This window comes from Larus michahellis, chromosome 3, assembly GCF_964199755.1.
Source record: "Larus michahellis chromosome 3, bLarMic1.1, whole genome shotgun sequence".
NCBI classification, from domain to species: domain Eukaryota; kingdom Metazoa; phylum Chordata; class Aves; order Charadriiformes; family Laridae; genus Larus; species Larus michahellis.
Window position 1 is genome coordinate 62809209 of NC_133898.1, and position 144179 is coordinate 62953387.

The 144179-nt window shown below is 41.5% G+C and overlaps 1 protein-coding gene and 1 long non-coding RNA gene across 3 annotated transcripts; one reads left to right on the forward strand and one right to left on the reverse strand.

Annotated features, from left to right (window-relative positions):
* Positions 1-36515: 36515 nt before the first annotated feature.
* On the reverse strand, positions 36516-98205 carry CNKSR3 (CNKSR family member 3). The gene is made up of 13 exons (XM_074580455.1): positions 98019-98205; positions 65297-65460; positions 57343-57545; positions 55840-55927; positions 52945-52986; positions 50964-51083; positions 49177-49236; positions 46394-46462; positions 45494-45640; positions 43853-43977; positions 41115-41323; positions 40548-40637; positions 36516-39029 (listed from the first exon to the last, which is right to left on the reverse strand). Exons 1-13 carry the CDS (start codon positions 98068-98070, stop codon positions 38731-38733), a joined length of 1668 nt encoding a protein of 555 aa, XP_074436556.1. The 5' UTR covers positions 98071-98205; the 3' UTR covers positions 36516-38730.
* Positions 98206-98357: 152 nt separating this feature from the next.
* On the forward strand, positions 98358-114112 carry LOC141740071 (uncharacterized). 2 transcript variants are annotated; one of them, XR_012585874.1, is made up of 3 exons: positions 98358-98616; positions 101021-101271; positions 113868-114112. It is a non-coding gene; the product is annotated as an uncharacterized LOC141740071 (long non-coding RNA). The 2 variants fall into 2 exon arrangements; XR_012585875.1 differs by lacking the exon at positions 113868-114112 and adding an exon at positions 108514-109101.
* The last annotated feature ends 30067 nt before the right edge of the window (positions 114113-144179 follow it).

The window sequence follows — 144179 nt, forward strand, 5'->3', positions numbered from 1 at the left end:
GTTTTTAATTTTTACTTTTTTTTTTTTTCCACAAATGGAAATTTGTTTAAAAACCGTGCTATCAAATACTTCAAATACTCCCACTCAGAGTGCATTGTGGGAGACAGGAGAAAGCTTATCATAGATGCACTGTAACAAATCGTACTAGCCGAGCCTCAGCGCGGCCTCTGTTTCTAACCCATTCCCCAGAGCACCCCTTCAGCCTCAGTCTCCCAGGGACCCTCCAGGGTCCAACACGGCACCCCAAGGTGTGGGAGAGCTCAGGGCAGCCTGGACCCAGCCACGCCGAGGACGGGGAGCCCTCGGGACAAAAGGAAGGATGGGGCATGAAGCGCTACCGGTTTGTTTTTTCTGGGTCACTTGCAAGGTGTGTCCCAGGAAATACCATCCAGGCAGGGATGGGGCTGGCAGCAAGGTCTGCAGAAGAGCACATGGGTCTAACAGCTTCAACTCAACAGTCTTTATATCCCATTTTTTCTTTTTTACTACCTGATGAAATGGCAAGCCAAAATCAACAGCCTTATTCAAAATATGAGACAGATGCTTCTATAAGTTACGCTTTCACTAGGCTTGGGGAACAAAGAAAAGTAAAAATCAGGGCCTTGTAGTTTGGGGTACTTTTCTGGCTTGTGTATTCAACAGTTTCAGCCACAGGCATATGGACTTCAGGAATGAATTGACATCTAATTGTAGCACAAGCACCTAAATAATTTTCATTGCTCTCTCTACCCAACTCTATTTCACATATCGTATGAAGCCCAGAAAAGAGAGAACACACACTCTGTTAAATCTCATGCTTCTTCAAAGTGATAGGCATTGCTAAAAATAAGGTAGATCATTGCATGCTTTGAAGTGAGTTTTTCCTTTTTGACTCACTAGAATATTACAGGTCGGTTTCTTCAAAGCGGGATGGAGGGATGCTGCTGCCTAGGGATTCTCCTGTGTTTCCTCAGATCTCTCTCCACTGTGGCAGGGAAATTCCAGGATCCAAAGGCAGGTAAAGGAGACATCCAGAGATCTGAACGCTTTGCTATGCATGACACTGAAATTACAGTGCCACCTGTAGGACACGCAGAAGAAATTTAATTTGGGCCTTGCTGATGGCACGAATGCCAGTTGTTATAATTACAGGGCTTTCTAGTAGTCTTGGCAGAATCACAAGAACACAAAAAACAGATGACTCATGTCAGTCTACAGGGAATAACTTGAAAGCCTTGTTCACAGTGAGCAACATGCATTGTTTTGAGTACCTCAGTGCACGCAGAAGAGGATATTTTGCTACAAAGATGAATCTTTTGTGGGAGGGCGACATGCCAATACAATGCAGTCACAGTCCATCCACCTTAGAGCTTGTGCCAGTGTAAGCAGGAGAGAGCAGCCACATCCTCAACTGCTTCCAACCAAGACAGACATCACCTTCAAACAGATGAATCCGAGGCAAGTTTCCATAATGGCTGCACACCTTTTTTTTTTCTCCTTTCTGTCTATTTTAAGCTTTTCCTCTTCTAATTTACTTTTTAGCTATTGACTATATAATGTGTCACACTTCAGTGACTGGTATTCGCATTGCATGCATATGGTACTTTGCATCAGCATTGGAAAGCACTCGTATATCCTTCAGAATATACCAATAAACTTATTTGATGTTGCTTCCTGTTCCCCCCCACCCCCTTTACCAACAAAGTAATTTTCCACTTTTCCAACCTATAGCTAAGGTGATGTCCGTAAAGACTTCTTTCCAGTGTATCACCTGAAGATACACAGTAAGAAAAAAGTAAGTGTATGTACCTTTGTTATTAAATTTCCATTAATAACATTTGAAGGGGAAAATATTCAACTGATTAACTTAATAGCCCTGTTGCTGCAAACAAACTTAATAGAGGAGGTGTACGACATGTTCAAAGGCAGCTTCTGCTTAATGTTCAGCTGTGGTCAAAACCAGAACAAAATGTTCAGACAAATGAGGAAGTAAATGGTGAATAATCTAATGGATTTAAAAATGCTTTTGTTTAAATCAGTGGCAGTTTTGTGTGGAATATTGTGTAAAATAACCATCGCCAACAAACAATAGAAGGAATTCTGTAAGAGTAAATAGCAAAGAGTGAAAAAAATGATCAAGAATTGCCAGGAAAAGAAAGCTTTTGTAGGAAGATGGATTTTAATACAAACAATGCTTTGGAGGGTGGCATAACTGATAAGGGATTCAACATAAATATTTAAAATTATGATTTATATAGGGAAAATACAACTCTTTCTTGGTCATATAAAACAAAAACGGAAGGAACAGACAATTGAAGGTGATAAACAAAATGGACAGAAGGAAGTGGGTTTGAGTACAGTATTTGGAACCCAAGCGTGGAAGTTGGTGCAGAATTGAAAATATTACTCTGTGAAGCAGGGCAAATAGTGATTCACTCTGTGCAAAGGGCAGTAAATGAGGTAACTTCCAGGAACATTAGGTTGAAACATACATAGCAAATTTCACAGCATAAGAAAATTATTCTTTCAGTTTTACTAGCTTCTTAGGGCCACAGCAGCGACAAAGAGTAAGAGACCTTCAGTAACTTTTGAGGTAGGTGCTGCACATCACAGGAAAAAAAGCTTCAGTAGGATGAGTGATGCAGAGAGTTAAAAAATTATGCATAAAATTGTGCAAATGCAGGCTGTAGAAATCACTAGGCTTCCATCCAGGGAGGTGGGAGAGGCTGGAGCAGAAGAGAGATTTCTGAAGGGATTTCCAAGTCCTTGACAGCTTGCCAACACGGCTACAAAGACACAAGAAAACTTCGGGGGGGACCACAAAAATTTAGGAATTCCTAATTCCCATTTATCTGGCAAGCTTCCTGTGAGGAACAAAGGATTGTGGAAGCAGAATAACAAAAATCATATGTACTAGGAACATGAGGGCAGCTCACAGGGATGAGAAGAGTAAGGCTTGCTGAAAACAGGCAGGTTAAACTACTTTTCCATTGTGTTCCTACAGCGGATTTCAAATCAATCTATTGGATCTGAGCATCGCGCAGGGGAAAACACATCTGTCTGGTTAAAAATTCAAGACGTAGAATCCGTATTTTCTCCCTGAGCTGAGTAACAGTTGTCACAGGAATCAGAAGAGAAGTGACCCAGTTCACAGCTTATTTGCAATGTAATCCCATTAGGCACTGTGTCTTTTTCATTCGAAAAACATCGTGTGAGTGTCTATTTCTTGCAAACAGGAAAATAAGGTATCATCTGAGCCTTCCATTGCCTATTCAGCCAACCAAGTAACCGATGAACGTACCAAAAGATATGGGAAAGCCACTGAAAGCAGATTACATATCACTTACCAACAAACCTTATTGGTTGCACGACTTCTGCCCCAGGCTGCGGAGACCACAAGTGGGATGAGATGAGTCTCTATCAGCCAATATGATTCATATTTGCCGTACCCATCTGTTACATGCAAACCAGTTGCTGCTGGCACTTAACTTTTATGATTGAAAGCTATCAACTCCCACTACCACAAAGTTTTCCTTCAAAGCAGTAAAGATGTTCCAGCTTACTCTGTGAGGTTTCTTTTCTATTTTAACTTGTTTGACATAATGAAGTGAATTTGAAACTGAGAGCACTAAGCAGCCCTTGAACACTCCAGTGTTAAGAGAATGGTGGGGTTTTATACACATCACTTCAGTCTTGTATTTCTCTCTCCCTCAGATCAAGTCAGCCTTGAGGAAGCCCTATCTGCAAAATCAAAAGAGAGGAAATCAGCTGTATATTTACCTCTACCACTTGGCTAAATCCCAGTGTGAGACTTTGAGACTAAAATGCTGATGGATGACATGAGGCTGGCAGCCTTTGAGCAGGGAACGAGCACTCACAGCCTCCAGCCCTGACTCCGGCACTGACTTACCACTTGACTTTGAACCGACCACTTCCATAGCTTTACCACCACGCTTTTAAAGGAGGTACACAGTAATTACCTACATTGGAGGAATGTTATGAAAATCTACTAATTAATACCTCTAAAGTGTTTGGAGTTCCCCAGATTAACTATTTCATGGGAGGACAGTATATTAGCTATCTTTATAATGACAGCATTATCAGAAGAGGAAAACAGAACACCTTTAAAGTAACCAGAAAATTGCTTAAGCATCTTGAAAACAAACGGTTGCCGAAGTTGAACATTAGACACTGGGTTTATTGCAGCACTATACTAATCAAGGAGTTTAACATATGTACAGAATCCTAAATCCCACTCTTTGCTTCAGAGTCATTTCTTGCACAACCTTATGCCACTGCTTTCCTTTCATCTCTGATAAAAAGCCTTCAGCAGTTCCAGTCATATTAACACTACTGCTGCTTGTTGTGGCTGTGTACGTTCAAAATGCATTGACCTGCCAGAGAGGCTGCAACAGCTTCCCATTGTAAATATTCACATGCACAACTTCATCACTAACCCTGTGACAGAAACGGGGTATTCCAGATACACTGGGAGTGTCATAGGCTTGCAAGGCCAGCAGCATCACGGGCTATATTGATGGGAGCATAAGCAGGAGATTAAGGGACATAATTACCCCTTTTGCTTGGTTTAACCACATCCAAATACTGCGTCCAGTTTGGACCACCCCAATATAGGGAAGGTGGTGACAAACTGGAACAAACTCAAGCAGGGGACACCAAGATGGTTGGAGTTGGAGCACTTGTCCTGCAAGAAGCTGAGGGACTGGGACATTTCCATCTTGGAGAAGGGACAGCTTCAGGGGCCACCTAACAGTAGCCCTCCACCACCTACGAGGGGGGAAGCAAGATGATGGAGATGAGCACTTCCCAGTGGGCCACAACAGAAGGATGAGACACAACAGGCAGAAACTGAAACAGGAGAGCTTCAGACCGGTTATGAAGAAAACCTCTTTTCCCATGAGGGCAGCGGGAGCAGTCACCCAGAAAGGTTGTGCAGTCTCCATCCTTAGAGGTTTTCAAGACTCAACAGAATAAAGCCCTGAACAAGCTGTTCTGAGCTCACAGCTGAGCCTGCTGTGAGCAGGAGGTTGGACCAAGACCTCCCCAGATCCCCTCCAGCCTGGGTATCGCAGTGAGCCTGTCATTCCCTGTTAGATCCAAACCTACTTCTGACTAGCAGATCATCCACAAACCTGTAATGAAGATAGTAAAAACTCTTCCCAAAAGTAGAAAGATGTATACATTTTCAAAAAAAAGAATATATATGAATATAAACACGAGTTTAGGAGAACCTGGGTACTTAGAATCATAGAATGTGTTGGGTTGGAAGGGACCTCTAAAGGTCATCTAGTCCAACCCCCCTGCAGTAAGGAGGGACATCTTTAACCAGATCAGGTTGCTCAGAGCCTCGTCAAGCCTGGCCTTGAACGTCTCCAGGGATGAGGCCTCCACCACCTCTCTGGGCAACCTGTGCCAGTGTCTCACCACCCTCATTGTAAAGAACTTCTTCCTAATGCCTAATCTAAACCTACCCTGCTCTAGTTTAAACCATTGCCCCTCGTCCTATCGATACATGCCCTTGCAAACAGCCCCTCCCCAGCGTTCCTGTAGGCCCCCTTCAGGTACTGGAAGGCTGCTATAAGGTCTCCCCCGAGCCTTCTCTTCTCCATGTGTAAAAATCTATGCTGAAATCCAAATACAAAATATAACACTGTTAAGGATATGGTAATAAACCGAGACTATACACCTTCAAAAATATACTCGTTTAGAAATTTTCTTTTCTCACTAAGCCGACACATCCTTCTACCTCATTCATACATTTCAGCTGTTCTGCCAAGTCACCCAAACTTAAGGTTTTTAAAGCATGTTTTTCACAGACAGAAAAAGGAATAAGACCTTTATACAACTATTTCATGTTTAAAAAATTATTTAAGAAAAGAGGGGAGCTGCTGGATGTAATGATTTTCTTGAGAAGAAAAAAATTAGTTAAACAGGAAAAATAAATCAGCAAGACACATATTTTTTGCATTCTCACTCAAATGTTTCTATTCCAAACACAGGGTCATTTTGCAAAAGCAAAAATTAAAAATGAAAAACTAGTATATTTCTTGAAAATGAAAATATTTTAAAGTGTTTGAAAGTCTTCAGGAAAAAAAAAAATCATTATTTTCATGTATCTCAAATGTATTTTTCAAGTAACTCTAGAGTTGTGCTTTAAGCTTCCTAAGGATAGCCTAATTACTTGTAAAGAACACAAAAGAGGGATGTCCCGTTACAGATGTAAGATAAATAGATAAAAAGCCAATGCAGCTATTGACTTGTGTCATCAAATTCAACAATACATCAACAATTCATCAGTAAACTTTGTACATAAGTCACTGAGAGTGCACTGAATTCAATCATAGTTTAGGGTCATATGAGCTGCATTTAAATTCAAATAGTGTCATGATACAGCCATTTGAAATGCAGAGCCTTCAAAAATCTTTACTTCGCAAAAGGTCAATTTTTGAAACATTGGTAAGGGAAGGGTGACACACCATGGTCGTTTTGTTTGCACTTCTATTTATCAAACAATGACTTCAAATGATGCTATCATTACATATATACACATCACCTGGATTCATTTGGGTTCATTGAATTTCACAAAATCAAATTCCCTCCTGGCTTTTTTTCCTTTGTGCATCTCCTTGGCCTGAGGGCAGCTGGCTGCTGAGCCCTCACACCTCCGAGGTGCAAGAGAGGTCAATGCAGCAACGCTGACATGTTCACCAGGAAGAGAACCGACCTCAGCTGCCTGTTTGTTGTTTCTCCTCAGTATTTTCTGCTGAGGTTGCAAAGTGTCTGCAATTGCTACTTCCTCTTTCTCTCTCTTCCTCCCCCACAGCATTTGTCCCCGGCACAGCAATGAACCTACCAGGATGAGGAGGGTGAAGGATGCTCTCCAGTCACTCTACTCAGCTATGATTTTTACCTTCCCCCACTTCCCCAGCTTATTTGCATTTTTCATCATCAACAGTCAGTCATAATAAAGTGAGAGAAGGGAATAAAAACATTATGCGATATATCTTAGTAAACATTTGAGTCATTGTGGTCTAGTGGTTAAAATATCTCTCTCTCTCTCTCTCAAATAGGCTCCTGTGATAGCACCTAAGCACTAGGCTTCAAGAAATGTAATTGGGACTCACTGTTCCTTTTTTACCAAGTCGTTTTTCTTCTAGGTTCATGTGTGCCGCAACAGGCCACTTCACTTGAGTAAAGACCTAAATCTGGAGATCTCTGAACATCTTAAGGAAGACAGCTCAGTGTTGAGCCCATTGTATAGAGGCAGAACATGAAAATGTTAGTACTAGATTGTACCCTGATTAAACAAAAACAAGCAAAACCCTAAGAACTTGCATGACACCTCTACCAACACTTTTACATTGTTAATGTCAGCAATTCTGTACAAAGGCACTGAAAACTTCCTGTGCAGTTACACTGCACATATCCTACTGGTTTCTGCTTTGTCATAAGGGAGCAATTGTTTAACCAGCTCTCAGAGAAGTCTTCCAAATATTCCCCGGTTAAAAAGACAATGTTATTTATGGTATCGTCAACTCTAACTTTTAAGGTCATCACCAACTAGCAGAATTTATTTTCCTTTTATATGGGAACTGACCAGTACTTGGGCAAGCTCCTCTGAGAGTAGCAAGATTCAAGCTGTTTGAAATTAAGCAGATGAAGAGCCCTTCTGCTGCTCTCCACCTCTGTGGCCGGCATGACTCAGTGGCATTGCCACACACTGTCTTCTGACATTTCAAGCAGGGCTCGGAGCTCCTCCACCCCACCACTACTCCTACAGAGTTGTTCCACAGCTATAAAAAGTTGCTGAGATCCAAATAACTGCTCATGCAAGGCTTTGGGCATAAGAGGACTTCAACAAACACTTCAAGCTCACATATTATATTTTCAGTTCCAACAGTTCCAGTTATAAAGGAATTCTTTGTCTATTCAAAAAAGAAATGAAGGGGAACAAAGGTGAATGATTACAGAAAGAGTGAAAAAGAGGAAGTGGGAAGGCAAAAGAGAAGATGTGATTAGACAAACCAGTGGGACAGATTCCAGCTTTGCCACTTGCCTTTTCTCCAAGAGCCTGCACCAGTTCTTTGCTGAAGAGTTCAAAGGATCTTTGAAACTTAGAAGAGCACCGTACCTTTTGAGGAGCTCTCCACAGCCCCCCAGGCAGTTTCTGCGTGCCAGGACACCCGGACCACCTGGTCTTCCAATTTCAGCTCACTGAGGAGCTCTGCATGTTTCCCTCAGTGTCATCACCGTAAAGTAGTGGTACGGCCTGCTACAACAGCTGTAACCACAGCTGTAACGTCCCTGCTGCTTCCCACAGTCAGAAACTACCAAGGTACCCCCTACAGGTGTTCTTGCTTGTCTTAGTCCTTGGCAAAGCACCCCTCCACCTGCCCTGCGCCCCACCAGCCACCTCCCTGCTACCACTGAGCTTTGGCCCAAACGTCCAGAGCAACACTACTCCCGATGCTGACACAGAGACAGTATGAGCAAGGCATTTCCCACAGCTGGATACTACAGCAAGACTCTGCGAGTGAGGTTAGAGGTGGTGCACAAGGCTGGGAGGTCCTGTGCAAGTTTTCACAGCACCAGTAGGATCTCCAAGATTGAAGCAAGCTTCCCTGGCTATTGCAAGGCAACGTTGTTCGAGAAGAACATACTTGTCCAGATTTCATCCCTGACACTTTGCAGTGTACTTGACCCAAGGCTACTATAGAAAAAAGAAGTATGGATAATACAGGTGTCCCAAGGGGATGAAGAGGAACAAGCTGAAGAAAACTGATCTCATGGATTATTTTTTTCTGAATTACTTACATGTCAGGTTTGAAAGCAAAATAAAAGTGGAATTTTTATTTCATGCTCAGAACTGGGTCAGAGTAATGGTGATCCCAGACCCCGTCTCTGACAACAGCAGATGACAAAATAGAGAGCACAGAAATAGAGAGAACGTAAAGCGAGGCCTTCATGGGGACTTCTGCCATTCCACAGTCTAGGCACATCCTGAAGGAAGATTTGCACAGCTTCATTGTATGCAAGAGCTGTCAACAGCCTCTCCTTCCATAAACTTTTGTCCTTGCTTTTTGAACCCATTTATACATTCAGCAAAATAAAATCCACACCAGCTCCCACAATTTAATTGTGTGGTGTGTGGAAAAAAGTATTTCCTTTTTGCTTCAATTTATTGTCAGGTTTGTTGGGGATTTTTTTGTTTTGTTGGGGGTTTTTTTGTTGTTGTTGTTTTGGATTTTTTTTAAATAAATGGTGCATATCAGCTTTCCTATGAAAAAATGAGTATTCCTTGCCACCCTGTAATCATCTCTGTGCTAGTCATAACTGGCAGACCCTATCACATTACCTCTCAATCCTCTTTTTCAAGCTGAGGAGTCCCAATCTACTGAAACCCTAGTTCCCCTTTTCTGTACCTTGTTTCTGACCTTGACTTCACACCTTTTAATTATCTCTTAACCCACAAAAGACCTGTAGCCGTCTAGCTGTCATAAGCCTTTGACAATAGTCCTGCCAAAAGATTTCTGGATATCCAAGTCCACTGCACGGACACGTACATGGGCAAGCAGTACAATAGGCCAACAATGATGAATTTGTAGAGCTAAATAGGTGGTGCCAAGGATCTGACATGCATGTAAGTATTGCAAGTGAGTAGCCATAGTCTGATCTCACGGACTGATTAGCTCCTCATTTCGTATAATGTGAGATCAGTCTACTGTATGAACCACAGTGAGAATAATCAGGAGATATGCTTCATAAGTGCACTCCTGACCTGAATTAACCCACCTATGGCATCACATCCTCTATCAATTGGATGCACCTTTAGTTCAGGTTTGCTCATTAATCCAAAGAACTCCGGGTTTATGAAGAATGGCATCTTCACCCCAAAAAACTCAAAGTTAGGATTACTCTCACTTCATACTTGTGAATCCATCTGGTTATTAATTTGCCACTTTCTGTTCCTTCATTTTTTGGTTTAACCACAGCTGGCAGCTAGAACCACACAGCAGCTCGCTCATTGCCTCCAGTTGAGATGAAGGAGGGAATTGGAAGACTAAAAGCGAGAAAAAAAAACCCTCATGGATTGAGATAAACACAGTTTAATAGGTAGAGCAAAAGCTGCCCACACAAGCAAAGCAAAACAAGGGATTCATTCACTGCTTCCCATTGGCCGGCAGGTGTTCAGCCATCTCCTGGAAAGCAGGGCTCCACCATGCTTAACAGTTTCTTGGGAAAACAAAACACCATAACTCCAAACGACCCCCCCTTCCTCCTCCTTCCCCCAGCTTTATATGCTGAGCATGATGTCACATGGTATGGAACATCCCTTTGGTCAGTTGGGGTCAGCTGTCCCAGCTGTGTCCCCTCACAACTTCTTGTGCTCTTCCAGCCTGCTCACTGGTGGGGTGGTGTGAGGAGCAGAAGAGGCCTTGAGAGTTTAGCAACAACTAAAACCACCAGTGCACTATCAAAAGTATTTCTCATCCCAAATCCAAAACATAGCACTACACCAGCTGCTAATAAAAAAATTTAACTCTATCCCAACTGAAACCATGACACTTTGGTACTCTGTAACTAATTCAGACAGTAAATTATATACTGGGGTATATAATTTAACATCTCCTTTTCCCAATTGCTTTAGAATTCTGCATCAATATTGCCAGTTGCCAAAAGCTAGCGATCTATCAACCTTTTTTACTTATTTGTTTTGAAAGGTATCCTTATAGCATTTCAGTTTGAGACAGTTCCTCTAGATTTCTTTCACACAAAAAGGCTCTCATCTAGAAACATTTAGTACAAGGGCTCATTTAACACTGTTTCTTATGGTCTTGTCATCTTTTCCCACTTCTTTTACAACTCAAACTGTACCAAAATCTTTCTCTGGTTTCTATTTCTAATGATGTGAAAGGATTTTGGTGTGTCCCCCTTTTTTATGACTTTAGCAATCAAACCAAAAAGACTAACAACTATTTACCAGAACTTACGATCTTTTCCATTTTACTCTATTGGATGTGTCGTGGGTTGACCCTGGCTGGATGCCACATCCCACGAAAGATGCTCTATCACTTCCCTTTCTCAGCTGGACAGGGAAGAGAAAAATATACTGAAAAGCTCATGGGTCAAGATAAGGAGAGGGAGAGATCACTCACCAATTGCCATCACGGGCAAAACAGACTAGACTGGGGAAAAACTTAATTTAATTTATTACCGAAGAAATCAGAGTAGCACAATGAGAAATAAAACCAAATTTTAAAAATCACCTTCCCCCTACCCTTCCTTTTTTCTTGGGCTCAACTTCACTCCTGGTTTCTCTATGTCCTCTCCCTGGGCGGCGCAGGGGGACAGGGAATGGGGGATGTGGTGAGTTCATCACACATTGTCTCTGTCGCTCTTTCCTCCTCAGGAGGAGGACTCCTCACACTCTTCCCCTGCTCCAGTGTGGGGTCCCTCCCACAGGAAACAGTCCTCCACGAAATTTCTGCAACATGAGTCCTTCCCACAGGCTGCAGTTCTTCACAAACTACTCCAGTGTGGGTTCCTTCCATGGGGTGCAGTCCTTCAGGAACAGACTGCTCCAGCGTGGGTCCCCTGCGGGGCCACAACCTGCTCCAATGTGGGCTCCTCTCTCCACAGCTCCACAGGTCCTGCCAGGAGCCTGCTTCAGCACAGGCTTCCCACAGGGTCACAGCCTCCTTCAGGCAACCACCTGCTCCGGCATGGCATCCTCCACAGTCTGTAGGTGGATACCTGCTCCACCATTACCCTCCAGAGGCTGCAGGGTGACAGCCAGCCTCACCATGGTCTTCAAGGGCTGCAGAGGAATCTCTGCTCCAGCACTTGGAGCACTTCCTCCTCCTTCACTGACCTGGGTGTCTGCAGAGTAGTTTCTCTCACATATCCTTACTCCTCTTTCTTGCCGCAATTGCCCAGGTGGGTTTTTCACGCCCCCCCACTTCTTACATATGTTATCTCAGAGACACTACCACTGTCACTGACTGGTTCAGCCTTGGCCAGCAGCAGATCCATCTTGGAGCCAGTGGCACTGGCTCTATTGGACAGCTTCTCACAGAAGTTGCCCTTGTAGCCCATCTGCTACCAAAACCTTGCCATGCAATCCCAATAAGATATGACTTCCATTTTTTTGAAAAAGTCTTTTGATTTCTGATAGACTCTTGTAATTCACTGTTTATACATGCTATCTTTTTAATTTTGTCATTGGTACTACTTTTTAAATCTTTCTTTGATAAACATTTCCTCTTAGTTTCTAGTAACAGCACATTTAAATAGTCTTGATGGCATTTCAAACAGTTTATCCATTTAGCTGTTCCTCTTTCTTCTCTCAACGCACATTCTCATATAATTTTGGTCCACTTTTTAAAGTTACCTTATTTTGTTTCCTAACTACCAGACTGATGCTGAATTTGAAGTCACTGTGGTTCCTCCTGAAGAGTGTCTTTTACACTCTTCAGGAGGAACCACAGTGACTTCAAATTCAGCATCTTTGCCTCAGTCTTCAGCAGTAGGACCAGTTGTTCCCTGAGCACCCAGACCCCTGAACTAGAAGACAGGGATGGGGAGGAGAATGAAGCCCCTCTAATCCAAAGGGAAATGGTGAGGGACCTGCTTCAGCACCTGGAGGTGCACAAATCTATGGGGCCGGATGGGATCCACCCAAGGGTATTGAAAGAGCTGGCGGAGGTGCTCGCCAGGCCACTTGGTATCATTTATGAGCAGTCCTGGACAACCGGGGAGGTCCCAGCTGACTGGAGGTTAGCAAATGTGACACCCATCCACAAGAAGGGCCGGAAGGAGGATCCAGGGAACTACAGGCCAGTCAGTCTGACCTCGGTGCCTGGGAAGGTCATGGAACAGATCCTCCTCAGTGCCATTACACGGCACATGCAGGAGAACAGGGTGATCAGGCCCAGCCAGCATGGGTTTGTGAAGGGCAGGTCATGCCTATCAAACCTAATATCCTTCTATGATAAGGTGACCCACTTAGTGGATGAGGGAAAAGCTGTGGATGTTATCTACTTGGATTTTTGCAAAGCTTTTGACACTGTTTCCCACAGCATTCTCCTGGAGAAACTGGCTGCTCATGGCCTGGACAGGTGTACTCTTCGCTGGGTAAAAAACTGGCTGGATGGCCATGCCCAGAGAGTGGTGGTAAATGGAGTTAAATCCAGTTGGTGTCCGGTCACAAGTGGTGTCCCCCAGGGTTCGGTGCTGGGGCCGGTTCTCTTTAATATCTTTATCAATGATCTGGATGAAGGGATCGAATGCACCCTCAGTAAGTTCGCAGATGACACTAAGCTGGGCGGGCGTGTTGATCTGCTTGAGGGTAGGTTGGCTCTGCAGAGGGATCTGGACAGGCTGGACCGATGGGCTGAGACCAATGGTATAGGTTCAACAAGGCCAAATGCCGGGTCCTGCACTTGGGTCACAACAACCCCATGCAGCGCTACAGGATTGGGGCAGAGTGGCTTGAAAGCAGCTCGACAGAAAAGGACTTGGGAGTGTTGGTTGACAGCCGGCTGAATATGAGCCAGCAGTGTGCCCAGGTGGCCAAGAAGGCCAACAGCATCCTAGCCTGTATCAGGAACAGTGTGGTGAGCCGGACTAGGGAAGTGATCATCCCCCTGTACTCGGCACTGGTGAGGCCCCACCTCGAGTACTGCGTTCAGTTTTGGGCCCCTCGCTACAAGAGGGACATTGAGGTGTTGGAGCGTGTCCAGAGAAGGGCTACAAAGCTGGTGAGGGGTCTGGAGGACAAACCTTCTGAGGAACGACTGAGGGAGCTGGGGTTGTTTAGCCTGGAGAAGAGGAGGCTGAGGGGAGACCTTATCACCCTCTACAACTACCTGAAAGGAGGTTGTAGAGAGATGGGGGCTGACCTCTTCTCCCTGGTGACAAGTGATAGGACGAGGGGAAATGGGTTCAAGTTACATCTGGGGAGGTTTAGACTGGATATTAGGAAACATTTTTTCACTGAAAGGGTTATTAAACATTGGAATAGGCTGCCCAGGGAGGTGGTGGATTCACCATCTCTGGAGGTGTTTAAAAAAAGGGTAGATGGGGCACTGAGGGACATGGTTTAGAAGTGGCTCTTGTCAGGGTAGGCTAAAGGTTGGACTCAATGATCTTAAAGGTCCCTTCCAACCTCAACAATTCTATGATTCTATCTTATACCAGGCTGCCATGCATTGCTTAGGCTCACCTGAAGACTCTTATCTTATGGCTTGGCTTGTTAATCTTTCCAGGAAGGAGTCATTTATGGTATCGACAGTAACAGAGCTACACTTGTTTAGTCTAATGAAGATAAGAGATGCAATGCTTTCTTTGGCATTCCCCCTAAGCACGTTATTTTTTGTTACTGACATCTGGAATTAAAATTTTATCCAGGATGTTTTCTTTCTTCTCAACAAGTGCTACCTACTAAACAATCTTTATAATTGAAAGCTTTTCTCCACCCTCAGAAGGAAAATCCCTATAGATTAAGTGCTGATGTTCGCTTTCTGAGAAATTCTGAACTGGAAGATTAATAATAATAATAATAATAATAAAAAGAACAAGAACTTCACCAGAAAGCCAGGGTTCGGGGAACTGCCCCCCCTGCAGTGCCTGCACAGCCACAGGAGCCAGGGAGGCTGCGGTAGGCAGCAGGGTGCTGCTGCCATGCCCTGGGGCTGGTGGCACCTGGCAGAAGAGAGCAGGACCTGGTGGCACCCAGCAGGAGGGGGCAGGGGACGGGCTCTGCTAGGAAGCAGCACCATGCCCCAGCCATATGCAGAACAGCTGCTCGCCTCTCCTGCTATGCAAAGCTACTTGTATAATAAATACTATGTATTTGCATGCACACATTAAGCATACATTTCTGCATCAGTGTATTTACAAAAGCCTTTCTCTCCCTTCCCTTAGGCTGTCTGCCAGAAACACTCAACTGCAGCAGTTCACGATTTCTCTATAGCCTAACCCCAAGTAAAAAATTTGTCTCAGCCATAGAGCGTTTAACTATTAACTATACATCAGACCATGAACGATTTATATCAGCAGCATACTTCCTGGTCCAGCCACTGTGTTGAATTGCTGGATGAAGGGCTGGTTTTAAGAGCAGAACGGGACAGCTGGTGGAGTGACCTCCTCCAGCAGAGAGGGAAGTAGGGACCTGTGCTTGCATGCAGGGCTCAGGTTTCGGTGGGAGGCTCCCTTGGACCTCTTATGCTCTGAGATGAGATAAGGAGAGTCTAATAAGACATCTAGTTTCTGTGCATCGGCTCCATCTAATCAAAGCACGATAGAAGCATGGTCATGCTCGAAAAGCACTCAGTTGTGTAAGATGTTAGAGATTACAGATGTACAAGATATTCAAGAAAGTACGAGTTATAACCAATATTTAACCCCCTGAATCGTAGTCAGGTTAAATATTTAAGCGTTGTTTCCCAATCCTGCCTTATCACATATAGGAAAATCTAAAAGGAACTTTACATACAGTTAAAAAGCTTTGGGGAAATACATAGGAAAATATTTTGAAAGAATTGCCACATATAAATCTGACTCTACCAAAATCTGTCGAGGATAACATCTTTGTTCCAATCATTACAACCCAGCAGAGTCTCCCCCTCCCGCAGCTCAGCCTTCTGCTGCAGAGGGGGACAACAGTATGTGTATCTTGTTCCCAAAGAGACCACGCACAATGGAGTGGGCAGTGGAAACATCACAAACTGCAAACCTTGAGCCTCTCTTTACACAACTTTTCCGTCCCACAGATCAAACCATTTCCTTCCCCCTTCTTCAGTAAGGAGAACTGTGTGCATTCTAAACCAGAAGATTTAAACAGAAATAAAATTTAGTCCCTGACCACTTCTATTAGTGGAAAAAAAAAAGTGGAATCACTCCAAACAGATCAAAATCTTAACAGAAAATTGAAACTCTTTCTGGACAGAGAAATATCCAACCGGATGTTTTTCTCAGTGCTAATTTGCAGACTTAAGTTTTTCATGTCCTTCATTAAATACAGTTCAGACAAATTCTCTGCAGGCATAGGAACCCCATCAAGCAGAGGTCATTTCAAGGACTGAATAACTGGTAGTTACCACCACCATGTACTACTGAATAATCCACAGCCACTGAATAGTTAAGAGACTGACAACAGGGAAGACAGCCCAGCTGTAGAAGAGCTCAATTCAAGGGCTTTCATTCCCCCATTTGCTTTGCAGTGCTGAGCAAACCTGGCTTACCTCCATCTCAGTTCCCCAAATCACCCAAAGAAAGACACCGCTGTGCTCTCCTGCGGATGGAAGCACTGCGAAGAGCAGACATAAATCCACTAAACACTATAGGGAACTTCAGCTCCACAGCTGTGGGGACTGCAGTCCCCAGGCACCACCCAAAACAAGTATTTGTTATTAGATGCCAATTGAGATCAATCGACCTCACTAATAGCAGGATTTAGCCTTTCAACCAGAGGAACTAAAAAGATGACCTTTACATCTTACCGATTGCTGACCAAACTCTCATGATTTTAAGTTAATAAAGCTGATTACAATGCCATAGCTACAGTGACACAGATGTCAGCTCTCGGTGCCAGAACTGGAGGTGCCCTCTCCCAGAAACACCTCTGGTCCAGGTCCTACCGGCACTGCAGTTCCCAGGAGTTGACACGTATCAACATTTACGCCAACGCATTCTTCACAGTCATTTTCCTTAAGGTCAATTCAGCGTCCGCTTATGATCTCCAACAGAGGAGCCTAAGGATAGAACTACAATTTCTAAACCTACTGATCCTTCTCCTGTAGCACAAGAGTTCCCTGTGCCAAGCCTCCAGCTTCCAGGCACTTACAGAATAAACTCCTCATATTTCCTTTCCAGAGAAGCCAGGTGATAGAACTGAACCTGTGCGTTCAATTCTAGTTTCACGACATGCGGTCTTGAGAAAACACTTGCATTTACTCCCCCACCCCCATTTAAGTTTGAGACGTTGCTCGATAATAAGGGAGTTTCCCCAACTTACATAATGCTTTCCCTTCTCCTCCTCTTCCCTTACATCCTCTGAGATGGTGAAGCAGAGGACGTGGACAAAGCCCCAGAAGTCTGCACGCGGAAGAGCAGCGGTCCTTGCTACATTCTCGCCGGTCGTGCTACAGACCTTCCAGACCCAAGGAGTGCCGGACTTTCTCTACCACGTGGGGATGCTCCACGTCAGAGACAGTTACACCTCTGCTCAGCGATTCTCTTCAGAGAGATAGAAGGAAAAGACAACTCCAGAGACACACACACAGTCACTTTGCTTTCTCTCTTCAGACCCAGTGACATCCCCTTTTCCTACTCCTTGGTTCAAAGGATTGTATTTTACCTGCTGTCCTTGTCCAGCTCCAGGAAGACCTGGGTCCGAGAAGCGAGCGATCATTCTGGGCAGCTACTTTTTCCAAGACTCCAGCAGCCTGCCTGCAGCTCAGTTGCAAGTTTGACAACTGAGTGGGGAGAGAAGCTCTGGGAGCTTGCTCCGGCATAGGCTAAGGGTGGGAGGACTGGAAGAGGAGTGACGTACCTATGCCTGTATAAGGCCTTGTGATAACTAGCAGTTGTCTCGGTGGTTTTACAAGTATCAGTTGTATTTACTCTAGCTGAAGTGATGCTGTCTGCAACAGAAATACAGGTTTCCTATGGCTGCTTCCCAATTCAACATTCATGAAACAGCCAACACCCTTGGTCAGGATCAAGGCCTCATCATGGTAGATACTAGGTAGATAAAGATGATGACATCATCCCATCCCAAAGAGCTGGCAAAGATAAAGAGGGAGTAAGATGGTAACGTTCCTGGAAAGGGGAAAAACAAATACAACCATGCCTCCTCTTGGCCTCTGTCAAAATAATGACTATGTGTAAAGCTCTGCATGCATACACGTAAATAAAAATCAAAACTCAAACTCAGAGCCGGGAAGTTGTTTAGCTGAAGTCTGCAAGCTCCTGCCTGTAATAATCTCCCTACCTTCTGATTAGAGCCAAGAAAAGGGTTTAGCATTTTTCGTCTTCTCTAATCTAATACTGTTTGTAAATGCATTTTTCCTCCCTCCTATCTTTCCAGTTGGTTTTATTTATGTAGACATGCCAACGTGGTAAATTTCAGACCTATAATTTGTGGCTTCCTGACTTGGGGATTGTTCTGAAGTAGTTCTCATGTGGCTGTTCCTCCAGCTAAATATTTACACACGTATACACCGTGCATAGCTTTTACTTATGTGCATGGGCAAGAGCTCTGCATGCTTCACATAATTTTTCAGAGTCTACATGTGTTTCCAATCATGACAACACATTGAAAATATGTGCCTACAAAACACATTTTAAATGTATTTATACAAAACAGTATGTGCTTACCCTTGAGGTGTTTTCTATATATAGAAAAAAGCTGAAGATTAGACTTCCTGTTCTCATTCTTTCCCTTCAAGTTCTTCTCTTGTTATTCATTGTATCCAGGTTTCCATTACAACTCAGCTATACATTGTTTTTCACTGGCATGGAATGAATTCAGACGTGAATTCCGGTAACGCACATGTACATGATAAAGCACGAGACATTCCCTAAAGAGACATCTGGACTTTCACATTTCAGTCAGTTGAACAACAATGATGGTGCAGGAATGACCATCATTCCCCTGCTCAGTCTCTACTGAGAGACAAGTCTTCAATGTATCAAAAGGCAGTATAGTTATAAATGACAATCAACATTCATTGACATTGTATTTAACATATACAGGCTTTAAATCTCTCTTCTTCAAAAAAAAAAAAAGAATTCAATTGTCTACCAAAGTGGTTTTAAACAGTTATTTAGCTCCAAAGCCCATTTTCTTTAGTTGCTTTAGCTTTTTTCTTTAGTTGCTTTAGCTTGTGGATGAGGCCAAACAAGCTATTCAAAGTTTTCTTCCTGATGGCAAACCCAAAGGTATTTCTTTATCAGAAGTTTCACATCTGAACCTTGCAATAAGCTACATGCACTATCAAATGTCAGTCAACCTGCTGACCTCCAATAGGAAATATAAAAAGCCACGGCTAGTTCTGGATTGCCTCACAGTTTTGAAAGTATTCACTCTTATAAGACTTTGAAATATGAGAGTTAAACATTACTTTCTCTTCCAGGACCTTCCTTTTCCTACTGCTGAGGCTCAAGCAGCAGCAGCACCGGGACCGCGCTCACAACTTGCAAGTTTCCAATTAACAATTACTCACCTCTGGGACAGCCTTCCCCCGCCTATGAAGTACAAAATACATATGACCACAGCCTGAAGACGCTGACACATTAAAATAGATGAGATTTAACAAAATGACTCTAGTTATTCCATAGCCTTTGGACTAATCTTATGAATTCGAGCAGTCATCTGGAAGTCAGCAGTGCTACATAAATGTATTCACACACTGATAAATGCTTGCAGGACCAGGGCCTAAATTAAGTAGATTCTACAGACTTCACTATTATCTGGATTTACAGAAGATGATCTATCCGACTCATGTTATGTTCCTATTTCATCATCATTATCTTGAATGGATTTTTATTTATGTGCATGACTGGACAGTCTGTGCTTTTTATGAATACCCATATTCATCCACGGAGGACAAAAAAACATCTTTCTCCCACTGAAAAAAAAATTGTCAGGGAGCAGAGAGAGACCTACACAACTCAGCCAGGCTGTCAAACGCCACGAACAACAAATGGGAAACCATGGAAGCAAACAGTTTCCGAAGGACTTGTACACCAGGCTGTTATACACGAGCTGCTCGTCACACAGCTACAGACGATAAGCCAATTTGCACAATTCAGAATCTTTCGCACTCTATTTGAGATAAAACAAAAGAGAAGGCGGAGCGGACCAGAAAATCCAACCAGCGCTAGTCCCCACCTCAGCAGCCCAGCTAGCAGAAAAGTTACTGTTGTGGTCTCCTACAGCAGTCATGCAGCCAGGAGCCCGACTGCCCAACCCGACGGCAAGCGCCATCTGCTCACACAGTGATACGTGAAAAAACGTTAAGTAACACAGCAACAAAACTTGTCAGAAATTCCAGATGAGGGCTAGCCTTTTGCATGGGTCCTTTTGAAATAAATCTATAGAAAGCAATAGGAGAATACGCTGTATAAATAACGCACATTTTGGTAGTCACAGTCTGCACAGTCACACAAAAGCTCCCATCTTGCCCAAAACCAGCAAAGACTGGGGTCTGCCAGGGTTACCAACACAAGATGCTGCAGTTTGCAGAAAAGCACCAGTTCTCTCCAGCTGTACCTCGATTGTCCTTGTATGCTCTGTGAAGGGGGCAGGGTGAGGGAGGCTCCAGCAGGTGAGCAGCAAAGAGTATTCCATCCAAGAGAAAGACCTTTCTCAGGTATAGACCTTCTGACCAGCACTGCAGGCACAAACGCCTCAGGGCACCAATGCTGGGGAGTCACTTGGTGCTGATCTCAGAGGAGTGAGGAGACACGAGGTGCAGTGGTGGTACCACTGTGCCTGCTTTCACCTTGCACGATGACGGTGCTGTGTGGATGGACACTGCAGGCATCACACATGCTTTGGTGCAGGGTATCCTCCTCTTTGCTCTAATCTACAATCCTCCTCAGGGATCGTCAGCAACACCCAGTGCTCCTGGCACAACAGGATAATGAGACAGACACCCCGGCTCCTCCAGTCATGGTCCAATCCCTACCACAGCAAAGAGGAGGCACCATTCCTCCTCCACCTCCACCCTTGTGAGCAGGACCTGGCACTGCTGCAGCCTTTTTCCTCAGTGGGAGGAGTCCAGTGGAGAACGAAAAACAGTGGGAGGACAACCAGCTCTCTCAGGAGCTTTCTTATAGCCTGTTGGTCCCAAAACAAACTCTGGACTACACCCTCTCTCACCCATCAACTATCTCTTCCTAAAGAAAATCCTGGGCCCAGGACTTGCTGGTAGGGTGATTGGGAAGAGGAAGGTACTGATGAGGAACTGGTTTGGGCAACGAGGAGGCAGAGGGGCACATGGTGGCATGTCTGACAGAAAAAGGCTTGAGAGTGTCCTGAACGCACAAGTCTTTCCAATGAGTGTCCGCGTGCTGGCTGTGTCTCCTTCCCAGCTGTGCTTCAGACTGCTAGTGCTATGTGGATATCAAAGAGCAGAGACAGAAGGTAATACATAAATAGTCCAGGGTCTTAAACCAGAAGACAATTGGGATGAGGATTTTACCATGTTTGAGACTTTTTTTAAGCTTGGAATGGGAATTCAGACTGCTGTTTTATCCAAATTTTATCTGAATTTGCAAATTCATGGGAAAACAAGATTTTTAATCAAATTCTCTGCTAATAAAACTGAGCACAACTTTAATCTAGTTTCTCCCATTCTGGTAAACCCACAAATTGACACAGTCTCTGGTATTACGAATTTAATCTAGGTTAATCCACTTTTTCTATTCATTCTGATGAAAGTTTCTCAAGAGAATAAATGGATCTTTAAGACAAAGGGAATTGAAATAAAACATCTTTTTGAAAAGGTTAAGTGGCGCCTGATAGTCTACAATCTATCAAGTTAAGCAAACAAGGAGGGGGAAACCCTACCTTGTAAATAAGGCAATTACAAATCTAGTTTCTACAATCTGGAACGAAGCCAGGATCTAAATGTGAAGGATTGAGAGGAAAATCTGTTGTAAATTCCTTCAAATGAAAGTCCCTATTTAAAAGGCAGAGAATACCAGTTTTAGAAAGGTCATGAAGTCATAGCAGTTTTTTCAAAGCATAACTCTAAATGTCAATTTGACCTCTTTTTAAAGGCAGAGACAGACACAGCTGCACTTGGAGTGTAACCCTTACACTAGAAAGAGAATAGCAATGATTAACAAGATGTTTTGCACCAAACTTCGTGTAGACAGCCATATAAAAACCTACTCAATAGGCATCTTAACCTCGACGACTGTGAAAATTTATTGTTGTATATTCTCAGTTTAAAGAAAAAAAAAAAAACAAACATAAAACCAAGAGAAATATGCCTCTTGTACAGGCATAACGTTGCACGTTACACATGAGCTGCATCATTAAAAGCTTTCACTTGAGACTGGTTTTACCCCCTTTCTAGGTAAGGGGACTTGCTGTGGGGACAGGGAAATGTGGCAACTGGCAGACTGGTGTGCCTTGACTACAGGTTTTAAGTCTAGGCTTTCTGGGAAGCGTTGCAGCAAAGGTGAAAGAGCGACTCTGAAAGACAGCGCTGACAAGCCCTGCAATTCCATCTCTAATAAATATTATAGATGAGTAGGTTAAACTTGGGCAGGATTCAAAAACATGTGGGTATATACATGGATACCCACAGACATACACACACATAAATTCACCCATATACGGCTCAGGCAAATTCCACTGAAACTAGCAAGTCGGACTGGAAGATTCACTTTACATTAAGCCTTTGCATTTTAATCATAAATTAAATAGACTGTGGGTGTTGTGACTAACTGGCAGACAGTAAATTGAGGCACTACATGGTGTTTACCATGAGGTAAACTGTTGCTTCTCCTGATTTTTAATTGGAGGTTAATTGAACTCTGGCACACTCCACTATAAATAAGTCCTGGCACTAAAAACAAAAAGACAAGGCATAATTTCATGAATGTATTCCCATAATCCATCAAACATTCATCACTTACATTGCCCAGATGTACTGTCAAAGGTGATAAACAGACACATATCAATAACAATAGTCTGATATTTTGTTCCATTCCCTACCACAGAGGTACCTGATCCTGCTCTCCGAGGGAAGCAAAAGCGTAGGGTGCAGCCTACAGAACATCAAAGATCTGGCTCTAACCCTCTGAAGCCTTCCTGAACACGTGTGGTGCAACACGATACCTTGATCCTGGCCTTCCATTTCTATCCACCTTACACATAGTTGTACACACATGAAAAAGTGACTATGAAGTAGATATAAAAAGACCTAGCAACATCTGACACGCATCTCCTACAGAACACCAGAAGGCCTTGTAGCAAATGGTCCAGCCACTTGCTGTTACTCCCAGTCAGGATGCTGGCAGATCACCCCCCCAAAAAAAGAGACTTTGCAAGAAAGAAGGGTCCTGGCAGAAAAGCGATGATAAACCCTAAAACAAAGCTACTATAGCACCACAGGACGTGTAGGTAGACTGAAACAGTGACAGGCTGACAAAGCTGCCACATTTCAGGCAGTACGTACCTAGGCATCCCCAGCCTACTCTGAATTGTGCTGTGGCTCAAGCAGAGATGAAGGGACACAAATATCTCATTTGTAGCTTTCTTCATACTTTGAAAAACACAGGTTATTAGTTATTGTTTTTTAGCTTATCAGATTGTTATTCTCTTGCATTGCTACTTTGCTATGTATATTATTCCCACACACACAAAAAAAATTAAAACACAACGCCCTTAATCATAGGTTGTTCCCACTGATAGATTATCTATTTAATATGTTTATATAGGCTCTTTTCCACAGTACGAGTCATGTTGAAATTGCCCTAATTAAAATATTTCCATTTATTTGCATGACTAATCAGTTGTTATCAGTAACATGGCACTTTATATCTTCAAAGCACTTTGATTGCATATAAATGGATTATCTGAAAACTTGCCCAAGAACATATCTTGGAATCTGATGCACAGACTCAGCTATTGCTTCCTAAAATAACTACTGCCTTTACATATGCATTGAACCCAGTGAGGACAATAGCGACAGGCCTGAAGAAGCGTATGTGTTACTTATGGAAAGAATGAATAGTCCATAGAAGAGAGAAAGACAAGCAGACATGTCAGCATTCAGTGATGACGTGGAAAAGCAGATGGCTCCGTCCTTTCAGTGGTAGAAAAGACACAGTCTATCCCACTTCCCGCCATGCTTTTTGCTGAAGAGAGCTGTCCTACTCATGTGCAAATGAAGTCCCACATCTCTAAAATTTCTTGCGAGAGACTTACCACCGTTCTTTCACTTCCTCCTCTTTGGAGCTTTCTACAGACTTGCATGCCAAAATACTCCGGGCATCTGGTGCCGCTTTCTGGAGACTCTGGCCACTGATAACTTGCACTGTGTGGGGAAATTAATTTCTCAGCATAATGCCATCACTGTGTCTCCCCACGAAGTTCTTATCCATGGGCCGCTCATTGGTTGAAAGAAGATGACAGTGGTTACTTTTTTGCTTCACAGCTTGTTTTAACAAGGAACTTACATACAGAAACAAGCTATTTCCATAAGCACTGAGCTACCCTGCCTGTCTGCAAGTCATTTTCCTTTCTAAAAAATTAAGGATTACAACAGGAATGGGCAGGGGACAGGGATTTTTCAACTGTATTATATCCAAGGAAGTGATATAAAGCAGGAGTAGATTTTGTAGATCTGTTGTTTTGGTTTTCAAAGACTAAAATATCTTTTAGAGCTATCAATATGCTCTCCCTTGAAGATCTGAAAGTGTAGAGCCATCTCTAACACTTTCATTTGGTTAAGGGGGAAAAAAAATGTGGTTCCTCAAGTTAGATAACTATGTTTTTCCAATGTCCTGCAGGTGCCTTAACTGAAGGAATGACAGTGGTAATTGCAGAAGATGATGATTTTATTCTAGACAGCTGCGAATTTGCAAAAGTATTGATTTCCACTGTTCTGATTGTTGGTCTTCCACTGAACTGGATCTTCTCACGCATTTACTCAATTGCCTCAGGGTCCTTTAAACCTCAGAACTTCACTATAGTTATAGTGATTTTAAGTGCATATGGTGGCTTTTATCCAGAACAACCTGAAAGTGCTTGATGAACTCCACCAGGAGGCAATTATATAGGGCCTATTCACAGGGCCTCTGCAGATTCATAAGGTTGGAAAGAGACATCAAGAGATCATTAAGTCTGGCTCTCCCAGCAGGATCAATTATACTTGGGCTATTCCTGAACAGAGGCTGAGCTGCCTAACCTGTTTTTAAAGACATCAAATAATGGAGGTTCTACAGCTTCCTTCAGCAGCCTAAACCAGTGGTTAACTCTCCTTGACTTTAGATTTTTCTACAACTTCAAGCTCCATGCTGTAATTTAAGCCTATTATCTCTTGTCCTATGAAAATCTGTCCTATAATTTTCTTTCATAAAAACTTTATCATGCTTGTTCTTATGACACCAATTCAGTCACCTCTTCTTAAGACTATGCAACATTATTTTATGTAATATTTCCTCAAAAGACAATGTTTTCTATGCAAAGAGCCCTGAGGGGGTTGTTGCCCCCTCATTGGAAATACCTGCTGTGGTGAGTACTCCAGGTTACGTGATTGGCATTACCAGCCCTAAAATGACACCAAAAGCAATAGAAGTGTCCCCCCCGCCCCAGCACAGTCAATGAGAGACTCTTGAAGAACCTGCCTAAAACAAGAACTCCGATCCTTTTTTCTGTTCTGTGTTGGTTAGAAATACAAGCAGTTTACCATCATTTCCCAGGCAGATTATTATTTGTACTGCCATAGCCACAGAGGTTGCTATAGACTCGAAGATTTGAATGCCTGCTGGTTGTGTCCCTCTACAGCTTAAGGGGGGTGGGGGTGGGGGGAAATCAAGCCAAAAAGAAGATCTCTGAGCAAAGCTCCTTTGTGTTGCTTTTTCCATTCCAAACCAAGGTTCTTGCTGCTGCTCTTTAGGCCTTTTGAACTGTATCATTACTATTTACTACGAAAGTGGTTAGAAGCCAATTAAATCACCGTCCCAGCGTGCTCAGGATGTTGCAACCGTAAGATCTGGCTTGCTACAAAAGAAAAAAAAGCTTACGATCTAAATAGATATGACAGACGGTAATAAAGGGATAGAGCATAAAAACAGTTAGCTTGTTAGCCACACTCAATGTAAACAAAATATCCCACAGGAAACCAGATACATCCTAAATGTGGAAAACTAAAGAAGTTGCAGCAGCGGGAGGGGAGGAGGGACATGCCTGCAAAACGACTGCTCCCCCCCTGCCCCATCACCTGTGTGTCCCACTCCTTAGCTGGAAGTTTTTCCAGCATTAAACAGCCCTTCACTACCATTGAGCTTAGGTAGGTAAACATGTAAATTAAGTATTAAGTTTACAACACAGGCAGCACAAAAGGTAAGCTGAGTTAACATTTTCTGGTTGAGGAGGCACCAAATCTCACAGTTCACCTCCTGATTTTGAGGGGGGGAGCAGGAGACGCAAAAGCCACCCCGTCTGAAGGATCCCCAGCCCTAGCACAATTCCCATATCCTCCACGTGAAGCACTGCTTGAAATATAACTTACATTAAGCAAATCATGCCTGAAAAATGTATAAAGCATTATTATTTTAAAATAAAAACACTTTATAACCTAGTTGTAATGCATATTGCCTATTCAATCCTCTGAATATAGTTTCCACTTACCATAAATCTAGAGATCTCTCAGGAAAATCAAAAAGTTTGCACACATGAACCAACAGGGCTCCCCCCCACGGAGACTCCTTCCTGTCTTCCTTTTCTTCCCCCCCCTCGCCCTGAATACAGGAAGAGAGATCACCAGCTGCCTGCTGAAGAAAACAGCCACCGAATAGTGTGCATCATTCAGATGGCTTGGATGATTCAGCTTTTCCACGTGAACTTTACTGAAGTTGCACACAAATGCAGCTTTGTGCATTTCTGAATCAAACGCATAATTAATAGTCCAAGTACATATCAACACAATTTCTATTTGAAGAACAACTTTTCATCTGGAATGCAGCAGTGTGTACTTCACCTTACAACAGCTCCAGTTCTCAAACCTACTAATAATTACATCCACCTGTGTTTATATACTGCAGTATCTCCAGCCTTTAAAAATCCATTTTATATTGTTCTCGAAAGTTACACCAAACAGGGCAGTGAAAAGAGGATCTAGTGACGAGCACATCATATTGAAAGCCACCTGATGTGATGTGTGTTGGGTTTAGAGTGGGAGGGCTGGGAAGGAACAGAAAAGCCAGATGTTGCAAGCAGCCTGCTCCCCCGGACACATCAGCACAATAAGCAGCAGCTTGATCCTAAGTGTCCCATGAAGTTACTTGCAGCTACGTTTTGAAAGTTCAAGATATTCTCATAGTCTAGAAACTTGTAGGAGAATAACATTAAAATTTTCCAGACATTAGGCTGAGATAAAAAAAAAAAAAAGACACACACAAATGCAAAACACATACACGTTTACTTGGTGTATTTTTGGTTTAGCACTGCTCAAAGATGAAGAAATAGGGCCTGTTTTTACTTCTCTAATTTCCTTGGCCTTTTCTCACTTGTTCGAACGTTCACTTGAATCCTCTTTGTCAGCAAGGTCCTACTTTCATTTCACCCCTGCAGCCGTAAGTCAGAAATGGCTCTAATAAACCAAGCAGGTTTGACAAAAAAAGTGAAAAGAAGAATCAGACCTAGCACTGCCTTGGATGGACCCTCTTGCCAGACAAGCCCTATTTACTCAGCAGGAGAAATGCCTATTTAACCTAGAGAACACAAGCACATCAAACACAACACTGCCTGCTGCAGGCACACAAGCCCGGCAATGCAGAAAGTGCCCAAGGTGCTCAGCGAGGGCAGCCAAACTGGAACCATCCAGGGGAACATGCAACTGCTGTCCAAGTGCACGTATAGCACCCATGCCACCACAGGCCACCTCGCTTAAGCAAAGGGAGAAGGCAGCAACAGATTGAACAGACTGGCCATCACTGGAAGTTGCTCAAGACCTAGAGAAAAAAAAAAAAAAACACAACAGAAGTGTTGCTTGGCCTGGTGCTTTCATCAACAGAAGGAAGCCCAAAGTGTGCCCATTTCCATTAGGGCACCACATAGGATTTTGTCTTAGGGGTGCAAGGTAGGTGAGAGTATCAGAAAGCAACCAGAGAATGATGCTTTGGCAACATCTAATGGCTTTTGGATGGTTTTGGGTTGTTTTTTTTTTTTATAACAGACTTCCACTTAATTTTAAGATGTAGACACGTTAGGTATGTCCAACCCAAATAGTTTGTATGAAACTAGTCAGGCTGGTGCAACTCTCACCTCGCAGCCCCTGTCCTGAGTCAACACTGCCAGACTCGGCCACCCTCACTAAGATGTCTCTGATCACACCCAGATACATCAGCAGCAAGCGCTGTGTGAGATCAGAGGGTGCCCGAAATCTTCGTCAATGTAAGAACACGTCAAATACTTCATCAGAAGCTAGATGAAAAATCCACATTTGCAGGAGCAAGCTGTGGGAGATGTCATGTGCTTTGGTTACCAGCGGTAGTTCAGTTTTTCTGAACTTCAAAATTCTGGTGATGGTTTTTTCACTCCCCACCATTTCTTGACAGCAAAGGGAGCACTTCTCATCATGGCTTCCCATCACACTCCCCTCTCTTTGGTCAACCACTGGGAAAATGGGTCACAATATTGAAACCTGAGCCTCTTCCACATCCTACTAGAGGCCTTGTTCCTCACACACAGACCATACCCATCCCAAACACAACAGCAAACTCCAGTCAGCAGCAAGCCAAATGTATCATCACCTCTTACGTCCAGGCTCACCCATGCATGAGCCCCCCTGGGTGTCTGCCTTGCTTTGCAGTCTCCCAGAAAACCCCAGCTCACTTTGCTTTAATAAAGGCCTTTCTGCATTGCAGTAGGTGAATCATGCCCATGCCGTACAAGGAACTCATATGCTGCCAAACGTTTTTTGTTTTATAAATAACGGCTCCCTCACATTACCTGTGCATTGACACCATGCTGTGGGACATATCATCCACCCAAACTGTTCACACAGTTCCACAGGAAAACAAACTTCACAAATCAAAGAATAATTCATGTATCTTATCACATTAGCCTTATTATTCCAGGTTTTAGTTTTCTAGTCCCAGATTCCTTTGCTATTCACGTATACTCACAAGCTAGTTCTGACCTACAGCTCATTGGGACAGTCAAAACAATCAAGTGCAGGTTAGTCACTGCAGGACACCTCACAGCCCACATGGGCCAGGTGATATGACCCAGCACACCATGCCAGCCTCTCCCCTCTCTCCCTGCTAATGGGGAATGAGTCTCACCTGGCTCCCAGCTCACAAAAAAAAAAAGCCATACTAGGGGTGGAAGGCAACCCTCAACTTGACTACAGGGCAGCAGGAAGCCATCAGTGCGGATGCTGTTAGTAACAGTCCAGCCCATTCACGAAAGAAACCCACAGAGCAGCCCCTGCATGATGACAGGAGAGAGGGCCACGGAGCCTACCAGTGGCTGCTGCTTCAAGGGTTAACGCCCAGCCACATGCTTGCCCAGCATCCCAGGCAAGCCTTCTGACTGGGAAATGATTAGGTGCGCTCGATCCTAGACATTTGTACTTCCTGTCTTTATTGCTTCTAAAAAAAACCTTGAACAATTACTTGTCGCTTCTGCAGCCAAAAAATGTCTAAATTTTTATTTTGAGAATCCACAGTTACAAAACTCAGAGCTAGGAGAAAAAGCAGACCTTTCTTCCTCTCCAGTGATAAGAAGCCCGTGTGTTTGGAGCTAAAGGGACAAGGACTGCTTGGGGTGGTCTAAGCAGCTTCAAAGTAGAGTCTAAGCTGACAGCTTACTAAACAGAGAGGAATTCTTACGCGAATCAAGAGCTTGGAAGCACTGTCTTGCCAGCAGCACTATTTTTACTGGAAAGGCCTGGCCAAAGCTATCTTGGACAACAAAACAAACTAGATTATGCTATAAATATTAAAAGCTTTATAGCTGTTTGTTTGTGCAAGAAATTCCTGGAAAGTCCCTTGGCCTTAATGTAGGGAGGAGAAGGTCAGAGAGGAAGCAGGAAGAAGGGAAAGGGAAATAATTCATTTTGGAGATCAGTGATTTTGTTCTTATCTTGCTCACTTAGAGCAACTTATACCAAGTTCCCACCAGAAACAAATGGTCAAGAGCTGTGCCAGAAGGTATTAAAACTTCTGCGTGTTCAGTGGGACATTCAGTGGACTTGGGGAAGACAGTCTCAGCTAGAGCTGCATTATGCTTAAGAAAACCTTCATTCAGGTTCTGCGGAAAGAAATTTAAACACCGCAGTTGCTCTACAAGAACCTACACCACCTCAACTACTGCCCTCACTTCCTACCACCATGTAATAAAACCATATAAATCATACGAGATGCAGCCACTGAAGTCTGGCCGATCATTTCACCAGGGTGATGAACTTTAGTTTCATTATTGTCATCATTCATAAAGTTATTATTCATAAGGTAGAAAAAAGGTTTCTTCTTGCGTTTTGGTTTTTGTTTGATTTTTCTTTGGTGTTTTACAGCTTACAGATAAAACTTCGTGGCCCAGTTGTGACTAGTTGTCATTATTAATATTTTCACTGGAAATATGCAAGGATTTCATTAGAAGCATTTGCACTGGAAACAGCTAATGAGGGATGGGAGGGAAACACATTAATAAGTAGCACCGAGAAGCACACAAGTACTTGAAAAAGCCATTAAATACATGTACCAGTTTAGACTGTGGCATTTTCTATGGCTCTCAGTAAATATTTCCCAAACAAACAAACAAAAAAAAGCCTCTCAGCAAAGGCATGAGGGCTCACTACCTGCAAAGGCATTCCCGGAGTACACCAAAGCACGCAGCAGCTGAGCGGCAGCAGCAAGCACAGCTCGCTGCTTCGTCGGGTTTGCTCCACGTGCCCGTTCCAACCAGTCCTGCTCTGGCCCATCTGTGCTGAAGGAGGGCTATACTTACAGAAGGGAAAACAAAACAAAACACAACACAAACCAGCAACTAACTCACTTTGCTGAAAGTGGCACGGTAAATTGGACTTAGTTGTCCTCCAACTCTTTAGCTGCTGCCAAACTGCCACCACTTTCATCCCCAACAGAGCCCAGGGAACAAACACAAATTGCAATCACAAATTGATCCCAAGGATTTTCCCTGCAAATCAGCACTGTCCAGCATTTGTTTTATGGTTAATTTCTCTGTCTCCATGGCCAGTTAACAAATCGCATAATCACATAAGAAGAGATATCTTTGCCCTCTCCCAAAATAATATATTAGGTTAACTCCGTAACCACTTAAGGGGGAAAGTCAGTGGCTTACATCATCCTGAACAACTGAGGTGGCCACACAGGGAGGTTTAAAAAGAAATGTTTCCATCCATTCTATGTCATGCTAAAACAAACACATTTCTCCTACTGGCAGGAACTGGAGGACGCACAAAGGTCTGGGGGTTTCTTCTGGGGGTTTTTTTCTTCCACCAAATATGTAATCCTCATTTTTCTTCCTACTGGCAAAGTACACGCAACAGACAACTCCTGCCTGTCTCACATTCAGTATGTATAAAAAAAAATCCCAGCTCTAAGTTATATTGGCCCAGCCATATTGTTTTAAAATTTGACTTTCCACTTCTGGATTGAGTCCAGCGTAACCTAAACTAAGGTTTTGGACCACTGCGTGAGGCCCCACGGAAATGACACAATCTCACCAGCAGGTACCGACTATCACAAAAGAGAGCAATACTGATGGTTACGCACTTGCCAGGGAGCTGGGTTGGCATTGTGCAGGCAACAGCAGAAAAGGTTACTATTTTAAACTGACGCAGCAGCAGCGTAGGCAGTGGAATTTGGTGAAATTATATATTGACAGCAGCTCTTGACTGCTTTTGTCATGTATCTTACAGCTCAAGTGCTGTGCATGGAACTATATATAACTACTTTGAGTGACTGCCCTTGTTTCATATTCCAGCACCACGCAAATGTAGCAGCAGAAACAAGTGGGCCTGTAGCACTTGTTTGGGTTGTTTTCTCTGCAGAGTTCCTGCATTACTGCTGAAAGGGTGTTCAACACAACACAGGCCCATACGTCCAGCTCAGCCCGGCCCCTCTTTCTTCATTCTCCAAACTGGGTCTTTTTTTGAGTGCTCTTTCTACATTTTAGTTTAAGTCGATGGCTTTCTTGAGAGCTCTTGTCCATTATAAAACCTTACAGCTTGCAAGATGACAGAAGCATTTCTATGTGATGGCCACAAAGAACGTGTGTTCCATAAGCAAGGCATGTGGAAAGGAAAACTCAGACTAAAGAGAAGAAAGACGTCACAGTTGTACAGCCAAGGTCAGTTTACTCCAAAGGACCCAACACTTCTTTCCAATGGGGCACGAGTATTTCTAACTCATGGTCTGAGATGGCGCACTAGGACGTACACTGGAAGCCGGGGGAAGTACTTAAATAAGTGCAGAAACCACAAGCACAATCCAGCACCCATTCTCCTCCGAGATACCAATCTTGCTGGCAAAGGCAGTTCTGACAATGCACGCACACAAGAGCTTGGCTGCCCAGATGGTGACTCCAAAAATTGACTGATGAATGCAGAAAAACTCCTGTGGAAGTAAAACCTGCAGAAAAGGTTTGAGCTGAATTTATCATCAAGGTCCAAGCTAAAGCTTGATGAGGGGTTTAACTTGGTCTATTCAGGACGTGGCTGCAGGTAAAGAGCAGTTTGTGAAGATTGCCTGTGGGCAAGGTAATAAAAACAGGACATATAATTTGGACCAAAAAAAAATTACTTTTGTAAAAAGAAAATTCTTTATCCTCTCCAACTATAAAGCCAGCTTTCACCATCTGTTTCCTGGTTTGGCTGAGTTTTAGAATTTATTTTTTTTCCCCTTTCTGTTCAATGAGCACCTAGCTTGTGGAGCATGTTGGTTTTTAAAACAAGCCCTGCTTCTGAGGGAAAAAAGGGTTATCAGTTCATTGATTAGTATAAAATTAGTATACTAACAGTACTCTGCCCAGCTCAGTTGGTCATCCAGAATTCAAACACTGATTAATTTAACTAACCTTAATATTAGAGGAAACACAGTTTTTGAAGAACTGCCCTGAACTCTGTCTCTACAAGCTATTAGTACTCATTTTTATAGCTTATTTCCTCTTTCATATTACCATCCAGAACAGTATTTTCTCACAATGGTTATGTAAGGGAACACCCAAGGTATTGGCTTGCAAACACTTTACAGACTAAAACAGAGGCCTGCTCAATGTTTCTGAACTGCACATTCCTGAAACTTCACTATACACCTATGCAAGAGTGCCAAATAGTCTTTTATGTTTTTGTGGATTTTACAGTCTTTTCCAATTAACTGTCATGTTTTGCCATTGTGACAGAGTATTCAAAGTACTGTGGAGCACTGTACCACGGCAGGATATCTGGATACGTATGTTGTACTCATTAGGGAAGTCAACCTAGGCATAGTTTTTGTTAGAACAGATACATGTACCTTCAATACCAAGAGACAAGCCAAGTTTCTGCATAATAGCAGTTTCTAACTTGTTACCTACATTTTTCTCAGATTAAGCCAGAAAGATATTGCCTATGATTTATTCCTAGATCCGTGGGTCTTTTTTTTTTTTTTTACCCCCAAACTAAAGAGCACCCTCTATATTTGCTATACACAGTAAGAAGTTAAGAAATCAACTTCTTTCAAATTTAACCTCTTGGACAAAGAAAAGGCACTAGTCTTTGGGAGTTCACATGTTTCCCCTCACTTTTCAATTAACATGGTACAAAGAGGAAGAGCAGAAGTGGGTAGGAGAAATTATTCCACAAACACAGGGCAGATCTCACTCTTTCCAAATCAGATTAAAATGCAAAAGGAAAGATCTGAGCAAGTTGAATTTTTAACACTTCTCCATACACTAGAACTTCTAACAGGAGCTGTTACTGTAAAGGAGAAAAATAACCCCAGTCAGGAATATTGTGACATGCACTGCTATAGGATTTTCCTGCATTTTAAACCATTCTCCCAAGCCAACAGTGGCATTTCTCCCAAATGGTAGTGACAGTGGCAAATGACCTGCGCCATGTTGCTGTTTGCTAAACATCAGCTGGTTAATATTGTGCATCACACACAGATGTCTCTATTCTTTGCTAGGGGAGAGGGGTCATGTAGGGAAGCAAACCATCTAAAGTCTGAGTGCTTTTCATCGAGCCATGTAAAACCTGCTCTTAAAGATTTTATGAACTCAGTTCATGCAGTGAGGAACTTCAATGTTCCTTTGAAACAAAATATAGGACTTTGTTAGCTGCCACCACACATCTGTAGCAGCTTATTCAACCGATTGCATTATCATCCAGTGGGCACAGCACACTTGTTCTTTACATGACACCAAGCCCGTCTCCAGATCACAGCCTACTCCATTGGTTCTCCTGGAAAGAGATTTTTGGTATTATTAATGTTTTGTAACAAATATAAAGAAAAGGAAATAAAGAGCTACATGCTTTCTTCTTTGGTAAAGAAATGCTTTGGACATTATTAGTGCATACCTGAGTCAAGAAACACCCTTGCTTAGTGGTCACCTCTCAGAGCCACATACAACCACTCCACATAGCAAGAGGCTCCACAGGACACAGGAGAGAAGCTTTGGTGTGACATATACGTAGGTAAAGCAGCTACCAGAAAAGTCCCTGAAGAAATAAGTGAGGTTCCTTCTGCTAGTGTTGGCCATACTGGTTGAGAATATTGATTAGAGGGTAGCTATGGAGCAGTGGTCCTTTCTTGAAATATCTGGGCTGCAGGTGGCTATGGACTTACAGCCTTTCACAAGTTCTTCAGACCTCCTCCCCTCTCCATGCAAGAGAAGGAGGGACTTCATTTTTCCTTGAACTTGACATAATTTATGAACAAGTGCCTCCCATAGATATTCCCTTCTTTTCCTTCCTTTCTCTCAGGAAAAGAGACAAAAATGGGTCAATTAAAACTCATTTTCAATTTGAATCAAGTTTTTGAGAGTGAACGAGTGCATAACCATAAAGCCCAACGACAGCTGATAAAAGTTTCTAATAGAGGACAATCTTACAGTCAATGCCTTAACAGCTACCCATGTGTAGCAAGATCAGATCAGGTCTTTAAACAGATGCAGACATTTGGAAGAAGGTCAAGCTACATATGTTAGAAAGCTATACAGGCAAAGGAAAAAGGGGTCTGGTGTTTAATTATCAAGTGCTTAAAGTTACAGCTATCTATTTTATTGTTCTTTTAAGTTTTCTTGAGGCATTTGGTTTTCAGTAACCAATGTCACCAGCATAGGAAGCAAAAAGCTCTACTCTGTCTAATATCTATAAACTAGAGTTTGCTCTCATAGGTCTTTCAATTGCACTTATCTCCCCCACGTTTCAAAAAACAGAGATATGGCCATATTTTAGGTCCCTGTGTTAAACTGCTTGTTCCCGTAAGTGAAGTCACTGCATTAAAAAGTCGCAAGAGGTAGAGAGGCAGGGGAAGAGTGCATATGTCCAATATTCATAACTGCAACCCAGAATAGCCTATTACTATAGAGAACAGATATTGGAGCTTTTCCATATGATAATCAGAGGGGGGAAAAGAAACCCTCTCTGCTGAGGCCAATAAAATGCCAGCTTCCCAGAAAAGACTCCTACACACCATACATTACATAAAAAGATCTGCAGCATACAGCAAGCAATACTTGCAGACAAGGATATTAAGAAGTCAAGGTAGCTTACTGGAGCACATAAGTTCACAGTAGTAAGGATGCAGCTTTTCCAACAAAAACAGGTATATCGTTTTCTGCTACATTTATTCTGCATACATACACTCCAATGGCCAAAAGTCCATCAACAGTGATGAATAAAGCTCAAGAGAGGCAAAAAAAACCCCAATATTATTTGCCTTTTTGATTGCAAAACCATGTACAACTGTGTTTTCAATGATCTTGGCTAATTTACACTGGAAACTCATCTGCATTAGACAAAGTATTGCCAGCAGGTTGAGAGAGGTGAACCTTTCCCTCTGTTCAGCACCGGTGAGGCCACATCTGGGGTACTGTGTCCAATTCTGGGTTACCCAGTACAAGAGAGACATGGACATACTGGAGACAGTTCACTGAAGCGACACCAAGATGAGGAAGGGACTGAAGCACCTCTCCTATGAGGAAAGTCTGAGAGAGCTGGGACTGTTCAGCCTGGAGAAGAGAAAGCTCAGGGAAATCTTCTCGATGTGTATAAGTACCTGAAGGGAGAGTCCAAAGACGACAGAGCCAGGCTCTTTCCAGCGGCACCCAGTGATGGGACTGGAGGCAACAGACAAACTAAAACACAGAAGGTTCCCTCTGAACATCAGGAAACACTTTTTTACTGTGACAGTGACCGAGCGCTGGCATAGGTTGCCCAGGGAGATTGTGGAGTTTGGAGATATTTAAAAACCATTTGGATATAGTCCTGGGCAACCAAGTCCAGGTGGCCCTGCCTGAGCAGGGGGGTTAGACCAGACGACCTCCAGAGATTTCTTCCAACCTCAACCATTCTGTAATTCTGTGAAACTGCAATACCACTTCTGGTAATTTCCAGAAAAGTACCTCTGTTTCCACTGTTCGTAAGAGCCAGGCAACGCTTTCCCGGGACAATCAATTCTTGGTATCTGTATGACTGACTGACAGAAGGTTCAGTTCAGTACCTTAACTCAGGATGGTTAGGATGCTGGAGCATGGAGAGAACATTGGTTGGTTGGATTTGTTGGGCTGTTGGGTTGTAGGGTCTTTTTTTTTTGGGGGGGTTGGGGGGGAGGGTGAAGAAATTAGCTTGTATTTAGGCAACAAGGCAGATTTTGAAAGTGTCATTGCCTAAATGCTTACAAATTCCTCTTGCTTTATAGCTGCAGTGATTTAAGTTTACTTCATTAGGCCAAGCTTATTTCACTATGCCTAGAACTTCAAGACAACCTCACCAAAGAAAGGCAGGAAAATTCAGTGTCTTAAGATGTGCCCAGGCACAACCCAAAGAAACTGAGTGCATCCATAAATTCTTCCACACCAACACGCATGAATGCATACACCAAAGTATATCCTTCCCCATTCATTTTTAAACCATGGAAAACAGGACAATAAAGACAAGCAAAAAGTCTATTTTAGAGCCTTGTTTAGACAACATCTCTGACTTTAAATCAAAGTTATTGAAGTAGATTAAATTAAAACAATTCAGTCAGTTTGGGGCTGGACTATATTACAACACAGTGCCTACAACATGACAGTTTCATCCCTCTCCTCAGAGGCAGGACCAAACTGGTCTTGGTCTAGGACTCAACACACTGCAGCTGTGTTTGGCCACATCTCTAGTACAGACTGCCGCCTCAGGGGGGTGGAGAAGAGTGGGACAAGACAGCCATATTATAATCTACTTTTATCCAGAAGTTCCAAACCAGGCCCAACCTAAATCACCAGTGAGTCAGAATCAAACATAATTAATTGAGAACATAATTTAACACCTTGGGTCTCTGCAGGGCTGCAGCACACCTTCATTAACTTGTTGCAGCGGAGTGGTCACATCTTCACAGCCAGAATTATGGCATGGTTTTAACACTTGTGTTATCGCATATGATTCCTGTCTCAGTCCAAAGTGCAAGCTAGTGTTTAACCTCCCTCCTTCCCCATCAATTATTAAATACAAATTATTCTTCTTTTCTTCAGCAAGACCAAAGGAGTAAAGGCTGTTGGCAATGCATCATCTACAAAAATAGTTAGTCTTATAATTCATTAGTGATGAAGAGACTTTCTTTTTCTTTTCATTTGACTAACCTGTGCCCAGTACCGCAGACAGGAAGGTACAAACTGTATCTGTTTAAGTGAAAAAAATATATACAACTATATTTAACATTTAAATTACTTTAAACACAACTGTTTGCATACTAACAATCTTATGTACATTCAGTTTTAAACAATACCTCTTTAATATCCTCTTCTTTTGTTAAACAAGTTTTATTTTCCTCCCAAAATACCCAATGCTACTTTAAAATTCTGGAGGGGAAAAGGTTTGAGCTATATAGAAAATAGCAAGATGTCATACAATTGTAATGTATAATAGCACATATTTTTCATAAAAACAACACATCATTCAAAAACTGAACCTCTGTAAAAGTTCTCAAAAGTCCAACAGGACTGTCTTTAAAAGCTTACTTTGGTTAACAGCAAATCATTCTTAAACAATTAAGGAAAAAAATATATATTCTTTTACCACCTCTACAGATGCATTTCCTTGGCATATTGTAGCAATCCATATATCTTTACAGATGAGCACTGCAGCTGTTCAGCACTCTTTATTTGTACTGTGATTTCAATAAAATGGATGATATATCAGATTGGATTGATTTATAATTAAATTAGTCCAACTTCCTAAGATCTCTGAATAAGAGAACTCTCTTCCTAAGACTTCCTAAGATCTCTGGATATCAGAGAAAGAATGGCAACACTAGTAATTCTTCCTCACAAGGTTGATCTCATGCAGTACTTGCAACAGCATCACTAATTTGCATGAAACTGCTGTTTCCCTGCTTATCTTTCCTGGCCAGGAGAGTAACACAACTTTTGCTGAGCTCTACATACTCTGACGCCAACCAGTTGCACCAGCCTCTGAGCATTCAGACAAATGAAGTGCCACTGGACTTAATGGTAATGCAATGATTTCCTCTGAGTCAGTATGCAGATTTCGGGTGACATGTGCCTCCATATCACTGAAATTTTACTCATTTCCAGGGGAATAAATGTTCTCAGCTTTTGGCCACAAAGAGGAACTTGATCTTTCTCTTTCTTCCCTCCTTGCACTATGAAACCCTCTGATCCATCAAAAAAAATCACAAACAAAGAAGCAAAAAATGTAAGATTCTCCAGGAAAAGAACACTGCATTAGTCACTATGCATCAGTTAAGCTGAAAAGTAGAGAAGTCTGACTGATGAGCAAAGGCACTTGGTAGCAGTCCTGTGAACAATAGTCAATGAGTCAACAATTTCAGTCTTGTGATCCAACTGACCAGCAGCGAAGGCTCTGCAGAGGAAGATTTTGTGGATGATGTAACAGAGGATTTTTTAGCACCTTCCTCTTGAAAAGGAATTGTTGCACTGTTGTGGAGGTCTGCATTCATAAAACACCTGCTGCCTCGAATATAATCCGTTCCCCTCACTAAATGCTTGTCAGACACTGGCCTTGAGAGGGGGTGTTGTGTGGAGGGGCTTTCTTCAATGATTGGGGGTATCCTTTCATTACTGAAGTACCTGCAGAGGACATCTTCACCTGTGTGAACAGAAGGAGGAAAACCAATTATTGCTGACTTCAAAACCCTCCATTAACACTTTCTATTTTTATAAAAAGATTCTGGTTACATGTCAAATTGCCCAGATTTTAGTTACCTTTCATAACACGCCTGGACATAAGCAGCTGTCAATAGATTTATGGCTTTTCACATCTTCAATATTTTTTAAGCAACACAAAGAGCAACAAAATAAATTCACACAGAGAGGGGATACCATTTGACTGTTAAATTCCAGCTTCACACACCCCAAACCCCACTAGTACAGACTACCCTCTTGCAAATCATTATCATGAGCGAGACCTAACAAACGTTCTCGTAACATGTCATTGAAGGTGCTGATACACCAGAGTTGAATCCACTTTTATCTGAGTGTAACTCCTGACTAACTTAAAAGCTACAACTATTACTCTGGACAACAGAAATTAATTTTGCAGATAAAGATGTAAGCACTTCCCTGGTTTTGACCATTGATTTGTGATGCTATCTCTTTTTTTACTCTTCCCTAGAAACCTGACCATGGCAGCTGCTGCTAGAAACACCCTACTGGGCTAGACAGGCCTTTGTTCTGATCCAGCTTACATACAAGCCTGCAACACTTAAGTACATTTCAAGTGTTAAAAAAAGCCAACACAAAAGCAAAAGCAAAACCAACCAGAAACCATACATACAAAAACCAGCCCTGCCACCTGGTGATCGTTCTGTTAGACTTGTTACTTAGCTTGTTCCTAATATCCCTCCAGGTTGGTGCTTCTTGGTTTTGCATTAAATTCATAGAATTCAGCTCCTATTTTCCCTTGAATTACACATCAGCTTTCATAACTGATTTCAAGAATAAACTAAATAGTCATCCTTTCTTATTTCCTACTCTAACAGGACTAGTAGCCTTTCAGATGCAAAAGGAGGGAGGGAGAGAGGGGCAATGGGGGAAGGAAGAAAAGCCACCCAACCTAACATCCAACATTATCAGCTTCTGTTTCTCTCCCATTCTGTGACATCTGCAGAATATGTTGTTTCCAAACAGCAGCTGCAGTAAAAAGCAACTCCTAAAAGGCCCTACATTTTCCTTTTGAGAATAAGCTTGCTTCTGCAACAGCCTTCACAGTGATCTAAACAAACAGAAAGGCTTATCAAAAAAAGCAGATTTTGAACAATATTAAATGCAGAAGAAAGGGAAAGGGATATGTGTAAGAGCAAAATGGTAGACCTGCGCTATAAAGAGACAAGTACAGGTCTGCCCCAGTCATTCTAGCCTACTTTTAACGCTCACAAGAATTCTAAGACGGGACAACAAAATTTTGAGCCCAGCACTGAACAGCCTCACTAATTTCACAACTACCATCTGGCATTCCTGCTAAAATCAACAACTGTCATCTTGGATCATTTCAGCAATATGCAAACACTAATCCTCTGTTCCTAATTTAGACACTTCCTCTCCAAAATTTCCTTGGGGTGAACTGGATGGAAGGGACAAGAAAGAGGGACAAGACCTAAACCCTTGCCTTTTCTCCCTGGTGCTCGTGGCCTGGAGAAAGGTTCTGCGGCTCCTATCCAGCTCCCATCCGCAGGCATTGACAAAGGACGAGGTTTTCCTAAAGGCAACAGAGAATGTTATGAGGAATTACATAAATTTTAGGAAACCAACTTTTAGACTGATAATTTTCTCAGTTAAGCAAAGGGAGAGATGCAGCAAAAATCAGTTAAAGCTATAGAAAAAAATATTTCAAGATACTTCCACTGGTGATATGTAAGAAAGCAATGTGCTGAGACTGAACAGCCACATTCTTGCTCATTTACAGCAGCAGTGGACATAATGACCAAAAATTATAACCAAGATACTTATGGAAGTGGCCAAACGTGGCAGCAGAGCCCAGCTGGGTGACATTCATTAAAGAAATAACAGCTTTTAAGTGAAATTATTTGAGATGTGGAATTTCATTCACATTCACAATTTGCACAGACTGCCCTCAGTATCCATCAAGACTAGCAAGCAGTTTTCTGACACAAATTATTCCAAACAGACAAAAGCGTTTATCATAACAGCAGTAATGAAAGAGGAATGAACTCACCATAGGACTGTGTTTTTTCCCGCATCTTGGCTGGTAGGATATTTGCTTCGATGGGATACCCAGGCAACTGATCCGAATCCGCAATAGTAAACCTTCGCCTTCGACTCTCCTGATCCAGAAAAGAATTGGGAGACTCGGCGCCCTTGGACCCAGGTAGTGGCTGACTGAGTTTGTTGCCTCCTCCATATACAAAACTCCCCTTTTCATCTCTGAAAGGACATTTCACTTCAGTTAGTAGCTTAAAAGAGTTTCACGCTACAGACACGAGCAGGTTTGAAATATACTTCTAGTCATTAAGTCACACTCCTGACAACTGTCATTGTGTTGCAAACAAGCTAAAAAAAATATAACCAAGTCATGTGATGGAAGACTTCATTATAAACATATTCACCAAGGAGAAAAGAAAGATACCTCCCTCATACTAATTGACTTTTAATGAGCCAGTAATTTAACACATGGAGAATTTTAGAGGTATCACCCCTGAAAAAGCTTTTGAGAAATGGGACCTTTGTGCCCTGAGGGTATCAAAGCTCACGATTCACTGCCTGTTCAGTATGCAGTTATGACAGAGGAGTGCATGCATAGGTTTATCCATCTCTGTGTAATGGCAACACCTATCGCCTCCATCCGTGGGACTACGCTTTTCAGTCATTTTAAGAGCCTAATAAATGCCACTGGATAATCACCACCTTCTCTCTCCATCCAAAAGTGAGACCCCCTTGAGAGTTTCAGTAATAAATTCATAGTGTATATACATATGATTTTTGAGCAATTTCTGCAGGAATTCCCTTCCCAGAGCAATCCTTCATTCCAAAGGCCAGAAATAGCCATTTTTAGAACCAGTCCTTGTAAGTACTTTTGGAAGAAAACCTACCCTCCAAGTTAAGATTTGTCTGGGTTTTTTCCCCCCATCCTTCCCTGTACATGCTGCAATCTTATTGCTTGAAGCAACCATCAGCCAAGTCAGGCATAAAAATACACAGCTGACTGTCTAAGCACATACATACCCCAGTATTCACTACAGCCCCCTGGCCAGCACATACCACTTTTTCCAGCTCTCCATCAAGAGCAATGCTAGAGCTCAGTGAATGGAGAGAGCTATTTATGGAGTTTCAGGGACTGAAAATTGCACGGAAGCGTGGAAGTGTTACACCACAACCGTATGTACACGGAGAGCTCTCCTACAACACCACCATGTGGAGACTGTGTTGTGGGGAGGGAAACCAGCCATCGCTCTCTGCCTCCTCAGTGTGGACCAGAGGAGGTCCATGGCAGGAAGGGAAAAGAACAGGATGATGAGGGGGGAAAAAATGAAATGACCTCACAAATGCACCACAGTTTCAAGAGAAGACAAAAACATGCAGAGGTGAAATTAAATAGCCAAACAGAAGACAAGACAACTGCCCTTTCTCCTCTTCCTGGCTGCCACAGCTTCCCACATTTGCTTTCTTTAAAAGTCAAAGTCAAGAAGTCTTCCCCTTTCCACACATCATCCAGGACAAGTTTTACAACTTGCATTGGTATTTCCTTCCTTGTCAACACAGATTCAGGTCTAAAGGCATCTGAAGCTAGATATAATTTTGTGACACTTTCCTAAATTGATAAAACAAACTGAGCACAAGCACATAATTCACTGATGTGCTTGAAATGTAACGATTTAAAGAAAATACCAGGGCATTCTGAAGTCAGCTGTTAAATCTACATACTTGTTTTTATACTAAGAAATTTGATTATTTTTAATCTTTGTTTTAAGAACTGAGCAGGCATAAACATGAAAGACAGGGAGACAGCAGATCAAGGTGGATCTAACTTCAGTAGAGACCCCATACTGAAGAAGTCCTCTCCCCCTGCTCCAGTACTGCCCTGAAGACTGCAGTAATACAACCTCTGTGTCTGTATCAGGCCTTACATGACAGGAGGCAAGATCTCCTCCTATGCGAGTCCTGTAGCAAAAGGTCAGAGTTACTATGCTGGGCTATCTACATGTAACACTAAGTGTCAGGACAGGCCAGGAAGCATGCCGCCCCCGCAAAAAACCCTTTTGTCCATCACCTTCCCATATCAGCCGCCAGGGTTCTGGCACAAGTCAACATGGACTTGAAAACAAACAAAAGCTAACCATACCATATCCCCACCCCACCTCTTTTATGTACACAGGTCTGCATTTTTATAGCTTACACCGCAAGAAAAAAAATAAAGTTGAAATAATCGACTCTCCCTTTCCTTCAGTGGAAACATTCTCGTTTTATACAGCTTGCAAGATTAAAAATTTAAGCCAAGTTCTTTTCTATCCTAACTCCCACAATAGTTACTTAACTTGCTAAAAAAAACCCAACCAAACAAAAAAAACACGCACACAAAAAACCCACACCAAAAAAAAAACAAACAGTGGAAAAAATTACAGACAAAAATGACTTCTTGCTATGTACCGTCAGATTTAAACAAAATCAAAAACGTAACCCCACAACAAAACTAGGGATGACATCCCTTCATGTTTTGGGAACAACTCTGATCTATGTGGCACACAACCTTCTAATAATAAAATCTATTACAATCCTGGTAGTTTATGCATTTAAACATAAGCTTAAGAAATTGTATGCATTTAAGCAACTAGAAGAAAGTCTGCGAGATCTGCAATTTCCTCAAGCGAATTTGCACAGAGCTCTGACAGCAAGCCAGCTCAGAAACAAGTGTTATAAAGGAGTTTTTTGTTCAGTAGTGCATATTTATTTGCATACCGAGGAGAATACGGAACAGCTGGTGGAGGTGGTATGTACAGATCCAAAATGGCTGGCTTCTCTTTTTTCAGTGAGGTATCCATGGTGCTTTCTGGTGACTGGGTTGAAGTTGGCAGAGGGCTGGTCTGAAATGTTAGACAGCTATCAAACATCTGAGCACTGATTTATCGTTCACAAAAAGATAATTCAATAATCAATAGTACTGTTTCAACCCCTAGTGAACTATTTCTGTGCTTCATGAACACATTAAAAACTCTTAGCATTTACATTTTCCTTCACCCCCAGTTTAGGCTAGCTTTGCAGTCCCTCCTACAGAAATTCCATCACAGGTAATGCATTGCTCAAGAATATTTTGCTCTTTCCGGTTCTATTTTTCCTGCAAATTCCATAGACAGAAAAAGCAATAGAGACAAACCCCCTTCTATTTTTAGATCCATTAAAAGTATGCAATTTGTTAAATACAGATAGGATCTGCAACACTTACAAAGCCAGCTCACACTACCCTTATTCTATACAATCCAAGGGCGGGAGCACGGGCACAGGCAGGAATGTGGTAAAGTTCACCACAAATTGCATCAAGTGATATAACTAGGGTAAGGGAAGCAAAGGAAAAATATATTTGGTATCGCTCATCTGAGCAAGTCTGACATTTAGCTCTCTGTGGCTCGCACTTGTATGTTCCCAGTATCTTGCCAGGCTCCTGTCTGCCTCTAGGAGAGCAAAGGCTTGAAGGACCCTTTTAGCTTTGTCAGGCAAGAGAACTGCATCCTCCCCTTTTTGTCAAGGACCTGCCCAGGCCTTCACTCTGGCCACTCAGTTAATGGCACCCGTGCACAAGCATCTGCCTCTTAAGCGTGCATCCTCTACCCAGTTTGAGAGAAATCTGCTTGCCTCAAGACTTGCAATAGCCACTGGTATTTCACAGGTTGATAAGTTTTCCTCACAGCTGTAGTCACTTGTGTCAGAACAGAAGTAGAAATGGGAATTCTCCTTGGTTTTCTTTATTTCAGGTAATCAGTTTAGAGTCAATTTGGTTATTTCCTCCTGTAGGCATTAAGCCGTAAGCTTCCTAATACAACATGTCATTCCTCAACATAGTTATTTGATGTATTAACTTCATGTTCTCTGTCTGCTCATTACCTAATCTGAATTGCCCAACAACCAAATCTTTATTTAAATAAGTACTTTGTATAACTTCTTGAAAAAACACTCACTCTTTCCCATCCTTCACCAGGCTAAAAAGAGGACAAATATACAGAATAATCTAAGTTATTTCGGCAAAAACATAATACTCTGCTTAACAGAGGAAGCATTTATTACTCTATGCTGATGAATTCCATACGTATCAGCAGTTTTGCCTCAGATAAGTTCTCCCAGTGGCATGCTGACTGATTAAAATGCTCAACACACCTAGTCCCTTTGTGTACCGAGAGGGCACTATCGAGGGTAACAAAACAAAACAAAAACAGGAACATTTTCCCTTTCATCTAAGAACCAGAAGAGGACAGAGCCATTTCACTTAACCTTTCTTGACCTATACTTAAACATGAGTCCCTGGGAGCATTTCTGGTATTTCTCTTTTTCATGTTGCAACCAAGGCATTCCCATCCCGATGTTACAGTTGAGCTGGCAGCCTCTCACCTGGACCAAGGGTGGTTTCCAGCGCAGGTTCTTTAGTGGAGCAGGAGTGAAATGGAAAGAGCCGGTGGGACGTTTCTTAAGCAGCAGCCTAACTCCAGCAGGATTCTCTCGCAACTTTGCCACCAGGTTTTTTAGTTGCCATCCAACCTGGAAGAGAATAAAGACATCTTTTATCTAGCATTGCTTTTCTGAAAGCAAACAAACAAGAAAAAAACTAAATCCCCCAAGTCAAACTGTCTGTTTTAACATGAACTTAATGAGAGAAGAGAGACCCAAAAAAGCCAGAATGCAGGAAAAAAAAATTGGAAAGCTTCTTTTTTGGAAGGATCATCTTTGTTTTGTTTCAAAAAAAGATCTCTAAGCTGTAAATTAAACTTTGAGGTATTAAGTAATGCTCTTTATACCTCAGCTCCAGTCCTAAAAGGATGCATAGATGTGGTCAAATTAAGTAACACAGGGATTCACAGTGAACAACTACTGTCATGTTTCTTTCTCACATTGAAAGGCATTGCTTACCTTCGCTAAGCAAAAATGTCATTTTTTCCATCTACGTTCCCAGATGCAAACGATTTGACAAATACTTGAGTGTTTTAAAGCGGTTTTTATCTGCATGCCAGTAGATTTTAACAATGCATTTTAAATCAGGCCTTAAATATAACAGGTGATGCAGACAGTGTTTAAACACAGAATATTGCATATTTATTTTATCAAAACACCGCAAAGAAATAATTTCAAATCCAAGTAAAATTTGTCTTGAAAGCAAAATGTTAAAAAGCCTCAAAGACTTCAACAGGAAAATACTAGAACCGTCTCCTGACCTCATCCATTCAAAATGTGTGGGGAGTGAACTTTGCAGAGCAAGTTTAAGGGAAGATAAACGTAAACCTGTTTATTACTAACCACAGTTTGCCGATTAACCTGGATCACTTCATCACCAGCATGAATCTTCTGAGAACGATCAGCAGGGGACTATAAAGAAGAAAACAAGAGGCATGTACTTCAGCAGGTTTTCCTCCCTCCCATAACAACCCTCACCAAGCTAAGTCAAAGGCTGTATCTATAACGAGGAGCAGCGATGAAAATTTTTGCAGAGATAGATCACACATTACATCGTTGAGAATGTAATGATGACTTGAGAAATGCAAAACAAATACAACTTACGATTTATTTTTTACACTGGGGGAACTAGAGGGAAAGGGAGAAGGCATAGCCTACAACTGTCACAAGCCAAATTGTACCTAAGTCATGGGACGGTCTCTGCTGTCCTTTTGCCTCCAGTTTGTGCTGTAGTTTCAGACAGCCGTGTGAGAGGACTGAAAAGAAGACTTCACTCCTAAAACAACAACTCTCTTAAACTTAGCTTTTAAATAAGCGTATACTGATTCTAAAAAAAAATACACTAAGATTTTGAAGGTACAGAACAAAGGACCAAAAACCCTCCAACCCACAAAATCAATCTATTTGACTTTCCCTTTTTGTTTCCTAATCTAAATAAGAGATACCAACTTTAATGTGGAATTACCTGCCTGCATCATCAAGGTTAACAGATAAAATGTATGCTTGCACACATCAAGTGTGTGTAGACAGGTAGGAAACCATTAGCAAGGAACAGCTAAATGTGTCAATATTTATTTAGATTTATCTACAGCTGGTGCCACACACCAGCTACCACTGCAGTTATTGAAACTGGTTTCACTGCTATTAACACACCAACTCTGACCAGCCTTGACAACACCCAAAGTGCACGGGCATACTACCTTGGTATATTGCACCCTGATCACGGGGCAACTTCTCCTCCCACTCCACCCACCCCATGAGTAACCACCTGGCACCAGGCCAGTCTTCCTAATGACTTCAGAACTAAGCACTTCGATTAAGGACTCCCTTCTCCTCATCATCACACCTTCAGAGGCTCAAGTAACTTTTTTATTAGGAGGAAGTGTAGGAATAAACAGTGCAACAAGTGAAGACAACATGGGGGAATTTGTGGGAGGCTCCAGCTATCATGAGTAACCCCATTTCTTCATTGTCTTCTCACTTCCTCTGAGAGGAAATGCTTCTGTGGAAGGCTGCATATATATGAGTCAACCAAGATCAGGAAAAAATGCTGGGCCAAAGTCAAGTTCGTGAAAAACAAAGCTCATTTCAAGCTGTCCTTTGGGCGATCAACAGCCTGTCTGGAGGAGGGTGGGGGACCCTTACACAGAGGAGTCCTACAACAAGTGCCAGCAAGCACAGCAGACACTGCAATCGCATTGTGAGAACACAGAAAAGAGCAAAGTTTAGATCTAGGTGAACGTGACGCAGGAAGTCACAAGTAGGAGGTACAAATTAGGAATCCTCTTGGCTGAACGGTATCAAATGCACAGACTTCCCCAGTCCTTCCAATGTACAGTACTGTTAATTTTGGCGTGCAATTCCACTGTATTCCAAGTCACCAGCTTCTGGGGATAGCTACTAAAATATCATTTCAAACCTAGCAAGAAAATTGAGCTAAGACCCAGCCTGATCCCATGCCACCAGAAAGACCGGTTGTTTGCAGCTCTGTCACTTCTCAAGCTTTGCTGCTCCAAAGGAAAGAGCTTCCCCAAAGGAAGAGCTAGTGTTGAAGAGCCAGTACTCCAAAAAAAAAAAAAAAAAAAAAAAAAAAGGTGGAAGCTTAGGTCAACACTCAAAGCTATAGAAGCAATACAGCCCCAACTCCTGGCCTCCAAAATGAGATCTAGATGCACAGGGAGTTTGGCGGCAGTCAGTGTTGGATTCTTTCACATTTATCAGATGTTGCAATTGGTGATAAAGTGGCCTCGGTCTATGTTTCAGACCCCATACAGAGTTATGCCAGGGCAATAGCATAAAAGCTATACAAGCTTTTGGTTTTCACTCTGAACTGCAAGCACAGATTTCCACCCACTCCTCCCTGGCCCCTGGATTTGGCAGGGGTACAACTAGAACCACTGGCTCTTTCCTATTCACAAAAAAAAAAAAAAAAGAAAAAGAAAAAAGGCATTGCTGCAGCAGCCAAGTTCCTCTACTCCTTTTTCTTTCAGCCACTGCTCGTGTAGCATGCCATGTCTGACAACACCACAGACTCAGCTGCTGGCCAGAGGTCCACTGCAATAACTGCCCATGAAAGTCTCAGCTACAGAGAACTCACAGTGTCAGAATAAAGCAAGCAACCATATGCAGCAAAAAATACAGTTGCCTATCATGCCAACCATTTCCTTCCAACAGACCACTCTTAAAGTCTTACTTTTTCATAGTCTTTTTACAGTGCAAGGTAATTTTGTCACTGGACAGCTCATTGATTTCATTACTCATTACTGAATTTAGCACACTACCACCTAAGTGTTCCCATTAGGGCAGATTGCCTTTGCCAGCAGAGAGCAAATACATTCAAGACTTTGTTAAGCAAGATACCACAAGCGCTCAGAACAACAGATACAGTAACTTATTAAAGCAATTATTTTAATGCCAAGCATTTGAACTAGCTTGTGTACTTGCAGAAACTGGTTTAATTAGACTAACAGTGAAACATACAGACACAAATATTTACAAATTGTGGATAAACAAATGATGCATCAAAGTATTTAAAGTAGTAGTATCAGGGAAAAACAGTAAAAAAGTCAAACTAACTCAAAGCTACTCCCATATAGCCTGAGTTAATCTACATTTACTTCACTTACATTCTCTGTAGTTCCAGTAATTACATGTAATCCATCATAAGTTGATTTGATGTACATTCCCTAAATGTAAGCAGAAAATGAAAAACAAGTTTAAAGGCAAAAAACCACATAACTTATCTGATTAAACAACTGCTGGCAACAGACTCAAAACATTATTAAAAACACTTAACAATTCACACATTTGCCCTAGAAAAGTGTGTGGTCTAATATCACAACATTCTAAACCTCTCCACAGATCACTTCTACTGTAATTAATTATAATATTTATGATGACTTGAAAAAACTAATATATGGAATGCAATTTAGAAACACTGTCTTAGTTGGTAATACCTGGGCTTGCTGCCTTGTTGGTCTTTGGCCTTGAAGAAAACTTTATTTCTTTACTGCCCTGTCTGCACTAGAGAATTACAGGTTTTACTAGATGGTCATCAGCTCTCTCTCCATACAAAGCACACTTACAGCTGGGCTACAAATATTGCCTACATGTTCTTCTACAATTTCTCTTGGCAAGTCAATATACAGACTGCCTTGTAACCACAGTGCTGACATAAGCAATGAAAGTTCTGGCAGAACTAAGTATTTGTGGCTGTATTTGTTAATGCTTGGTATAAATGCAAGGAAAAATACAGATGAAGTAGGTGTTGACCATATGAACACCAAATTAAAAATCACCAACAGTCTATTAACTAGTAATTGCACAGATTTCCCCACAAGATGTGACCAGTACATTGGTTTCACCGTTTATGAACAAACACATCTCTACTTTTCCTACCTACGTCTGTTGTTAGAAGCATTCACACTGAGCTGTACACAACTAGATGTTATTCAGCAGTCTTAGGCAGCTTTATCTGCCTGAAGTTACCACACATGGTTAGAAGTACAAGGCAAAATACAATATTTTTTTGCCCCTTCCTCTCCAGCCAATTCCCTTCCCTGTTTGCTTGTTGGTATCCAGTTGTGTGCACCTATGTCCTCATTTCTCACTTGGTCCAAGCTAGGCTGACTCTGCTTCATTGTAGCTTGTGCATTAACAAAGAAGAATGCACTCAGTCAAATCCAGTGGCCTAGGTAAAACTACATAGCACAGTAAGACTGTAAACCTTCCTCTAAAAGCGTTCCTCTCTTCTGCCTTTGAGACCAGGAGGTCTTTACATTTAAGAATTTAAATTCCCTCCAACTCATTCTAATATGCCTGTTCCCCAGCCAGAAAATCCACCAAGATTTCAAACTCAGTTTCTCATAACCTGCACTCAGCTAAGCAGCATTCACTGAACAAACTAGATTCAGTAATATTACACAACCTCGGAACATTTAAAAGGATTTCTCGTATTCCTGGTAACAGCAACCCTCAAAAACCATCAAGTTCTTCACAATCTTGCTATAAACGCACACAAATACGTGTCTTTTAGAAACGCAAACACCATTTCTCATTACCTTCTCCCTCCCCTGCCCGAAAAACAGGTGGTTAAGGTAACCTGCGAAAATAAAATGTCTGATTTCACAAGCATCTGTAAATGCCCCAATAACCTGGTTAAGAAACAAACCTGCAACACTTCATCAAAAGTTATATTTGGGATCAAGCATATTAACATGCATACCCATCTCTGGCAGGCGCTCCAGCACACCAACTGACAATTAACCTTCAGAGCTTCTCCCCATGCCTCTTTCCGTTCCCCATAGGATATTAGTAGTTTTGAAATATCTTGCTATACACACACACACGCAGCGGCTCACAAGACTACCTATTAAACACTGGGACATCAGGACACTCCAGAATCAGTTCTTACCAGGCCTTCCCCGGGTTTAATGTTGGTTAAATGAACCTCCTCCAGACACGCACACTGGCTCATCAATGGATCTGTAGTTGATCGGATGGCTTTATCGCAAATGCCATTTAAAGTCTTGGCCTACAATGAGAACAGACAAAAAACAGTTACAAAATTTCTCTCCTGACTTCTTCCTCTATCATTTTTCAAAAATGGAAGTGAAATTAGTTCTAAAACTTGTCCCACTAATAAAGCATAGTTAAGAATTGAAAAATTGTTTGTACAGATCTATTTTACACCATTAGTGCCACTTCATCATCGCCAACAGAGGCCAACACATCCTCTGTTTAAAAAAATAAATGCACAAAACATAGCAAAGTAATGGGTTTGGGGGTTTGTTTGCTTTAACCAAAATATAATCCATTAAAATACTGAAACATTTTGATGATTCCTTGTGGGACCAACTGACAGTTTTTCACTTTGTGCTTTATTTCTGCTATGAGAACAAAATTGGCCATGTGTCATTAAAAAAAAAAAAAAGATGCTGGCCACTGACTTATCTGCACAAATCTTTACAGTATAAGGTAGGACATCTAGCACTTAAAGCATTTCAGCATTACTTCTTTCCACTGTGCCTCTGAGCTGACCTCTTCTGGAATGCTTACGAAAGCAAGGGTCATATTTCCTTTTGACCAAAACATAACTGATCCTAAGCCAACGTCATAACTAAAGGCAAATTCTGACTTTTTGTGTGAGCATGGCAGTAAAGTCAGAGGCAGAATGGCTTTGTCTTGTAGAACTTCTAACTAGAAGCATAGCGAATTAATCAGAAGGGGGAAAAAAAAAAAATAAAATCACAGTCACAAATCTGTGCTGTCCCTACACTCATAAATTTCACTAATGCCCCACAGTATGTTCTGGGTCTTGACATTAACTGAAGCAATGCTGAAATTCAAAGTAGGTTACAAAAGCTTAAAGGAGAGGGGAGGGAGGATTAGTATACAGTACAGTAGTTAGTTATACACAATCTGGGAATCAGCACTGTAAGCCACCTTTCACAGGGGTTTAAATCCTTCGAAGTGGATATATATAATTACAGGGTGGGGGGAGCTGTCTTGTAGGAAGACATTCGTTTGGATTACAATGGTCCCTGGAAACAATAGTTCCAACGTTTTTTGTTTTATTTTGTTTTACATGAGATTTATAGAGCAGCAATAAAATAAATCAAAACAATGCTTAAGTGTGAATGCGAGGAACTGCTCAAACAAGGGAACTCCAAACAACAATACCTACTTCCAAAGTGGGTGTGCACAAATGGAAAAAGAAAGATGCAAAAAACTCCCTTTTACGTGGTCTCATTATTTACGGACAAAATTATTTTTAGTTATTGTGCTACTAAATTCCTAAGCATCTATGAGCTAGCGGAAGGCCTTATCAAAGACCACAGCCTGGTTCATGTCAAAAGCAGGAAGCGATGATTAACTGTTACAAAATATAAAAAGCATTCCATTACGCTCCTCATTTGGTCACAAGCCTGCTTCAAACAGCCCTGAAAACTCAGATCTTTCAAGCTCAAGTACAATCAGAGACCAAACTTCGGTTCTGTGGCAGGGCAGTTCTTTTACATGAAGCAGCTTTATAAGGCATGGTGTATGCTTATGAAGGCACTAAGTACACGTCGCAGGCATAATTGGTTTATTTAGCCTATGAACTTTCTACAGTACTACCCTTCCCTTGAAAATTTGAGGTCTAGATTCTCTTGGGGAAAAAAAAAAAATAGCTCTGCAATGAAGCTTCAAGGAATACTTGACTCCCATCTGTTACAATTTCATTGCTTTTCTCTACAGTAAAGAATATTCACAAAATGGCCCATAACAATGTTTACTAGCATGATATGCTTATATGTCTCAGATTGAAAGTTGTTGTCAGTACAGTCACCATAGAAGTCACCAAAATAAATGTGAGTGCAGGCAGCTGAGTTTTAACAGAAACGTGTACTTACTACAGTCTGAACTTTATCTTCCATGTCAGCCACAGTGCAGTCCTAAAAACAAACCAAAAACACAAGCCCTACGTTAACCAACAAACGTATAAACACATCATCTCTGAAAACACTGCAAAACTGCCACTTTAACCTCAAACTGAAATAGAGATATTTATGCTGCAGGGATTAATCAGATTAGTTTCACCCAGTAGGGCTCAAATGTACTGTTAAACAACTATTTTCTGGCCCTGGTAGAAAGCAATAATAAACCTTGAAAACTAAGAGAACATGGGATTCAATTACAGCAGCAAATTCTTCCAGAAAAGCAGAACCCTGCACAATAAAACTAGACTCTTAGAAGGCCAGGAACATGAGCTTGCCTTACACCGATAAACCCTTACTCGGGCACTCCTCTGTCCCAGGCACCAAAATGGATCTAAAACACATTGTTAAAAACAGCAAGGAAAGTGATTTTTAAAAATATGCTATCGATGACATTCCTGAGGGCCAGAAGACTGCATACAAAGCATTATTTACACAGCCCAGGTACAAAAGTCTTTGAACTGAAACAAGTTCACGTAACAGACTACAGAAGTCATCATTGTTTTCTGCAAGAACAGCTCAAATACAGAATGGTATTAGATTCTCAGATTAAAAAGTTAAAACAGCAAGTAAATAATGTAACAAGATTTACAATATCTATAAGGAGAAAAACCCCAACCCCCACGCATTTAAACAAGTTTAATGATATTTGCCATTGACATCTCAACCTGCATAACTACCACACAACGCCCAAGAGATGCATCCAGGAGCTGTGAAGTGGTTCCATATTTCTAACCATCCTCAACACTTCTGTCCCTTCCTAGGTCTAGTCTGTGCTTTTTAAATACAGAAAACCAAAAAAAAACGTCCTCCAGATACAGACACACCAGGGATATATAAAACAGCTCAGCTATGTTCTCTCTTATGTTTTCATAAGTCTTAACACCTTGTTCACTGTTTTAATGGCCACCAAGGAACTGAGCTCACGCTTTTTACATTCTGTCACCAAAGGCTTCAAGACTTTTCCTGAACACTACTACAAAGTTTAGACTCCATCGTTGTGCATCAGCATAATTTTTCTCTGCTAAATTCATCTGTGTGAATCAATAGTGAATGTCACCTATCATCATGCAGCCCAGTTGCTCAACATTGCAAAGTCCTTTCACTCCATTTCTATTTACACTGATTTTTATGGCAAACTTTAAGGTTAAAATAATACTTTAAGAAACAGTGGAGTAAACTCTGTTCCTTGTATCTATATAGCTGTCATTAAAGTGAACTGGAATCTTACTGCATTCCTCCATTGCTTTATTATTCACCCACTTTTACACATCATTACCAATTATGCGGTGCAGCATTGGTTCCCCAAGAGCCACACTGGTCTTTTCTCCACTATGAGAACTGACCATTTATTCCTACACTCAGTTCCCTAATAAGAAATACTTCTGAAGTCTAAAAACTCACCTAAAGATTTTTTTAGTTGTATTTATCTCTTCCATGTCAGTAGACTCCGTCGGATCATTCCAATGTATCTGCAGTGTCCCAGTACAAAACAGCGTCGATTCTTCCCCCATTAATGCTTTTTCTCTTATGTACCAATCCCATTCTTTACTATAGCTCATATCAATTTGGCAGAGCAGTACTCTAACGCTTTTTAAGAGGCTGGGGTTGTATTCACCAACTTCCATTCCCCTGCCATCAAAGGCTGATTTAACGGACAGATTAGGCACCATTTTTAGTAGTTTTATTAATACAGTTCAGCAATCTCATATCTCAGTTCCTGTAGCACTCTTGGGTGAACACCATCTGCTGCTAGAAATACTTACTGTTCTACTTCACAATCTGTTAAGTCTGTAGCTGTAAATCACTGACTTTCTGCAATTGCACACACACAGCGCCCAAACAAGAAGGGCATTCAGCAGCAAGCCAAACTTCTGCGCCTTTGAACTTATAATACCCAGACACTATCCTTTCACAATGATCCAACTGATATAATTGGGTATCACCATAGCTTGACGATTCACAGGATGTTTCTGTCCTTTGACATCATTCCCCCAAAACGGGGAGAGAATCACCCATGTCACAGGAAGTGACTCTTCAGAGTTCAAACAACATAGGGCCACAGATTAATGGCTATGAGCAAGTTCGGCAGGAGCTGACGCCTGCACACCGTGTTTCACAGCCAAAAGAGTGGCCCACTGTCAGAATGGTTTCAAAGACAGGCAGTATTATTCAGAAAGCAAAATGATGTCATTTGCCAAGACTGCCACAGTTGTTACGTGTTCTTTTAGTGTTACCAATATGAGTGCTCATCACACAGCAGATAAATGGGAAGTTTCGAAACAAAACACTGATCTCATGCTATGGGCAGAAGCCGCCTAGTTAGTAGGATTTGTATCATAAAGGTGGCAGCTCTTTCCGTTTCACGCAGCATTTCCCATCTGATGGCTCAAACGCTCTGTATGGGACAAGACCTAAGGAGTTTGCAAGCATGGGTATAATAACCAACGGAGTCATATTTTTGTTTAGAGTTAGCACTGATAACTGTTTTTCAACATGTTGTTTGGAACTTGAAAAATCTTAAAATTCAGACCAACTGTTTCAAAAACTAACCCTCTTCTGATTAAAGCTCAAGAAAATATGGGTAGCCTTTAAACCACTGTCAGCAATAGCAAAATTGGAAATTGGGGGGAGGGGGGGGGACACGACACAACATGACTAAGAAAAATGGACAACTGAAACTGACGTTCAAAGCTTTCATTTCCAGATCTGCCTTCCAACTAGAACTCTGCACGCAGAAAGCACATTACTTCTCCAAACACCCCCCTTCCTTCCCTTTTGGAAAGCAAAGAGGAAAAGAAGTCAGCTGACCTTCTGAACAGTAGTAGTGAGATCCAAGCAGAGCTGAATGATTCTGTTCTTCATTGATGAAAAGTCAGCAATACCTGTAAATGGGGTCCTGAAAAAGAGAAAATCCCCCTTAGATTGAAGGGACCAAATCTTCTCCTATCCTACCTTATCAGTGAGGAATAGCATGTGAGAGCAAGAGCTGTAATTCTGACATCCACACAAGTGTGAGGACACAGTTTTACAACAAAAATACTCCTGACTGCATAGTGCCTCTCCATCCTTGCGCCAAAATTGGTGAATATCTAGCCTTTCGGTAAGCAAGTTCAGAGAGCAAAGCCAGAAGAAACTGTCAGTTTTCCAAACTACACTTCTCTCAGCTGCATGCTCAAATCAGATCACACTGACTGTGTTGTAAAAATTACACCCTTGGGTTTGCCAGCGAGTATATTTCTACCTTCCAAGTCTTTGGCTACTAAGGTCAGACTGGAGAGGGAAAAAAAAAAAAAAAAAACGTTCTCTAGAAGAAGAAAAGTGGATTTTCACATTTTAGAGAGAGGTGCAGTGAGGCTCAGTCTTAGAAAAGGATCATTATATGTAGGGCAGCTTTAGAGTCTCACCTCAGACCCTCCCGACAGCTGAAAGGGCCGGAAGGGGCGTTCAGAAGCAACCCCAGCAGGTCTGGAACTAGACAAGCCAGCCATCTTGCTGACAGTGAGTTGCAGAAGAAATTTAGAGCAAACTGCCAGCAACAGGGTGAGGGGAAGGGAACAGGCGAGAGGCACAAGCTGTTAATGTCACTGCCTGGACACAGAATGGACTCCTTGCTGGAGAAAGGGGATATTGAAGGATAAAAGCTCTCCTTGCTGCCAGTCCCTCTGCAGCTCTCCTCCTAACCTTCCTTCTCAGGAAAGCTGGCAAGGGGCTTGAGAATTCACGTTCATCTCTTATCACGGACAGCATCCCTGCCAGCATCCGACTGGCCCTGTTGCCTGTTTGCTTCCGCTGCAGCTGTCACAAAACAACTCTGGCTCTTGCCAGGAAAAAAAAAAAAAGGGGGGGGGGGATTAAAAAAAAAAAACAAAAAAACACCACCAAAAAAAAACAGGCAGAAGGAGAGTCTCTCCCATGGCTCAGTTTTCAAATCACAGAGCTAAGGCCACGATTTCAGCAGAACATTACAAATTCCTTTAGAAAGGGACCTGCCAGTGACAAGTAATTTAGAAAGTGGGAAGGGGAGAGGAGGAACATGTATGAATGTATGAGAAACTGACCCGAATGGGAAGACTTCCACTTTCATAATACCAGTTTGGATGCAATGTAAACAGTTTCCCTGGTTTTCACACGAGTGGAAGTGCAAGAGTAGATATCACAGATTAAATTTGTCCACTACAGGCCTTCTGGCAACACCAAAAAAGGTGTGAGCAAGATCAAGAAAATCTTTACACCCAAGCATCTAGAAATTGCCCTACAAGGAGATGCAATTCATCATAGCAGTAAATTAAAGTATAAAGATTTTATTCTTACCTGTCCAACCACGCAAGCAAGGCTTTAGCAGCACCAATAAGCTCTACCACAGAAGTAAGGAATTCATTGGGGGGCTTGCGAGAGGTATTTCCATCATAATTTGAACTTTTTCTACGGCTGCTAATGTAATTCTGCAGATTGTTGGATGACGCTCGCAGCTTGAGAACCAGGTTCTTCATATTGTCTGTTTCAAGGCCATAGTTCTGCAAGGAATATTATTAAGCTTGATAAATCTCCCTACTGAGTCCTCCTAGTTATTATACCACAAGTTACAAATTCATATGGGATGAAAGATCTGAGGATTTGTCCAATTTTTTTCTGGTTTTTGGAAAAAATGCCATCTGAGATTTGTTCTACATTACAGCCTCTAAAGAATAATTTGTGGGTGCCAAACCCCCTCAGTTTCTGATATTAATGAGATTTGAGGATACTTTTCAACCAGAATGAAGTCCCAATATCCGATCAGATATCACTTACCTTCAAAATGTAGTTGGAGTAACAGGATTGCATTGTTTTTCTTTTTGTTAAAGGAATGCAAATGCTGTTTTTTCTTAAAATGTTTTCTATACTGCAGAACATAAACACTGAAGTAATATTTCATTCACAACTAAAGATAAATTTAATCTGGCAAGAGATAAAAAACATCAACTGGAAGCAAATGTAATTTCACAGTCAAAAGCTGGAATAAATATTTGGATCACAAGTTTTCAGTAACTGTGCTCTTTGATTGGAGCAGTGCAATTATTTGCAAGTTTGTGCTGCATTAACACTACACATCGTAATTAAAATGCCCTATTTTTCATTCAACGGCTTCTTTACAAAAATTTTTGAAACCAAAAAAAAAAAATCTGTAAGTCCTGCCTGTAAGTTCAACTTTATAAATTCAAACACAACCAAACCACGCTCTGCACGATTAAAACCCAATTGTGTTAAGCATCACACTGGTCATCTCATTCCAAACATGTCAGCAATGCTATACTGTATCTGTTCCGAAGGCAACTCAATTTTGTAATCAAGATTTTCTTTTTGCTGTCAGTGTACAAATGTGTGAATTTTGTGGTAATATGTTGCTGAGCATCTTTGCTTTTGAGTTATCCCACCTTGCAAAACCTCTGTGGGCATCTTCTGAAAGTTAAGTCCCAGGCAACGCTTAGCTCTTTTAGAGTGAAAATTTCTACTTTTCTTAAAAAAAAAAACCCAAAACAAACAAACAAAAAAACCAAACCACACAACAAAAACCAAAACACCACCACACACCACAAAACCCACCAAAACAAACTCCCCCACGCAAAAATACAAAAAAGCCCCTGCCTTTCCCTATTCTCTTGCTGCTGCAGATGCTTGTCACCAACCTCCAAATTCCATAGTTTAGCCAGTTATACTACCTACTCTCTCCTTTCCACCTCAAAAAAAACTAAAGCAACTGAAGCAAATCTTAATTCCATTCAATTCCAAGCTTCCACGGGTTCCCAATGCCTCCACTCAGGATCACAGCATCACCCAGGCTGGAGGGGAGCTCAGGAGCTTTCAGTCCAACCTCCTGCTCACAGCAGGCTCAGCTGTTAGCTCAGACCAGCTTGTTCAGGGCTTTATCCTGTCAGGTCTTGAAAACCTCTAAAGACAGAGACTGCACAACCTTTCTGGGCAACCTGATCCACCATCTGACTGTTGTCAGTATGAGAAAGTGTTTCCTTAAACCCAGCCTGAACCTCTCAACTGCTGCTCGTCTCTCATCTTCCTGCCATGCACCACCATGAACAGCCCAGCTTCATCACCCTGCCAACCCTGTCCCCCACAACAAGTAGTTGCTCAGGATCTGCCATTAGGCCTCCCTGAAGCCATCTCTTCCACAGGCTGAAGAAGTCACAGTCCCTTAGTCTCTCCTCACAGGTGAGTACTCCAGCCCTGACCAACCTGGTGGCCCTCCACTGAGCTTGCTCTGGTTTGTCCATGTCTTTCCTGTACTTTGGGATAGGGGGCACACGTAGACTAACAAGTGATAAGTAAAGGGCAATAATCACTTCCCTCCCTCTCCTGGCCATGCTCCCAATTCATACAGCGCAGGATGCCGCTGACTTCTTTGCTGCTGGGGAATACTGCTGGCTTGTGGCTCCATTCCCTCCACGGTCAGACATCCATAAAACAGGATGGAGTATCTTAGATTAAGTCATTAACAAAAGACGAAGCAGAATCTTTGCCCCAAAAGAAACCCACCAGTGCATGGAGAGATTGCAGCTGCTCAGCGCTACCTCCTGTGGATAAGATCCCAGTGGGTGGAAGTTACATAAGTGCCTCCCTCCTTCCCCTGAGGGCTCTTGGCAAGGAAGTACCCTTAAAGTGCAGCCAGGAGTAGGGGTTGAGAGGATATATCCAATTAAAAAAAATGCCACTGTTGCAACAGCAAAGGATATCCTTAAATTTTCCAGGATCACAGAGAGGGAAAGAGTTGGATTACTAAACAACGTTAAAGTACTTGCAGACTGTCACGTGTGAACTTACCACTTCTTAATTTTAACAAAAAACCCAACACCAACAACACACAACACCAAGATGTATTTCTTGCAGTTAATTTTCTCCTCCTCACAGGACACTGCATTTTAGTCTACTTTTGGAGAAATGCTTTTTCACTAACAAGTCTAGATGTGGGGTAAGTTCCCGTGACCACAAGAATTTGAAAGCAGCCATATTCCAGAAGTGTCCCCCTTTAGCAGGGGAGTTAATGGAGGACGCTGACCCCCGTCCTTCCATAAAGGGACAGAAAATACAAAAGATTTTTTTCTGTACAGTGGTATAACCACCTAATCACTCTGTTCAGAACTTGAGAGAGTCTTCATATATTTAAGTATCTCCAGGTTTTCTTTTCTGTCATTCAGGTGCAGAAATTGTGCCCACCACCTGTAGGTGTCTGCGATTAGAAATAGCCCCAGCATTTAAGAGGACATGTGTTGATATAACAGACCAGATTTTGGGTTTGGTCCAAAAATATTCACATAGTCCTTATCACACCTCTTTCACCTTATTTATACAGTGGGTCAGTCCAGTGTGACTTTTCCAGTTCAGCTAGTTTTGAAATAATTCTGTCTAGTAGTTCTCAGTTTTGAGGTAGACTTCAGCAACACAGGTGTTGCCTCTCGACATATAGGGACTCCAGCTTATGACTGCAACTGGTCTTCCCAACAGCCTAATCAGAAACACATCACAGTCAACCCTTCAGTCACTGCACTAAGCTTTCCTACAACTTCCCCCAGAGACTCTATGGAGTGCACCCGAGATATCTAAACCAGCAGTTTGCCCTCTAGGAGAAGTCTTGCCTAAGCACTATGCCTATCCAGCACAACAGGGTGCATGCAGCTTTTCAGTACAGGTAACTGAATTCTCCAACTACAGATCAGCCCTGAAGGACGAACTTCCCCAGAACAATGGACGATTGCAACCCATGCCACCTCTCCTCCAGGGGCAAGCCAGACTCCTCACCTGTTTGCTCTAATACACAGAAAACATCATGCCCCTTCATCAGCTATAGTAGTGTTTCTGTCCAAGTTGACACTATCTTGACCGCCTCACACATACCACCTAATTCTGCTATTTTTCTGCTCCTTCACTTGCAGTGTCCTGTCTGTTGGGAGGGATGGTTTCAGGAACTAACCAATTAAAAAAAAAACTATTCCCTTTTTTACTGTAGTGTGCTCTCAGCTGGTTTAGCTCCCTGAAGTAGCTCACCTCAGGGTCAGGTGAGTGCAAGCACCAAAGATCTCTAATCAGAGGACAGGGAGGGGGGGAGGCAGCAGCTGACTTGGATTAATTTAACTTGTCACAGAGCTGTAGCCCCAATTCAGGACAGATAGGAATGTTCATAGTGTGGCAGCACACCAAACAGCCTTCACAGTTGAAGTGCAAAGCTTAGCAGGCTTTTTTGAAATATTTCTACAGGACTAAGGCTACAATATTTAACATATTATTTAAGCAACCAAAAGGTTTTAGATGTTGCTCCTAAACCAAAGAACACATTACATTTTCCTACCGCTCCCAATTTAAAACATCAGAGTTGCTTTCATCAAAACACAGGCTGAAGCCAGCGGTCATGAGCACCCTATGTCAAACATTCCCAGGTTGTTACTCATTAACCTGGGGAGCCACACTCAGGGCTGGAGCGAGAGACAGCACCACACACGTGCACAAGAGAGCACATGCGTGAAAGAGCACACTCTTTCCAAACTCCATTACATTTAATGAGAAAAAATACACTGACCAAATAATTGCTCAAGGTCAGGCAGCCAACATAAAGTAATAAAAAAAAAACCACAAACCAAAACAGCACAAAAGTAGTTGTGTCAGAGCTGACTTGGGCTGATCCAGAGCTCTGCTACTGCACAGGGGCAGCATCGCCTTCCCCTTCACATACACGTTCACATGCTGCAGTGTGATGAGCTTTGCTGGCTGATCCAACTGAAAACCAGCTTTGGGAAAAAACAAACAAACAAGAATAAAACCAGACTGAATGCCTGCTCAAAAGCTGATCCAACTCACTGCATGCCTACATAAACACCAGAGTTAATACAAGGTACTAGCACAGTCACCCATTCTTGCTCTCTCCATTGTAACAGAAATGCGTCCTAAAGAATCCTTTGGAATCCCAAATTTCCTAATAAACAGCATTAAATTTAAGCTGAGACCTCTAGAAAACTGAAATCTTATGAGGTGGTGCACAAATGTGGTGCTTTTGAGAAGGATTAGCCCCAAAGGATAAGTCTTCATGCATGCATGTTCTATTTTATGTTAAGATACTATCTTTTGTTGCATTGCAAATATGCTGGCAGAACATTACTACCAGTGAAATTATCAGACACGATGCTAAAAACTATGTTCTTTTTATTTCGTGGTTTGTTTGGTTTTTTGGGGTCTTTTTTAGATTGCTGAAAACTACTATCTCTTCATTCTAACGTCAAGAAAAATCAGCTGCTTTTTTGCTTCCAAACTCTCCCATCATAAAGTGTAGGTAAAGATTCATAAATCTAATCCAAAGAACAGATTAAAAGTGAAAATATTTCCATAGTTTCGTGTGAATGCTTGCACTGTTTTATTTTTATTAAGCCCAAACAAGCAAATCTACTCATCAGGGAACGATGAGTAAGCATTCAGTTTTCACCACCATTCTAGATGCTTTTTGCCCGAATTATTTGGCGGAGAAAGCTTATTTTCTGGATCCCTGCCCCTGATTTTATGGTTTTGCATGAGTTTAAAAACATATTTATGTATGTTTGCTCCCCCCTCCCACCAAATACTTCAGTTGACTAAAAAATATCTTCCTCCTATCCCTTTTCTCCCCCAAGCAAATATTGTCATCAACAAAAAGATGGAGGCACTCGAGTTGGTGTATCTCCCCCCCTCTGGGGAATTCAGTTTCTTTGATATGTCCTCTAAATTCCTTAAATAAGTCTTCCACACCTGTTCAGAAAAAAAATGTACTAGACCAGCTCAAGAACAACAGAAATGTGTGCTCACAGGAAGCCTTTACTTTTTATCCCTGTCCATTCTCTCTCCTGCTGCCTCTTCAGCTGCAGCTTTGTTGCACATGTGGCCACTGCTATGAGGAGTCAAGGGAACACTGCCTCATCACCAAAGCACACACAAACGTATTCATTCCTCTTTCAGCTATACTGGTTCTAGAGTTCGCTTACCGCAGCAGCAAACACCATAACTTGCAGAAACATTTTCAGCTTGGCAGGGTAGCTGCCAAAAAGATGACAAACAAACAAAAAATAAAACAAAAAAAAAAGGAAAAAGTTATATTTGGTGTCCTTTCTCAAGGAAAGGACCACCTTCACACTGTATGTTCACAACTGGTCTACTAAGGTTGGAAAAAAGCTCTGTATGGTCAACGCTTGAGAAGAGTTACCACAGGAGAAAGATGCTCTAAAGACAGATGCTTCACTGTCTTTAGAGCCACAAGTTTTTCTTGGAAAACTGCCAACGAAAAACTAGACAAAAAGAAAAAAAAAATCTTTCTTGAGAACTCCAGGACTGGGGAACCACCAAAACCTCTTCTCAGCCCTTCCCCCCCAACCCATCCCCAAGAACAGCTTTCACAGCCTGACCTCAGACTTGCCCAGCCAATGCATAGTGGGGAAGGGGAAGAAAAAAGGCAAAAAAAGAAAAATGAAAAAAGAGAAAAGAGAGAGAAACACACACACAAAAATAATGCCTTTGCTTTTTAATTCAAGATCCCAAAAGTTAGGGAAATATTGCTGTATATACACACATATTAAAAAAAAACAATCACTAAATGATACCAACACATAGACCCACTTTCAAAGAACTAACAAAGATGGAATAGGGAAACCTTTATTCTCTCACACAAAAAGAAGAGACAGCAAAATAAAAAATTGGCTGTCACTAGAACTTAACACATACCATCCCCTCGGGAACAAAATCAACAGTGAATTTATACAGCAATCCCAAAAACTCAAGGCAAAGGGCATCAAGAAGCTGACAAATGGCATACCTAAAGCATGGGAATTCTTCCTCCACCTCTTAAAAGGTAACAAGGACATTTCAGCTGCAATATGTGAACTCTGTCTAATGCATTAGCTTGAGCTGCATTTCACAAACGATTTCCAGAAATGAGTCTGAGGTCAAAACTTTTGTCTACAAAGGAAATTCGAAGGAAATTGTAGGAGATAAAATACAGCTTTAGGTTCTGGCGGTCATCCAGCTTTGTTCATTTTATTCTAATATTTAAAAAATAGAAAGAAAAAAGCACCTTCGAGGGCTGCCATATCCATTACTTCGGTCAGGACCATATACAGCACACGGTGCGTTTACAAACTTACCAGACCCCTTCACTTGCCTGACAGATTATCCCTTCCCACAACATGAACTGTGTTTCAGCCTAATTACATTTTTCTTTTAGATTTTCAAGTTAAATGTTAAAAAAAATGATAAATCAAATACTGAAGAGGAAATAAAACATTTTTCAGATAGAAGAGCAACTAATTGGGAAACATTTCAGATTGTATGCAGCGATTTCATTAAATACACTTCTTTCAGTACAGGCTATCCAATTTGTTCCTGGTTATGGAGTACAAATGATCCCTTGTAACACCTCTCTGCAGCAAATAAAGCATGTACCACACAGGCAATAAAGACTCTCCATTTTAAGAAGAGTATGCTTGGTGCTGCAAGTCTTGCCTAATGAGGGAAGGCAGGTCAGTGCCGGCTGAGGAATCATCAGGCAGCCTTTCCCACCCTTCTCCCCAGTGTAATCATACCCATCTCTGGCGCTTATTTGCTGCGTTACATCAAACACATCTTCAAGACTACATCCAAACTATGGCTTTTAAATAAAGCCTGCACTAGCAAAACAGCCCAAAATTTATTTATTCTTTTCAGAGTGTGGAGTTTTTTTAAAAGTATCTGGGCAGTCGTATATCAGGAGTAAGATAGAGGAAGAGCTTAAGTTCCAAATCCAATGAAAAGTTGAATTTGACTGCAACTGAGTTAAGAAAACATCCTCTCATTTCAAGAACATTTTCTTCACTTTGTATGTAAACTACAGAGTTGCTCTAAACCCATTTCAAATAATATGAGGAACCATTAGCAGCTGTCATTTCAATAGTATATCGTCTATCTTCTATGACAAATTCGCCCTACTCAATAGCAATTTTAATCACTCTGTTCACTAACAGGAGCCACAAGATCTAATAATGCCACTCAGACTTCTTTCTTTAGAAGTGCAAACAAATGAATTAGCATTGCCTCTTAGGAGGAAAAAGTTAAAGCGCTATTAACACAAAGCTCACAAAAATTAAACAAATTCTTACTGTTCTTTTTTACCGTGATGTGTAACAGAAAGCAAGAGACCCAGGTATTCTGTTTTTATCAGACTCGCCTTAGTTATTCACCCAAAAGAGCACTGTAAGAAACTCTTTACACTTCTGTTCACCACTTAACTAACCAGTGCACACAGGAGATCCACAGCCTCTAGAACCAGTTCCTGATGTCCAATCCGTGAGATACCCAAGTCTTCAAGGTCCTGGTGAGAAATCTGTAACAGCTGTTCACCATTTATCTTCTCCCGTTCAAATTTATGGACATACTGCTGCAGGCAATCGTCCAGGCCTACCAAAACACAAAAGAGAGAGAGAAGGGGATGTGATTAGAGATTTCTGTCTTTTCTTACTTTTCCACCCAAAATAAAAGAAATTATAATAATTAAAAAAACCAACCACATCACACAAGCCCTGCAAAAGGCACAAATGGCAAGTTCATACAATATGTAATGCCAAATTATGAAAGAAACTTGCAGAGAGACTGAAGCTGTACCACAGGGGCACAGAAATGGAGCATGCAGGTTTTGTGGATCTTTGGATCACCTAAGTCAGTGGATCAAACTAAGCAGGTAAGGATGTCCTTTTGGTGTCTGCACAGGCAAAGCTATCAGGGGGCATGCGCAGACTCAGCTACCAGGGTAACCCAAATCCCTGAAGGGCAACCAAAGCAACAAGAACAAAGAATAACAACTGACCAAAAACCCAAAAAGAAATAAAACAAGGCAAGGCAAGAACAAAGATCTTGTCCAAAGCCTAGTTAAACAAGCAAACAAAAGCACAAAAACCTGCAGTTCCCCATCCACTTTTATATAAAAGGGCTGAATGAATGATGAGAGGAAAATGGAACAATCAAAGGCAAAGCAATCAAAATTATGTTTGGCTCAAGTCCCATTATTCCCTTGATTTATGAGACCCTGAAGCTTCCTGAATCAGCCATTCCTTCCCTTTGCTAAGGATTAACACCGCATACCATAAGAAATCTAGTTCATCTTGTATCTATGAAGAATTTTTAAAACAGTTTAGAGTATTTTGTCCCAGCAATATCCCCAAAATCCTCACTTTAAATTGTGATTCTATGATCCTGTTCTCTACAGTATCTTTTCCCCAGTGATTAGAAAAAGGATTTCTGGTTTTCATTTTGTTTTATTTAACTAAACTTCATGTGTTAATCCTGTTTTCTTGTGTATTCTGCTCATTTCCTCTGTTCTTAAAGATGCTGTGTGCAGCGACAATCTGGGGAAAACATTTGGATGGATGTGTTATTTTAAAGATGATGCAGTGCTCTTGATGCCCTGTTCCACTTCAACATACTGGCTAGAGCAAAAGGAACACATTCAATTAGATCTGTTTTGTAGAAATACATCACCTTCACTAAAAACAGCTGACATGAGGCAAAATTCAGATTACAAATTTGACAACTACTTTGTAGCATCCACAATAGCTACACTGTTTGACGACTCAGTTTTAAAAAAAAAAAATTGAACCTTTAGCTGTATAAAGGATGTTTATCCACTATGCTGGCTCAAAAGGAAGCCATTGAGATGGACAGGATGTCGAATGCTGCAGATGAGAAACATGAACAGTATCCTGAACTACAAGGAGACGAGAGCCAGCAGACCAGCACTCAGTTCCACTCACGGAGCCGCAGTAGCAGCCTGGAAAACAAGCACTCCCAGCACATGCTACTGCCAAGAAAACATTCAAGACACATCACAAGGGTGGTTTCTACGAGTCACATGAAACATATTCCTTTCATAACAGCAGCACGAGCAGTCACTGCTGCCTTGCAGTGTCTGGTCACAGCAGATCTGTCGATTACAGACTCTCAAAGGCACAGGCTTACTTACCACACATCACTTGCCTTCATAATGGTCACTCAGAAATTACTAAGGACAGACACCCTGGCATTTAACAGTCACCCCTTTACGTGGCTCAGGCAAGCTTAATTATTGCAGTGCATCAAAATCTGGCTGAACAAGCTTGACTCCTCCATGTGCAGAGCTACTAGTGTGCACAGCTTGATTCTTAAAGCATAATTATGAATGGGAAAACCCACATGCAAGATGAACAGAGTCTCCCAGGGCTACAGTTGTTTGGGGTGCACTCTTATTTCTTCCCATCTGTCTTGGCACAGCCACACAAATTTTGAAAATTGAGCCCAGTGTTCTCTTTCCCACAGGCACCAAATTCTCCCTTAGGCTATACAAACTCTTTTCCCAGGAAAAATAATAAAAAGATCTGGCCTTCATTGTTTAACAATTTATTTTTTCAAAACAAATTCTCAACTGAGGCTGACATACAGTGCACATATTTGGCATTCCCAATTTTTAATGCTGTCTTGCAGACCACTGTTTCCCATCATTTGCCATTGTAAGCCCATGGTTTCCATTACGAATCACACAAACACCTAAAATAAAACACTTTATTCAGCATGCAATGAAGTTTTTATTTTTTAAGGTTTTTTGGATGCAGTGTTGCTTTTGCTTACTATCCTTTCTGCGTGTTGACTCAACTTTCTATGCTTCATTCTATGCTAAAACATGAGACTCACAAACATATATACCCCCACCAAGAAATATAACTATGGCTTTCAGCTTGCCTGTGCTTTTTTTTTTTTTAATTCATGCTTGCCTATTCTCAAAGGTCTATTACAACTTGAATGGCTACCTCTAAAATATTTTTTTAATGAGTCTTTAAAAAACAATACTTCTACAACCACAACATAAAACTATATTTTATAAAATAAAATATTACAGAATCACAAAAATGTTAATTCAAGACAGTCAACACAGAGGCATAGCCACTCAGCTAGCAATGTATTTAAGAATATGGGTCCAAAACTATGCAAAGCAGGAAGTAAAGACAGACCCACACACTTATGGCAAGCATTCACTGATGGTTTTAGATGAGCTTACTAACATTAGTGGTGTTGTTATTTTTACTAAGAAACATATGGAAAAATCTTAAACATTTTAATCAAAACTGCAAACACATTTGTAACCTATTGTTTAATTTTCCATGAATGAAATGTTGAAACATCACATGCAAACCGAAAAATTCCTATTTCTCCAAGAGGGAAAGGAGGAAAAAAGGACTCATAGATCAGTTCAATAAACTGAACTAAATAATATTTAAGTAAATTTTAAAAGGTCAGCATTCAAATGCCACTGGTAATCTAAATGAACTGCTCATTTTGTCCTTCTTCGAAACATCTCAGTTCTCTCCATGTATTTTCTCTGTGAACTTCAGAGACTTGGTACTGCCTGTTAGCAAAGTCTGGATATTTTTGAGAAACTTAGATGAATTAAAAACTGTAAAAAGCACTCTCTGTTACTCAGAAAAATGCTTTCTGACACGCTGGGTCATTTTCAACAGTGCAATATTAGCAGGTTCAAGCAAGAAAATTTTTTTTTTCTATTTCCAAAAAAATACAATTAAGACTCTGATATTGGAAAATTTATACATATATTTATTTATGTCCTTTGCCAACTGAAAAGCCCTTCTAAAGTCTAATCTATTCATTTTATGCTCAAAGCATGTTTAAAAAGCATTTGTCTCAACTGCATGTGAGAAATCTTTGTATTATTCCTTGCACATATAGCAAAACCATGCACAAAAGATAACATCCTTACTGTTTACATAATTATTAGAGAATGATGGAAGACAGAAATGGAAATATCAATCGTAGAATGTTTTACAACAATAGTAGAAAGAGGGAGACTAGTCTAGTTAGTGTTATTTGTATCACGAGAACCCTTCTGAGGAACTGCCATATAACTTAAAACACGTTTCCAAATTTTGGCAGGTGTAGAGATGTGCAATAGATCCCAACAACCGTCTAGACTTTTCTGTCTAAAATAACCTCCCACCACCATGCAAAGCACCCCAGAAGACATTCAATGCCTTGCATTCGTGCAAAAACATTAGGACAGGGCTTACACTTACAGATTTGCACTGATACCAATCTCAGTCTGTTTCCAAGATCAAGAAAGTTATTTTCAATAAGAATTGAGGGGAAAAAAAACAACTTTGAGGGGGCTAAGGGGAAGGCTTGGGTCTAAGCCATAACTATCAGCTTACTATTCAGAGAGAATTAACATTTCTACTGTTGATGGATGCCAGCCATTCAGCAATGACATATCTGATTCCCAAAGTACTAGTGTTTTATAAGTAGAGTTGTTAAGTAGTTTCATGCTTTTTGCTCAACTTCTGTGCTGGAAATTATCAATTTACCCACCATAAAGCAATAAAAACAGTTAACGAATTTATTACAGCCACAAGTCTAAAACCAGATGACTCACCACCTCTTTCCTCCCCACCATCCCACTCTTCCTCATTCTCTTCTCACATGAGACCACAGAGTCTCTATACTCCAACGTGGGGGGGGCGGGGCAGGGCAAGGGTAGATAAACAGGGCAAGGAACTGAGGAAGGGATGGGGAGGGGGAACTGTAAAGGTGACAGCGATCGTTTTCCATTAGTTCAGGAACTTGAACAAATTCTCAGGATAGCTCATAAAATGCCAAAGCTGACAGGAGGAAGTGGGGGGAGAACAAGACACTTGAACAGAGGAAGAACTCTTAAGTGCAAGACCTTCTCCTTCACATAGCACCACCATGGGGATCATTGCTCACTGTCTCAAGGAAACACAGCCTTATTATTATGAACATGTACTCATCTCTTCTCTGTTGGGTGACTCTAACAAACTGGCAGCACCTGGTGTCTCAGGGTAGCACCTAAGTTCAACTACAACCCTTAGTCCATCGAGGGGCTCCTTGCACCTTGGATAGCTGGCTAGGTAGGACTGCTTAAGTTTTTTTTGCCTCATCACCTTAAGAAACATTCAAATGTTGTTAGAATCTGACTTTCCCACCCAAGAAAGTCATTCTTATTCTGGTCTCCCCTTCAGGGTCTATTCATTTGCCACTCTTAAGTCTCCAAAGACTCCTTGCACACACTAACTTCAATCCATCCTCCCAAGCTTTGAAAGATCACCAGTTCTAGGAGAATCTCTGACATACCCCGTGGTACATGCCATTACACTATCATTTATATTCCACATCATTTTCTAACTCTTATTGTGATAGCTTCCTCCCTTAATTTCCTCTACGTACTTCCAGGACTGGAAGAACTTAATAAAAGAAAAAGCAGGAGGGAATCAAGGCAGCAAACAAATATTAGAGAAGAGGGGGTGAACCAGCACCTGAGAAGGTAAACAAAAGTAAGGAAAAAGGGTCTGTAAGACAGCTGTGAAAAGCTGAAGCAGCTCAGTAGGACAGGTACAAGGTGAAAAGGAACAAATTGAAAACTTCAAGGAGAAAGAAAATAAACACAGTCTTCTTTAATATAGAACATAGTGGGAAGGTTGTTCCACTGTAACACCACAGATGCCATTGTCCCCCTACAGACAAACACAGCCAAGGACGACTTTAATAAAGGAATTAAAGGTCCCTTAAAAGGATCATAAAAAATAAAATCTAGAGTCAGTGGAAACTTCATTCAGTAATAATTTGAGCCTAGGCAAGAACTGACTTTCTAGGACCCACATGTTTCTTAGCTATCATGATTATTTTAGCATTTATCTTCCCATAAGTTTTCAAAACAAAAGCTTAGTTATCAGTTGGTGTGAGCCACCTGATAAGAGGGCCTGAAGAGAGGTTAAAGGCCTTAGTTTGCCAAGAAAAAATAAAAACCTTCAAGGTGTCGTTGAATTACTGTCTAGTGTACAAAGGTAAAAAGCCTTCCTCATTCAGTTTTTTAATCCAAGTAGTTTCACAATCACTCATAACACTGCCACCATCTGAAGTATCAATCACTGTTTTTTTTTTAAAAAAGACCAAACAAGCCAGAATTGAAGAGCAAGAGCTGCTTATTATCACCATCACAAAGTGTCTCGTGCATAAACCTGCTTGCTCATAAAATAAGCTCTCCTCATCTAGTCAATTGTAAGCAACTCTTCCACATTTCTGCTTAATTATTTGCATCCTAACCAGCCTGTCGCCTCACCAGATGTTAAGTCTAGCTTTGCTGAGCATTGCCTAATACAGCCAGAACAGTACTTAAGTTTCTTGTCTGTCCCCTTCTTCATACAGGGATGAAACCAGACAAATTGCTGGCCTCTGTTTGCCAGCAGGGATACAAAGGGCAGCTCCCTCATGAAGGTCACAGCAGGACAGAGGGAAAGGGCAAAGCCTTCAACTTTGATGAGTGCTTTACTGTCCCCTCTGTAATCCCCTCTGACTGACAGCTGCACAGAAAGACTTTTGCAACATGTTCCTATTTTCAGCATTTCCAACTAACGTATTTAGCCTGGAAAAACAGACTACATACACATACGTTCACACTACCTCAAAATAAATCCATTCATTCCATTCAAATCCATTCATATATCCCTTAGCTTCCTTTGAATGCAAAGCTGAAAGCTTTGCTTTGTAATAAAAGAACTGGTAGGTAAATTTGGGTTGTAAACCATCCTGACCAGAAGGGCTATGGAGACTGTGTTTAACCTTTGGTTGCTCCATATAGCTGCAATCTCAGTCAGATTAACAGGCCTTCCGCTGTGCTATACTTTTTAGCAGTCCTCCCTACAAAGCCATTGATTGAGATTGTTCCAGCAGTCCCCATTATCATGCTCTAGACTGTAAATTTGAGGATAACAATAAGCTTCAACACTTCACAGGGTAAATCATGAAGTATGAGAGAGCATCAAAATAGCTTTTGTCCACGCACTCACTGAACCCTTCCAAGAACTCCAGGAGGTTTGCAAAGCAAGACCTCTCTCTACAAAAGCCAGAAAACATCACTCAAATCTCCCTCACAAAATATTTTCAGGAAGCTAAGCAGATATTGGATAAGAGTGGAGTCTTTACAGAAGAAAAGACTGTAAGGAGGAGGAGGACACGATAAAGGCCTATAAAGCCAGACATGGCACACAAAAAAACCTGATTATACGTTGTCTCTTCCAATACAGGAATTAGGGAGAGCCAAGGAATCTAGCATGTAACAGGTCCAAACAAGCAACAAAAGAGTGATTCTTCACACAGTCAGCATGTAATGTATGATCAACATCCAGATGAGTTCAGGGGAAGGTGAATAGGTTCATGAAAGAAAATGCCGCAGAAGTCATGTCTGACTCTGAAAGACTCAAACAGAAATACTGGAAGGCTTGAAGAAGCCTACAGAAGGAAGCACACAGTATGCCATATTTCCTACGATCCTCCTTAATGTATCCCTTTTTGGCAAACATTCAGGGTGGGACACTGAGCCAGGTATAGGACACAGGACTTACACAGCTGTGCCATACACAGCACCAAAGTGTAGGTGGTGACTTCCTTTGAATTATTTTTATCCTAAGACATAAGAAAATTGTCATCTCCTCGCTAGCAGAAGCTAGTATTTATTGTAATAGTGACACAAGATTTCCCCAAAATGCAAAAGTCTATATAGAGGCAGGGGAGAAGGCTGAACACTAATACTGAATTGTGATATCAATTTAAGCCAATGATATAACCAAAGCTTTTACAGACTGGTTAAACAAACAAACAAAAAAAAACCTAACACACAGAAACAAAAATAGACCCTAGTAATACTAGGAAATAGATCACAGTGAATCACACATCTGTTCTCGTGGGTTGTAATCCAGCTTGAGATACTGATAGCATGTGGGAAATTGCGGAAGTGAATTAATTTAGAAATTGTACCTTCAGTTGACGAGTGAACTTTCATCAGGACTGCAAAAATATATTTGAGTGAATAGTAGCATACAATAAACTGAGATAAAAGCAATTCTATAATAAATGAAAAGTTAATGCTATTTAATTCCAAGAGCATTTCAGCTAGAACTCAAAGTTGAATTTTCTTTCTTTTTAATAGCTCTTTTTCAGGGAACTCATGAAAAAACTGGGGTGGGGGAAGAGAAACATATTTCTACTATTTTCCATAGGGGGGTTCTTATTATGACATAGCTTTGAAACCTCAAATTAAAGGCAAAATTAAAATGCAATGCTATAAAAATTGAAAAGTGAATTGTGTTGGCATGCCACATTTCTTGAAAAAAAAAAAAAAGAGAAAAAAGAAAAAAAAACAGGACACAGCATAATGAAATACAGGTTTAACCAGAAAAAAAAATATCTCTCTATAAAAGAGATACAAGCATGAAGACACAGGCAATCACACTTTACTACACTGAAAAATAGATCACTATGCCACAACCACAGAGACAGAAATTAAAGCCTTTTTCAATTTGGCAGGGCATTCCCTCTAGACACAAAAAAGTAGACTACACTGGGGGGGGTGGGGGGCAGGCAGGGGTGGAATCTTATTTTATTATATTCCCACCGATTTGAATGCAGGTGGGCCAGAATACACATGCAGTCATGCTTTTCACCAGCAGAGCTGGACTGGACATCTGTGCACAGCTGTGGGCCCCTGCTGCACGTACTAGGCCTAGTGGGGCTTTGCTGCTATCATGCTTGATAACGTCCCCCATTTCCCTGCCGAGAACATGACTGACTCCACCTCTGAATACTAGGCCATTAAGTATCATTTGGCTTCTATGGTTGAAATTTTGACTCACCCAGAAGAAAGAAGATAGATATGAGAGACACCCTTGGTCAGGGCTTACCACTCAGCCCCAGGCAGCCAGATTCTGCAGTGCCATCCCAAATACTCATCCTGGGAAAATGGGTTTCCAAGAAGGAAAAATAGGAACCACAAACAAGGGCTCATATTCAAGACCTCAGACACCTGGCAGCACAATATCTCGCTGGCAGCATTTCAGCTGTAACTCTTTGCTAATCCCAGCTACCACCAGAACAGGACTGCTGACCAGAGAAAGATTAAAAAAAAAAAAAAAACTGATGCACATCATTTTTTCCTTCAGACTTTGGTATACGTTCTCTGTCTGCATCAAGGATTAAGTTCCATATGATGAAGTAGCTTCACACAACAGAACACTCACGCTTTGATTTTCTCTTTTAAGAATCAACTATAACACTCACTGACCAGCTACGCTTGGCAAGAGCAATCTTTCCATGCTTTAACAGATTTTGTTTGGCAAACTAAATAAATGAGATGGAAGCAGAGCATACCCATATGTTCTCTGCTAGACCTGGCACTCTAAGTTTCAACAAAACATGCAATGAAAGCCAACACTCAGCAAATGCATGCAAAACATAGAGAACACACCTGCCCTGGGCAGGCAAGCCCAAATAGCTTCCTAGCCAGATACCACAAGACATCTTCAGGGACACTGCTGACAACATCCTCCCTGACTTCACAGTAAAAACAATATCCTACTTGTGGCAAGATGCAACTTCCAGTCATCCCCTGGGTATACTGCAGCATGACCAAGGTAACACGAACCAAATAAAACAGCAGTATACTGTAGTTGTAATGAGGCACTTTTATTTAATCAACATTTATTGCTCAAGTAGCACCTAAAAATACTATAAACTCTAAACCGGAACAAAAAAAAACATCTCTTTACCCAATATACGAATACATGCAAAGGTGTGCCTACTTGTTTGTTGGTTGCATTTAAAACAGCTGTAAATGGCTCTCCACAGACACAGAAGCACTTCCACTTGTTATTCTTTTTCACCCTAAGTTTTTACTATTTTATCTAGCAATCAACATATCACCCACAGAGTTTGGTACTGCATACTATAGTACACTACTGCAATAGCAGAAAAATTCACTTTTAATTGTTACTAAAAAGATTGTTCTTGAACTAGTTCAAACTCTTTGGACAGCCATTGCATCCAGTGAACATACCCTAGCGTTTGACACAACCTAACAAAATCATTTTGCTGGTGAAGACATGACTGACAGCGTCAGCAAGAATGGAGCTTTTAGCATGGTAAAAGAATAATCACACGATGTGACCTCAAAGTCACACGCATGCATTAGGGGAGAGGTAGGAAAGACAACTAAATGGCTGTGATGAGAGGTAATATGCAATAGGATTTAAAAGGTCTAAAAAACTCTGCCAGCTCCATCCCACATCCTAAAAAATTCTCTTCTTTTTTTGTTGCTTGCAACTGATGTCCATGACCAATCAAAAGGTGTTGCTTAAACAGGGCATCAACAGCAGTTAGTTACTTTATTACACCAGCATAGAGTGGCTTCATTAATTCCACTGAAGCAAAGAATGTAGAACTGTTTCACATACATCAGAATAAATTAGTGTCCTACAGGCTATTACTGACATAAAGCATCGTTGTCACGTACTCTGTCAAAACACTGACAGTGAAACTCTCACCAAAGTTTAAATGTGGGGACCCTGGGCTTGAAAAATCTCACTTCTCTTGAATGCTCAGAAGTTGTTGCCCAATGCCCATGGGCTCAAAGAACCACTAAGTCTTTCTCCAGCAGGAAACAAAAGCAAGCGGTAAAATCAAAAGTAAGAAGTGGAGAAAACCTGATGATGCCAGTATTCCTTTTTCTCATACCACAAAGGCCTTTTCTTCATACTAAGTGTGCTTTAAGACATGCTGGCCAATATGTTTTTAAATTATAGTCAAACAGGAATTTGCAACTTCTGTAGTCAAGGTAAGTCTGGTTTTCCTCTCTAACTGAAAAATTAGTTGTTTTTTACTTTGATGCAAATAATAGCTTTGCCTATTCACAGCAGGTTTTTAACAGGAATGAAAACAGAATGGTATCTGACCACTGAAAGCTGCAGTTGAGAAGAATCTACAGACAAGACCTTTGTCCCTCCCTCTATACAGTGCTAGGCTTTGTAGGGAGTCAATCCACTTCACCACGTGCCCTCTCCCATACAGAGCATATGGGATGACAACCTCAGAAACAAACCACCCATGGGCATACCACAGCATTTGTCTCTTCTGCAGCTAGGTGGCAACAAGAACTGAGGAGACCAGTTGCCATTTCATCTTTAGGCTGATCCAACACCCTGACTCACTCTCTCAGTAAGGAGGCCACACACAGGAGGACAACATGACCTCAGAACGTTCACTTCATTGGATCCCAGATGGTACAAAGAGATGCCTAGTTCGTTACTGGCAACTCACTTTTATCCAAAACTGAAGTAAAACTCCCCTGCACCATCAGAGACAGATTCGTCCCAGCCACTTAACATCAACATCTTGACAGGAGTGGGCAAGCTGCACAGATGCCTGTGCCTCAACCACTGCAACAGGACATTTATAAGCTCAACATCAGCAGCAGCTTCAGCTAGTACAATGGGCTGTAAATCGGAAAAAGATGTAGGAGGACACAAGCGGGCCTGCCATCTTTGCTGTGGAATTACTGCAGACAATGAGGGCAGAACGTTGCAGGGGGATGGGGGATACACAGCAGAAGGTGGCACAGCTATGGCCAGCAGAACTTGTCTGTCAAAGATGTGACTTGTACCTCATGAGCACCCCCAAATTGAACCAGCTGCAGACCCCACTTACAGAGGGGTGTACATCCTCACACCCATTACAGCTCCAAAGAGAAGCCTGAAAGAAATCCTATTTCTGCTGCTACCACATACAGATGTTTTCACTAAATCAATGCAACCACAGAGAAACATTTCCCAGAATTTTCCAACTCACCCGACCACGCTGAATTTGTTGGGTGGTTTCTTTTTTATATCACTATTCTAACACACACTTTTTACAGGAGAACTTTTCTTCAAAATAAGCCTTTAAAACACTTTACCATTTCGCTAACAGAAGTATAACAGCACTGAACCTGAAATAGTCTAAATGCTAGCTGTGGAGTCATTCCCAGGATTACGGGAACCAGATTGATTTTTATTTTTTTTTTTAAAGAAACAATTTCATTTCATTTTATTGTTTTAGTGAAATACATACTGTAGCTTAATCCATAGCGGGAATACGGAATCACTTGAGTGCCGAGAGGTAAAAACTCTGGAAGCTGTGGAAATTATGGAATTAGGACGGTCTGTAAGTCACGGTATATGTCTGAAGACCACCTCTCTAGTCTCATTCTTCCCATCATTCATCCCACGCCTTTCTCCAACATACTTGATCCCCTTCTTTCTCACCTGCACCATACTACCAACCCCTTGCCAGCAAGCCTTCCTGATCCTATCCATAGCAAAAGTAGTGACAGTGGTGAGGAGAAGATGGGACATAAGTGGAGAAGGTCTCTGCACTGTTAGTACTTGAAGTAACAATAAAGTCTCTCTCCTGCACGACACTGTTCTTACCATATCCCCAAATACAAAATATTCAAGACACACCAAGTGCATTTACTGCCAAGCTGTTCAAAACTGGCTATGCTGTGTCACATCAGTGTCCCAGGCTGCTGGTCAGACTGGTCTTGTGGAACCCAGATGTTGTTACCATCAATCATTTTGTATAATATTGCTTAAAGTGAAGCAACATTTAACTTCTTACCAAGGAGTATGTCCTCTTGCAGGTTTCACCCCATCCCTCACATGTCCTTGCTCCAGTTTTCCAAGAAGCAAACATATGAAGTTAAACTTACCAAAAACGTAGTTCCCTATCACTGTACTTTTCGAGCTCACCTAACTTCATTTTCACTATAACTTAAAGTAATTCACAAGCAAATTTAAAAACAATTTTCACAACAGCACCAGACACAGGAGCACTCCTAGGCAATTTAATGAGCCATTCCCCTTATAAAATCTTGTAATTTCAATCATAATGTTAATGTATTCACAGTAACACACAGTTTACAACAGCACCACCACAAGATGAAACTTCAAGGTGTCAAAAATTCAAAGCTGTCTGAATGAGGAAATGTTTCTGCTTCACAGAGATTTAACCTCAGTAAAATACAGCCATCTGTATTTCCACCTATATTATCTTCTGCCTACTGACACTTCAAAGCAATGCTTCCTCAGTTCATTATTCTCACGCATTTAACAATTCCCTTTGTCTACATGGCATCACTGATTTCTTATATATAGTCAATTGTTCCTTATACTGAGTTTTTTTTCCTATGCCACTATCCATTTTTTGGGTTGGGTTTGTGTTTTATTTTGGTTTTTGTTTGGTTTTTTTTTTTAAAGAATAATGATACTTTCAAAGCTTGTTTTAGCAAAAGATCTTTTTCTTTGTAAACTTTTTTCACTAGAGTTGTCTTTCATATAAAACAAATTAACCAATAATCAATTTTAAAAAAATGAAGAAATCACCATTCCCATGCTTGTCTCAGTTAAGCACAAATTCAACAGTTGAAAGAACAGGAACTGGTAGAGAAAGGCAACCCTTACAAGATGCAAAACCAGGCAGATCCCTCCTAAAAACTGACAAGCCAACCACAGAGGAAAATATGTTAACCCAGTGGCTGATCCACCTTGTAAGGACACCATATTTCCCCCTCATCCGAAATACTTACAATTTCAGTTATATCAAACTTCACATCAGCCACGTCTACAGCTGTACAGTAACCAAGGGGGGGATTCTCTGAATTGGATTTTAAATATGGCTAAATAGTTAACATTTGTGAAAGTGATAAGCTAACTATTTAACAGCCCTACTGCTAAGAGAGTATGAAGTGGACAATCTCACCTTAAGGCTTTGAGTTCTGTATTTGCAAAACAGATGCACGAAGGGATGAAAATCCCATAATGGTTTGCATTCTTAGTGTCTGACACAATTTAGTCCTTGGGGAGCAGACTACGTGTGTACGTGTGTGTATGTGGGAGATTGCATGCAATCTTTTACAATGAGGCCCTGATCCTGAACCTGCAACATTACTTTAAGCACCAAAAATAACCTACAGTTCTGTTGCTGTATTAAGAACAGTGATCAAAATGTCACCTATTAACTTTTGCATCACTACAACAGCTTTGTGTTCCAGCTCCCCAGCAAATCCCGTTGCTCTTCGTCACTCTTCTTGGTTGCTCTTTTTATAAAATAAGTAAACCAACCAACCCCTTGGATACTTCTTGTACACCTATGTTGATGATTCAGAGCATACTGCAGTTTCCCCAAGTACATAACCACAAGGATATGGGTATTTAGTTGGATACTAACCACATGAGATACCTATTAGCAATAAAATCATACAGACAAAATTCTTTAATGTAATGTCCCTAGCCTGGGTTATGAAGACACGTGGGAGAAACTGCAAGAGCAGGGGAGGGAAGAGAACACTTATTCTTAACACAGTAGTTAATCACAAAGAATGAACTCAATCCAGATGTCTCGGAAATAGGTGAAAAAAGGCTATAAAGGTGCAAAAAAAGGGTGCAAACAATGTCCTAAAAACAGTGAGTGCAATCATTTTTGCACCTGTTTTTGAAATCTATACGCTCCCCTTCTCAATTTCTACTTCTAATGCCACTTAGACATTCGTTTCTTATTTTTCTTCTACTTACTGCTCCTCTATTTACCTTTCAAATAGCATTAAGTTAAAAAAAAAAATAAAAATCAAGCATCCTGTTGGCACTCAGAGGTTTTATGCTGTCCACTAACAGGTATTACAAACATCAGTGTTTTTTGCAAATCAGTACAAAGAGTAGAAATAATAAGTAGTAGTAAATGGAAGGTTTCATGTGAATCTGAGAGCTTTATGTAACTCCATGACTAACATTATGCTTGAAGAGAAGAATGGGGTAGGAAGAACCACCAAGTTATATTTCACGAGCATTGTAAAAGTCTCAAAGCTTTGTTGGTCCTTGAAATACAGATTTGGAAGGAGCCTACTCACTATTCTAACAAATACTTATCTTGTCTTCAACATAACTTTCCAGAGCAAAATTGAAATATGATATGCTCTCTTCTCCTGATCTTTCAAAGGAGTTCAAATCACCTTAATCATAGAATGGACTTAGAGCCATTAATTCAAAACATGTAAAAGGCTTCAAAACTCCTTTTTAAAAATTACATTTTTTTCCTCTCCTTCCCTTTCCCATCTTTAAAAGTTGCGTAATTTTTGTAAAAGTGCCATCTGATGGGTATAAGGACTGTATAAAACTGAGAGACCTGTCAACTTAGAAGCAGAAGTTTGATCACTAATCAAAAGATACTACATTTGATCCAGACATATACGTTTTATTCATATACAGTTATTTGTTTGCTTTGACCAACTTAAAGCCACTTGAGTAGGCTCTCTCCTGGATGCATACTTTAAGTATTACAGAGCCTTATTTCCAAGATACCTAAAGAGATCAAATACCCTTCTCAAGCTAGAGCTTATTTCCACAGCTTGGACTTCTGCAAGTTGATCTGACACGTGGTTAGCACTGTGTAGCAATCTCAAGCTAACGATCAAATTTTCAAACTTCCAAATCATGAGAAATTGCTCACTATGCCCAAGGATATATTTGAAAACTTAAATTCAGAAATACTACTTTGGTGTGCTACTTCATAAGAGGAGAGAAAACATGCAACCAGGTTGATCCTCTTCAACCCCTGAGAGTACTCCTATTTGTTCACTATGCAGAGATGGACTTTTAAGACCATGATTTATGGAAGCCTGTTTGATCCCCGTTCATCTTTGTTCTTCACTTACAGGCACTGTAGTGACCTTATTTACACCCAAGTTAATGATTAAGTCTTAATGAGGGTGGAAGTGGAAGGTAAGGGGGGGGTGGGAAAAGAGGGTTTCTTTTCTAAATTAAAGGATTGATTGTTTTTAGAAATTATTGAAACAACAGCAAAGAAACAGTGCCTCACACAAATACTCTCTCTTATGCAGATACTCTCTCTTATGCAGACTTGGCTTCACATCTCCAAACTAAGACTGCTACCAAGAGGATGGCCCATCCCCATGTGCTCTGTAACAAAGCTTCCAGAAAAGCCATCAACTCCAGCAGAGCCCTCTCCACAAGTAATAGAGATCTGTAAGCAGAAAGCTATTAAGTACCAACTTATTTCCAAACTATCACCACAGAGGCTACCAGGCACTCCTGTCTCCTGCTTACCTACTGGAAAAGAATGAGTGCTCCTCACCCAAGAGCTAATTCATCAAAACGTTTTCATCAGAGCTAATTCATCAAAACGTAATGCAATTCATCAAAACGTTTTCTGCTCTTTGTCACTTCTATAAGCATCTTCTTTACTGAGGAAAAAAAAAAAAAATCAAAAGTCCTCCGAAAACTGTTATAAAACAGGAGTCAGAATACAGTGAGACTGCTCCTACCCAAGTAAGGCCAACATGACAAAATACCACCTGGCAAAGACCATATAACAGGAGAATACCAGGAATAAAGGGAAATACAGCCACAAGAAGACAGACGAGGAAAAATTACTGTTGAAAATTTCCATTTGAAAAACTCACCCAGAGACCATTTAACTGACTTTTAAACAATCACTGTTTCAACTACAGTAAGCACACAAGTCTTTTACATTATTTTCCTATCTTAGTGTTTATTTCAAATTGACAGAAGTAGCAGTATCTCAAAAGCAAGCAATCCACAGAAGAGCGTTATAGGCACATAATAGAAGTCCCCAAGTTACTCTCTCTAGACATCCCATCCCGTTCACATGAAATAAGACAGACATTTATGTTACCCCCAGCATTTTTTATTCTAATAGGTATAACACCATCATCAACCTTTTGGTCTGCAGACACTAAACTTCAACTATTGTTTCCCCCCTCTCTCTCACACACACGCGCTAATCCTTGTGAAAGACGCTGGAATGAAAGCCATAGAAACAAAAACCATGCATTTATTTGCAGACCAGAGCTGACACCATCTTCCTAGAGGGAAAAGTGGCTGGGCCTGGGGAGCTTTGGGACAGAGGGGACAGGCCAGACCCTCACCCAGCCACACTCTCCATCTCCATGCCGAAACAAACCTCCAGCAAGGGAAGCCTTTAGAGACAACTGCATAGCAAAACTCCCTGGCAAAATCCAAACCCAACTTAAAAACCACCAACCCATTCCACTCAGAGACAAAAATAAAAACTTCAGGCCACTTTATCCAGAGCTGGACTTCAGTCCATATATCCCATCACCAAGCCTCTGCCCATCTGGTTTACTATTGCTAACAACTTATTCACAACAGCATGGATAAATACTCTGTTAAAGGAACAAAATGGAAGCAAATATGAGCACAGAACTCAATCACGTGCAATATTAATATTAATCACAGTAATTACACTGACTACAGGCAGCACAAAAGCACTGTCCCCTTTGAAGCATACTTCCTAAGGTGGCTGCCTCCACAGCTTGCCAACTTTAATAGGTTAGGCCCCTTCCACAGGGAAGCTAGGTCAACACCTTTCCAGCAAGAGCAAAAGTCCATTGCTAACCCTAAAAAAAATAAAGACTGTCCTTCCACAGGTCAAGCCCAAAGTTATTTCATTTTCTAAAAGCAGTAACAGTATACTCTCCACGTCTGTATCTCCAGTGCATGAAGCCTGTGTGCCTGATGCACTTTATGTGGTTAATAAGGTGCAACAACCCCCCGCCCTAGGGCCTTCATCTCAAACGTGCAATTAAGAGCTTGCTATTTAAAAGTTTGAAGGTTTTTGTGGTTGAAGGAGTAGTTCATTAGTCACAAGAGCTCCTTTTCTTGAACCCAGGTAATTAACACTCTGTTGCCTGTTCCCACAGTGGAAACAAGAGGTAACATTGCAAAACTGCCTACCTCTTGGCTCCCAAGAAAAAATGGGGTGATCCCTTTAATTTGGTTTGGCTGCCTTCTCACACCACCATGTGGAACTGTTTTGTCTGATTGCAGCAAGGTCCATTACTCACATCTGCCTCTCCTTCATGTATGCACCCTTGCGAACACTGTGATTACTGTTACACCCATGAGCTAGTCAGGGAGCAGTTTGCTGTAAGGCAGCAGCTGATGTTGCTGCCAGATAGCCAGCCTTTTAGATTACAACCTCCTACACTGTTATGAAACATTTATGACTAGCACCTTAGAAGCTCGCAGTCACCAGGGAGGCATAAGTACAAGCACATGAGAATCACTAGCGATCAGCACCTGCTAATCACATTAATACGTCATAGCAAGCTGAATGACATTAACAGAAAAATGCTGACACTGCATACCTCTTTCCATCATGGACAGATCCCCAGGAGTGACTACTGGATTCTCCTAGGAGACGCTGTCATTACTTGGATGCATACATTGCTTCACGTTAAAAATCCTCACAACATTTACATCAGGAATCTTAGCTTCTTAAAAGTTATTGTTTGCAATATTTTATTTTGCACATCACTTCCGTGAGCCAGGACACACAAGAAGCCTTAAAACCAGAGAACAAAAATCCCAACCCCCTGTCCAAAGGAAGCTTGAAACAGGGAGAGGAACATAAGATGAGGAAGGACACCCTACCCCATTGGACAGGTGACAATTTCGCTGTGCTAGCCATCGCCCTTCACCTGCAAAGAGCTGGGAAGGTTGATGCCATCACAGCTGACAGCTTTGAGGAGAGTTACGCAGCAATGTGAACAGGATCAGAAAGCTTAAAGGTGTTCAAGTAAAGCAGCCATTGGGTTCCCAACAATGGGTAAGGGAAGACATGCAGACCAACATTAGGACAAGATCTTCGAGAGGTAAAGCAGCCAGCATACATTTGAAGCAATAAAGGCAGCAGCAGAGAGGGGGGAAGAAAAGACTGATAAGGTTAGCACACCTAGCTAGAAAAAAAAAAACAAAACAAAAACCAACAAACAAACCCCCAAAACTTAGCAGCAGCAAAACATGCTGACAACATCCTTGTGACAGGAGACCTGCCTGGAGGCACCCAATACAATAGGCATTTTAAAGCATATCGCTGAACCATCTCAGCTTTCTTTAAACAGACTATGTCAAAAACCAAGGTTTATCAACTGAGCAATCACCAAATCTCTCAGTTTCCCCATATTTTTATAATTGCTTTAAACATCTAAAGCAATTCCTTCAAACAATTAGCTGCCTGACACATTTTCACTATTCCACACCATCGTACAGCCTTGTACAGTGATGATGCTACTTCCTAAAATAGCAGAGACCTCATCAGAGTTCAAGTGCAACACCCCAACTGTAAGAAAGCCAAAGGCACCTAACACCAACAGTGGCTGACTAAGGGCTCTGTCTGAATCACACACAAGTCCAAAATACCACCAACCTGACTAGGAGCCCTGCCTTCCTCCTAGATGTTAAGTGGAGTGGAGGAAGGCAGGAAAAAGCCTTGTATCTACCTCAGCCACTCCATCTGACATCCTCATACATTGTTTTTTTGTGATTCTGAAAAGCATGAGCAGATATTCCACCCTCTTAGTAGGGTGGTGACAAGATATTTCTGACCCTCTGCTGAAGCTCCAAACAAGTCTCCCTGATACTTTTAAGGCACAGCAAAGTACCATCAGATATTTGTAGAGAAGTCAGTCAATCCAATTGATGGCTATTTGCTTCTTTTTCACAGCATTTCATCTAAATTTGGTTTTGTTTGGTTTTTTTTGGAAAGATCTGTTACAGAATACAACATTACTGGTGCAGCTTCCAGTGAGCACATGATTTCTAGGTGACAGAAGCACCTCTAGGGAGAGCCCTCACATATATGACTAACAAAGCTGCTAGGGGGATGCTGCAGGCAGAATGAAAACAGTTTAAGTCTTAATAGAAAACTAGTTTTCAAAAGTTAACAGATTTTTGAGAACACCCAATGATGGGGAATACTAAAGAGCAAAATATATTTCAGTAAAGCCACAAGAAATAATTAACTAAGTTTCCAACTATCATTTCAACACACTCTCAACCCTTGGAAAATTGAGGATGATACTGGGCAATAAGATTACATGCATTACGCTCAATTATACATGCATTAGAAACCACACAATCCATTCAGTATTCTTCAGCAACCAAGCCATGTTAATTTGAGCAAAACCTCCATGCGTACATACAAGCTGCCAATCTGAGAAATTAGTACTTCTGTGAACGACAGCTCAACAAAAGCCTCCAGACATGCCTAGCACAGGACTGACTCTACTGGGAGCTAGAATTCCTGTGTAAATACACCACCCTGAGAAGCCAGTACTAATCTTTCTACACTAAAAGTTGACATACAGTGTTGCTAGTGGTACTATGGCCACATCCCAGTGTACAATTGTTGATTGCCTTATTTCAAGGGACAATTTATACACCAAAGACGCTCACTAGCTTGGAACCTATGCGCCATGATGTGGTCTAAGACAACAAAAATATTAAATAGCTTCCAATATATTCAAGACTAGCTACTTCACCAAAGGCTTGGTTCCAGGAACATCAATGGAAAACCATCATTTTCCAACTGGTTTCCCACCATGGCTAGTACCATAAGATAGGAGGGTTTCTGCTGTGAAAAGAATCCACAGTAGCCCCCAAAGGCTGCTCCAAGTGTTTCTAATTATACCACAAAGATCTAAAAAACTATCAGTTACCCCAATTCAATTACCATTGTTATATGCTGCCTTTTCATGCAACAACACATGGTGCTGTGCATCTTTCTAGGTAGCTTTACAAGGTAGTCCACGATTAAAGACACTGCGCTGGAGCTAGACAAAGTAGAAAGGACAGAAGAGGTCAGTTATTATCACATTTGCATCTGTTATTACCCTCACATGAAATATTTTAAGCACTCTGTGTTAAAATATACCAAATTTTTCATCAGATGCTGAATAGCCCGAGCTATAATTACAGCTCTCCCACATACAGATCACACTGATTACATTCAACAACTCTCGTACAACAGATGCCTACTGACTAGTAGTATTCCAACAACCCTAAATGCAGCCATGCTCTACTTTCTTAAGCAAGCATACACATAATTTTTAAATGAGCATGCCCCCTCATTTGCTGGTATGACTTCCTGCACCCCGGCAGTTCTCCGATGACCGATGGAGAAAGGAGGATCCAGTAACTACAACACTGAACCAGAGCCTGCAAGTCTTCTTCCTCTGTTGCAGACATCATGGGATGGACCCGGTTGGAGTCTGAACTCCCAGGATACTCAATGGAGACCTACTCAGTAGTCCATGGAGCCCAAAGCATGATTCAGCTCACCCTGAAACAGATCCTGAGCACAAGATCTGCTGAGCCACTCTCTAGGCTCCAGTGACTACAACAGGAGTATGGACATCTAAATTAGTCCTGTCTTAATGCTGATTTGAATGCCACCCACTGTATGACCAGAGGCAAATCACTTTCTTTCACCACATGCTCCACAATGCAGAGCCATAAATGGACACTTCAAGTAGCCAAAACAGATGTTTCAGGAGTTTATAAGCAAGGAAACTGCATTAGGGGATGAAAATAGCCAAAACAATCATGCTAATGCTGTTTCTACTACATAGATAACCTACTTCTGGTTAGCTGGAACTGCAATGTGTAAGGTAGGCACACCCCACATTCCTCGCAATGTTAACTCCCTATCTTTAAAATGAAAATAACAGCAAATTCCTACTGAGAGGGGTGCTGAAAGAATAAAATAAAGACTGCAAAGCACCAGGAATGATGCAATAATGATGCGTTAAGGTTAAATCAAGATAAGAACTGCACAAAACACCAAAAGAACACTTCATCAGCCCCCGGAGACTTCATTTCTCAAGGCTCTACTCCAGGCATCTTCTCTTGATACTTTTAAAATAGGAATAAAACCACCACAACTAGCTAGAATCCTACCAGCCAGCATGAGTCTGTTACACATACTCTAATAAAGTAGTAAGCAGCAAAACATTTAAGAAGCATGAAACTATCATGAGAGCAACCATAAAAATAGATCCACCACTACTGAGAGCCCCCACTGCCAGCAAGTACCTGTTATGGAAGCACAGCATCTATCTCAGCCCATTTTAATGTTCCACCTTCAGCGCTGTTGCATCAAACCCACACCTACCCTTCTGAATATGCAATGAATCTCATTTGCAGTAAAATGCCAATATTACATGTTCCTCCAATATTACCATTAAATCCTAATCATAACTGAGGGCAAACTGTGTCTTAACTTTATTTTTTAATGCAGTGATGTCTAACACGTGTTATTGTGAGATACAGTCAAAACCAGCAAGAAATGAAAGTGTTGTTGGCAGATTTGATTTCCAAGTTCTTATTTCGACCACATATGGATTTATTTATCTAGTGTTGTCTGAAATAGTGTGAAGTAAGCATAGTTAGAGAAAAGATGAAGGATTGTTTTTAAATACAAGGAAATAACTATGATGCTTTTATGTTTACACAGGGATTATATTTCACAAGAGGTATAATATTACATCCTCTGGTGAGTACAGCTTAAGTCCAAATACTACATGGAATACTACAAATTTTTAAGAAAAAAAATACAAGAATTTATAGCATATTTATCTTTTGCGTCCTCTTTCTTTCAAAGTTTCCATTACAGCTTGCATTAGGAATGCAAACAATCACTAATTTTCATGTTTTGCCATAATCCTTTTAAAATTCTGTTTGGTGAAGCTAACAGAACACAAACAGCAAGAATCCTGCACCTTGCAAAGGATGGAGTGAAGCAGTGAATAAACATCACCATTAGAACTATTTGGGGGGGGAAAGAAAAACAAAAAACCAAAACACCACTCATGTCAGAGTAGATATCTGCATTTCACTACATTCCCACTTTTCCTCTACAATGCTCTCCCAGCACAGCTCCATCCCCTGATCCCTGCACATGTTTTTCAGCCCACATTCTTCAGGCATGTCTGAACTTGTTCTTATAGCCCTCCTTCCTCAGGGGAAGTCCTACATAGGAGGGGGAAAAAAATGAAGTCTTTATCCTTTATTTTTCCCTTCTTCCTCCCCACTCCCGTAGCCAAGCACACATCTTCCCAGCAGAGCAGTGCTGAGATACCTGCTCAGGTACAGCATTCTGCCTCCTACAGCAGTGGGATAGCAGACAACTCAAAATTAATTTTTCAAGACACTGAAGTTATGATATTGCTGTCCCAATGAAACAGACTGGTAGATTTTCATTATTCTATTTACTTGTCCACCTGTCACCAAAGGGTTGCCTTTTGGCCATCACAGCAAGGATGCAGTTCTTTCATAATTTTAGTTCAGGAGGAAGAAAAAATTACTGCCAAGAGCTGCAGCTCAGAACAAAGCATCTTTGGACAACAGTAACATCACAACAGAAAGCAGAAATACTCTCTTATTAGATAAGGATATTTTACAAGCTACAAAAACTAGAAGGCCCAACACAAACCCTTAACCAGTCTGCCTTACTGGCCCAGTAAACTCACAATATACCCAGAGGAGGCAATACCTTGAGCCCTTCCCTTCTGCCTGGCTAGAAAGGCATCTGTATCAGACAAGACAGCTTATATTTAATGACAAAATGGACATACTGTATACAACAAACTTCATTCCAGTAGTACAAGACTCTATAAGTAAAGATATTAATGATAAAAGGATGGCAATCTAAGCAACATTCATTTTGCACATACAAGACAGAGACATCAGGATCATTAGTCTAGAAGTGTGTACCAAAACTTGCTTTAGCAGAACCTTAGCCCTTGATGAGCACCAATTAAGTTTTAAATGGAGTTCTTTCCTTTGATCAAAGAGCAAGATAAGATCACATTTATGCCACAGAGCTCTGATTGCAACAGCATACCAGACACTTTGCTTACCTAGCCTAACTACTAGTGTAAGAAACAGTCCAAAAAGCATAGAGGTTTTGTCATTACAGTGACAAAGGACTGTCTTCATGTAGAAGGGTATCAGAGAAACACATACAAGAAACTACATGAACTCATCACAGATGCAATATTATAACATAATCCTGCTAGATACTGAATGCATGTCTGTAGACCAAAGTTATAGAGCTCAGTGTTTTGATCTCACCAAACCAAACACAGATGCTTGGTTTTGTCCAGCATGTGTGACATTTGATGAAAATTAGCTACATTTCATAATATCATAAATATCTATTTTAATAGGTAATGAATGTTTAAAGCCAGTGAAGCAGATCAGGCTAATTCAGCGTACCTCCTGCAGATCCTCCAAGCTGTGAAACGTTATTGCTTGTACTCTGAATAGATGGGGGCAGGCATACGGAAACCCGCCGGCAATTTCCTCGTGCAAAGGAAGCGTGGCCCAGGGATATGAATTGATAGCCTCAGACTCCAAAGTCATCTCACTCTGGTAATGAGAGCCCAAATGACAAAATGACTGTACAACCTGCCTAACATCAGATGGGGATCCACAGTCAAACAGCATTTTTATTTGAATTTCCTATCTCTTGCTGCAGCCCTGTGGACAAACACACTAAAATCTGTGAGTAATCCTGTGACTACGAGAAGATGGGTCCTGAAGAACTACTGTAAATATGTCAGAGGTTGCTATAGAGAATCACAGAAACGTTTAGGTTGGAAAAAGACCTTTAAGATCATCAAGTCCGACCATAAACCTAATGCTGCCAAATCCATCACTAAACTACGTCCCGAAGTACCACATCTACCCGTCTTTTAAATACCTCCGGGGATGGTGACTCAACGACTCAACCTTCCTGGGCAGCCTGTTCCAATGCTTGACAACCATTTCAGTGAAGAAATTTTTTCTAACATCCAATCTAAACCTCCACTGGCACAACTTGAGGCCATTTCCTCTTGTCCTGTTGCTTGGTACCTAGGAGAAGAGACCGTCACCCACCTCACTACAACCTTCTTTCAGGTAGTTGTAGAGAGCAATAAGGTCTCCCCTCAGCATCCTTTTCTGCAGACAGAACAACTCCAGTTCCCTCAGCCACTCATCACAAGACTTCACCTTCACCAGCTTTGTTGCCCTTCTCTGAATATGATCCAGCACCTCAATGTCTTTCTTGTAGTGAGGGGCCCAAAACTGGACACAGTACTCGAGGCGCAGCCTCACCAGTGTCAAGTGCAGGGGGGCAATCACTGCCCTAGTCCTGCTCAGGATATTACTGGCCTTCTTGGCCACCTGGGCCTGTTGCCAGCTCACAATTAGTTGGCTTCAACCAACATCCCCAGGTCCTTTTCTGCCAGGCAGCTCTCCAGCCACTCTTCCCCAGGCCTGTAGTGTTGCATGGGGTTGTTGTGACCCAAGTGCAGGACCCGGGACTTGCCCTTGTTGAACCTCATACCAGTGGCTTCATGCCATCGATCCAGCCTGTTCAGATACGTCTGTAGAACCTCCCAACCCTAAAGCAGATCAACACTCCCACCCAGCTTGGTGTTGTCTGCAAACTTACTGAGAGTGCACTCAATCCACTCGTCCAGATCATTGATAAAGACATTAAACAGAACTGTCCCCAGTACTGAGCCCTGGGGAGGACCACTTCTGACTGGTCACCAACTGGATTTAACTCCATTCACCACCACCCTCTCGACCCAGCTCTCCAGCCAGATTTTTACCCAGCAAAGCATACGCCCATCCATGCCATGAGCAGCCAGTTTCTCCAGGAGAATCCTGTGGGAAATGGTGCCAAAGGCTTTACTAAAGTCCAGGTAGACAATGTCCACACCATTTCCCTCATCCACTAAGCAGGTCGCCTTGTCATAGAATGAGATCAGGTTAGTCAAGCAGGACCTGCCTTTCATAAACCCATGCTGACTGGGCCTGATCACCTGGTTGTTCCTGTAGGTGCCACATGATGGCACTCAAGATGATCTGCTCCATAACCTTCTCAAGCATGGAGGTCAGAGCAACAGGTCTGTAGTTCCCTGGATCCTCCTTCCGGCCCTTCTTGTAGATGGGCATCGCATGCGCTAACCTCCAGTCAACTGGGACCTCCCCAGGTAGCCAGGACCGCTGATAAATGATGGAAAGTGGCTTGGGGAGCACTTCTGCCAGCTCCCTCAGTACCCTTGGGTGCATCCCATCCCACCCCACGGACTTGTGTGTGTCTACGTGGCGTAGCAGGTCGCTAACTATTTCCCCTTGGATTATGGGGGCTTCATGCTGCTCCCCATCCCTGTCTTCCAGCTCAGGGGGCTGGGTACCCCCAAAACAACTGGTCTTACTATTAAAGACTGAGGCAGAAAAGGCATTAAGATTCTCAGCCTTTTCCTCATCCTTTGTCACTGTTTCCCCCCACATCCAACAGAGGATGGAGAGTCTCCTTAGCCCTCCTTCTGTTGCTAATGTATCTACAGAAACATTTTTATTGTCTTTTACAGCAGTAGCCAGATTAAGTTCTAGCTGGGCTTTGGCCCTTCCAATTTTGTCCCTGCAAAACCTCACGACATCCTTGTAATCCTCCTGACTTGCCTGCCCCTTCTTCCAGAGGTCATAAACTCTCTTTTTTTCTTTTTTTCCTTTTTCCTGAGTTGCAGCCAAAGCTCTCTGTTCAGCCATGCTAGTCGTCTTCCCCACCGGCTCGCCTTTTGACACACGAGGCCCCAGCTTCATTAGCTTTCATCTACCCTTCCTTTCCTCTCCCCAAGTTAGCCCTGAAGACATTAGAACCTCACTACCTCCTCCTTTTCACAGGACTTATATAATTGGGGTATGTAGAGGATAGAGCAAGGAGACACTGCGGAAACACGATCCCTCTATGCAGGTGAGACCTGACTGTGTGATGTTGGTAGGGAAATGCAAGGCACAAATTAAGACCAACATCATCACTTTTATGGAAAAAACACAGTGGTAATCAACTTTTTCCACTTGATTCACTGTTTGGACTTACTCATTAACAAACCTTCTGTGTGAAGCTTCCCTGTAAGTGTCCTAAAACAATGCAGCAAACTGAAAACTTAGCAGTCTCGCTGCCTCTTCTGCAATCCCTAACTGTCACTAGTCATCATCTGTTTGACGTGCTCATCTGTTAGACCACGACTTAAACCAGGCAATCCAGAAGTTTAGATTTAAGAAATTAAAAGGCAAGAACAAACACTGCCCAAAGAAATCCATGTATTTTTGAATAGTTGCTGACAGGCTGTACGCACGCATCACTCATAACTGCAATTCATCTAGTAGCGTGTGTTGGATAACAGCCTTTTGTCAGGGTCTTTTACTAAGAAAATAAAACTTCAAGACAAATTTCAACATGCATTTTATCCAGTGCCCTGTACTTTGTCTTTCCTTAGCTCTTGCAGTGTGCTAGACAGCATACAAAGAGAGAGGCATGATCCTTGGCCAAGGGGTTTTACATGCTGAAAACATGGGGTCCCAGACAGAAACACAAGGAATGAACACACAAGAGAGTTATACAAGTCTGATACATACACAACATTTCACCAAAAATGAGGTTCTTCCTACAGAAGTCTCCAACAACAGGTACAGATTACTTCCTGTCACTCAAGCAAAAGCTTTGAGGAAAGAAGGAAAAAAACAACTGACCCACTGGCCAATCTCTACACCTACTGAGCAGTTAGGAGAAGTTTGTCTTAATAAGCATACTACCTTACATCTCTCATTGGTTAATATCTTCACTCTTAACACTACTACCTATGTTCAGGTACTACCCAGATATACCACGTATACCTAAAATTCATTGTCAGAATTTCACTACATTCCTCTACAAAGGTTACCATCAACTTTCCACTAATGCCCATTGTGATTTTAGCATTTAAAATGATGTTTTTCCAGACATTATGCTGATAGCATTCAACTTCTAGACTTTCTGATGTTTGGTTAAAATAGTTTGAACAGCAACTTAATGGCAAATAAACAGAATTGACTGTGAACATCAAAAGATCGAGGGAAACAAAAAAAAAAATTTAAAAAAAATAATCACAGAACCCACAAGCAGCTCAAGAAAGAGCAACACAGCAACGTTCAAACATGATCTAAACACATGAACGCAGAGGCCAACTTTGGTTTATTCTTTTTTCATACACATTCACTGATCGTAGCAACAATGAATAGTTTTAAGACTGCAGTAGTACAAACTTTAAGTTGTGCACTTAATGCACTTAAAGTGCAATTCTTTACTATGTTTCAATCCACAAATAAATATAAACAGAATTATTTAGCACATGCACCTCTTGCTAGTAAAACATTACGGGCCAGGTATATTCAGAATTTCAGCTGAGATCTGCAAACAGTGGTTATTCGTTGTTACTTGCTGATCTATTTAACAAGTAGTCTATACAAATATTTTTAAATAACCAAATAAACAGAGGAAAGAGATTCTTCTGCAGCTCTTGTTACGGGCAGCTCTCTACTCTTCTTCACTGAAAGAAAAATACTCTCCTTTAAAAAATAACCAGAAGTTTCTTAGTGTTAAATTTTCCCAAATAACTTGAACACAACAGCATTCACTTGAGAGTACCTACAAAGAAAAGGAAGGCTAAAAAATAACTCCAGTGCTATGCATTACCCGTAATTCTTTCTAAAATCCAGCTATGGTTTGCAGCTCCCAGCACACACAGTTAACACAACCAACCTTGTTGAAGTCTCCCTCGATAAGCAAGATAGCTCTAAAAAAAGAACACCAGGCCCTCACAATTAATTGCTAACTATTAATAAATGAGCATATTTCTCCCTCTTCTCCCAGGCATACCTATAAATACATATAGTTGCCCAAAAGCTTTACCAGGAATGGAAATCAGAGTATTTCATCACATAACAAGCCCAGGAATAAGCAATATCCATGAACTACCGAGGAAGGGAATAATCAAACCTGAAGTGCAATAGAGACGCGTGATCCCCAGCTAACTGAGTCTACAGCTACAGCGACAAAGGCCAAATTGTAACAGAGCCTCACAACAACAGAGGCTTCTAACCACAAGCGCGTCAAACTGTCTTTACCGTGTAAAATTTGGCTTGAAGTCACAATTGACATAAGTATGTGAGGCCTGGGGGTAGGGGGAAGAGACAGATCAGGCTACAACAAACAAAGAGGACGCACAGTGATGTTCTCTAATAAGACAGTGGCATTTCTCACACAGGAGGCTCTATCCCATACGCAGCTTTCCTCCCCCTTGCATCTTCTGAGGAATGACCTTAGCCGCAGGGGTTTCAGTAGCCAGGGGCTTCTGAGACCAGAGAAAGTTTCTCCATATCATCAGATCACACTGCTTCCTTCAAATTGTTGCTACACCAGTGAAATTAAGTCACTTTCGTGCTGGATATTTCTTCATGTACACAGCTCTATGGAACTAAACAGGCTCTTGCTGGTTTGTGGACCCAGGATAGACCAGAAAACTGCAAGCCCACAATCAAACAAATACCAGCAGCATACTGCAGATGTGCTACAACTTCCATGACCATACACCTGTCCCACAATAATCTGAGTAACTTCAGGAATCCCTCTTGAGGAGCTCTGGGGGAATTCAGTCTCATGGGCACACGATGGAGTGCTGTGAGAGACAGATAAGGACTTTGAGCCCATAAGCATCTTAATCTGCACAGGAGCAAGACCACAGGTCAACTGCAACACCATTCAGAGGTTAGTTTATACCCCAACAAGGATCAACTCAGAATACAACAAATACATATATATAAAAATTTACCTTCTCAGCATAGTCAGGAGAACAGTGCAAACTAAATCAGTCAAAGAGCATAAACTCCACAACAACCCAGCCACAAGTCAAATCAACACAGCATCCTAGCCAAAGTACCACCTTTTCATGGCTGCATATTGCCCCTAAATACTATCTGAATTTGTGTCACACTGTAAGAGAAACCTATAACTACACCATCACTTCTTCCAGACAGAAATCAAGGAGGTGCTTATAAAAATAACAGATGCAGTTTTCAAACACTGATGCTGTAGCTAAAGTTATCACATCCTTGGTCAAAGCTTGAGAAACGCTTAACCTACACAGAAAATTGCTAGTGAATAAAAAGGCAACTCTTCCTCAGCAGCTTCAGTTTAACTAGACACAGCCTTATGAGCTACATAGCCGGCTACTGTCAGTGCAGCACGCTCCGCCAGAAAAAACACCCTTGTTCGCAAAAAAATAGCGGCATTCTAGTCTGAATTAGCAAGAGAAGACAAGCAACCGTGTTTTGTATCAGCTGTTGTTGGTAACAATGAACAGAGCACTTTTTATTTAAAACCTGCCTACAAAAATCTAAAAATATTCATGTTCAGCTTACTAATTCTTGGTAGGTTCTATTTTAAACTCTAGATAAATGCTATTTACAGTATTTACTTAGGAATGAACAGCTCAAAAGTCACAGAGCACAACTTTTCAGGATAAGGGTTACCTTTTTAAAAAAAGTTAGTTCAAAAGCCACTTTAAAACAAAACACAAATAAAAACCCCCAAACAAGCAAGAAAAGTTCACCAGGAGCAAATAAGCCAACCATCCAACAATGGTTGTACAGCTTACTTTTGGACTTTGCTTTTTGGTGTTTATTTCATGGAATGGGGTAAATTTTTATGCTTCTTTTGTTTGGGGGAAAAAAAACCCCACAATTTATAGGTTTCTAACTGTAAAAAATCTTGGAAGAAAAAAAAAAAGGAAGGTTCCTGGAAAAATGTGCTCAGTTTTACATCAAACATTAAAATAGAGTAAATCAGATCACTTATTTCTGCTACTCTCTACATTTTTCCACGACGTTTTTAGCATTGTACGATAAGCGTGCATCATTATCTGCAAAACCAATCTCCCCACTGGGAGCTGGCATCTCCCACCACAGTTATTTATGTCATTCTTCTAGAATACATCTCCGTGGCACCACAGCACTAACTACAGGCAGCAGATATTACCAGCTAAATACTATCTCCCAGAGCTTTACCAGTTCAGTGAAGATCATGGTATCACCTTTCCAAGATGGCATATGTAAGAAAACAAATGGCATAAGCTCCCCTCCAATTACTTGTTTTATAAAACTAACCTTGAGAATTAAATATAATATTCATAAGGTAAAATACAGAATATTGGTCTTTGGTCAAACATAAAATCAAGTGGTTATGAACTACAGAGTAAATAACCATCTCAGATTAAAAATAAACTATGAAACATTGTGCTAATAAGGCTGTTAGGTAGCTATTAAAGTGTCAATTTTAATGTGCAGAGATGAAAGCATAACCATAAAGAAAAGTTTTCCACCTCTCATTTCTTTATTACAGTCTTGTCGTGCAGAGAGTGACATAAAATGACGCTGTGCACCTAAGAGGTCAAAAGCTTACCTAGAAACTGAAAAACAACAACAGAAACAAAACTCACCAGCAGTCTTTAATTTATTCCTTTGCATTTCAAAGGACACGTGTTTGCATTAGTCAGAAGATCCACCTCCCAACTACAGGCAGCCCTCAAATTATTCTGCATAACACTAATTGAGGGTCCAGCTAAAGAGTTACCTGTTCAAGGAACCTGCGAGTAAAATAAATTATGCAAGAAAGCAAGGCAAGCATGCTTAAGTATAATAAAGCCTTTTAAAATGATTAGCAGGTTTACTCTTTAATCTGGCAAGGTAACAAACTTTCAGCGCCCAAGAGAAAAAGTACAATGAGGGAAAAGCATTATATAAATATTCCACATACCAAAGCAAAAGGCTTATTTCACTGGAACAATGCACTCCTGTTTAAACCAATACCAATCATAAAAAAAGAGATCTTTCTGTGGATGTTATTTATATGTTAACACATAACTTCACAGCACGTTTGTATGGAATCCTCTTCTCACACAGGCTGCCTGGATGGTCCCGGACTGGCACCGGCCCGGCCCCTCCATGCACATGTTCATGCTCAGGAGGGCTGGGAGTATCCATGCCGCGCTGTATGAAAACATGAGCCTGCTTTCCAAATCTCCCTCAGTCTCGAGCCCAACTACTGCCAAGTGCTGACCACAGGCACGCAGTCTAATCAGCATTATGGTCCTGAGACAGAGGAGTAATGGCTGCTATAAACAAATACCGCTTCTAATCCAGGGAAACTTTCACCTCCGAAAGCATTCCTAACTTCACATCAACTCCAGCAAAGCCTGCGAAAACGCTTCATGTAACAAAAGACGATCACACTAAAGTGTAGTCCTACAAGAAAACAGAAGTACATTTCCAAAATCATAAATCCCTCACCTAATTCATAGCTATTTCCCTTCTGATTTATTTCCTGTACAGTGGGAACTGCGACAGCAATATCCCAATCGGCATTCGGAAAGCACTCACAGCGTCCAAGCAGAGTTGACCAAACTGAGGTTCAATCTGACTTCGGGAAAAAAAAAAAAAAAAAAAAAACCCCGAAGACACCCAACACTGCAGAGGTCCCCTCGGTCCCCGCCTTCTCCTTCCCATGACAGAGCCTCCCCCCTACCCCCGGAGCTGGGCGCAGGCTTCCCAAACACCTCCTTCGCACATCAGTCCCACCGAGGCTTCCCGCAGCGATGTCAACAGCGTGAAGAAGCCTCGAAGAGGGTTAGGAAGTTTTGAGGGGGGGGCGGGGGGGAAGAGAAACAAGCGCGCACACACACCAGAGATGAGGGTGGGAGGGATGGACGGACGGACGGACAGACGGACGAGCGAAGGGGCTGCTATTTAACTCTCCGAGCGGGAGCCCAGCGTTTTAATCCCATCACCGTTAAACAGGATTAAGAGTTCTTGCTTGCTTGAGCTAGTTTATAAAGTTTTTGCTTAACTTACAAAATTGAAGGATTTTTCGTCTTTTGCTTGCAAAGCTGGAAGTTCACTTATTATTATCTGCCTGAAGGAGAATAGTTACTATACCTATACAAGCAGACGGGCCGGCAGGACCACAGAGGAAGGGGACCGAGCCCCGGGGAGACCCCACTGCCGATACACGTACCCCGAGCCAGCCACGGTGCAAAGCTTACCTCCCCCCTTCCCCACGCCCAATAAAACCACCCTTAAAACCCACGACGCGAAGCACACACAAGCGCACCGACAGGTAAGGAGACGAGTCAGGAAGGAGCGGTAAACCACACGCAAAGGGTGTCCCGGGGCTCAACAGGCGGGGCGGCCACGGAGCCGGGGCTGGCACCACCACGGCGCGGCGCTGGCAAAGGAGCCCGCCGGCGGCCCCGCTCGCCCCGCCGGCCACGCGGCCGCCCCGCCGGGGGAGCCCGTCTCCGAGCCCGACCGACGAAGCGCCCTTCTTACCCTTCGTCCAGTCCACCACTTGCTTCGGGCTCCACCTGGTCACCGGCTCCATGGCGGGGGCCCGCACCCGCGGCAGAACCGCAGCCGCCCTCCTCCCGCCGCCGACTCGTTCCCCCTTCTTCTCAGATTCCCATCCCGGCAGAGCCGCTCCGGGACGTCCCCCTCCTCGGCCTGGCTCCTCCCGCCGGCCGCGGCCGGGCCTGCCCCGCTGCCGCTCCGCCCCCAGGTGCTGTCGGCCGCCGGACCAGGGGCCGGGCGCAGCCGTTAACGGCCGGTTCCGCCCCGCAGCGGCCGCTGCGGGGCGGAACCGGCCGTTAACGGCTGCGCCCGGATCCGGCCCCCGTGCTTGGAAAAGCGCTGAGGAGAAACTTCCTGGCGTCCCTACGGCTTCTCCCGTGAAGGGGTGAGGAAAGCGCCTGGGGACAGTGCTTTTAAACGCTTGTTGCCCGTCAGACTCCGCCTGTGAGGGAAGAAAGTCCCAAAATCGGGAAATAACCCGACGCTTCGCCTCACGCTTCAATACCCATTACTGTCTATAAGCCACGTCCAGCTTTGTTGGGTATAAATCTGCGCAGAAGGGATGCTCCGAAGCAGGGCGGTAAGTGAGACCGCGCCGCCAAGACCCCTCAAGGTGTGCCAAGCCTGAAAGCCACCGCTCTTGGGACCGTGTGGTGACACAAGTCTCACTTTTCTTTAAAGTAAGGCACGGTTTTAGCTCTCCTCGGTGTCCTGCCCCGGGAGTGGCGACTGGCTCCACGGGGTGGAGCGGCGGCCGGGCTCTTCACCCCGCTTCGGTGGCAGCTTCGTGTGAGTCACGGCCCCATGGGCGATTTTAGCAGCAACTGCCTTCAACCGCGCTGGTCCCAGTATTGGCGTTTGGGGTTTTTATTTCTGAATCCAGCACTTAAAAGCATCCTTGGGTGTGGAAGCCTTTTCACCATAATAGATTACTTCTGTTTTGCTGCTCTCACGTGGGAGCTACATTGAGCCATCAGCTGTACCTCAGGCTGGCTTTCCTCAGAGGAAATGTGTCACTTGTGTCCTGGCCACCTCCTAAAGTCCATGTAAAACCCCCAGTGAGTGTCAGCCTCTACTCAAGAGGTTTAAGTGCTGACCTCCAAAACTGTATGCCCAGCATACCTGCTTCCACCATTCCTTGCTACCAAACACATAACTCAGCCTACAACCACTTTTCCATTAGCAGCAAGAAGATGTGGAGGAACCCGGTATTTTTATCGCACGCGTCACTTAGGGGATCTGGTTCAGCAGCAAATTCCATTCTGAAGCCCTTTTGTAACACACACGAAGGTCTCACTGCTCCTCTTCCTCAGTGAGGAAGAGCAGAGTGAACTCTGGTCTGACAATAAGACTGTGAAATTTTAACTTGGCAATATTAGAGAGTGGGTAAGCAGCCGGGATTTCAGACTGTCCAGTATCCCTCTGTTTTTTTCGGCTTCTGTCTCTATCCACCTGTTATCCCTAGTCATGTACTTGAAACACAGGCTCTTTGGGACAGGGGCTGTCAGTTCTGTGCGTGGCTGTGGCTGTGCAGCACCCAGCTGTGCAGTACCCAGCTGTGCAGCTCCCAGCATTCCCACTGCAGCACAAACAGCTGCCACCTTGCACACACTGTTGCAGACCCCTGCCACAGGGACAAGAAGCAACACCACACCTTCTAGTTTGGGGAATTGGTACTTAAAAAAGTGGTCCTTTTGCATGTATACCTAAAAACTAGTGATTTGTTCATTCTTTTTGTTACAACCTTTGGTTGAAGGTGTATTTTTAGTTCTTGATTATAAGGTCAATTCGTTACAGCAAATTTATTTATTTGCTTTTTAGTTTGTGAAATATTAAGCCTGTCAGTTAACCTCTCTGCCTATTGGAGAGATTAAAATGCAGTTCACCACAGCTTTAATATTGGTTCAACAACCAAAAGTTTCTCGATTGCCCATTGAATCGTGTGTCATTCACACTTAAAGGGCAACAAAACAGCAGGCCTCCCCCCTCGCAGAGGCCTGAGTAAACAGATGGGCTTTGCTGTGTGCCCCGCTAATGGTTTCACAAGGGTTAATGTAACAGTGCTTCGGTCTTAACTACACAGATGCTTCCCAAGGTTGCAGGCAGGAAAGCAAATGTCTCTCTCTGTTGGTGTTTGAAGCATTCATCTGCTCTCATCCTTCTCTGTCACACATCTTGGCCCAGTCCCCGTGTCTGGTTTGAATAAGATGAGCACCATATTTTGTGAGTAAGGCATGCAGATCTGGTCACTTGCTAGCAGATTGCCAATGTGATAAATCCATTATTCATTGATAGTATTTTTTTGTAATTTGCCAAATGACAAATCTATTTATTTTCTTTTTTAAGCAAGATGATATTGCAGTGACTCTCTGTTCTTTTGTTACATTATGTCCCCCAACACCAACTGCTTTACAGCCTGCTCTGGATAAATGAAATGGGGCTAACAGGGGAAGGCAGTATGTCTCCAGCTTCTCAAAGGGATTCATAGCTGAGTTGCCTACCTGTGTTATTCTTTCCAAGCCCAGATTGCAACTGTTCTTTTGAGCTGATTTTTCTCATGATTGCATCATCTCAATCTCGTCTTTATTTGAGATGAGATTAACCGGTAGTCCAATTGGCATGATGCAATTAGAAGTTCTGTTTGTAGAATAAGGTATTATTGTCCAAAAAATACTCATTGTCAAAAGAAATGGAAAAAAACCCCAAACAACTCTGTCAGATTTACGATAATGCCAAATCAAAAAAGTTTATGAGTTTTGTGCCACTATTAGGAAAAATGTGAGTTCCTTTTCCCTGCTTGCAGCCTTGCGTGGAGTTCATTGCTGTCACAAGGACCAGACTACCAACTCTCCAGAAGAGCACATTTTTTCATTTGTTATAATTTTTCAGTGCTAAAAGTAACTTGATTTGAGAAGGAGGTGCCGATCAATTCTTTGCTGATTCCTTGCTTTCTTTGTTTTCTCTCCTTTTATTTCCCCTTGCAGACCAGGTTTCCAAAGGTACATCAGGTGAGTTTACATGGGCAGTCTGGCAATGCATAGCTCAGTGCGGACCAGGATCATGATTTCACAGCCATGGACACAGCACCGTGCACTCTCCTATCACCCCACAGAAAAGACTCATGAAACAGTCATAAACCCACAGCCGCACCCCTGTCAAGTTGTCAGAGGAAGCCACACAGTGTTTGTCACCTTCAGGTTTCTATCCTGGCAGCTGGTCAGCGGAAGGAGGGCAGGTAATACTTTATAACAGAAAGTCCGCTGGGAAAAGCTTATCCTTTTGAAAAAAAAAAATGTATTTGAATCATTGGAAAGGCTTAGCATCATTTCAGCAGCCATGTTGGCTCTAGTCTGGCTTAACACTGGACTTTCCATTTTATATAAACACAGTCTGTTCGACCCTGCCTCTTAGGCCACAGTTTTCAATACCAAATCTATGTGCTCCCAGGTCACCAGCTTGGATCTGGGTCATGCACAGTATGTAGATGATCACATTTCTGACAAAGTAGCCGATGCGTATAACAAGGATTGTATTCAAATTTTAAGCTGGCCTCAGGGGGACAGACAATGGTTGATCTAGCACAAAGACCTGCTGGTACAGAGAGAACACAACAAAATTCATTGAACAGTTTAGAGTTTAGTGAGTTTGGCCCAGGTTATGACTTTACGTCACATGGCTGCTCGTGTCCCCCTGACCGCTGTGTCACGGTCTGCCCGTTACCAGATTTGCTACCAGCTATCAGAGCTATGCAGCAGGTCCCTTGGCGTAGCACAGATTTGCACGGGCAGCAGCAGCTCTGCACAGCTGCAGAGCTCCCTGCCTGCGGGGATGCAGGTTTGAGTCTTAAGCCCCTTTCTCAAAGACAGGTAACTGCTGTTACTCATCTCTAGAGGGATGAATAAACAAGTGTTTAGCCAAAGGTCATATACCAAGTTTAAAAAGTGTGTTTTCTGTTCAGGGCCACAAAAAGTTATTTTTCTAACTGATTCAGATTTTTTTAGAGGGGTCAGCATGTTGCAATTTGTATCTTTGCGTGGAAGAGTTGTTTATCCTGTTTGGCAAAGCATTGTCTAAGCAGGTTTCATTGTATTTCAGCACATGATTCATGAAAGGCTTATAGATTTATTTATTTAATACTCACAGTTGAAAGCTGTGAAAATGGACAAATCTAAAGTATTGTGAACAAAAGCCAGTATACAGGTAGAAAATCCAGTTTGCCTCCAATGACAATCCACAGATGATCATTAGGTAATAGTCATTCCCTGACCTTTTGCTGCTCATAGTGTTTCAGAGTCCATCACCACTATTGTCATCACAAAAAAATGAGGATTTACATATGATTTTCCAAGCATTACCTTACTCACACACGTGGTCCACAGAAGTCAGTAGGACTTTTTGCACAATAGCAATACCCTACCTGACTAGAATTTAGGGCTTCCCAGTAAGGTCAGTGAGAATTTAAAGTTCATTTGGAAGTTGCAACAGATATATTAACTGAGTCAGAGTGAGTCAGGTTTAGAACTGGGTTTGGTTCTATAAGCATGTAATTAAAAAAGTACACCCTAATGGGAAACTGTTGTTGCATAAGAATCAACATCCTACTTCTTGCCTTGATACTGGAATTGTTAGTGATAGATGTCTTCTATACATGACAGCTAGGAGATCTTGGCGTAGCCTGTTGAGAGAAAGATTTGTCTGGTCCATTTTTTGAATACAATGTATTCAGAGAGAGTTCTTTTTCAGCTGGATGGGGGAAGGAGGGTAGCCTGAGGGTCTTCCTGGCTTGGGTACTTACCTTGGAAAAACAATGTCCTGGCCATGCCTTCCCTGTGCCCTAGAGAGAAGCCGTACTGTCATTTCATGTAATACTCTCATGAATTCAGAATTATTTTGATAAAGCAATTAAATTTTCAGAAAAAAAAAATAGTTATTTCAGATCACACCACCTATATAAACAGTCTTGCCTTAAACAAAATACTGGTTGCCAAGAAAAGGAAACATCAGAAAGGTATGAAATCTGGCCTTAGTATTCACTCCAATTCCCTTGGTGACCTGGGTCAAATAATTTAATCTCTATTTCCATCTCCTTGCCACTCAATGGTTAATAATCTCACATTGGTGAGAAATACCCTATTTTTTTTATCCAGTATATTCTTTTCTTTCTAAATAAATATCTATAGAACTAAAAATAAATTACTGACTCCAGTTAATGAAAAGATTTTTAAGCCCTTAAACATTTCTACGTACAAAAGAGTGAGAAATAAATAGTTAGATAAGGAGACAGATGCAAAGTAGTTCTAATGATTTTACTAAATTCATTTAATTTTATGTGTATCTACAGTTGGCAATAGTACAACACATATTGAATAATGAGGGCTATTCTTATGGCTGGTTTATCAGTAACCAAAGTTAAGTTAGGAAGACCTACATACATCAATAGCTCTGTCAGACTTCTTGTAGAGTTTTGTTTGTTTATATTTTTTCCATGATAGGGTTCCTGCACAATTTATTCCCTAACGGTAGAGCTGTATTGGATCCTATACTTGGATTGTCGCCATTTTCTTCCATTCAGCTTTAAGACAACCTACACAAAATTCCTAGTTAGGTGAAAGTTGCCCCTGCCTGCTGCTAAAAGTGCATATATATGTCTACATATAAATATATGTGTGTATATATGTACACTGTTGACACTGTGCTAAACTGAGCTAAGCAGTAAGAAGAAAGGTCTTCTGAAGTTTTTACTCAAAGCAAAATCTAAACTTCATTGAGTTCATTTTTTTTTTCCTTCAAAAGTGCAGAAATAGGACCTGAATTGCCATATATTTACATTTTTAATCCACTAGGCGATTTTATTAAGAGGGTCTCAAATCACTACACAGAAATCATTTCCACCACTGCAGCTTGTGCTGAGGTAGCGTGTTTTAGAAGTGGATCACAAACCTGATTTGCAAAATAAAAAATATTATCAATATATTGTATAGTTAATAGAAGTTTGATTATAAATTTATTTTAGCTTACCTTGGACCCTTTACCTGGGTATGAAACTATCTGACTCTCAGGTAAACAGAGCACAAAAGTGCTTTGTGTAAAAATTACAAAACCACCAATATCAATGATTAAAGAGAAACTTAAAGTCAAATGGCAGCATTTTTGTAAACTGAAATAGGGAGATGATTTTACCTGGTCCTCATTTCCCTGTCCAAACGGCACACAAGAAGAAAGATTTGTCTTGCGCACACCCCATCAGTCAGTTTGATAGGATACAGGAGAATTATGTTCCCAAATGGAAAACAACTGCTGGGACTTTAACACTAGCAAAGAGAAGGTTATGTTGGTAGAGTGGGAAAAGCACTTTGCAAAATTAGCAGGAGCAGCATCTGGCCCATCTGCTGCGGATGTTTGTCCAGCAGTCATTTATCAAAGGCACACCGAGGCAGACTCGGACCCAATCCTGCCTGATGCCTGGAGGGGTGGAGCTAGTGAGATGTGGTGCGGTGCTGTACCCCCGGCAGGTGAAGCAAACACGGCACAGCTGAGCCCCTGGCACAAGAGCAGAGGAGGAGGCAGAGGTACCATTCAGCTCCCTTCAAGCGCGGCACTGCTCCGGGCTGAGGAAGCCTGGGGAGTAAGGCTGCGATAGCAGGTGGTGCAGGGGAGAAGGGTCACTGGAACAGACAAGATGTCCCCACCATCCCTGAAACCACATGCAGATGGTGGAAACCTCCTCCTTCTGCTGAAGGGAGACATGTGGGACAAAGCAGGGAAGACTCTCTCTTGTATATCAGAAATGGTGCCAGCATACCCTGTCCCACATTTGTCTGGAAACTTGCTCAAAATCAGGCCTAAGAGATACAAATTTACTGATGGAAAACCAGAGCTATTTCTGCACGGAGCATGCTGATAGCCCTTTTTATATTGTATTTAAAGACCGTGATTCAAGAGGCCTCTGTTCTGCCTAAATCACTCTAACTCCTCCTCTCCCTCTTACTTAAGTCTTCAGCCACCAGGAGACAGAGGGATTTAACGCCAGGCTGGCTGAATCTGGGCCTCTGTGCACATGCAGCAGTGGAACAGTGAGCTAGAAACAGGCTTTTTGAAAAGCTATACGGCCTTAAAAAGAAGACAAAATTTCCTCCTCTCTTTTGCAGTCTTCCCCTTGCTGCTTCTTTTTAAAGGATGTTAGATATGCAATTATTTTAATTCAGTGATTTTCTTAAGAGCCTAAACTTATCCGCAGACTCTGCAATGTAAGAAAGGTGCATTTACGCTACCTACTAGAGCTTTACTTGCAAATAGAAGTTATTTTTTTGTAAGGGGAAAAGAGTAATAGGAAATAAAAAAATTATTTGAATATTTGCTTATCTTTAAAAATAACACCTAAAATCTGAGCAGGTTTGATTTTTTTTTTCACTACTTGTCTTGTATTTAAACGTTTTAAGTAGAATTGGCAGCAGTATCACAACTAGTTATTGCAGCCAAGAAAACCAACCTGATCAGGAATCAAAGATCTCATTAGCTTTAGCAACAGTTTCTCTAGAAAGCTGGAAAGCAAGCTACTGTTGTGGTATCTTCTATAGCATTCTCCTATCTTCAAATCTTAAAACATGCTGTACACATTAATGAGCAGTCTCACAAAATACCTGTGGTCTTGTGGTTAAGACAGCTCAACTCAATTTCAAAAGAAAGAAGTTCAAAGCCTTACTCTGTCACAGCCAGCTCATGCAAGACTAAGAAAGACTCTGATCCTGAAGTGCTTTAAATTTAGGCATGAGAGTAATTCTGTTAAATTCAGCGGGAAGAACGTGCTTAAATGTTTGCAGATTAAGGGGATTTAAGGGTATCTTTGAGTTCAAAGTCCAAACAACCCTCCTGCAGCTGCTAACAACCTCACCTCTGACTGTCCATTGGAGCACCTGAGGAGCTTCCAAAAATCATTCCACGTACTTCCCTGCAGAGGGAGGATCAGTGGCAGAGGGTCTGCTGGAAGGAGCAGAGCAGGAGGAGGAGGAAGAGCAATAATATCTTAAAACACAACTGTTTAACTACTGCTGCAGCCATCTTGGCACGTGTCTGCCCAGGCCTTTGGTCCAGGCTTGGCCAAGCTCTACAGAACAATGACTACCTCTTGACCAAGGCCTTTTCTGGGTTCACGTGCTAACTTTGCTCGCTTCCGTGTGGCACGTGTGGATCCTGAATTAAAAGGCATATTCAGAGTAGGTCTGATCAAACCAGTTGGGTGAAAATGCTGGGGCTCCATCCATCAGCTGGGTAAGCCACAGCCTCACCCAGACTGTGGGTCATCTCAGTTCAGCTCCCCACTCTGCCCCACAGGACTTCAGTTTGCTTCCCAGGGCTGTTTCTAGCTATAAGTTTCACCTCCACAGTCTAGCCCTAGCAGTGTTTCTTAGTGGACTGGCTTAGCTAGTTTTTTCAAAGCTTTTTAGATTTCATGGCTTATACCCTTATGTGGCCAGCTCTCCTCACGTGTTGCCTGTGTAATCTCAGGAGAAAGCAAATACCGCGACTCTGTGGCACTTGCCCTTGTGGCAAGTGCTGTTGGCATTAGCAAAGTACCACTATTATAAAACACTGCTTGAAAATTAAATGGTAAATCACACTCAATAGTTTGCTTTGTACATTACAGCTTTTTTATCATCATTGATGAGAAGTTTATACCTGTCATTCCTTCATCGAGGAGCAGCATTTAAATATTTCCTGTACATTCATCACAAGCTTTTTCCTTTATTCCTAATAAATTTATTCCTAATAAATTACTACATTATGTATAACACTTCCTTAGACTGTATATTACTCTTGCTTCTGCAAAGAGTTGACTCATTGGTTGTGTTGAGCCTGGGATGCAAAGTGGAGCCCCAGAGGAGAGGAGCTCGGAGGAATGGAGAGGAAAAAGGGGTCATTTAATCCTCTGAAAATACAGCTTTGCAGAGACCAAAGAGTAGGTCTGTCATTTGAATCAGTGACTGTTCTGAGGGCAATAAAAGTCACAAACAAATGTTGGTACCACAAGTGTTAGAAGAACTTATAAATCATATGAGAAAGGCTAAAGCAATTAGTACAATAGTTCTTCTTGAAACATACTGATCTTCAAATATAGGTTTACAGCCTCCCTTCTGGACAATAATTTTCATAGCAGAAGTCTGGCAAAAAACTTTGGAAACCACATTCAGTAAGTATTCTTGGTCTCTACTGCAAGGATAATTATGTTTCCTTTCCCCTGCTTTCAGGACTTTCTCCCCAAAATTTGATAATTTAATTAGAAATTGTAGTGACAGGCAGGGAGTTCACCAGACTGGAATTGCAAGTTTCTGCAAGAACCATGTCTACAATGGTCTTTTAGTGTAAAAGACCACTTTGGTCACCTTTTCCTCAGTAACAGCATCCTAAAAATGAAACTGGAAGACTTGAGAAAAGTACAAAAAAAGATCGCAGGGCATATAAAGACTTGAACATAACAAAAAAAAAGGCATGAAAACAGCTTTAAAACGGCAGATTCAGTGGACAGAAATTAGGCCAACACATCAAATATACATTGTTTATTGTTGATGCCTGAGGCCACAAAATTATTTGGAGTCTTTGGCTTTCTGTGTGTACAAGATGACGGCAGAAGCCAGACAATGGACTGATGTTTGTTCTTTCAAACCCAGCCACCAGATGAGTGGGGTTGTTGTTTTTAAATATTTAGCGTTTCGTTGGAAGGCTGGCACCTCTCACATGCTCCTTGAAAGAGAAACAGCACCGCAAGTATCCGGCGCAAGTTCAAAATCCTCATTCGGCCCTCAATTATCCATCCCTCCCACACAGACAGAGCTGTATTTGCAACTTATTAGTTTGGGGCCTACTTTTTTTTATTGTGGTTTTGATTTAGTTTATGGCACTATATATTTTTGGCATCTGTTCTTCAATTTTAAAGTGATTTTCATGGTCATGGGAGGACGTAGAGACCAAAAGCTCTAGCAGAGCAAGGCACAGAAAGGTGCGGTGTGCTGAGTACATCAGCAGCAGTGGCCTTCGGATCAGGGTCATAGCAAACGTGTTTTCCCTATGCAGCTTTTCCAAAGCACCACAGGCCTGCTATATACAGACAACTATTTGTAAGGACCTCGTCTTGTGTTTTCCCAAAGTAACTTACTTTTTCAAGAAAGCAGAGGGGAATTGCCCCGGCCACTGGGAGATGTTCATTTTAATACCAAGTCCTGTGTGAGCATCTGAGCGTCAGTATTCAAAACAAACCCAAGAGAACGACCGATCTCACATACGGACAGCGTTGCTTGGTGGCTCTCCTCCCTTTCTGTAGTCGCAGGAAGAGATCACCAGAGGGCAAATGTGTTCAGTTGGGAAGGGGGTGGGAAGAATTCCTCCTCCACTGATTTATATGCAAGGTTCCTGTCAATCATTAGCAAGATTTGATCACTTAAGTCCTTCCAGCGATCTTGAAATACTTCTCTTTAATTTACAGCTTGATCTGGGTAATTTGCTGGTGGTTTCAATGGTGGACTAAGGAGATTTTGCTCAAATTTGTTCAAGAAGAAAGAGAAACTGGCATTCCTCTAAGCTCTTGTGGTTTTTATTTTGCCCTCCATGGCTGCAGATGCAAGAATGGGCAGATATCTCAAAGCTGAACACCTTCAGGTCCCATGGGACCAAATCGGATGTAATTTTAACCATGACAGAAAAAGATGCTACAAGTTTTCAATACCAGAAGTGGGAAGGGCATACTTCCATGCAGGACCCTCAGCAGATTTCTGGGGTGAATTCTGGCTCTGGAGGCCAGGAGCAGCTTCTCCACTCACTGACACTTAGTGTGGTCAGGATTTGTCCTATAAAGGCCCAATTGACACGAACATGAATGAGATTCTTTATTTACTGCCTACAGCAGGTTTGTATGAAGCCTGCCTCCTTTGGATCCCTGGCAATTTCTTCTGCAGTGTTTGTGTCAAAACACAAACCTCTTCGTGATGAAAAAGGTGAACACGCATACTGCACATGAAAGCAATCAACAGAGACCTTTTTTCCTGAAAAAGTAGGGGAGAGCCAGGCAGCACTGTGCACCCTTTGTTTGTGTTCTGAAAGGAGCCAAATTCAATGGAAAAATAAAATGTATATCCCAAAGGCTTCACGACTCCCTTTTTATTCAGTGTTACTGTACTGGAAAATTCTTTTATATAGCAATATTTTACTATCTTTTGACAAAATTCTAGCTTTATTGTGATCAGTTGCTGGGGTTTTATTGCACTACTATATGTTTGGTAACTCAATCTGTAGTTAAGGCTGCTGGTATATGTTTGAACAAAATAGGTTTAGAAATGGACTACTTGCCTGGTGCGGCTTGAGTCTTTTTCTATCTTTGTGTGTAATTTTCTACTAATAGACACAGTTTCACAGTACTGTATATTTGGCTATTATCACTACGTCCTCTGTTTACTGTCAGTTGAATCATGGATTTTTCCCACTGGTTTTCTTGTTTTGAAGACCTATGCTTTAAAAAAAAAAGGGCAACTAAATGTGATCCAGAGCAATGCATGTTTGCCAATTTTGCCGAAGCTGCTGATTCAACAAGGTCTTTCAGCGTCTATAAATTTAGGGCATGACCGATGGGGCTGTTTTTGAAACAGTACCACTAGTCATATGTTTAAAGTTACACTTGTGTTTAAGTACTTTGTGGAATCAAACCTTAATGCTGAGAGCTAAGATGAGATGACTCATTTAAGGGAAAAAATAATATATGTGAAAAAATATTCCCACTTCCTGACAAGTCATCGAATAGCTGCTTTTATTAAAATTCCAAAGACGAGCTTTTCTTAGTTGACTATACCATTGTAAGTCAGGAAGCGCAAACCTCAGTAATATCATCAATATGTGATTTAAGAGGATTCAGCTCCATAAGCAGCAATAAAAAATAGTCAATGTAAATAAGAGATACTTTGTTAGTTTCTTAAGGAAAATCTCTCTAATGCAAAACATAGCTGATCAATGCATTCAGCTAACTTCAAGTGAAGAAACAATTCTGAAAATGTCCATTCACAGTTTCAAGTAATGCAGAAGGCCAAGCGGAAAGTACTAGTGACAGACAGTTTGCCCCTAAATCCATAAATTCTTTGAGCATAGTGTAGTGTTGGGTGTTAAGTGTTAAACATCCTGAAACCTTCATCGGCAGTTTGTCCATCGGTAGGCAAATCTTCCAGATGGTCTTTGGATGATCAATTATGTTGCTCCTAATTGCAAGTTCCTCCTCTATGTGTCTCCTTCCCTGCTGCTTCAATGTGAAGAAAGGTAAAGCCTTTAACCATTAAGCATCTGGCACAACTTACATAAACAATTCTTAGCACTGCATTTGAGAATGTTTACAAAATTGGTAAGGCTCAAGTGGGCATTTCACTTTTAGTATTTGTTTTTCTACACAAAATATCTCAGAAACAGAAACAGGTAGTGCATTCTCACCTCTTTCTGATTCCATATGTTTTTTTCATGAATGCCATTTACAACAAGGTAGCTCTTCCAGACGTTGTAGCTGCAGGAACAAAATGTGCAGATGAACAACAACAACCAAAAAAAAAAACCCAAACCAAACCAACAAACCAAACAAACAAAAAGTTCCATGTTTAAGTAATACTGTCTTCCTCTGCCAAGTAAACCAAAGCCCCTAATGGCTACAGGCTGGGGCTATTTTTCACAGATCTCTGTAAAAACAAATGTAAGAAATGCATTCATGAAGTCAGTGGGATTTTGCATTCATTAATCCGCTTTTTTATAGCAGCAGAACGATAAGACTTTATTTCTTTTTTGCCATCATGAGTTCTTTACTTGTTTTACCTTTCAAAATCATGCTTCCTAAGATTTCCTTATAAATGAAGGAATGAGGTCTTTAGGTTATTTGAAACCTTTGAATGACTTCTTGTTGACATATTTAACTGTTCAGTCCAATAGAAACAAGAATAGGCCTCAGATGAATCTTCCCCTGAATACGTACCACTACATTCAATTTTCCCAGTCTCTTAAAACATGCTGTGTTCTTGTGCTTATTCAGACAGTTTTGAGATATCACTGGCGTGGTTTATGGCAGCTTCTGTTAAGACTCTCCTGGGTATAGAGACCCTTGTTAAAATACTAAGTAACTACTATTTCTAATCTTATTTGAAGCATATTTGGTGCTAATCTCAGATATCCCGTGTTGGTCTTGTTCTTTGCCAAAGTCTACTGAAACTTAGTCAAAGTTGTAAGTACTGACCGTTACATTTGCTGTCACAATTTGTGACATCATGTACCACTCCATTTTTCAAATGCTGAAGTAAGTATATTTCCTAGTAGTCTCTATTGACACAAAATAATGTTTTGTACAGGAAATCAGTGAATGATCTCTCACTGACTTCAATACAAATAAAATTAGATTCAGCATTCTGCACTTCAAAAGGTAGTCATAGATAAACAACCAAGTTATTAAGAGTCTACCATTTGAACTAAGTGGAATCTCTGAATCTTTTGGGAAATGTCCCTCTTTAGTTGTCATTGGTTAATTACCTTTAGGGATTTCCCACCTATTTATCTTCCCCATTTAACTCCTTAATCTTCTGATAACTGGCTAATAGCTGATATTAAAAGCTTTCAAATCCATTGAGATTTTGGTTTCATTTTGCAAGTGATGTATTGTTTTTGTGTTTTGAACTGTGCTACAAAGTTTGCTTAAAACAGGAGGCAGCAATAATTACCTCAGTCGTCTTGGTGGCTTCAGCAGTGACTTGCCAGATCTTTTTAGGAGGTTTATATAAGAGACAGCATCTCTAACCAGAGAGCTCTTGTGCAGTCCTGATACATTCAGCTTATCCAGAAGTCTGCAAAAGGATTGATCTGTTTTTATTTGTCCAAATATCTGACTATTTACATACTTGTGGGAAGGGAAAAAAAAAAAAGGACTCGAGACAGCCAAAGTGTTCCAATGAGTCAATCAGGGCAAGGAATATGTATTCCATCTGTACTCAGCTTTGAGGAGCTGGATGAACTTATTTTAGCTTTTAAAATAGTTTCTCCATACATGTTAATAAACCTTTAAATTTGATTTATTCGTCTTCCTTCAATACAACTCACAATTCCTTAAGCACTTTACTTTTGAAACCTGCAGCTTGGAAAGATTTTAACATCGTAACATCTCCTGATTTTTGTGGGCTGGTGTTACGTTTATTACTCAGAGCTATGTGCCAGTGGTGTACTTGGGCTGACACAGACAATAGGCTGAGGTTAACCTGTGCCTCAAGGAACTTGTCTTCTAACCAGACTGAGATAACCACCAACTCCAAGCACCTGCCTAGCATTGTGGTGGAGAAATCACGTTTTCCTGTGGGTGAAGGTGTCCAAAGAAGAAGACGGGATTGGTTAGTTTTAGTTAGCAGTACACTGGAGCTGGTACTGGCCTTGCAACGTTCATGTGTTTCAGAGAAAGAGATGAAGGCTCGAAGAGGTGACGCTCACTGTAGGAGGGTATTCTGGCTGGCGGGACAGAGTGATAGAGGAACGGAGAAACTCTAGGGAAAGGAGCTGGCAGGCCCAACGTGTCCAAGAGTAGAACAACAAAGAGTGTAAATAAAACCACAGATACTGCAGAGGAAAGTAATAATACGTAACAGAGTACCTGGGCAGTTTCCTACTTTTTGGCAACTTCAACTGCCATGTCTTCCAATAGATGCCCTTTGTCCCCCAAATCCCAAGGAATGTGATAATGTAAAAGGTAGTCCCCAGAAAGACCCCACTCATGTATATAAGGAGTCAGCAAGATAGCCATTTGGATTACATCCCATATTTCTAGAAATGTGTGGAAAAAAATCATTCTACAGAGAAAGAAAGGAGGAGAATCAAAAGAAGAATTTGCTTTTTGTTTAAGTAGGTAATATAAATTAGATATTTGTTATAATCTTTGTCCGTTTGTCTATATTCAATTCTTTCTCAAAGGTCATTTTGTCATACTGGCTCAGCAATGCTGTGAAATATAATTAAGTCTGTCATTTGATGTAAGACAGAATGTGGTCCAATTTAAATAGAAAGATAATGGCTTTTATCCATTTTTTTTCTCTCAAAATGCTTCAGCAGTGTTGTCAGAGATCAAAATCTGTGCTGCCAAATAAATACATGGAATTCCTCATGCTAGTGGAAACTGAGGAGCCAAATTCTCATGCAACAAGTATCTGTATCATATATATATCAGTGGAAGAGAAAGAAGACTCATATATATCACAATGTCACATGTATTTTAGCAGAGAAGAAAGAGGACTCTTGTTCATCTGTTTTATCATGACATTACAAACATGAGGAGCATCTGCTGAACTCAATGGTTTTAGCAGAACAGCAACTTAATTTTTGTTACTAAAAGATATTTCAAAAGCATTTTTGCAAAAGGTGCTTTGAGGTCTCACTGACATTAATGGAAGTTTGGTTTCAAAACGAAAGGAAAAAATATAATGTTGACCTTATCAGGTCAAGCTAAGCAGAAGGAATATTTTCCTTTCACTGAATTACATCATGGTACTGTATTTTGATTTGTCCTTGAATAGACTTTCTGAGGAGCTGAGTCTCAGAGAGTAGAGAAAGTGATAAACATTGACTGATTTGCACACAGTCATTCAAAAACCAATAGCAGATAAAGACCCAGAGCTCACATCTTCTGGCTGCAGCAACAGCCATGCTGCTGATTCAGTAGCACTGTTAATATCAAGCCTGGCTTAAGCACACAGGTACATTTTGAGCATTTGAGCACTACTCAGGTGCTCAAAAGCAGAGAACATACCTAAGCACATTTCTGAATCATGATCTAACTTTGTTTGCTAGGGAGCTTGGTGAAGCTTGCACTGCATCTGACTTCTGTACCCATTCAGTTGGCAAACAAAAAAGCTTCAGGCTCCGTCTTGCCTCATCCAGAGCCAGCACTGCAAGAGACCAAAGAAGAGAAATCATCTTTATTTCACGAGAGTGGCCACCGTTCACTGATGAATATAGGTAAAATGGTTTAAATTAGGGCATTGAAATGCATCTCAGCCCTAGCTCAAGCCTTATTTATTCGTGTGCACTGGAACAGCCCAGGCACAAGCCCTCAGGCTGCATGGCAACTTGGCAGCAGAGAAGATAAGCCCCAGCAGAAAGGTGCAGTGGACAGCTAGAGCGGGGGAGGCATGGGGGGTGGGAAACAGACTGATTGCGTGCAAGGCATCTGTCAGAGCCTCAAATGAAGACTGGAAACTTGGAAACTAGTGATAGTGTCAATCCCAGCAGCACCCAACACAAGGTGCTCTATAGGTTTCATACAATCAAAAAAATCGATAAAAGATGGAATAGTGTTCTAGATTTCTAGCATCCTATACAACTATCCTGTTTTAAACTTCAATCTAAACCTTCTACTTTTGTTCTGTTTTTATCAAAATAATATTTCAACAGTGATGTATGCAACAGTTCATTTTAATCAAAGAGACTAGTTAGCAGTGTGAGCTAGAAGATCAGTTTCTTATGTCTCTGCATGACATGTGATTTATTTCCTTCTGTAACAAAGTGCAGTGTTTGATTAGAGCATTTCCAAATTGCCGTCGTCTGTCTCCCATGCGGCATTTTCTAGTGGCTGGTCTTACAGTTGAGCTCATTTACAGAAACTACCCGCAACAGGGGCACAAATTTTACTCTACTGCACCAAAAAACTTCAATGAGGTTTTACACCTTGACGAGAAATTTATAACATAAAGTTGCATTTTCAACAGTTCTTAGTTGTCTTGGTCTATATTTTATTGTCAAACATCTGTCAAAAATCAGTTTGGCTTTTTTTAAGCAACATCTGGAGTAAATTCAAGCAACTGTCTGCTGCTGTGACCTTACAACACTACACTATAATACTAATAAAACACACTTTAAAAAAAATTTCTCTGTGTTCTGTTAAGCACTGCCTATTTACAAGAACAAGCTAATTTTGTGAAGACAAATCAGAGCTTTGCATGTCATAGAAGACTTATTTTAAAACTTATTCAGTTACATGGATCAGTTTGCACCCTCTTTCATCAACAAATAATTGAAAAACATCATCAGCCAATTTGTCCCAGATTTGTAAGCCCTAGGGAACTAGATTTCAGTGGGAAAAAAAAAAGAGATAATGAAAGTAAGTAATATTACAGACTACACTGAGCCAGGTCTGTTTCCACTCTGCTTCCAGATCTGCAAGTTGAGGGGAAGGTAAAGGGATCCTTTATTTAATAATTAGTTAAGTCCTAATTAGTTTCAGAAGCCTAGGGAAGGGAGTAAACTAAAATCCTAGCTATGAATGAATTTATGTGGACGTTTTCTCTAAGGTTATTAACAAACAGGAGTAAGCACTGCAAGAAAAGATTCGTTTGTGTGATGTAGGTAGAAGACACAGGAAAGCTTCCAAGCACTCAAGAAAGTACCTTCTCATATCTGCAATCACCATAGCTATAGTAATGTTATTGCCATTACTCCCGTATTAACAAACAGCATTGGCAATACGTTCTATTATGCCTTGAAAAGGCAGTTATTATGCTTACCTGGAAAAGACCCACATGCACCATATAGCAAGAAAGTCAGAATATACCCCAACATACTGTATAAAGCAACAAGATACAGGAATAGAAGACAAGGTAGATGCGTCCATCTTTGAACTAACATGAAGACAGTGATAACAAAATATGTACTGATCTACCTTGGGGTCTGCTATGTTCATACGAAGGGCACACCGACTAGGCTGGCATAAGGAATTAGGAGAGGAGTAGTTCTCTCTTCACAGCAGCTGGAAAGGGAAAGCCAAGCGACATGGAAGCTCAATGAATTAAAGCCGTAGCCCGTTAGACCCTGGTGGTACAGCCAGGTCAGCACTGTTATTACTGTCAAGTCAAATCATGCCCACATAACTTCTGTTTCTGGGAAGGAAGAAATATTTGCATTTATTTATCTTTGCACTAAGAGGCAAAAATTCCCATGAAAGCCATGAATGACTTGCTGACTGAGTTCAGCTGCAAGAATGCCTAACCATGAGGCCAAACGTGTTGCACAAACATGTTTATCCCTCCAGGTCCATCCTGACTCCATTTTGCATTGTTCCCTGAGGTGGACAAACCTCTAAAGCTTCAAAGTAAAATTAGGGTCAGAATAGTACACAGTCGTTCCCATATGGATCCAAGTTTCACAGCATGGAAATCCCAGCTGGTTTGAAAGCAAGCTGGAAATATTATGAGACCAGATTCTCTTCTGACTGTTGGGTGTGTTTGTTTTGCCTCCGTGGGGAGAATGTGGGTTCCCTAAGCCACGCTCTGCATTTAGACTCTCTACCGGGAAACCCTAGAGAGGAAATTCTAAATCATAGCTTTCTACACGCTATATTTGACAGCTGGGTCTTGGAAACTTGCAGTGTCTCTGCTGCTCTCCTGGCTGAAGCCAACAGGATTTCTACAAAGGACTCAATGGGTTTCCCACTGAGGCCCAACAAAGATGTTAGTAGTATCAGTTATGATGGAGAATTCTTATCCTAAGCATTATCCTTTGTTTCTCTTTTACAAACAGAAAAAAAACCACTTCAGGAAGAAAGAGCATAATGGCATTGATACAGGTTCACGTATACCTGACCACGCCAGGTGTAGAGATGAAAGGCTTTAGATAGATACTATTATTTCCCTCAGTGAATTTGCATCCTTTCTTTATGTTCTTCACCAAATACAATAAAACTTGGCAATATTTTATCTTGATACCTTCGCTTCAGCAGTTTTAAAGAAACAAAGATTTTTTTTTCTGTTTTCAAAGGGACTTTGTGTAAATCAAACACAAAATTCCAAGTGGTTTGACATGTCATCTCAGCTTTCAGCATGTCAAGAGAGAAGACTCGATGTTCACTGGCCACCTCAACAATGTTCTGCCCTGAAGTCTATTATTTTGTCATGTGATTTGATCTCTGAAAACTCACATTTTTAGGCAGCATATTTACCTGCTCTTCTTTGTAAGACGTGTATACCAAGAGCCCTTGCCTTTCCTCTGGGATTGTGTAATTTTTTGAGCTACCTATGAGAAAACAGCAGCATGACCTACTGCATCTGCTGGAGAATACTGAATGATAATTACATACATCAATATAATCATCAAGCAACATCACCTGTTTTAAAGGTAAGCCAAGCTTAGTCACAGCTGGAGATGAGAGATGGGAAAGGTAGAAGTTGGAGGTAAGAAAGAAGATTTCAGGGCATAAGTTTGCTTCACTTGAGCTCATTTCTCCCCCTTGCACAAGCTGAAGGTTGGCATTTGAAGTGGGGCTGTCATGCTGGACATCTTTGGTCTTCTGAAACACCTGGACCTCTGCAGCATGACCTGCCACAGCTGAGCATCCTGCAGAGCCACAGGAGCTCTCCCGCGGATCACCACGCATGATCACCACCAGTGAGATGCAGGCTGGGGTTTTACCTGACAGCTGTTGCCCTGTGATGATCTGTATTTCTTCTTGTGGGAAAGAAAGGTCTGTGGGTCCTGTTTGTGGCAGAAATCTCATTTATTTGAGCACAGATGAAAAGCTGAATGAAGCTAAGCTGTGTTTAGGAACATTAATATAACATGAAAATCAATCAATGAAAACATACAAGAGTCAACTTTTACTTAGGCTAGTTTGAAGTTAGTGAATAGATCAAAGTAGTTAAAATAAAAATAATGACTTACAAAGACTAATGATAGAGAATAAGAACCTGTACAAAAACAAACAGAACACCTGCCTGAACTTGAGGGTGGCAAGGGAATTATCCCCAATGAAACATATTTCCTGAAACATGTTTACATGAAAATTGCTTAGGGGTTGGGAGCACAAAGTAATTAGGTGAAAAATGACTAGATGGGTGAGGTTAGCTGCTCTGTTTGTCTAGTCAGCGTTTTAGGGCCAATGCAATGGAAGCAGAGAAAGGGAAAGGAGGGCACTGGAGGTAAAAAAAAAAGGAGCAAAGGACACATTTGTTTATTTGCCAGAGCCAATAATAATAACCCATAAAGCTGCAGGGCTGAAATTATTAGAGCTGATCAAGGATCTCTTACTGTAATGCCTTTCCAACAGAAAATTCGGTTTCCATCAAGTTGTTGCTTTCCAGAGGAAAATTATATTTAAATGTTATTTTCTGGGAAAAAAAACAGTATTTTGAGTTGTTAAATTGACCCAAGATGTTTTATTTTAAGTCAGTTAGCTAAACTGTTTTTCCTTCCTATGGCCACTTGCTTCATATGAGCTCTAGACCAAGCACTTCGCTGTCTTAGGGCTGGTCTGGCCATTGTGGTTTTACAACATCCCCAGTGATGCAAAACAGCCATCACCTGACTGTATGACATGGTGCATCATAGGAATCACTTCAACAGAGTTTGTAATGAGAGGTATAACTCAACCAGAAAGCTTGGCCCTTAAAATAGAATGAATATTGACTACCATGAGGCAAACACAAGGTTTAGCTGCACCAAACAGTGTTGGTTACGTACTGTACTGAGTGTTTACAGCCTGGAGTATTACAGAAATTATGATCAAAGCACCTGCAACACTCAGAAAAGCCATGTGAAGTTTCTGAGGTTCAAACGCAGGCTGTCCCATACAACAATAATGCTCACATAACAGGCTGCCCTTTCACGGCTGGGTTGAAGCTTATTCCTTGCAAGAATTTCTAGTAATCAACTTTACACAAGAAAGTGTTATCCTACAAAGGTACACAGAAGTGGCTGAGTTCTTCTTTGCAGCCCTGAAAAAATGGCATTTTAATGAATACCAGTTGCAGCCCTTTGCACCCCAGGCAACTGCCACACCACCTTCTGGGCAATGCTGGGTCCCAGAAGTGCTGCTGTGTGCACCCTGGTCTCCTGGAGTGCCGTGAGCTTGATAGCTCTGGAGCAATTTCAGGCATTGTCACAACAGCAGAACTAACACACACAGTGTGATACAGATGGTGTTTCCTGTCTTCCAGATATTGCTTTCAAGGCCCAACTGTATGATCTTTACTGACACTGAATGAGACTTTCCTTTGCATATCGTGCCTTGCCTACAACTAGTCTAGTCTTTATTACAGGAGTATATCCATTATTGTTATACTCTTTACTATACAGTCCCTCTGCTCTTACATTGAAGTATGTGTTTGGCAAAACATCACGAGATGACAGCAAGTCTTCTTCATCCACTGGTGACCACGCTGTCAGCATTTATTCCAGCAACCACCCTGGCCCTGGAAACAGGACCCTTTCCCCGCTGTTTTTGGCCATTTCCAAATGCAACTGCAGTCTGCTTGGAAACCCAGTGACTCTGGGTGCAAGAGCCAATCTCTGTGAAAACGCACATTCTGGTTGCATTTTCTTTCTGAAGAATAGACAGCAATGCCACGGCTTAGCCAGAAAGAATGAAATTTAACAAAGTCCTACTTCAGGATAAAAGCATGTGCTTAAATCCCCTTGACTCAAATTTAAAGCCTTCATACTACCCTTGAAGGGAAACTTTTTCCTGAGCAGGGGTTTGATACTTTAACCAATTTACATTGTTGAACTGGGTTAATAGGCTGCATGGAGTCCATGCAGATGACTATAGGCTGTGAGTTTAACACCCTTTCACCATAATGGAGATCTTCTTAGAAGCTGTTTTCCTTCATCAATATTCATGGGTATTTGCCCCCATTACCATAATGCCATGTGTAGGCAGAGTGCACGGTTAAAGAAAAATAAACAAATGAAATTGCCAACCGCTGGCAAATGCCCAAAGCCGTGCCACCATCTGCCCACCCCGCCCACTGATAAAATAAATTCTTGGCATTTTGCCTAGGCTCTGGAACGCTAAATTAAATAAGTATTCCTGGTTGTGCATGCTGAAAGTCAGAAAATCTGGACCCTAATGGAAAAAAGAGGAAATGAGTCAACATCCCAGGGACTTTCCGCTAAGAACCTTCTGTTGCCAGCACCTGGAAATTCAAATCTGGGGAGTAAACCTAAAATCATCCCAGGAATTATTACTGGCTAGCCTAGGTCATATGAAAAGAGGAGAGCCTGGAGTCCCTGAGACTGACCCTGAAAAAGGTTGGAACACCTTCCCTGAGTTCCTGGAGGAAATCAATTAGACACAGGGGCACTCAGTCCTGTACGTCAGTAAGAGCACCTGGGGATTAAGACAGATTAAAGACCCACTGTAGGAATTTGTGATGGACAAGGCCATCTACTTCTCCTTTCACCTTTGGGGTAGAGTTCTGCCCACAGACAGAGCACAGATACCAAATCCATCTCAACTGCAATGGCAACAGCTGTGTGAAAGGGGAGGTGGGACCTGTATTTCCAGTGTGACAGTCTGCAGGGACAATGGTAGCAGCCCTTTTTAGCAAGTCTTACATCTCCACCTAGGTCAGGGCAAACCCCGTCAGTGCAAGGTGCCACAGTGCCAGCTCTGGCTCCTTTGAGAGAAGAAAGCTGTGAATGAGCTTGTGCATTCCTTTTCCTTCCAAGCAGACTGTCAACAAACAGGGACAGGGATCATTCAGAGCCCGCAAAGGCAGAAGCAGTCCCTGTTTTCCTCATTTGAAAGCCAAGCATCAAACATGAATAGATCCCCAGAACCATTTTCCTATCAGTCTTTCACCCCATCATTGCTGGTTTACACCACTGTAAGTAAAAGGACAATCAGACCTCACATTTCCACATATGATAATCGTCATCTAAACAGAAAATGAATTTGATACATAAAGTGCTCAGCTATCAGCTTTAATTTTGTACTATGAAGAGACGCTTTTAATTGTTAACAGGAATGTGTGTCAAAGGGGAAGGAACCAAAAATAGCTCTGGATGCAAAAAAAAAAAAAAAAGAAAAAGAAAAGCAGCACCATAGCTGCTATTCTAACAGCACATGTCTGTCTGTTAACCTTAAGGATTTGCCAATAGTAAGGGTACATGTTTTAACTCGCTATAAAATGAATGTGCCTATGGGCCAGATTTATATCTCAGTTATAACTATGTAAAGCAGAAATAAACTTCTTTGAAGTTGTTAGACTTATTTTGGATTTATAGTAGTCTGAGATCAAAATCGGAACTGCGTTTTAAATTGAGATGAGCATAACAATGAAGGAGGCAAAAGATTCAGATGGCAATGAATACAACAAGATCTCTAATATAAAGCTCAATTTTTTCTGTGCACAGTGTAATGAAGCAGGGGAACATTGCTGGCTAGATGGTTCATATTACTGTATAATGAAGTTAGTATATAAATTATTGCATGCAGACACACACGCTCTCACATGCTATTTCTTTGGCTTATATTTTCATGAGTTTCTTTGCCTTCTTTGTTCTGGGAAGCAAGTAATAAAACAAAATACAAAAGTGAATAATATGTATCCAAATACAGACATATTAAATATGTTTGGAAGCATAATGATTATTTTTTAAAATCTGTTTTCCTTATTACATGCTGCCTAGAATAAAGAAGACAAAGAAATACGTCTTTCACTTCTGAAAATAAAACCATATTTCCAAAGCCTCTCTGTTCTAGGCAGAATCCAAAGAGATATTTAAAGTTCTGGTATAAATAAGGGAATGCCTTCAGCCAGCATTTTACAGCATTTTAGAACATCATAGTACCAACATGGTGTATGCCTTCTCCTCTTTACCGTAAGAAAAGATAATTAATGAATAACAGAAAAATACTGATGATCAGTGAAGCATCCCAAGTAATACACCGGCTTTGTTAAACTTCTGTGATAAATACAGAAGCTAAGACAAACACATAAACAAAGGCCGTAATTAATGATGGGTGAAATGGATTTTAAAGTTCTTTTCTGTAATAATAATACATTTATGTACCTAAAAGCACCCAGACACACATTGTTTGTTAACAAAATATAACTCTTAAACCGAAATTAACCACCTCTGGTTGTTTTGAGTTTTTAGAAAGAATTAGCTGAGATGCTGAATATTTCTAGTTGATTTAATGGGCTCTGAATATACGCAGTCCGCCAAAAGCCAGGCTTACTTTGCTGAGGAAGTATGGACTCCTCCTGACAAATATGCCTGACTCCCAGACAAGTAACTTTTCACTCAGCTTCCCAAACAAGAAGCCTGGTATACGGAATTAATGACACCACAAATGCAGTGATATCCCATACCTAGTGTATGAAGGATCCTTTTATGCACGTTACTTTGTCAATTCCAGTGCCAATCTGGGTGGTTTTTTTTAAAAAAGAACTCTATTGAGGATATACAAAGCCACCCCAGCAACAGGGGTGGGAATTTTTTTTTGCTCAAACAGCTGCTGTACGCTTATGTTCTGCCAGGAAACTGCTTTTGGTGGGGACACTCACTGGTTTGGAGAAACTCAACCACAAAATGTGTATTGTTTTGAAAGGTTCATATTTCTGCCGTTCACATGCAGCCGGCCATGGCACACACTGCTCACTAGGAAACATCTGTCTGTGGGTTTTCACAGTTGCAAGCATTTTAAAGCATAATAATGATTCTGAGAGTAGATAAGTTTGAAACAGCTATATGCAGGCAGGTTTTAATAACTAAATAAAAGTCACACGGAAAATTCATGTCACTGATGAAACGTCAACATGCTGATGTACAGGAAGACAGAGAGGAACATCCAGCCCAGGAACTGCTATGCAACATTTCTTTGTGTTTGAAGGCCAGAAAGGTACTTCTGTGCAGCAGAGAGGTTCCACCTCTATTTTACAGAATAAAAAAAAGAAATAATAAGCTTTTAGAAAAGGCAAATAATTTGCAGCAAGATGTTTTTTCTCACGTTGGCCTAAACAGTTTTGATCCAGAAAGGATATCGAAAGAATGGTAATTTTATAGTCCAATTCCTTTTGCTGTAAGTTGTTGTATGTTGTATGTAAATGTTGTACAGCATTTACACATCCTCTGTGAATTTGAGTCAGTGAAATCTCACTTTTGGGTAACAGTGTTTCGGTTGTACTAAACATCTGAGTTCCCAAGACTGTATTTGAAGGGAGAACACTTATTCCAGATTCCGACACAAAGAAACTAGCTTTTGGGACAAATGTTTCTTGAGCTCTAGACACAGGGATGCTAAACCAAAACAGTGAATGGAAAAGCAATTCTTCTGTTTCAGTGTGGCACACACAGCAGAGCAAAAATTTTGCTTCAGCTATCATCTGGTAGTCAGACATAGAAATTAGACAACCAGTCAGCAGAGTTCCCAATTTTTAACTGCACACTGGGTGTGTGAGACTTGCAATACTATCACCTACTCTTCAGCCCACAAGCCCATTAATGGAAGCAAAGTTCAGTTCTGAAAAGTGCTAAACATTTCTTTTAGATGCTCAGATTGTCTCTGGAGTCCATGGCGATCCAAGGCATACACTGCCAGGCTGAGCCTTTAAATAAAAGCATCCTCCAGCCTAACAAGTAGAAGTTATGCAACTAATATTACTATCACGAATGATACTTCCACCTGAAGAAGTCAGCATAGAAGAGTTGCATAATATTTAATAAGAATAATATCTCTATTATTAAAAAAGTATTTATTTTATGCACCAAAGAAATGCAGCGCAACCCATCTATGTGACTTATGTTAGACATATACAATAGACCTACAAGCTAATTAAATATGGCAAATTAAGAAAATATTAATTCTTCATGCTCAAAGTTTACATTTCTGTAGTATCTTCTATCACAGAATCATATTGAGTTACAGCATTCTACTGCCTTCATCCCTATTATGCCTTTATACATTGGAGATTTCCAACAGTCTCCATAAGAAATACCAAAACATAGATCATTTAGCAAAGATAATTTGATGATGCAGTATTATTTCTGCAAGGGGGACCAGTTAATCTGTTTACAGTAGGAGTGATACAGCTGCACAGCAGCAACTGCACAGGACAGGCACAGGCACAGTCAGGGGAGGGACTGTACCCCTCTGGAGCCATGTCACGTAGAGATGTCTGACTGTGTAGAGTGAGAATATAAAATTTACTGCAATGTCCTGTTTCACCATACTTAAAACTGAACTGTGTCTGCAGTAATAATCACCACGGTATGAATGCCAAAACAGAGTGATGGACAATTGGGACAGTCAAAAAACCAGGATGTTGGGGTGACATGAATGCATCACTCTCACAGTCTAGGCACAATCTTGGTCATTTGGAAAAGCTTTGACTCTCAGAAGCAAATTGTCAAAGTGCAGGAATCTTGTTAAAGTACTTCCGTGTTGACACTCAAAGGGAGAGAGCAACAATTCTTCAATGCCCGGAACAACCACACTGGCAAATCAATCACTGCCAAGCTTCTACCTCCTGCCAGCCCTTTCCCAAATAAAATTTACCAGGAGAATTGTGAGAACACCAGGAAGTTGACCGGGCAGGCTGTGGGATACAGATGGTTTTCAAAAGTATCCATCAATGTTGTAATGTCTGCCCTACCAACAGTGGTTCTTACAGTAGCTGCTAAATGCTGAATATCTGCTTCCATGTTTTACTGGTGTCTCAGCCGCGCAGGGGCATACAGAAGATTCAGTCCTATTCTTTATGCTAGTGTTGTCAAAGATTTTACCCCCAAAGAGGCTGTAGAGTTGTATTAAAATTTTAAGAACTCAAATAAGCTGGAGCGGCAACATACTTACTTACCTGAAAACTCATCAGCTTGAGATATTTCAGTTTGGATTCTTTCCCTATCACATCAGGGTGCTTGCAGGCAATGTCCCAAATGGCACACTGTGGGTAAGTAAGTGCTGCACATCTAGAGGGGGTTGCAATCTCTAAGCCACATAACATTGCCAAGGAGGAGGACCTCTGCTACGTACAAACCGACATGTCTATGCACAGCCAGAAGCTTCCACAACTACATTTTATTGTTCTTCCTCTCCTGGCTGCTGAGTAATTTCTTAACATATCGGATGTTTTTGAAATATGAGTACCAGATGACAATAAAATACAGATCAGGTAGATACAATATTTACACAGATCATAAAACATCTTATTGTGCATTGGAAGACCACAGCAAGTATTGGCATTCTTTCTCATTTAGTAGAAAGGACACGTAATTAATACCATTTAAGGGGAATATATCTTTTCATCCCCAAATGGTTCCAAAACAAACAAGACACAATTGAAATGTAGTTGCCTTGAGGTTGTAAGGCAGCATCAGCACATACCAAAAAAAACAAGAGAAAAGGTGGAAAGGAACATAAGGCGGTATTACAGTTTTTTTTCTCCTTAAAACTACGTTTTGGTCCTTACTTATAAACCAAACTGGATTTTAAACCCGAATCTTACCTGGAAGATTCCCAGCCATTAAATCTTTCTCGGAAGTCTAAAAGGCCAAGTTGACCGCACTGGAGGAAATACAGAGCAAATACATTATAGCCTAAAATTCAACCCCCAAATGTTTAGCTAGATTAAAAAATTGTTCTTACTTCTAGGGAGCTTCTTCAATGTACACCTCTGACGTAGACATACAGTAGCACATACTGGTGTTTGCCCAGTGCGGTTGACCTCTTTGTGAACCCTGGAAAATTTTGACACCTGTTTGGCCCTGAGTGAATTCAGTTCAATGAGGACAATACAATATCCTGCCGTGCTCAAATACACGCATCTTATATCCCTTGTATTTGTTAAGAGTTCATGGGAAAAGAAGACTCTTGGGTATACAATGAATTAGAATAAGAAAAGATCATAAAGACAACTTCATAATAAGATTATGTTAAAGATAGTCCACCATCTGGTTTTAAGTTTACAGCACTGCAACTCAGGGAAAATGTATTTTCATTGTTTTTACATGGAATAACTCAAATTGGTTAGCATCCAAAATTCAGGAGGAATTTATTTGTTGTAGGTAGAATGCATAGCCAACAAGTAAGGGCAATTATTTCCACCTATAATATACTTCTCATTCATTAACTCAAAAGAAAATATAAACTATTTTTGAAATAGAAATCAAAGTATTAGCTCAGTTTGTACTCTTTTCTGTAAGCATATGACAATGCAATAACCTGTTGAACAAAAGCAAGTAAAAACGATTACATTAATTCTGGTTTTATACATTTTCCCAACCTTGCTGACTATATTCTTCTTCAGTGTCTCTGCTATCAGCTGTGTTATTGCTCTAAGCCAAAACCAAACTCCTGTCCTTTTGCTGGGATTTAATGTTTAGAAATAAATGTTCTTAATCCTTAAGGATTTGTAGAACAAGCTGTCATTTAATCCACTGTGATGCAACATGCCTTGTATCTGAAGAAACTTCACCCATTTCTTTCTAGGTGAAAACAAAATGTGGTGATTGTCACATGGGAATGGAATCACTGCTTATTTCTGCTACAAGAAAATTCAGGTGTGGATGAACCAACCATCTCTTGTTGTCTCTTCCTATATACAGCAAAAAGGACTTTGCCAGTCCAAGCAGGTTTATCAGTAGGCAAACCCTGAACACAGACTTCTTTTTAAGACTTTTCCAGCAATTGTACGGATCAAGCAACAGTTAGAATTGTGTATCCTTGCACAGATAAGCACCGGCTTTCACCAGAAGATCAACAGAGGACGCAGAAACAGAAGCCCAGTGTCTCAATGCCCCGGCTCACACAGGGAAACTGCACCAACACATCACCCATTGTATCTGTGACTTCTCTGAAGCATTCTCATACAATTTTTACTGAAAAAACAAAATGTTATCTGTGTCATCACACAGATTAAATTGATTTTTATATATCTCCTCATTACACTAATCTGTTTTGTTAGTGAAACTAAATGGATTGAGAAGCTGCCACGTTTTATACATTTGTGACACGGGGAGCTGGATGCTGTTCTCAGCTCTGTCACTTGACTTTGAGTGACTCACGAAGTCTCTGTCACACTTCTTGCAGACATTAAATGATGACAATAACACTTACCTGTCTGACAAGAAGGTTGTGAAATGCTTTTCATTAATGTTTGTAAGAAGGTTTTAGAATTTCATACAGAAGCTGTACAGACCAATTTTCCAGGTCAATATTATTACAGCATCAGAGTTGTTCTCCTTTGCAGAACCTGTCTAATCAGTAGACAGGCAAAAAACCAACATCCAGATGTTTACAGTCACATTGGAGGCGTAAAAGAGGATGATACAAACAGCGAGGTTTTTTCCCTTGCCCTTTCAAATTACGATGCTGCAACATTACTTCTTGTTTCATTCACTGATGGGCCTGCCTATGGAAGCGAAGGAAGCAATAAGAAACAGTAAATTCCTCCCTTGGCACTATGTGTGAGAACAATTGAATGTCCTCTCGTTATGCGGTGATAACTGTTCACACCAAGGACTCACCAAGAGTCCTGGAAAATTTAGATTTAAAAAGTAACAATTGTCTGTGATACACTCTTCTTTTCCCACTTTCAAACACTGGCTGAATTACATATCCCTTCATGTGAGGAGCAGAGAGGTTCTAGTTATTCCCAGTACAACTTTCCTGTGTTGCTACTCGAGTTCCTTGCACAAAAAAGGTTTTCCTTTGAGAAGGTCACACGTTCTTCATGTGCTTGATCCATGGCCAAGCCGAGTCTTTGGGTTCAGTGACTGCAGAGGGCTATCACCCTTTCGAAGCAATGAGACACTTCCAGCTGACAAAAAGGGAGCACCTTAACTTGGGAGTGCCATGCTTGAGCCCAAGGTCTCTGCACACCTTGCACAGTTTGCTGTCCCACTCCCTGTGTTCTGCTGCAGGGAACGGGCGTGAAAAAATGGATCCGTTCACAGACTGGCAGTCAAGGCCTATTTCCTCAGCCTACCCAAAATCCTCAGCTGAATGTAATTACTAGGATTTGTCTCTTTCTATATTAATTATTTTTTCTTATCTTTTAACCCTGAAAGCGTCACAGGACAATTAGAAGGATGAGCTGGGAAAATGCTATTATGGACTTGTTCTTAAATGCAATTTCCATCTGTCGCTCTCTTTTTTTTAAAGGGATTTATAAACCACGTCATCTGTCGATGATGATGAGCCAGTGGAAAAAGCCAGGAGCTGAGCTTTGGATGATCATGTTTGTTCTCATCAGAATGGCCAAATGTGGGGTGTGTCTGACTCAGCAGCGCCCTTCAGCTCCTGGTGTTTTTCTTTGATTTGGCTATTCAGATGGCAAGTTTGTTGGAGATACTGTAAGTATGAACACCGTTGAACACAGCATCCAGCTGTGTTTCTAGCATCTTCAGAAAGTACTTCACTAGCATCTTCAGAAAATACTGTATAATACATAGTAATTCTTTTGATAGCAGTTCCCAAATCACACCTAAAGAAAAAGACAGATGACCCTCTATTGGATATGAGGGTATATCACTTAAATTAGGATAATCTGAATTAATATGCTTTTTGCTTTCCTTTTCCAGAGATCCAGTAAGGAAAAAAAGAGAGTTATTAGATAGCTAGAGGATACGAATAGATGAAAATCCTTTTCTTCCATATAGAAATACAATATTAAGAATAGCACCCTTGAATCCTGTCTTCCATCCTCTGTCACTCAAGAGGTATCTAGAGCCACACACGCCACTGCCACCAGATGGGAAGTAAATTAGAGTCTCCCATATCTGACCCAATATTATGAAAATATGAAGAGACTACCTCAGCTTATTCATGTTCTGGTGCTCTAAACTGCATTAATTAAGAAAATCAGTGTCAATAAAATTGACTAGGTTCTCAAAGGTGAACAAACAATAAACAGGCAATTTCATTGCACTCAATTCCCTTCTCATCTGTCAATGAAAGGACAGGACATCGCTAGTGCCTATAACTAACATGACTACTTGTGCAAGTGCAGGCTTTATGAACTGTGCAAATAGAAACAAAGAACCTGCAACAGTCAAGATAAAAACGAATCATAGGATGAATCAGATTGGTGGCTATGGGAATGGATTTCAGGGCCTTTATGAAGCTATGTGACCTGGCAGGAGCCCAGGTTGGGTGAGGGAGGAACTGAGATGGAGAAGATTTGATTGAGGAAGACACCAATGACACGTCTAGTATTATATATAAAAGTGGGAGAGGTTGGAAATAGATTTTTAGAGTCATCGTCACAAAAGTGGCAGCTAAATCTATGGGAATAACTAAAGTAATCATCTCACTTATTCATTTATCTACCACACACGTACACACCCTTGCTGACTTCCTAATTGATGTTGTGGCCAGAGAAGAAACACTAAATTCAAAGAGAGGCTATTTGTATTTTATTTCTGATCCAGCTGGACCCAAGAGGTGCCAGAAATCTTGTGAGAAAGGCTCCTTTCAAAAAGAAATTGAGCTGTATTTCAGGCAGTGTGAATTATGGTTGTCTGAAACCTCCAGTCATTCAAAAAATACTTTTTTATTCACTAAGGCAGCATGGTAACTTAGCATGGTAATGTGCTGTACTACACTATCCTGTACTGTGATGTTTTAAAATACCAAAAAAAACCCAACGCTGAGTTATTCCATAATGTCCTGCTGAATCATTATTTTCTGTTTGAATTTGCATTTTTTTTCCAGGCATCTTTTTACAGCTTACCCTTTACATCAACACCTAACTTCCCTTCACCTCAGAAAGACCCTTGGTTCCACACTGTGGCCTCTCACTAATAACTGCAGAGGGGCAGGAGGTACCGTGGCTGGCTCTGAGCTGTCTCTGTGCTGGCCAGCCAGCCGATACCCACGTCACCATTAGTCACCTTTGGACACCTTTATGCTGCAGCCTCTTCCTCGGCAGGGACACCCCTCTGGGTCTTACTCCACTCTTCAGGCACTGATTTTCCTTAAGTGTGCAGGAGCTTCATATCTCTAAGCTCTTTATGCCTTTTTCCAAAGTAGCTGAAATGGTTCAAAAGTTTTAGAAGGCCATTGACAAATACAGCAAAAAAAGAAAAAAGGTAATACTTGTATTGAATTTGGGAGCCTTCAGTTTAAATTTCCTACCCGATTAATGTCCTTAGTCTAAAAAATATATTAACATGTAGTTCTTAACAAAAACAAAATTCAGTTACATCATGTTTACTGAAATGCAGTTCATGCTCTTCAGGTGTCCCAGGCAGCTACACTATAACACAGTGCCTATGCCGTGCCTTGAGGACACATAGCCAAGCAGTAGTGCTGTCTGCTTTCAATGTTGTTTTAACGGATATAGTTGATTTTTTTCTTTGAGGTAGGCATGCACATAAAATTAAAAAATGGGCCATGCTGTAGTGAGTGCAGTCATCGCTCCTTCTTGCCTAATAATTTGCATTTGTCAATCTTTAGTGTGATCTGCTTTAAATGAAGTCAAGTCCTCTTCTGCCTTGCTAACGCCAGATGTGCAGTGATGTGTGTGAGCAAGAGAATACTCATTCCCTGCCCATCACTGATGACTGATTTGGGATCCAAAAGGGTCAGCTCAAGCATTTAATTCTTCCAAGTGTTGATAAAGGTAGCGTTTCATTCTCTCAAGGGTTGATAAAGGTAATTGAATAAAATGCTGGGGTTTATTTTTGTTTTATTTTCAAAGATTTATTTTATTTAAAAGATTTCCATGTTTAGCCCTAGAGGATAACTGGAAGCATCTGATACAGCGTCATTATTGCCACTGGAAATGGCTGTTAGGCTACAAATAACAGAGACGGCTGCCTAGCTGGCATAAGCCTGGGAGCACACTAGATTTTCATCTCTCTTGAAAACTCCTGGTACTTTGTGCTAGGTTATTTCATTTGTTCCTTTCTTGCATAGTGAATGTAGCACTACTCCAGCACCAGTGGGTTTCTCAGGAGCTGAGTGTCCGGGAGCATGGCAGGTCCCCATGGGAGTGGCCAGGCAGGACCTGGCAGCCAGGACCCATCCCATTGCCCCAGGCAAGAGCAAGCATCCAGGGACACCAGGGCAGCCCCATCCCCAGGCACTGGGCAGCTCCCTGGGGACAGGGATGGTCTGAGACTCGATGGGACAGCAGGTTCCGTGAGGAATTTGGTAGAATTAAACTGCAATACTGGTAACTATCCCAAATGGCTTAATGTATTAACTGTTTTCTGTATTATTATTTTGGATATTATGCCTCAAATATAGTGTGGAAAGATGCACAGAAATACATTTTTCTGCTTTTACAAGTTCACCATATTTGTCCATTTACAAATGCAATTTCCTGTAGCATTCACTGCATAAAACCTCCAGCTTCTCAACACAGAGTCAGGTTTCCTCAGAGGCTTCTTTACAGGAAGCTCTCCATGCTTGATTAGCTGGAGTCCTCACCTAACTTACAACACCCAGTTTGTTGTCATTGTTGTCTCCGTAATATTCCCCCAGATTTGATCCTTTTGGAGGAATAGAGGATCTAATTAAAAACAAGCTTTGCCAAATTATTCAGCTGGACATTTTGACCCACAATAGTCACTATCTATTTGCATCTATCTTAAGCTATCAAAATGTAGAGGGAATTACACATAGACAAAAAAAGTCTAAAATGTTTCTGCCTTGCTAATCCCTGCTATTGAGTATAGAACCAGAAAAAGTAAATTACTTCACTAATTGTTCCTGACTTTCAGGGTTAACAGAGCCTGTGTCAATATATTCTGATCCAAAGATACTATCCTTGTTCTTAGATGTACTGCAGCTGCTTTCATTAAAAAACTCAATATTTATGCTCTGGGAGGTGGCAAAGTGAAGTCTTGCTTAAGAGCAGCAATGTAAACAGCATTATACCTCCCTTCAGCAGGAACTATTCACACACCTGTCTTTTTTGGAAGAGTTTCAGTTTGCTATTTTTATTTCCCTATGCCTGTGAACTCAGTAGGTTAAGGAATCTATTTTTTTTCCCTTTTTGATACATGTGCCAGCTACACCTTTCTTCTAATCCTTACTTGATCTCAGGGTGGGCATATCTAATCACAAGAGTGTTTGAGGACCTCAGGGTATAATGAATATTTTGCATGCCCAACCTACTTCCACTGTGCTAGCTGCTGTTATCTTAGGCAAGTATTACCTCAGACTTGCCAAGTATTAGGTATGTGACATGACGCATATTTTCCCACAATGTCTTGCTCTTCCCCACACAACTTAATATCTCACTCAACCGTGGGAAATATTTCTTTGTGCACTGGCACATGGAGGACAGCAGCGAATCTCATGAAATCGGCAGTTCCCATTGCCTGGAGTCTCCATATTTCACTGCAGCACGAGTACGTCTGACTCACTGCAGTTGCATTGTCCCTCTAGGATTTGCAGGTGCTCCCAATTTGTCTTTGTAGATGAAGGTACAGCACAAATTATGAGGTGAGGCTGGTGGTCCATTCCACCATCCCTGAAGGGGCACTTGTCTCCATGGTAAACCAGGGAGTCACAAATTACAACAGATTTTATTTAAAAATGCTTTCCCCAACCAAGTTTCTCCTGGCAGCATAGTGAAGACCTACCGTCAGTGCAAAGGCAGGCTCCCTCCTTCTGGGGGATGGCTCGGAGCCACTCAATGGCTGAAAGCACTCTGAGTTTTCTCAGGTTTTTGGTGTTTCCCCCATCACTAATGATGGTGCAGTTCACGTACAGGCAGGGACAAGGACAGTGCTAGTGCAATAATAATACACTTGAGGATTTCATAAAGGTTGTGACATGTCTTTTGTAATATATTTTCTAGCCTCCATAAAGACAGCAGGGCATAACGTGCTTTGCCATTAACGTTGAAACAAAACGTTTATAGAACAGAGAGTCCTGTAGCACACGGACAGATTCCACCAATGTCACATCTGTTGGCAGAAAGAATGGGGCACATCAGTTCCCTGGAAATGGAAATATTTCCTCTGTAGTGTGACAGATGCTTGAAGACCAGGAGAACCTCTGTGCCTTAGAGCTGGAGCTGCAGGAAGGCGATTTCATTAGAGCCTCCCAGAGACAGCCCAACCGCTCTCCCTGCCCTAAAAGTGCTTTCCTACATCTTTGTTAGTTACCTAATCTTATAGTAAAGGATTATTGCAGTTAATATGCAGTAATCTCATTAGTCTAAATTTAAGAACACTGCAGGATCAGCAATAGCTTTAATATATTGCAATGTTTGTAGTATGTCCTGAATTCTTCCCATACTGATCAAATCCCATATATTAGCGAGTGACGTAAGGCGGCTTTGGAGATCATCCCTATGACAGACGCATAGGCCAGGCACAAACTGAAGATGCAATATCTTGTTGCAGGGGACTGTTTTCTAACCAGGTTGAATCAATATCTAAAATGCTCTAAATGCTCTAAATTCTGTCACTGAAAGTATTACCAGCATAACCAGACATAGATCATTACAACATGGATATACTTACAACATACAATTCTGTAACTTAAGAGGCATGAAAGAAGAACTGTTTTCAAGTGGTGACCTGCCCATCTAGACAACATAGGCAATATTTTATTTAAGTCAAGCAGTGGAAACCATCTGAACTTGGTCTATATTACTGCTTTCAGTGCTGCCACCGCTGGACTATTAGCTGGCATTATGGTGGGGAGCTTCCGAGGGGTGAAAAGCTAGTGCTGGCATAATCTTTAGTCTAGGAGTGAAGTTTAATTTGCTAGAAAAATAGTATTTCTCATAACCCTTGTGAGGCAATGAACATTATATGCCAGTTCTGACATACTATTACAGAAAGACCCATAAACCTAACCAGTCTTCTGGCAAATTTCTCACGTAGAATAATCATTTCCTGAAGATTTATCTTCTGATTACTTGTATACCTTATAAATCATACTGAATAATTAAAATTGGTTTACCTCCGAAGTGACAAGGAGAAGTAGCTGTATAAGTATTTGCTTTAAATTATATTCCTGCAAACCAGATTTCACTGTATTTTTTTCTGTACAGAGAAAGGAAATAAATAAACTAATAAAAAACAAACCAAAAACTGAAATGTCACTGAGATAGATAAATCATAAAAGATTTAAAATACCAGCAGATTCCTGAGCAATAGCAAAAAAAAAGTAGTATTAGAAGGTATTTCTTTAGAAGCAGAGGACAACCAAGAGCTAATATTCAACAGTGTTACCTTAGGGTACAAATTTTAGCTACATTTTAGTAGGAAAGCAAGCTGTAAAAAATAGATTAAAACATCCTATTCTAACACCTACAAAATTCGGCTCGAAGAAGCTAATTATTTAAAGCCTTGCTTCAGGAACTGAAGACGAAATAAGCCCATGGTCCTACAACGCCCTCCATTCCCTCATGCCCAAACACTGCTCTGAGGTTCCAGTCAGGCACAGTAACCTTGGCATAGAGCAATTGCTGTCTACAAGTCAATGTATGTAATTTCTTTTTCAGCCAAAAATTATTCTTCTAATTTTTTTCTTCTTAAACTCTCTGTTCTCAGAGTGTTACCATGTCCCCAGTGGGTCTTAATTGCCATTGGGGCTCAAGGAGATTCTGAGCATCCCCTAACACCTCAATAAAGTAGGGGTTTTCAGACTTTCAATGGAGCAAGGATGGAAGTATGACCAAAAAAATCATGATTCGAGCATTCCCAGTGTCACAATTTGAGGGGAGTGATGACTGTGAATGTCACAAAACCCAACTGTTTTTTAATAGTATGCATACAGAATTAACAATTGTATAAGGAACACTAAAATGCGTGAGATATTCGAAAAAAGTTTTCATATACCCTGTGCCCAAAACTGAACAATGAAAAAAATAATAATGAAAATGAAGTAAATAAACTGTATTTATTAACTACTGGAATATAAAAACAACATGTGTTTTTATAACCTGGCATTAATGCTTGAAAACAGAAAGTGTAAGCAATGAAAATACACCAAGAACAATAAAAAATAAAAGAATGGAAAAAAAAATTAACCCTGCTTTTCCTTTTAATAACTGAAGTAAGGTTTTTAATATGGGTGAAGCATTCCCTCCACAAATTTATGAGCCAAATATCCAAGGAAACTATGTAAGGCAAAGAAAACAAATCCTTAATAACTTATTTTTTCTTTAACATGCAGCAATAATCTGTTAAATGTAAAACTAGTATTTCGACATCAAATGTAGTATCACCAGTAATATGCTATATGCCTATAGTGTTTCTTTCTCAGTGACCTGAAGTATCTTGGTTTAGTTGTTGGCTCTCTGTTTCTGCTTCCTTCATACAGCATGTTTGGTTATCATACCGAATATACAGGGCAGAAAATCATAGAATCACAGAATGGTTCGGGTCGGAAGAGACTTAAAGATCATCTAGTTCCAACCCCCCTGCCATGGGCAGGGACACCTCCCACTGGATCAGGTTGCTCAGAGCCCTGTCCAGTCTGACTTTAAAAACTTCCAGGTATGGGGCTTCCACCACCTCTCTGGGCAACCTGTTCCAGTGTCTCACCACCCTCGTGGTGACAAACTTCTTCCCAATGTCCAGTTTGAATCATCCCATCTCTAGTTTTAATACATTCCCTCTGGTCCTACCATTACCTGACATCCTAAAAAGTCCCTCACCAGCTTTCTTGTAGGCCCCCTTAAGATAAAATACAAGTCTTAAAATACAAATCTTATGTTTCCTTTTATAAATTCTGAAATATTTCTAAAGTTTGGTCTTCCAGATTTCTGTCCCAAAGCTTTACAGGACTAGGTAGGCATTGCAAGAGGAACTTAATGAACCCTCCTTTTCTTCAGCTCAGGCCTGTTTATTTTAAGCCACAGCCTCTGACCTGCTTGCTTTGCAATGTGTGGAAGTTGCAATCATCAAAGCCATTTCAGCAATACCTGCATGAGTTTCCAGACCTAATTTCTTCATGTGGAGGAAATGGTATGTTTTCTCTTAGTAAATGCATTTTTAGTACTACTATTAGTTTTATTTGCGCAATGATTAGGGATGGCACCCTATCTTCCTAATCAAAGAGAGGATGTTTCTTTTCAGTCCCTGTGCTTACCAGTAATGGGCAAAAGTGTGGCAGTCAAATACCCAGAATTAGAGGCTATGGCCATCACTAATGTGAATGGCTTTTAGAGAAACCTTCAACAGAGAAGGGTGGTTTTTATCTTGTAAACACCTGTGAGTAATTCCATGCTCCTTGGTGACCATGATTCGGTACTGCTCTTCCTCTTCGTGCTGTGGTCCCACTGGTGTCGGTGATGCGTGAGTGGAAATGCTGCTCACTGAGGATTTCCCAGGCACAGCTGTGTAACAAACTTGCACAGACCTTTCACAGACCTGAAGGACTGTACAAAGACAGAGTTCATGTGGCTCCATGGCATTTAAGTCGATATAAGTGGAAGGAGATCCAGTTCCAAGAGTTTTTGTTGTTTACATGGTGGTTTTTACATTAAGATATGCTTCTCCACCTATTCTTAAAAGTAAGAAAGAGAAGCATCCCCTTTTTTCCTACATAGCAGAGTTGAATAAGAAAAATGCGTACCGTTTTGCATGTATCATGTAGGTCTCATTTTGTCTGCGATATCTTATTCTTGCTGAGCACCAGAAGCTAAAATGCAATGAAACTGTTAATAAAAAGTGAGGAAGAAGGAAAGGGCAATGTGAGTGCCTCTGAAGAAACTCCAGGCTTGTTCCTGCCTTGTTTCTACTGTGCCTTGATGAGGCAGCATCTGGAGTACTGTGTCCAGTTCTGGGCTCCCCAGCTCAAGAAGGACAGGGAACAGCTGGAGAGGGTACAGCAAAGGGCTACCAAGATGATTAGGGGGCTGGAACACCTCTCTTATGAAGAAAGGCTGAAGGATTTGGGTCTCTTCAGTCTGGAAAAAAGATGGCTGAGGGGGGACCTTATCAACACTTACAAATACTTAAAAGGGTGGGTGTCAGGAGGACGGGGCCAGGCTCTTTTCAGTGGTGCCCGGCAATAGGACAAGAGGTAATGGGCACAAACTTGAGCATAGGAAGTTCCACCTAAACAGGAGGAGGGTTTTTACTTTGAGGGTGGCAGAGCACTGGAACAGGCTGCCCAGAGAGGTGGTGGAGTCTCCGTCTCTGGAGACATTCGAAACCCGCCTGGACGTGTTCCTGTGCAACCTGCTCTAGGTGACCCTGCTCTGGCAGGGGGGTTGGACTAGATGATCTCCAGAGGTCCCTTCCAACCCTACCATTCTGTGATTCTGTGATTCTGTGATTCCTCTTAGGCACACAACGCTGGTGCTTCTTCAGGCCAAGAGCTGAGGTCAAGGTGGATTTTACTTGTTAAAGATGCTGCCTTGGCAAGGAGGAGGGATGAGCCGCTACTAATAGTGAGCAGAAAGGAGCTCTGGGCAGCCAGGCAGCATAGCAGGCAGCAGGCTTCCCTACCAAGCTGGGGCAGAGCCAGACCTACAAGGAGGTCAAGCTAAGCTATGGCTTTTTGCTGTTTAGGTCACTTCTTTGGATGCTCCTTTGGCAAATAAATATGACTTTGTTTTGGAGAAGCTGTTTTCTGAGTCACTTTAATTAACTGCTGTCACAACAGAGATAAAGGGTGTGTATGTGCCAAATCCAGTTAGGCCTGTTGAGTTAACTCTGCCAGTAAACAAGCAAGTGGAAGCCTTGAGATGTAATCTGAAAGTGGGAGAATACATGATTCCCCCGAGAGGGACAAGGTAGCCAGACTCATCTGTCTCCCAAAGGGTGCATTAACAGGAGACAAAAATAGGTCACCTTTCTGGATGACCACAACTGCGCCAGGGAAAGAGGAGAGACGTCTTGCTGTATTCCTTTAGGCAGGAAAATAAAAAAATGTTTCCTACTCCTATGCCTTCTCCTACCAGCTAGAAGAGGAAGGCATGAAGAGGTGTTTCTATTCATCTGTCACTTGGTTATTATAGTGACAATCCATTGTGATTACATCATGGATTATTGTCCTAGAAAAGAAGCTTTTGCAGGTGTCAGCAACACAGGGAGCGTGAAGAGGAATCAGTATGGTACGAACCAACACACTACGCAATGGGCAGGGTCAGGTGGCACAAGAAGGCAGGAAGCCTCTGGCTGGCTCCACTCTTAGCACCTTTTAGGATTTGCTGGGTTTGCCTTGAAATTAAAAAAAAAAAAAAAAAAGTCTTGCAAAGATGATGTCAAGACTAACTACTATAGAAAGCTGATCACAGTTGTATCTACAACCACAGAGAGAAGGCATGTTATTTCTTTCTTCATCTTATCCTGGTACCTTCCTCTGTCCCATTAGTGACACATATTTGGGTTTTCCTGGGACCTGAGAACTCTGTACAGGATGGTTGGACCATTTGAAGTATATGCAGATTATTTCTTCCAAGCCGTGGTACAAGAAGTGACAAAACCTTTGCCACATCCATGGAGATCAGTGACATGTATGAATGCTTGACATCTCTCCGAAGGAGGCTGATGCCCTCGCTTCAACATTTTCATTCACAGAATGGAGGCTCATGGTTTTCAGCCAGCTCTGTGCCTCCTAAATTCTGTGAGGGTCTCATTGCTCAATCCCATGGCAAAGTTAGTCCCCTCACCTGGGACAGAAACTGCACGAAGCTTTTCAGCTGTGTAAGCAAAATCGAATTTTGCAACCCCAGGTGGGAGGGACCAAAGGGGTGGGGAAAGACACAGAACACATAGGGAAACTAGAGAGAAACTAGAAAAAAGAAACTAGAGGAGAACCTCAGAAAGACAGGATTGCTGCTCCTGCTGTGACAGAAAGTCTGGAGGGGCTGGAGTGGGGTTAAACCTTCTGGCATTATTGCTTCCCTGGACCCCCTGATGTTTTGCCTGGACAGTGGCAGTGCCAGCCCGGCTTTCAGGGCTCTGTGCCAGGCACGGTACCCCAGCACTCTGCAAATGCAGCTGCCTCATTTGCCTTTACCTCAAACCAGTCTGATCCCCTTTTGCCCCAGCACCTGCCAGCATGCTCCTTGCTACTGACTTCTCTTTTTTTTAAGGAAAATGTGATTCTCCCATAATAACTAGATTTTAGAAGCTGGGGGTTTTAGAAGAAGCTGATAGCATGACATTTACAACAAAGCCTAGTGGGTTGGCAATTTCACTTAAACCATAGGCTTAATCCTAAACAGATTCCTAGTGGGCCCAACAAGAGATTTTCTTTGATACAGCTTTTGGGAAGGGTTAAAACTTTTTGTTTGCAAAATGACATTAATTATAAATGTTAATTAGTGCTGCTAATTGTCACTGAACTGCCATATGTAACTATATCCAAACATCAGTCTCTAATTGTCCAACCCCATGCTTCTGCAAATTTGTGTTGTTTTGCTAATTGAGCTTTGTCTTTATTTGGCTGAAACTTGTTGTGACTGGAACTGTTACTCTGTGGTTGTACGGAAGCCAAAATATGGAGGCTTGATTCCAGCTGGGAACTATAATTGATATTATTATCTACAATGCAAATAATTATAACTCAGTGTACTTCCTCTTCAGTAGGTTTTTCTTGGCAGGACGATTTGACCCTTACTGTTGAATTATTAATTTTCTCCCCGCTTAAAATATATGGGCCATTTCTCTCTTCCACTAACACAGCAGTCTACTCAAGAGCTTGGCCAAATAAGGCCCAGTTCGTGTACCTTTTGAATCTGTATAAAGCTCCTCTGCTCTTCATCGGGACCTGTATAATATCAAAAAAATGCCTCTCTGTCGAATTTTGTAAATAGATAGCAAACAAGGTATTAACAAATCAGTTAATTATATGAAGATTGCAAATTGGGTATAATTTGCCAGTGAGCCTACTGTAATCTGGATGCAAACAAACTGTAAGCGAAGTACAAACAAGTAATAAACCTACTTGCTAGGTCTAAACAAACTTGAGGTGAACAGACTACAAATTAGGCAAAAAAGAGAAACACACAGTGGTTACAGGCTGAGTACCAGCAGTAAGACGACAAGCTCGCCTACGCGTTCGCCAGAGCACTTGCCTCAGCAGTTCTCCAACACCACCGGCAGAGTTCAGAAACTGGGTTGCAGACTGCTCCTTCAGGGAGAGTTTCATCCTTCCCGGTACAGAGAGACAGCATTGCTGCTTTTGTAGAGAGACAGGCCCTCAGTCTTTGGGAAGGGAAATGTTCTCAAGAAAAATGGCAATTGACAGTGCTACAAAACTTTATTCTCTAAGCAACACTGGCTTCATCAGAACCAATAAAATTTGCTGAAAACCAGGTTTTCTATTAACTGATATTATCTTCTCAGATAGTGTCATTGGGTAGTAGCTGGTCTCTCCACAGGGGAGGAGGTGACCTCCATACAGTGTTGCAAATGCCTGTAAAATGGACCTTCTGCTTCCAGGGGGTGAGTTTTATCCGTAGGAATCTGTCTGAATGCATTACTGAAGGGCATTTGCCTGCAATTTTATTTCCAGTGAAATAGAGATTAATTTCTACATGTGAACAGGTTTCCCAGAGAGGTGGTAGATGCTCCATCCCTGGAAACATTCAAGATCAGGTTGGACAGGGCTCTGAACAACCTGATCTAGTTGAAGAAGTCCCTGCTTATTGCAGGAGAGGTTGGACTAGAGGACCCTTAAAGGTCCCTTCCAACCCAAACTATTCTATGATTCTATGCTCTTAGATTGCCTATAGAAAGACTGGAGAGAAGGAGAAGGAGGGCTCCTGTTCCACTACATGAGGAATATTTTGCTGGCTCTTTTTGTTTCCAGTTGTTAAATCATATAGCTAAACTACATTTAGATTATAGTACATACTGTATTACATTACATGACATTACATTACATTGATATATTAAGAGCTGAAATGCATATCTAAGTCTTTACAGGGAAGCCACCACTCTTTCAGCCACAGGGATATTACACGGTTGAAAATTAATTGGGCTGCCACACCAATGAAAGTAGGAAACACTCAGGGGATCGTGTCCTGCAGTCCTGCAGCTGAGAGAGCGTGTGGAGAGCAGGTCAGTGGATTTCCCTACCACCAGCCCACAGCAGAAACCGAGGGGAAATTTGGCGGAGTATCCTTAGTCCTCTCCTGACTGCAAGCCCCTCATATTACAGAGAGCCTGGTCCCAATTCTCCTGTCTCACAGACTCTGTCTCCAGCTTCTCATGTCCCAGAGTGCCCAAGAGATCAAATATTCCCATTGCTCTTTCTTCAGAACCTCTGAGTATTCCCCAAGCTGAATATCCAGCCTCCCACAACTTTTTGTCAATATTCCTCCCATACACAACCTCACCATCCCCAAAACTCTCTGCTCCTCTTAACTCCCTTCTCCAACCCACCAAGCCCTATGCTCACTGTGGTCCCCATACATCCTATTTCAGGCCCCCATTCTCCTTGCTGCCCTAATGCCCTAAAACTTTTCAGCTCCCCAACTCCTGCTTCAGTTCTGTTTTTTCTCTGACCTGCTGTCCTTGAATTGCCTCAAAGCACCTCCCAACCACAATTCCTTCTCCCCCTACAACCTGGGGCATTCCTATTTCTCTTAATCCCTAGGTCCTTCTGTCCTGTTTTAAGGCTCCCAGTTGGAGCATCTACATCTGGTGTTCATCTTCAACCTGTTGTATTACCCCTAGCCATCGACACTTGCCTCCTACCTCCTGTCTATCTGAGAACAGCCTGGTACTCCCTAACTTGCTACATCTGGGTCAGGCTGGTAACAAACAATAAATAAATAGCAGGTGGGGACTCAAATATTAACTATTTACCCTAATGGGACATAAAGGATAGAAAATAAGGATCTGTCTGAGAAAAAATGGTTATATGGTAGCCACAAGAACACGGGAATAGTGGCTCACTTCATCACATATAGCCTGCATATTGAAGCAAAGTAGGGCCCCCTGAGGTATATGCTTCAGGAAAAGAAAACAGTTGAGGAAAATAGCTTCTGGTTATATACTGGTATGTGCTAGCTTCTAGTATGCTGACAAGTCAGAAGCTACGCTCAGCTTTCTTTGGGCAATACCAGCTCTGAAAGGAGCAGTGTCCAGGCAAGGGACACTTCTGCATTTCTTTTCTTGTTACACTAAGACATCCTTGCCCTTGAAAGCGTTCTCCTGTGATGGTCAACAGAAAACAAATGCAAGGCAAGAAAGGGAAAAGCTCTAGGGACTTTCCTCCCTCTGCCTTTCCATTCATTAGAGCCCTTTTGCTTTCACAGGAGAGCCCAAAGAAGTAATGCTCAGGTTACCCTTTTGTGGCTGACCTGGAGGCTTCCATTTGCATGTTTCCCTCTTTTCTTGGCCAAAACAGTTTTCCTCATTCTTTTTTCTACACTAACTGACCTGCTCTGCCAAGTGCTGGATGCTTGTGGGCAATGAACGTTGAGGTCCATGACAACAGCACACCCAGAATGTCTTCCTGAGAGCTTTGGTAAGACAAAGACGTTGCTGACATTATTGAGCTGGTGGTAAACATCACCTATGCATACTGCAAATTTCTCATCAAGCTAGAGCTTTTACACTCATAACTACAAAGAAAGAGAGGCAATTAGCTTTGCAGAGTGCTTTTAGTACCACATGCTATGCCAAACATATGCACACCCAGTTAGGTTTTAAGTCTTATTGGATCATTAAGCTCAGCTATTACAGCATCTAATGCCACTGGTTATGCAACTGAAAGGAATTGTTATTGTTGTTAGAATATTTCTCCTGCAAAGACACCAGCTGGATCTCTTCCTCTGCAGCAATGTGAGTGCTGATCAGGCCTGCAGCAGGGGCAGAAAGCAATAGGCAAGCATTTCGGCAGTTCGCAGGCAAGACCAAGGTTCAGAAGGTCTTCATGGGAAGCATCAAGAAAGTGAATAAATGCACATCCTCAATTTCCACATCTAAATTCTGTCACATCAAATCCCTTAGCTCTCCCACGGATCCACCATCATTGCTGTCAATGTTTAGTTAATTAATCTTTTAAAATTAATCTTTTGAAATTAATCATTTAAATGATTAACGAGGTGATGATGCTACTGAAAAAAGCCAAGGCACCTGAAACTGGCAGAACATTTTAAAGCAGATTTTTAAACTTTACTAGAGCCTATTGGACAGGAAGAAACAGTACAAAGACAAAGCAATTTAGAGAAACCCAACACATATATCCACTGGGAATGTTACACTCCATCTCAGTCTCGTCTCATCTTACTCTTGAATAAACGTTTTGAGAACGGGGAAAAGGCATTAAAGGTTTAGGAGCGGTTTGAGACACCACAACACTAACAGACTGTTCAGGGACTGAACTCTCTTGAATACAAGTGCCACGCTTCCCTCATAATAATCTCACTCAATCTGTGTTTGAGCACCATTAGACCATGACGATTTCATATCCTTCATGCCCACAGCAATCTGCATTAACAACCTAAGAACACATTTCATCCTAGTTGTACATAGGCACTAAATAAAAATGCACAAGGGAAGCACTTCAAGCAAATTGAAAAATAGTTTGGGGTGAGGACAACCTAACCTCCAGGAATGAGAAGCACTTTCTTTTACAAGGGTTTTAGCTGGAAAGGCAGAAGCAGAGAGCGTTCTTCCTCTAGTAATCATTTCAGCTCTAGTCTTTCAACCTTGACCACAGAAGAAAGGGCAATGAGGGAAAAATCAAGCCAATATGTTTCTCTGTTGGTAAATTACTTACTCATTAATGTTATAGTGAGATTGTTTACAAAGCTCCAGCACTACAGATTAGAGTTTTTAAAAAACAGGTTTCATTTTCTAAAAGAAGCACAGTTTTGTGGCATTTGGCCAACATTTTCAAGGTGAGGTGCTTGATGGTAAGCACTGACTACCAGGGGCCTGGTCTTCAGAGTTGCTGATTGTCACACAAATCTCACTTATGTCTGTAGTGTGCTGTGCCTCTTACCATTCCTGGAAATCAAACTGCTTCTCTGTATACGTCACCATTGAATGTGGGTCTCTGACCCAAGGCACATAAGTCTGAAGGATTTTTTCTCACGATTTCATGCCTGAAAAATCCAAGGATGGGAACAAGGTGTACCTTTCTCCTCCATGGGTATGTTTATTCACTGTCCTTACTAGTTTGCTTATTGAAAATGGACCTGCAGTTCTGCAGTTAGTGAAATGTAAAGAAGGTGCCACAAACCTACCAAGGACTCCAGCCATCCAAAACACATGCCACGTGACTGCTTGAATATTCAGAGCTGCTTTACAAAAGCCAAGAGTAATACAATGTAATTAACAATGGAATGTAATTAACAATGGAAGATACTAGCTGCGAGACTCAGACTTTGAGAGTCGCTGGCCCCCAGAGCTCCTGTACTCCATAAGCCATTTAAATGAGCACAGAAACATTTCCTTTACAGCCACTGCACACAGAAGAACTCCAGGTGTCCAGTGTAT

Bases quoted from the DNA above. Each gene is read 5' to 3' on its own strand.
- CNKSR3 (XM_074580455.1), bottom strand. From the start codon at position 98,070: ATGGAGCCGGTGACCAGGTGGAGCCCGAAGCAAGTGGTGGACTGGACG. The intron at 65,461-98,018 runs GTAAGAAGGGCG...GTGTTTTGGTAG, and splicing joins AGTGGTGGACTGGACGAAGG to GCCTGGACGATTGCCTGCAG. The intron at 43,978-45,493 runs GTGAGAGGCTGC...CTAACATTTCAG, and splicing joins GGAAACCACCCTTGGTCCAG to ACCAGCCCTCTGCCAACTTC.